The sequence below is a fragment of the Pristiophorus japonicus genome, chromosome 3 (assembly GCF_044704955.1).
Source record: "Pristiophorus japonicus isolate sPriJap1 chromosome 3, sPriJap1.hap1, whole genome shotgun sequence".
Lineage (NCBI taxonomy): Eukaryota > Metazoa > Chordata > Chondrichthyes > Pristiophoridae > Pristiophorus > Pristiophorus japonicus.
Window position 1 is genome coordinate 282,570,049 of NC_091979.1, and position 144,179 is coordinate 282,714,227.

The window sequence follows — 144,179 nt, forward strand, 5'->3', positions numbered from 1 at the left end:
ATGTCACCATATGAATGCACCCTTCACTTCTCAAACAGTATTCACATTTGGCAACCGATAAATAATTGTTTTAAACTTTTGTGGAAATGCTTTAAAAAGATTATGTAGGCATAGAATAATAAACAGAAATATTAATGCAGAAGTGTGAAATTCATTTTATTTTCTACTGACCAACATTGGTGAGTCATTCACCTCCTGCATCTACAATCAGAAGTCATGGCTAAATAAAAGATTATGCATAATATACTGAACAATAATGGTCTCTCTGGGGACTGGAAGAGAAGCAGCTCTGCAAGCTACCACAAGAGGGCACCCAATCCACAGAAGTGTCGGCATTCAACTTAGAGCTTTGAATTTTTCTCCATCATCGTCATCGGTGGTCCCTCGAACGAGGATGACTTGCTTCCACGAGTTCACAGATGTTTCAATGAAGGACCCGATATTTCAGTCCTGAACTCAAATTGAGGAGCACGGACCTAGTGCGCACATATATAGCAGTGTAGGCAGGCCCGTGCTGCCCCTGGGCCCTTGACTCTTCTGGACCCCGTACCCTCATTCGCCGCACCTCCGCCACGATCTCTTGTCGCTCCCCCGCCACAAACATTTGCCGTGCTTCCGCCCACTACCATGGGGATACCAGGTTTTCTCTTCATAAGAATAATTCTGTTCAGAATTTATTGAACAGCTTGGACCCTGGCTCCACACAGATAAATATTTTGAGAGAAGTTTTATCTCAAACAGAAAATAATCTAGCTTTCTTAATCTGTGGCAAATGTGTATAGCTGTAGCTTTACAAAATGTATGTTATCACCCATTTCAAAACATACAGCATGACCAAAATACAATCCCTCTGATCTTAAGAATAACTGCAATATTCGCAGCTGAATTTCTCCATAGTGCAGCAGCACATTTCAGACCACTTGTGACTTATAATGATTTGGTTTATGGGTGAATTTTTCAATGTTAAAAACAAATGAAATAGTTCTCAATTAAGTTAGCGAAGTGACAAATTATTGTTCAGATATACATGTAGGCAGGTGATTCGGTTTCTACAGGAGCCAGGTGAAGGAGTTTTTAAAAAAAACAATCCCAGTTTTACATTGAGCCAAGGACCAGTGGCCTTTTCACTGCTAGACGGAGATGCTCTTTGCATATTATCTAGCAGTTTTTCAACTCTTCCCAGCTTTAAAAAAAACATGCTAGACTATTAAACCCTTTGGGCTGGATTTTCAGGTGAAAACACAAGCAGCGTTACCAATTTAAGGCCTAACTTTCGGCATTTGGGGCCTGTGCCAGGAGCGCATTGCAAAAGAAGGCGTTGCACTATTTTTGCGGCGTAAAAACGCGATCCTCGGCAACTTTAGTGCGGGGCGGGAGCGCTGCGAGAGGGGCCTAGGGAGCGGGAAAAAAATTCAAAAAACATTACAGAGACCCTTAGCTAACAAATCGCTGCAAAAAAATTAAAACTTTAACTTACCTTTCTTGCAGCTTTCCTAACTTAGTGCTGCCGGTGTTCTGGGCGCGGCGTGCTGGTCGGGTGAGTGCCGAAACTCGGACAGTAACACAATCCGCATCGTTACACGTCCGGTGCAGCTCTCCCCAGCGGTGCTTCCAAGCGTCGCCATAAACAAGGAGCCGAGGATCGTGGCCGGGCTTTTGCCGCGGAGGGTGAAAACCCGATTGCAAACCACCCGAAAATCCAGCCCTAACTGCCTCTTTATCATAGGAGTCAGCAAATCTGTCTTTTGGCTTTTAACTGTTCATCTCCTCACCCCTATTTTGTTTAGTGTTTTTATGGAGCTTGCTTATTTTCCAGTTCTGACCAAGGGTCTTCACCCAAAATGCTACATTTTCTCTTTTCAAATCCAAACAGAAAATGCTGGAAATGTACAGCAGGTCAACATCTTAAATTTCCAGCATTTAGAATTTTTTATCTCCCCTGTATACAAGATTTCTTTCTCCTCCCAAACCCATTACACCTGCACCTCAGTAGTAGAACATTGATTTTCATCCAACTGCCTGCATCTTGAGTTTCTGATTGAAGAATAGGATCATCAAAGGGAGACAGCAATTGGAAAGAAGTCAGATTCTGAAGGATGGGGAGGGGGAAAGATATCGATAGAGACTCGCACACGCACCTTCTAGCAGTTGATTACAAAACACAGCTTCATAGATGCCTGGAGGTGCCCTTCCACCATCTTAACGCAGAGAACAGCACATGGTGTGTCCAAAGAGGGAGAAGAGAAATGCAATTTGGTGCGTTTTGGTCATTTAAATATATATCTTACAAGAGTGAAAAATGCTTTAGAGACTATATTTTAAAAACATAGCATATCCAAATGTGAAATTCTAATAAATGCATTATTTCTAATTATATTGCAACTATTACATTTAAAGCCCAATTTCATAAGTTATCATCCATATTCCAATCTGTAAATAGTTGAGCTCAAAACTATTGTTAAAGCTTGATTGGTGGCACTGCTAGACGTAATTGAAAACTGACTAAGAACTGGAGGAATCCAATTAACAGTGTTTTACAACTGTATTGACCAATTTGGGGCAGGTGCTGTACATCACACAGCACATTAATGATTCAAAGCTAGACCATTTAGTACAGCAAATTGTAATACAGTTAATCTGAGCCCTCTAGCTAAACACAAGAGAAGTCTAAAAATTGGAATTTTCATACTTTTTTAATTCACTTCATTTGAATGATTGCGGATGACATCATATGGGGAACTTTCTTGGAAGAGATTCCAAGTCATATGTGAGAGAACCAAAATACAAACATTAGCTGTACTCATTCATCCAAATTGCTTCAGTAATCTTGTCAACTATTTATATTAATCCACAGGTCAGGCAGTATCTGTGGAGAGTGAAACAGAGTTAACATTTCAGATCGATGACCTTTCATCAGAACCCTTCATCATCGACTTGAAAGGTTTGGACAAAAATTGCGGGCGGATGCCTCCAACCAAAAAAAAATCCGAAAGTACCTGCTGGTCGTGCTCCAATGAACACTTCATGTCAGAGGCCTGGCTGCGCAGCCCACGCAGAGGCCCATGCATCCCAGGAGCGCAAGCACTTCCTGGGGATCACGTGGGCCTGGACCACCAATCACAATGTAATACAGTATTCTCATTGATAGTAATGGGAGCTCGTTACTATCAATGAGAATATCCCTAAAAACAAATAAAACACAAACATAAATAAAAAAGAACACTTCACTTTTTATAAATTAATAGAAATTGCATTAAATTAAATGTTTGAGAAAAATGTATTTTTTGAAATTTTAAAGATATGTTTTAATAATGTTAAAAATAAACACCTTCATACATACAGATTTTTTTAAATATAAAAAAATAAGCAATATTTATTTTTTCTATCGATGTAAGAATTTGAAGGACATTTGCTGGGCAAGAATTGGGCAAATAGCTCAACTCTCTGCCCACGAAGGCCTTCTCCCGGGGATGTGTGTGATCTGTCAAAAGACATTTTGCCAGATCGTAAGTGCCGGGTTCAGGAGCACTATTCACGTGTCTAAACCCGCATCCTGCGAGGTCTCTTTGGGCACGCACACACATCGTACGCACCCAGAGAGGCAGGAATTTAGGACCGTTAACTCCGTTTCTTTCTCCACAGATGCTGCCTGACCTGTTGAATATTTCCAGCATTTTCTGTTTTTATTTCAGATTTCCAGCATCCACAGTATTTTGCTTATATTAATCCTATTTACATAGCTCTCAGATTAAAAAATTCTGCAAAGGTGTCACCAGCACTTATTGCTGAAACAAAAATATCTGTACAAAAAGCTAGAGATAATTACAGTTTATTACTTTTTTCATGCTGAAATACACAATTCCAACAGCTCTACCTTACAAGCATTATCAAAAGAATAGCTATTAGCTTAGTTCAAAACTAGAGCAATTGGAAACTTAAATCACATCTCTCTGCACCTCATTTCACTTTCAATTGAATTAGTGCAGAATTCGATAAACTGATTAAGTAAAGGCTATGTTGAGTTCCAGGATTTCTTTTTAAACTTCCACCAACTGTACTACAGGTTGGACCTCTCTTATCCGGGGCTCCCTTATCTGGCACCACCCCTCTCGTTTGGCATCATTCCTGCCACGGGAGAGGGCGCATGCGCAGAACGTGGCCCGGTCCTCCGACATGAACAAACTGAAGTCCTTCCTCGCTGCCAACTCTCACAATCGATTATCTGCATGTTTTGGATGTTCCCTGGCGCTCGAGGATATCGGGGCTGGCTGGCTGGGGGCTGGGAGTGCGGCAGCGAGGAAGGCCGCAAGGGGAGGGGGGTGGAATCATTGGAGGTGGAAGAGATCGCCAACATCAGTCATATTTTCTCATTGCTCATCTGTTTCTCAGCAAGTTAAAAAAAAAACTTGCCGGAGTGGAGCGGTCAGGGATATTGGGGCTGGCAGGCTGGAAGTGCAGCAGCGAGGAAGGCCGCAGGGGGTGGGGGGAATCAGTGGCGGGGGAAGAGATCGCAGAGTCCGGCAGAGTTTGCAATGGAGCGATCGGGGATATCGGGGCTGGCCGGCGATCGGAGTTCATGAAAGTTGTAAAAATGACGCTTAATGTACACAATAATATGTCTTTGGTCGCTATGGCACGGAAATGAAGACATGGTCTGTTTTTGACCAATGAAGTTGTAAAAACGGTTTGTATAGCGCTGATCCCCTTTTAACACGTGACCTCCCCACGTCCGGCAAAATCCCTTATTCGACACAAGCCAGGTCCCAAGGGTGCCGGATCAGGGAGGGTCAACCTGTACCTGCTGAAAAGAAATGCACAAGTGCCATCAATGGTGTCCCGTAACCAACTGCTGAAATGTTTCTTTTCACCCTCCAGAGAGTCTGGAATTTTGGAAAATAGCTCTTTTGGTCCAAGGATAAGACAACCGATAGTAAATAAAAGTGACCTGCAATAGTTGGCAAACCCCCAACCGCCACCCTCTCACCCAATATGATGAGGAAGCACTTCGAATCCTGGCAAAGAAATATATTAGAGATGGGGATGCAAGCGCGCATGTGGCAGCTGTGGGTTGGTGATGACATTCTGCTTCTCTCTTATCCTATTGTAACTTTTAGTAATTTTCATTGAACCCCATCAAGAAACTTTATACCACTCCTACCCAAATGGACAGCTGACATCTCCACCGCAGAAAATGATTCTAATATCTTTTCCTCTTCTAAATGTGCCAAAGGAAGATGTCACAAGTCCTACTGCATCCAACACTGCCAGCAGTTCACAGCACAAATCCATTACTTGCTCTATCCCCCCCAAGCACCAGATCCACCTCAAGAGCGTTAGTGAGCAGGGGAGCACCCTTGGTTGACAAATAAAGCATCAGTGAGCTTGAGCAGTTGCTGGTGGCACATGGAGAAAGATACAACTAGGGTTAGGATATGTTACCTCGTCACTGAGGTATCTGGAATGTTGAACTCATGGGCTATACTGGCAGAACATTAAGCAGTGGTGCGTACGCTAGAGACCATATCAGTGCTCTGCAAAATTCATCTCGGGTAAAAGAATCCACTTGCAGCATAAGCAGTACATCAGAAGATGTTGTTTTTACAATACTGCAAGCCATCATGGAGGCCCCCATAAAAGCACAAAGGCAGTCTGCACATAGAAAAAAAAACATAGAAAATAGGTGCAGGAGTAGGCCATTCGGCCCTTCAAGCCTGCACCACCATTCAATGAGTTCATGGCTGAACATGCAACTTCAGTACCCCATTTCTGCTTTCTCGCCATACCCCTTGATTCCCCCTAGTAGTAAGGACTACATCTAACTCCTTTTTGAATATATTTAGTGAATTGGCCTCAACAACTTCCTGTGGTAGAGAATTCCACAGGTTCACCACTCTCTGGGTGAAGAAGTTTCTCCTCATCTCGGTCCTAAATGGCTTACCCCTTATCCTAAGACTGTGTCCCCTGGTTCTGGACTTCCCCAACATTGGGAACATTCTTCCTGCATCTAACCTGTCTAAACCCGTCATAATTTTAAATGTTTCTATGAGATCCCCTCTCATTCTTCTGAACTCCAGTGAATACAAACCCAGTTGATCCAGTCTTTCTTGATGTCAGTCCCGCCATCCCGGGAATCAGTCTGGTGAACCTTCGCTGCACTCCCTGAATAGCAAGAATGTCCTTCCTTAAGTTAGGAGACCAAAACTGTACACAATACTCCAGGTGTGGCCTCACCAAGGCCCTGTACAACTGTAGTAACACCTCCCTGCCCCTGTACTCAAATCCCCTCGCTATGAAAGCCAACATGTCATTGCATGGCCATCTTCCATGGATACTCAGATTGCTGTCATAGATGCCTGGTGTTCTAGATTAGAAAAGGCTGTCTATTCCAGCTTCAACCGCCTAGACAATCAGTTAGACAACGGATTCATTCATTCATTTTACTGGTGCCATGAGGCCTGCTTTTCCACAAGTCAGTCAGTGGCCATGCAAAGCAGCGCCCAGAACTAGTGGCATGGGCAACTGAAAGTCTCTCAAGATGGCTGCACATGTTTCCATCAGTCCACTCTGATGCCCGTAGATGTGGCAAGAAAGGACTGAGGACCATGCTGCACATGCAGTAGTGCTAGAAATGCCGTCTGCAGCAGGTGCCGTGAAATGGGGGTTGGATAATTTCAATCTCAAAACATTCCTGTCGAAAGCAGCAGCCATCCAGCTCATGCACTACCTGAGTGGCAGATGGACAAGATTAGATCGAAGACTGTGCAGATCACATACTGGCACCAAATATGGTGGCATGCAGCAAAGGCTCATAAACTAAGTGGTTTCAAATAAAATGATGACAGCACTGAAGTTGTTGTGGAAACAAACACTGTTTTTGGAAAAGTGTGGAAGGTGCTTTTGTTAGGTAGTATGAATCCAAACATTCTGCATTGTTGAGCACAGGTAAAGGTCTGTAGATACTGGTACATTTGTAGAGGGAAGATGAACATAAACTGTTAATACATTAACCAGGATATGGCAGTGATGTACAAGTGACACATATGTTGTTTGTAGCCAGACTGTCCTCTTGCTGAGCATGGAGGTCTTCCTCCTCCCTGATAAAGTCTCTTAGAAAGATAGGATGTAGCACACAACCATAATCATTGAAACCATAGCAAGAACATACTGCAGTTACATGACATCTCCAAATCGATCTTGGCACCTGGTGCATATTCAGCATGTGCACACTTATTACTTTGGTGCATAAATGAATCTCATTATACCAGCACTAATCTTGTGTTCTGGGAAATAACACATGTGTCATCAGCCATGGCTACAGAGAATAGCCTTGATCTCTCAGAAAGCACCCTGAGATGTTCCCTTCTGGGTAAAAGATGGCTGGAGTGGGCTGCCTGAAAATGAAGGCATGGTAGTATCATTGAGCATTCACTTGCAGGACACCATTATGCTGGACACAAGATTTGAAGTATTCCTCATGTAGGTGGTGGCACTGAGCAAGAAGGCTTGTAGGACCACATCAGTACAATGTATGGCTCGTATGGGAATTTTACCACTAAAACTGGAGCACTGGCACCAACTGTTCAATGGGAAGATCACAAACAGTTGCAAATGAGGAAGGTTATTCTACCCATATTAACCCATTCATCCAGACTGATCCTAAAGTCTTCCCACTGCAGCATCCTGTTGTTTCTTAAGTGCTTTCAGGGTTTTTGCCTCCACGATGCAATCTGGAAGTCTATTCTATCAATTGATCACTCTTTGGTTGAAGATACATTTCCTGATATTCAGATTTCATCTTTTACTATTTTGAACCTGTAACCCTGGTCCTTCTCTTGTAATATAATTTATAAGTAATATTCTGGATTTACCTTTCCATCTCTTTAACTTCCTTATATAACTCTAAGATTACCTCTCAGACACCTCCTTTCCAGGATGAAAAGCCCAAGTTTCTTCAAATCTTAAGATAACTCAAATCTTCAGGATGAGGGATCATCTTGATGGCTGTGTTCTGCAATTCCTTTCCTTGCATGAAGGCCTGTCTCCCTTATATCTCAGCAATCAGTACTGGTCACAGAATACAAGTAGCGGTCCAATAAGAGCACTGTTTAGTTTCATCACAACTTCCTCTGACTTATATTCTACTGTGTTGGCTATGTAATTTTACATTTGAATTGCTTTGTTGAATGCTGCACTTAACCAGTTGGACATTTTTAATGTTCTCCCAGTCTATATGAAACTTAAAATCTCCCATTATAAGAACATAAGAACATAAAGAATTAGGAACAGGAGTAGGCCATCTAGCCCCTCGAGCCTGCTCCGCCATTCAACAAGATCACGGCTGATCTGGCCGTGGACTCAGCTCCACTTACCCGCCCGCTCCCCATAACCCTTAATTCCCTTATTGGTTAAAAATCTAGCTATCTGTGATTTGAATACATTCCATGAGCTAGCTTCAACTTCTTCCTTGGGCAGAGAATTCCACAGATTCACAACCCTCTGGGAAAAGAAATTCCTTCTCGACTCGGTTTTAAATTGGCTCCCCCGTATTTTGAGGCTGTGTCCCCGAGTTCTAGTCTCCCCAACCAGTGGAAACAACCTCTCTGCCTCTATCTTGTCTATCCCTTTCATTATTTTAAATGTTTCTATAAGATCACCCCTCATCCTTCTGAACTCCAACGAGTAAAGACCCAGTCTACTCAATCTATCATCATAAGGTAACCCCCTCATCTCCGGAATCAGCCTAGTGAATCGTCTCTGTACCCCATCCAAAGCTAGTATATTCTTCCTTAAGTAAGGTGACCAAAACTGCACACAGTACTCCAGGTGCGGCCTCACCAATACCCTGTACAGTTGCAGCAGGACCTCCCTGCTTTTGTACTCCATCCCTCTCGCAATGAAGGCCAACATTCCATTCGCCTTCCTGATTACCTGCTGCATCTGCAAAATAACTTTTTGGGATTCATGCACAAGGACCCCCAGGTCCCTCTGCACCGCGGCATGTTGTAATTTCTCCCCATTCAAATAATATTCCCTTTTACTGTTTTTTTCCCCCCCCCCAAGGTGGATGACTTCACATTTTCCGGCATTGTATTCCATCTGCCAAACCTTAGCCCATTCGCTTAACCTATCTAAATCTCCTTGCCTCTCTGTGTCCTCTACACAACCCGCTTTCCCACTAATCTTTGTCATCTGCAAATTTTGTTACACTGCACTCTGTCCCCTCTTCCAGGTCATCTATGTATATTGTAAACAGTTGTGGTCCCAGCACCAATCCCTGTGGCACACCACTAACCACCGATTTCCAACCCGAAAAGGACCCATTTATCCCGACTCTCTGCTTTCTGTTAGCCAGCCAATTCTCTATCCATGCTAATACATTTCCACTGACCCCGCATACCTTTATCTTCTGCAGTAACCTTTTGTGTGGCACCTTATCGAATGCCTTTTGGAAATCTAAATGCACCACATCCATCGGTATACCTCTATCCACCATGCTCGTTATATCCTCAAAGAATTCCAGTAAATTAGTTAAACATGATTTCCCCTTCATGAATCCATGTTGTATCTGCTTGATTGCACTATTCCAAACTAGATGTCCCGCTATTTCTTCCTTAATGATAGCTTCAAGCATTTTCCCCACTACAGATGTTAAACTAATCGGCCTATTGCCTTTTGTCTGCCCCCCTTTTTTTTTTAAACAGAGGCGTTACATTAGCTGCTTTCCAATCCGCTGGTACCTCCCCAGAGTCCAGAGAATTTTGGTAGATTATAACGAATGCATCTGCTATAACTTCCACCATCTCTTAATACCCTGGGATGCATTTCATCAGGGCCAGGGGACTTGTCTACCTTGAGTCCCATTAGCCTGTCCCGCACTACCCCACCTAGTGATAGTGATTATCTCAAGGTCCTCCCTTCCCACATTCCCGTGACCAGCAATTTTTGGCATGGTTTTTGTGTCTTCCATTGTGAAGACCGAAGCAAAATAATTGTTTAAGGTCTCAGCCATTTCCACATTTCCCATTATTAAATCCCCCTTCTCATCTTCCAAGGGACCAACAGTTACTTTAGTCACTCTTTTCCGTTTTATATATCGGTAAAAGATTTTACTATCTGTTTTTATGTTTTGCGCAAGTTTACTTTCGTTATCTATCTTTCCTTTCTTTTTGCTTTCTTAGTCATTCTTTGCTGTCGTTTAAAATTTTCCCAATCTTCTAGATTCCCACTAACCTTGGCCACCTTATACGCATTGGTTTTTAATTTGATACTCTCCTTTATTTCCTTGGTTATCCACGGCTGGTTATCCCTTCTCTTACCGCCCTTCTTTGCACATTATTTTTGCTACATGCTTCCCTGATATCCGTATTTATACCCACACTAAGGGCCCAAGTTTCCACAAGAAAAAAAACGGGCGCTCCTCCGAGCTGGGCGCCCGTTTTTCGCGCCTAAAAAAATCCTTGGTAATCTCCACCTACTTGCAGGTCCTCTGGCCCTCGGCGCAGCCAGCACGAGCTTTGGGGGGGGCGGAGCCAGGTCCCTGCGCTGAAAACAGTGCCGGGACCTCTGCACATGGGCGCTACAGTGGGCACGCAAGTGCAGTAGCTCTAGGCGCCGAACTGTGTGGGAGGGGCCCGAAGCACGCAGCCCCTAGCCCTGGCTGAATGTCCTCACTGGGGCTGCGTGAATAAGGCTCCTCCCACGGCCAGCTTCTGCTTCCCCCCACCCCCGACACCCGCTCCCCCACTGCCTCCGGACCAGACCCGACACCCGCTCCCCCCGCCGACCAGACACCCGCCTCTCTCTCTCTCTCAGCGAACGGCTTTCTCCCCCCCCCCCGCAACGAACGGCTGCAGAATTCTCCCTGAAGCACTTTCACACAGGTAGGAAGATGGTTTATTTAATCTTTTCTTGGCTTATAAATGTTTATTCAGGTTGGATTTATTTGTATAATATTTGTAGAAGTATAAATAAGGATTAATTGTAGAGTTCCCTTCCCCCCCCCCCCCCATCTCCCCCCCACCTCATTCTGGGCGCCTAATTTGTAACCTGCGCCTGATTTTTTAATGTGTAGAACAGGTTTTTTCAATTCTACAAAAATCTTCACTGGCTCCATTCTACTTTAGTTTGGAGTACGTTTTCACTGTGGAAACTTTCAAATCAGGCGTCAGTGGCCGGACACGCCCCCTTTTGAAGAAAAAATTCTGTTCCAAAGTAGAACTGTTCTACCTGACTAGAACTGCAGAAAAAAAAATGTGGAGAATTGCGATTTCTAAGATAGTCCGTTCTCCACCAGTTGCTCCTAAAAATCAGGCGCAAATCATGTGGAAACTTGGGCCCCATATCACTACCATCGGATCTGTAGACAATTCATACCAGAGTTTTGCATCCTTTGCTGTTCCTCAACTTTACCCACAGAAGACAACACAAAAAACCTCCTGGAAATAATGAAGAACCAAGGGTCTAACGAGAATGAGAAACTGAAAGAAATTAGTATTGGTAAATAGTACTGGAGAAATTAATGAGTCTGAAAGCTGATAAATCCCCTGGACCTGATGACCTACATCCTAGGGTTTTGAAAGAGGTGGCTATAGAGATAGTGGATGAATTGGTTGTCATTTTCAAAGGTTCCAGAGATTTTAGAACGGTTCCCGCAGATTGGAAGGTAGCAAATGTAACCCCACTATTTAAGAAAGAAGGGAGAGAGAAAGCGGAGAACTACAAACCAGTTAGCCCGATATCAGTAGTAGTAGGGAAAATGTCAGAATCTATTATTAAGGACGTGATGACATGACACTTAGAAAATAAAAAAAGGATCAGGCAGAGTCAACATGGATTTGTGAAAGAGAAATCATGTTTAATGAATCTGCTTTTTGAGGTTTTAACTAGCAGGATAGATAAGGGGGAACCAATAGATGTGGTATATTTGGATTTTCAGAAGGCATTCAATAAGGTGCCACACAAAAAATTATTAAACAAAATTAGGGTGAATGGGATTATGGGTAATATACTAGCATGGATTGAGGATTGGTTAAGGGACAGAAAACAGAGAGTAGGAATAAATGTGAATGTTTAAAATGTATAGAGACATTGAAGTTGAGAACGTGGGAATTGTATAGGGACAGTATAAGCTAACAAAGAATTCATGGAGGAATAGCCATGACATCTCGGACTCGAGACTGCGAAATGTTACAACACTAACACGTATTGAAACAAAACCCACAGCTTGCAGAAAAACCTCAAGGTCTTATTAAATCATGTTATTAACCTGAAACATTAACAGAAGGTCTTTGTTTAAAATCAGACCATACTTAGGTCGGCTTATGAGTGGACAAAGGGAAAGAGGGACCAAAAGAGATAGGTTGAACTAGGATGTCACTCTAGCCCTATCTTGTTATCTTTTGCCGAGAATGTATAACTATTGTCGCTTTACGATGTAACTTCACTTATCCGTAGGGAGTGTGTACGCTCGATCGAGAATGTATATCCCCTGTCTGATACGTCTTGCCGGCTGGTAAAATAAAGACTGCTTTTTTCAAAGCACAAGAGGTATTCGACTCAGTAATTTTACTGAACCAGATTGAGAGAAAAGAATCTACATTTACATAAACAGGTCATTTTTGGGTTGGCAGGCTATAACTAGTGGGGTGCCGCAAGGATCAGTGCTTGGGCCAGAGCTATTCACAATCTATATCAATGATTTGGATGAGGGGACCAAATGTAATGTATCCAAGTTTGATGAGGATACAAAGCTAGGTGGGAATGCAAGTTGTGAGGAAGATGCAAAGAGGCTTCAAGGGGATATAGACAAGCTAAATGAGTGGGCAAGAACATGGCAAATGGAATATAATGTGGAAAAATGTGAAGTTAGCCACTTTGGTAGGAAAAATGGAAAAGCAGAGTATTTTTAAAATGGTGAGAGATTGGAAAATGTTGGTGTTCAGAGGGACCTGGGTGTCCTTGTACACGAATCATTGAAAGTTAATTGCTTGCTTTACCTGCATGTTAAGAAAGCAAATGGTATGTTGGTCTTTATTACAAGAGAATTTGAGTACAAGAGTAAAGATGTCATACTGCAATTATATAGGACCCTGGTGAGACCACATCTAGAGTATTGTGAATAGTTCTGGTCTCCTTATCAAAGTAAGGATATATTTGCCATAGAGGGAGTGCAATGAAGGTTCATCAGACTGATTCCTGGGATGGGGGGATTGAAGATAGACTAGGCCTATATTCTCTACAGTTTAGATGAATGAGAGGTGATCTCATTGAAACATTCAAAATTATTACAGGGCTTGACAGGGTAGGTGCAGGGAAGATGTTTCCCCTGGCTGGGGAGTCTGGAACCACGAGTCACAGTTTCAGAGTAAGGGATCGGCCATTTAAGACTGAAATGAGGAGAAATTTCTTCACTCAGAGGGTGGTGAAACTTCGGAATTCTCTACCCCAGAGGGCTGTGGAGTCTCAGTCATTAAATATATTCAAGACAGGGATCAATAAATTTTTGGATCTTAAGGGAATCAAGGGATATGGGGATATGGGGATAGTGCAGGTAAGTGGAGTTGAGGCAGAAGATCAGCCATGATCTTATTGAATGCTGGAGCAGGCTCAAGAGGCCGAATGACCTACTGCTGCTCCTATTTCTTATGTTCTTAAAGGGCCAAAAATTGCGGTGGAAGGCTTCCCGCGGGTGGATGCCTCCGACCAAAATTATTTAAACGAAAATACCTGGTGGTCCCGGAGGAACGTAGACTTGTGCTCCGAGGCCTAGCTGCGCAGTCCAGCGTAGGGGCACACGTATTCCAGGAGTGTATGTGCAGCCTAGGATCACATCAGAAATAGAAGCAGGAGTAGACCATTTGATCCCTTGAGCCTGCTCCACCATTCAATATCATGGCTGATCTAATCTTGGCCTCAACTCCACTTCCCTGCCCGCTCCCCATAACCCTTGACTCCCTTAACATTCAAAAATCTATCTATCTCCACGTTAAATATATTCAATGAGCCAGCCTCCACAGCTCTCTGGGGTAGAGAATTCCAAAGATTCACGACCCTCAGAGAAGAAATTCTTCCTCATTTCTGTTTTAAATGGGCAGCCCCCTATTCTGAAACTATGCCCCCTAGTTCTAGATTCCCCCACGAGAGGAAACATCCTCTCTGCATCTACCCTGTCAAGCCCCCTCAGAATCTTATACGTTTCAATAAGATCACCTCTCATTCTACTAAACTGCAATGAATATAGGCCCAACCTTTCTTCAGAAGACAACCCTTCATCTCAGGAATCAACCTCGTGAACCTTCTCTGAACTGCCTCCAATGCAAGTTTATCTATCCTTAAATAAAGGAGACCAAAACTGTATACAGTACTCTAGGTATGGTCTCACAAACACCCTGTACAATTGTAGCAGGACTTCCCTACTTTTATACTCCATCCCCCTTGCAATAAAGGCCTACATTCCATTTTCCTTCCAACCAATGAAAATGGCGTATCCCCATTCACATTAATGGAGATCACCATTTCTATGAATGGGGATACCCCCAGAAACACAAACATTTTTAATTAACTAATTACTTAATTAAATAAATAAATAAAACAAAACGCTTCACATATTTATAATTAATTGAAATTGAATGGAATTAAATGTTTGAGAGAAAAATGTATTTTTAAAAATGTTTTTAGATATTTTTAACAGGGGCAAAAATAAACTTACCGAATGGACAGTGTTTTTAAATATAAAAATTATTGATAACATTTTATTTTTCTATCTTTTAAAACTCTTATGCTGTTAAAAGCAGGCCTTACGCCAGTTTTTATCAGGTGTAAGAGTTTGAAGGACATTTGCTGGCAAATAGCCCAAATCTCTGCACACGAAGGAATTTTTCCAAGGGATGCATTGGAACTGTCAAAAGAAATGTTGACAGTTTGCAAGTGCAGATTTCGGCGCATGCGCATTGCGGGACCGTGCGCACATCGTACGTGCCCCTAAAGACCGCGATTTTTAGCCCATAGTATTTCCACTTGTCAGTCACCCTTACTGAAATCCCCTCTTTCTACTTCTGGAATTATCTCCTTTATTAATATTGCTACACTCCCTTCATTCCTAATGTTCCTGTCCTTTCTAAATATCCAATAGCCTGGGCTATTTCTAGTTTGTAGCCAAATCTCTGTACTATCTGCTGCATCGTACCCTTTAAGCTGAATTTGTGCTTGTAACTGTTGTGTATCTGTAAAGCATGCACTCCCATGTTCTGCTACCAGGGAGCGCATCCCCTGCAGTCCCAAGGTATCCCAGCATCCCTTGGGAGCACTGTATATAAGCCGGCCCCTAAGACCTGTTCCGTACTCTAGAGTGTCTTAATAAAGACTGAGGTCACTGTTACTTTGACCTCCCCATCTGCAGGCTCATCTGTGTTAGGAACACAACAACTGGCAACAAGTATGCGAATCCAATGCGAAGATGCAGCAAACTGTGGGCATCCTGGAGAAGTTCTCAGAGGGTGAGGACTGTAAAGCTTATGTCGAACGGCTAGACCAGTACTTTGTAGCCAACGAGCTGGACGGAGAAGGAAGCTCTGCAAAAAGGAGAGCGGTCCTCCTCACGGTCTGCGGGGCACTGACCTACAGTCTCATGAAGAATCTTCTGGCTCCGGTGAAACCCACAGATAAGTCGTATAAGGAGCTGTGTACACAGGTTTGGAAGCATTTTAGCCCGAGGGAGAGTGTGCTGATGGCAAGGTATCGGTTCTACATGTGCCAGCGATCTGAAGGTCAGGAAGTGGCGAGCTACGTCGCCGAGCTAAGGCAACTTGCAGGACAATGTGAGTTTGATGGCTACCTGGAGCAGATGTTCAGAGACTTTTTTGTACTGGGCATTGGCCACGAGACCATCCTACGAAAACTTTTGACTGTAGAGACACCGACCCTCAGTAAGGCCATTGCGATAGCACAGGCGTTTATGTCCACCAGTGATAACACCAAACAAATGTCTCAGCACACAAGTGCTAGCGATGTTCATAAATTAACTGGAACTGTGTTTGCGAGCTTAAATGTACAGGGCAGAAACCACGAGTCTGCAACTGCCAGCAGGCCTCAGGTGACCCAGATGACTCAGACTCCGCAACAAAGGATGATGCAAGGCAATTCACACCTTGTTGGCGTTGTGGAGGCTTCCATTCAGCCTATTCATGCCGCTTCAAAGGGTATGTTCGCAAGAGTTGTGGAACAATGGGGCACCTCCACTCTGCAAAACCTGCTAACCACTACATGGCAGAGGAAGATCGGTCCATGGTGGATCAAAGCAATTTCGAGCCTGAGAGAGAGGAGGCAGATGCTGGAGTACACAGGGTGCACACATTTTTGACGAAATGTCCACCTATAATGCTAAATGTAAAATTGAATGGCTTACCCGTAGCCATGGAACTGGACACTGGCGCTAGCCAATCCATCATGAATAAAAAGATGTCTGAGAGACTGTGGCGCAACAAGGCACTCAGACCAGCCCTGAGCCCCATCCACACGAAACTGAGAACGTACACCAAAGAGCTCATCACTGTCCTGGGCAGTGCCATGGTCAAGGTCACCTGCGAGGGCATGGTGCACGAACTGCCACTCTGGATTGTCCCGGGCGATGGCCCCACACTGCTTGGAAGGAGCTGGCTGGGCAAAATCCGCTGGAACTGGGATGACATCCGAGCGCTATCACATGTCGATGAGGCCTCATGTACCCAGGTTCTCAACAAATTTCCTTCCCTTTTTGAGCCAGGCATTGGAAACTTTTCCGGGGCGAAGGTGCGGATCCACTTGGTCCCAGAGGCACGACCCATTCACCACAAGGCGCGAACGGTACCTCACATGATGAGGGAGAGTGGAAATCGAGTTGGACAGGCTGCAACACGAGGGCATCATCTCTCCAGTGGAATTCAGCAAGTCGGCCAGCCCAATTGTTCCAGTACTCAAAAGTGATGGCACGATCAGGATTTGCGGCGATTATAAAGTAACTATTAATCGTTTCTCGCTACAGGACTAATACCTGCTACCTAAGGCAGATGCCCTCTTTGCGACGCGACGTTCACCAAGCTCGACCTGACTTCGGCCTACATGACGCAGGAGCTGGAGGAGTCTTCGAAGGGCCTCACCTGCATCAACATGCACAAGGGACTGTTCATCTACAACAGATGCTTGTTTGGAATTCGGTCAGCTGCAGCAATCTTCCAGAGAAACATGGAAAGCCTACTCAAGTCAGTACCACGCACGATGATTTTTCAGGACGACATATTGGTCACGGGTCGGGACACCGTCGAGCACCTACAAAACCTGGAGGAGGTCCTCCAGTGACTGGATCACGTAGGGCTGCGGTTGAAGAGGTTGAAATACGTCTTCATGGCAGCAACAGAAGTGGAGTTTTTGGGGAGAAAGATCGCGGCGGACAGCATTCGGCCCACAGATGAAAAGACAGGGGCTATCAGGAACGCGCCCACGCCACAGAACGTCACGGAGCTGCGGTCGTTCCTGGGACTCCAACTATTTTGGTAATTTCCCTCTTAAGAAGGTTAAACACCCTCTTAGAGTCCCTCCATGTGTTATTGCGTAAAGGTGAGAACTGGGTATGGGGAAAAAAAACAAGTAATTGTGCTAGGATGTGATGCGTCGTCGTACGGAGTCAGGTGTGTATTACAACAAGCTAACGTTGCGGGGAAGTTGCAACCTGTCGCTTATGCTTCCTGGCGCTTGTCTAAGGCCGAGAGGGTCGACAGCATGACTGAGAAGAGGCATTAGCGTGTGTGTTCGGGGTAAAGAAAATGCATCAGTACCTGTTTGGCCTCAAATTTGAGCTGGGAACCGATCACAAGCCCCTCATATCCCTGTTCACTGAAAACAAAGGGATAAATACTAATGCCTAGGCCCGCATACAAAGGTGGGCACTCGCGCTATCAGCGTATAACTATACCATCCGCCCCAGGCCAAGCACTGAGAACTGTGCGGAAGCTCAGTCGGCTACCATTGCCCACCATGGGGGTGGAAATGGCGCAGCCTGCAATCTTGTTGATGGTGGCGCAGCCCGCAGACTTGTTGATGGTCATGGAAGCGTTTGAAAATGATAAATCACCTGTCATGGCCCGCCAGATTAGGACTTGGACCAGCCAAGATGCTCTGCTGTCCCTAGTAAAAAAACTGTGTACTGAATGGGAGCTGGGCCAGCATCCCCATTGAAATGCAAAAGCTAATCAAGCCATTCAAGCAGCGAAAGGACGAGCTGTCCATTCAGGCAGACTGCCTGTTGTGGGGTATCCGCATAGTGCTACCCAAAAAGGGCAGGGAGATGTTCATCTCAGTTCTCCACAGCACACACCCAGGTATAGTAATGATGAAAGCAATAGCCAGATCCCACGTGTGGTGGCCCGGTATCGACTCTGACTTAGAGTCCTGCGTGCGGCAATGCAGCGTGTGTGCTCAGTTGAGCAACGCGCCCAGAAAGGCACCACTAAGTTTGTGGTCCTGGCCCTCCAGACCATGGTCGAGGATCCATGTCAAATATGCGGGCCCGTTTCTTGGTAAAATGTTCCTGGTGGTGGTGGATGCTTTTTCCAAAATGGATTGAATGTGAAATAATGTCAGGAAGCACCGCCACCGCCACCATTGAAAGCCTGAGGGCCACGTTTGCCACCCCGGCCTGCCTGACATACTGGTCAGTGACAACGGGCCATGTTTCACCAGTGCCGAATTTAAAGAATTCATGACTCGCAATGGGATCAAACATGTCACCTCGGCCCCATTTAAACCAGCCTCCAATGGGCAGGCAGAGCGGGCAGTACAAACAATCAAACAAAGCCTTAAACGAGTCACAGAAGGTTTACTCCAAACCCGCCTGTCCCGAGTACTGCTCAGCTACCGCACGAGACCCCACTCACTCACAGGGGTGCCCCCAGCTGAGCTACTCATGAAAAGGACACTTAAAACCAGACTCTCACTGGTTCACCCCAATCTGCATGATCAGGTAGAGAGCAGGCGGCAGCAATAAAATGTAAACGATGGTCGCGTCTCTGTATCACAAGAAATTGATCTGAATGACCCTGTGTATATGCTAAACTATGGGCATGGTCCCAAGTGGATCGCGGGCATGGTGATAGCTAAAGAAGGGAATAGGGTGTTTCTAGTCAAAATAGACAATAGACAAATTTGCAGAAAGCACCTGGACCAAACGAGGCTGCGGTTCACAGACTGCTTTGAACAACCCACAGCAGACACCACCTTTTTCGAGCCCACATCACACACCCAAAAGGATCAACGACACCACCCCGGACCAGGAAATTGAACCCATTACGCCCAACAGCCCAGGCTCACCCAGCAACCCTGCAGGGCCAACAACATGCCAGCCCAGCGAGGGCACAGCCAACACACCAGAACAGATATTTGTACCGAGGCAGTCCACCGGGGAAAGAAAAGCTCCCGACCGCCTCACCTTGTAAATAGTTTTCACTTTGATTTTGGGAGTGGGGGGTGGGAGCGGAGGGGGGAAGAGTGATGTTGTGTATATGTAAAGCATGCAGTCCCATGTTCTGCCACCAGGGAGCGCACCCCCTGAAGTCCCAAGGGATTCCAGCATCCTTTGGGAGCACTGTATATAAGCCGGCCCCTAAGGCCTGTTCCTCACTCTGGAGTGTCTTAATAAAGGCTGAGGTCACTGTTACTTTAAGCTCCCCGTGTGCCGGCTCATCTGTGTAAGGAACACAACAGTAACTCACTTGCTGTTTTTATTATGCTACGTGCATTCATGTAAAGAACTCTTATTTGGGCAAGAGTGCCCACCCTGTCTAAATGCCCGCTGATCTTTTTCTCACACTTTTTGACTTATTGTGTGGATTTTCCCCTCCCACCCCCTAACTAGTTAAAGTCTTTCCCCACCCTATGTACCCTTCCTGCAAGGAAGTTTAGGTGAAGGCCATCCTGTTTCTGCAGCCTTCCCTGGTACCAAAAGTGGTCCCAGTGTCCCAGGAGTCAGAAACCCTCCCTTCTGCACCATCCTTCCAGCCATGCATTGACAATCCTAAGCTTTCTCTCCCTGTCTCGTCAAGTGCATGCACTGTGAGTAATCCAGAGACACTAACCTGAAGGCTCTGCTCTTTAATCCAGAATTTAACTGCATGAAATCCCTTTACAGAACCTCGATTCTGCTCCGAACTATGTCACTGGTTCCTACATGTATAATGTAGCTCTTAATAATTACTGCCAATATTATGCTTTCTGAAACTAAAAAGGTTTTGCCTTTGTCAACCATGGCTCAGTTGGTAACACTCTCGCCTCGGAGTTTGAAGGTTGTAGGTTCAAGATCCACTCCAGAACTTGAGCATATAAATCTAAGTTGACACTCCAGTGCAGTCCTGAGGGACAGCTGCACTGTCAGAGGCGCTGTCTTTCGGATGAGACATTAAACTGAGGCCTCATCTGCTCTCTCAGGTGCACATAAAAGATCCCATGGCACAATTTCGAAGACAAGCAGGGGAATTATCCTCGGTGTCCTGGCCAATATTCATCCCTCAATCAACATCACTAAAATACAGGATTATCTGGTCATTATCACATTGCTGTTTGTGGGAGCTTGCTGTGCACAATTGGCTGCCACATTTCCTAATTACAACAGCAACTACATTTCAAAAAGTACTTCAATGGCTGTGAGGCACATTGGGACGTCCTGAGGTTTGTCACATTCAGACTCCCGGCATTGCCCTTACTGGCTTGAATGCCCCACAAACTTAAACCTGCTCAAAATGTTGTTACATGTAACCTGTCTCACATTAAGTTTCACTTGCTCTTCACCGATCTTCACTAGCTCATTATCCCCCAACACACAGTTTAAAATCCTCATCAATAAATCCCCCGTGGTCTCATCCCACTATTCGCCGGTCTTGCATTCCCCTTTATATACCATTGATAGCAGATCATTCAGTTACCTGGATCTCTAGAATTCTCTCCTTAAACCTCTCCAACCGTTCTCTTCCTCAAAACTCACCTGGAAAGTTTAGCTCGTCCCGTGGTAATCTCTCCCTTCCCCGCTTGGCGATGTTTTTGCAATACTTAGAATACAACTTTTACGATACGGTAATCGTCAGCCAAAAGATTAAAAACACATCTTACATTCCTATACACTTAATGGATTCTGTTTGCTTAATCTAGAGTTTAAAAAAAACTACAGCCCAAACGAAAACTAAAACTTTGACTCATCGGCCTGCCGCTTATCATCCACAAATAAACCAACACAAACCTACGCTCCTTTACACCGGCACTGCTACAGTTCATTCTGCTTTATGTAACTAAAAAATCTCCCAAGGAAGATCGCCTGGTGTAAAATACGCTCACATTGTCCGGTTGGCCCACACGTTGCCAGTTACCCAGTTCCTCGCCGAGGCGACGCTTTTGTACCGTGACCAAGTAATCCATCGATACGGACATAACGCAGGCGGACGTCCCTTCACCAAAACCTGCTTGTGTTTCACAAGGAAAAAAAACAGCACAGCGCGATTCTTTCCTTCTGCCCCGCTGTGGCGCGGCGCGGCGCGGCTCACAGAAAATTCCCCTCACGCGCCGAGCAATGAGAATAAACCAATCAGACCGCACGCCTTCACCCACGTGCTAATTCAAAACACAGACCGCCGTTGGTGCGTGGCTTGGACTGGCCGGCTTTGAGGCTGTCCCCGAGGCTCGACACAAATTGAACGGACAAGACTCGCAATGTAAAGCACACTGTATGGCAGTCGAGGCTGCTCTGACGAGGTAGTTTACTACCGGTCAAAGTTCAAGAACCAAAAGAAAAACCTCGTCTACCAACAAAGAAGCAGAATGACATCCCCACTGGAACCACAATCATAGGAACATTCAGCCCCTCGAGTCTGTTCTGCCATTCAATTTGATCAATGTAGTGATATCCGCCCTCCTGTATGGCTCAGAGACGTGGACCATAGACAGTCGACACCTCAAATCGCTGGAGAAATACCACCAATGATGTCTCCGCAAGATCCTACAAATCCCCTGGGAGGACAGACGCACCAACGTTAGGCCAACATCCCCAGCATCGAAGCACTGGCCACTCGACCAGTTCCATTGGGCAGGCCACATTGTTTGCATGCCCGACACAACACTTCCAAAGCAAGTGCTCTACTCGGAACTCCTACACGGCAAGCGAGCCCGATGTGGGCAGAGGAAACGTTTCAAGGACACCTTCAAAGCCTCCTTGATAAAGTGCAATATCCCCACCAACACCTGCAAGTCCCTGGCCAAAGACTGCCCTAAGTGGAAGAAGAGTACCCGGGAGGGCGCTGAGCACCTCAAGTCTCGTCAGCGAGAGCATGCAGAAAACAAGCACAGGCAGCGGAAGGAGCGTGTGGCAAACCAGGCTCTCCACCTTTCCTCCAACGACTGTCTGTCCCACCTGTGCCAGAGACTGTAATTCTCGTATTGGACTGTTCAGTCACCTGAGAACTCAATTTTGGAGTGGAAGCAAGTCTTCCTCGATTTTGAGGGACTGCCAATGATAATGATGATGGTTGATCTGCGACCCAACTCCTAACCCGCCTTTGCCATCAGTACATGCATACCATGCAAACAATCCCAAAACCCAACCCACCAGTGGCCCCAGACAAATTTATTGCCCACTATTTCTCTAAAACCTGAATTGCATTCATCTGTGCTCCTCTTCCCCCTCACTCGCTCCAACTCCTAGGCCTCTCTCAGTCACTCCAATCCAGGCAATTTTCCAATCATTGTTTCACCACCATCTCCTGGCAATTACACGGTTCAAGTGTTGAGTGTGCACATCAGTCTAGTGCCGACATAAGACACTAGTCAAGTCAAAAAGGAGCCAGTCTGATTAATCACAATGTAAAAACACATCGGGATAATAATATGGATGGCAGTGCGCACACATATAGGGCACAAGGTGGAACTCGCACCATATTGCAAAGCATGTTTGTTTTATTAATTTGTTGGTCTCCTTGCATTCAGAACATGTGTTGGGAGCACTATTGAGGTTTTGTCGATAGTGTGCACTTCCCATAAATATTGACTTAATTCCTGTAACAGTTTTCTGTCACAGTTAAATGTATTATATATAGATAAAAAAAAAAACAGTAGATGCTGGAAATCCAAAACAAAACTAGATTATTGCTGGAAACACAGGTCAGCCAGTTCCTTTCACAACTCATGCTCCCTTCCCCTATATCATGTAATATAGTATTTGACTTATTCAGTTGTTGCAATTCAATTAGCCAGATTATATTATAGATTACAAGGGACAGAAAAATAATAGATAATGCTGCAAATACTCAGCAGATCAGGCAGCATCTGTGAAGAAACAGTGCAAATGTTTCAGATCGATAACCTTTCGTCAGAACTGGAAAGTTAGAGATGTAACAAATTTGAAGTTTGAGATTTAGAGGAAGGGAAAGGGGGGAGGGGAGGAAAAGAACAAAAGGGAAGGTGTGATAGAATGGAAGACAGCAGAGATTAAAAGACGAAAGGGATGAGGTGCAAGGCAACAAAACAATGTCTCCTGATTAAACATGAGCAACGCCACGGGAGATCAACTAAAATGAATATTTCCTAAACACACATATAAGGAAAGTATGCCTGCCTTAAATAAGAAATTGCTTAAAAGTTGTCTCTAAACTGGAGAATTTCTTGCAAAACGGCCAAATCAATTTACTGCCACTGAACAATCCCTTGGAGCGTGAAGATGAGGACGGCGCGCGCGTGCGCGCGTACGTCAGGCATCAACAATCGAGCGTCGCTGGGTTTTCACCCTGTGGTCCGCTGATGCGCCACACGTGTGGTCTGGTAATCATGGCGACGGTGGCAGTGGCCGAGAGTGCCGAAGATTTCGAGGAGGTGCTGGAAAGAGCCAGGCAGTAGGTTGTGGGCCGTGACTGGGCGGGGCAGGACGGGAGGTGCGCCGTAAAGTCCCGGCGTGTGCGTGCCATTTGCCGGGCTGATCGAGACGGTAAAGGGGTCCCGGAGCCGAGGGGGGAGGCCGCCGTGCGGGACTCAGGCCGACTGGAGGCAGCGGCGGGGTTTAGTTTGGAGCGAGAATTGAAAAGAGCAGCACAGAAAGAGCTGCGTCGGAATAATTCAAGATAGTTTCTTTATTGTAAAGAGTGGGTGGTAGAGAAACTGGCTGTAACTTTCAACCAAAACTACCGAGTCTCCTACTCTTCCTCCCGCACCTCCACCCAAACATGTTGAACTGGCTTAGTCACGTGGTTTGTGCCTGGGACTTATTTGGAGTGACTAAAGGCTGAAAAGAGTCTTGCACAGAAATTACACCCAGGGAACAGGCTGTTTGGTCATCCAGTCTGTTGGTATTCATCTTCCTCATTCGCCACACTCCGCCACGATCCTTCACCGCTCCTGCACCTCCGCACCAAACATTCGCCGAACCTCTGTCACGATCACCCACCAAATTTCAGCCATGATCCCTCATCACCCCTCAGCCCCGATCACTCATTGCAAGCCCACTACGACCTTCCATGCTCCTCTGCTTTACCAGGGCCCAGCCGATGCTCCTGCCCACGCTCCAAACAACGACCTGGGTCCTGATGACGTCGCCTTGAAGCCGTCACGCACATGAAGTGGCTCGCGTTGGAAGCTGCAGTGGCATGCTCCAGCTCTTTTTATAGCCCCGACCTGCGGTGGTCTCTCTCAGGTCGGGGGGGGGGGGGGCCCAGGGGCAACATGGGCCAGCCCACACTGATATGTGTGCGCACTAGGTCCATGCAGCAGAGCAGGTCTCCAGTCGTCCTGGTTAACCCTTGCCACTGGATAAAGGCCTAGCTCTGTCAAGCCCGTGTGGTGGCTGATGTGCAACAGTCAGCACATGTTTAAAAGAAAATCTAAGCATAGGTATCTTCCACCCCCTCAATTGGAGTTCAGGACTGGAACATTGGGTCCTTCATTAAAACATCTGTGAACTCCCGTGGAAGCAAGTCATCCTCATTCGAGAGAGCGCCTATGATATGATTTATCTTCCACACAAGTAGTAGTCCTCTGCTCGCCCTGTTCCCAAGTAGGAAGGGATGTGGGAAAACCTGAACTGTAATTAGGTGATGCTAAGCTTGTATTTATAATCCTGTAAAGTATAGGGGAGAAAGATTAATGGAGGCAAAGAGTGTCATGGTCTTAAGGAACTGGAAAAGAATGAGTTCAAATAGGATGACAAAAATTACTGAAAACATAAGGGCAATTGTGGGGAATTTACTAAAATCGTGGGCACTTGCGGGATATTTTTCTTGCAGTCTCAGTTGGTTTTTGGCTTTGCTCTTTAATTTTAATCAGGAGCATGTTTTAAAGAGTCAGTAGAGTCAGTATTCTGCCGTTTGCAACCAAGTAAAATTTTTGCTGTTTACTGTAACAGCTGCTTGTACAACCAGCATGTGCTCAGCTCACCAGTACTGTTTGAAATTAAAGATCACAGAATCATAGAATGGTTACAGCACAGTAGGAGGCCATTCGGCCTATCGAGTACGTGCGGCTCGCTGCAAGAGCACTTCAGCTAATCTCAATCCCCCGCCCTTTCTCCGTAGCCCTGCAATTTTTTTCTTCTTTCAGGTAAGTTTCTAATTCCCGTTTGAAAGCCACGATTCCACTACCCTTTCAGGCAGTGCATTCCAGATCATAACCACCCGTTGTGTAAAAAAAAAAAGTTTTTCCCTCATGTTGCCTTTGGACCTTCTGCCAATCACCTTAAATCTGTGTTCTTTGGTTTTCTCAACCCTTCTGCAAATGAGAACAGTTTCTCTCTACTCTCTCAAATTTCCCCTCAATCTTCTCTGCTCTAAGGAGAACCACACTTTCTCCAGTCTATCCACGTAACTGAAATCCCTCACCCCTGGAACCATTCTTGTAAATCTTTTCTGCACCTTCTCAGGCCTTCTCATCCTTCCTAAAGTGTAGTGTCCAGACTCCAGTTGTGGCTAAATCAGTATTTTATACAAGTGGTTCATAACTTCCTTGCTTTTGTAATCTCTGCCTCTGTTTTTAAGCCCAGGATCCCATATGCTTTATTAACCACTTTCTCAACCTGCCCTGCCACCTTCAACGATTTGCTCACATCTACCCCCAGGTCTCTATATTTCTGCCCCCACTTTAGAATTGTATCCTTTAGTTTACATTCCCCCCCCTCATTCTTCCGACCAAAATGTATCACTTCGCATTTTTCTGCGTTAAACTTCATCTGCCACCTGTCTGCCCATTCCACCAGCCTGTCTATGTCCTCTTGAAGTATATCCTTATCCTCCTCACTCTTCACTGTACTTCCAAATTTTGTGTCATCTGCAAATTTTGAAATAGTGCCCTGTACACCCACATCCAAATCATTAATATATATCAAGAAAAGCAGTGGTCCTAGTACCGATCCCTGGGGAACACCACTGTATATCTTCCTCCAGTCCGAAAAACAATCGTTCAGCACTACTCTGTTTCCTGTCACTTAGCCAATTTGTATCCATGCTACCACTGTCCCTTTTATTCCATGGGCTTCAACTTTGCTGGCAAGCCTATTATGTGGCACTTTTTTCAAATGCCTTTTGGAAGTCCATACACCTTTTCAACCGCATTGCCCTCATCAACCCTCATCAAAATATTCAATCAAGTTGGTTAAACACAATTTGGCTTTAACAAATCCGTGCTGGCTTTCCTTACTTAATCCATACTTGTCCAATTGACGGTTAATTTTGTCCTGGATTATCATTTCTAAAAGCTTCCCATCACTGAAGTTAAACTGACTTTTAAAAAAAATTTGTTCTCTGATGTGGGTGTCGCTGGCAAGGCCAGCATTTATTGTCCATCCCTAATTGCCCTAGAGAAGATGGAAGTGAGCCACCGCCTTGAACCGCTACAGTCCATGTGGTGAAGGTACTCCCACAGTAGTTAAGGAGGGAGTTCCAGGACTTTGACTCAGCGACGATGAAGGAACGGTGATATATTTCCAAGTCTGGATAGTGTGTAACTTGGAGGGGAAATTTCAGGTTATGGTGCTCTCATGCGCCTGCTGCGTTTGTCCTTCTAGGTGGTAGAGAGAACCTGTTCAACCTTCGTCGCCTCCAGGCCAGATCCAAGACCGTCCCATCCTCTGTCGTCGAGCTATAGTACGCAGACGACGCTTGTGTCTGCGCACATTCAAAGGCTGAATTCTAAGTCATTGTCAGCATCTTCACTGAGGCGTACGAAAGCATGGGCCTTACACTAAACGTCAGTAAGACAAAGGTCCTCCACCAACCTGACACCGCCACACAGCACTGCCACCCAGTCATCAAGATCCACAGCGCAACCCTGGACAACGTAGACCACACTCCATAACTCAGGAGCCTATTATCAGCAGGGGCAGACAACGAGGTTCAACACCGCCTCCAGTGCGCCAGCTCAGCCTTCGGCCGCCTGAGGAAGATCAGGCCCTCAAATCTGCCACCAAGCTTATGGTCTACAGGGCTGTAGTGATACCCGTCGTCCTGTATGACTCAGACGTGGACCATATACAGTAGACACCTCATCGCTGGAGAAATACCACCAATGATATCTCCACAAGATCCTGCAAAATCTCCTGAGAGGACAGACGCACCGACATTAGTGTTCTCGATCAGACCAACAACCTCAGCATCGAAGCACTGACCACACTCGACCAGCTCCGTTGGGCAGACCACATTGTTCGCATGCCCAAAGCAAGCGCTTTGCTCGGAACTCCTACACGGCAAGCAAGCCCCAGGTAGGCAGAGGAAACATTTCAAGGACACCCTCAAAGCCTCCTTGATAAAGTGCAACATCTCCATTGGCACCTGAGAGTCCCTGGCCAAAGACCACCCTAAGTGGAGGCAGAGCATCTGGGAGGGCGCTGAGCACCTCGAGTCTCGTCGCCGCGAGCATGCAGAAAACAAACGCAGGCAGCGGAAGGAGCATGCGGCAAACCAGATTCCCCACCCACCCTTTCCTCCAACGACTACCTGTCCCACCTGTGACAGAGACTGTAATTCCCGTATTGGACTGTTCAGTCACCTGAGAACTGACTTTTGGAGTGGAAGCAAGTCTTCCTCGATTTCGAGGGACTGCCTATGATGATGATGAGAGGTCGCAGGTTTGGGAGATGCTGCCAAAGAAGCCATGACGAGCTGCTGGGTTTATCCTTGCAACCTTTTTTGAACAAGAGTGTAATATTTGCCATTCTTCAGTCCTCTGGCACCACCTCCGTATCCAAGGAGAATTGGAAGATTATGGCCAGTACCTCCAAAATTTCCACTTTTACTTCTCTCAGCATCCCATCCGGTCTTGATGACTTATCTACCTGAAGTGCAGCCAGCCTTTCTAGTACCTCCTTTTTATCAATTTTTACCCTATCCAGTATCTCAACTAACTCCTGTTTCACTATGATCTTGGCAGCATCTTCTTCCTTGGTAAAGACAGATGCAAAGTACTCCTTTAGTACCCCTGGCATGCCCTCTGCCTCCATGTGTAAGTATCCTTTTTGGTCCCTAATCGCACCCCTCTTACTACCCGTTTACTATTTATATGTCAATAGAAGACTTGGATTATTTTTATGTTAGCTGCCAGTCTATTCTCATACACCCTCTTTGCCCACCTTATTTCCTTTTCCACTTCCTCTCTGAACTTTCTGCATTCAGCCGAGTTCTCACTTGTACTCTCAACCTGACATCTGTCATACACCCCATTTTTCTGCTTTAACTTACTCTAGTATATGAGCAGCTAAAAAAAGAGACTTGCATTTATATAGCGCCCTTAACGAATACCGGAAGTCCTAAAGTGCATTACAGCCAATGAAGTACTTTTTGAAGTGTAGTCACTGTTGTAATGTAGGAAATGCAACAGCCAATTTGTGCACAGCAAGGCCCCACCAACAATAATGTGATAACCAGGTAATCTGTTTTTGTGATGTTGATTTGAGGGATAAATATTGGCCAGGACACTGGGGATAACTCCCCTGCTCTTCTTTGAAATAGTGTCATGGGATCTTTTACATCCACCTGAGAGAGCAGACAGGGCCTCGTTCTAACATCTCATCTGAAAGATGGCACCTCTGACAGTGCAACATTCCCTCAGCATTGCATTGGAGTGTCAGCCTAGATTATTGTGGAGTGATCATTACAATACCCAACTAGAAACTTACTTCACTCTTAGGCTGGCAGAATATAACACTTTAAAACATGCTGATAAGCACAGAAACTGACATGGTTGTAGGGGTGAAAATCATTGAATGTAGTGCAACTGGATCTAATTTGCCCTTGTGATGATTCTTGATGTCAACACAGTGAAGATACAGGGCGGAGGAAGAGCTTGTTGGATGGCATATTTACAATTTAGGAGAGACTGGTTGAAAGTTCTGAGGAACGCTGACTATAATATTCATAAAATAAAGTGAGCAAGGTTGATTGAAGACTGAAGGTGAAGAGTTGCCAATCAGAAGGGTTTTCTTAGTTCTTGTTAAACATAGAAGCATAGAAAATAGGTGCAGGAGTAGGCCATTCGGCCCTTATAGCCTGCACCACCATTCAATAAGATCATGGCTGATCATTCACCTATTCACCTCAGTACTCCTTTCCTGCTTTCTCTCCATACCCCTTGATCTCTTTAGCCGTAAGGGCCATATCTAACTCCCTCTTGAATATATCCAATGAACTGGCATCAACAACTCTGCGGTAGGGAATTCCACAGGTTTATAACTTTCTGAATAAAGAAGTTTCTCCTCATCTCAGTCCTAAATGGCTTACCCCTTATCCTTAGACTATGTCCCCTGGACTTCCCCAACATCGGGAACATTCTTCCTGCATCTAACCTGTCCAGTCCTGTCAGAATTTTATATGTTTCTATGAGATCCCCTCTCATCCTTCTAAACTCCAGTGAATACAGGCCCAGTCGATCCAGTCTCTCCTCATATGTCAGTCCTGCCATCCCGGGAATCAGTCTGGTGAACCTTCGCTGCACTCCCTCAATAGCAGGAATGTCCTTCCTCAGATTAGGAGACCAAAACTGAACACAATATTCCAGTTGAGGCCTCACTAAGGCCCTGTACAACTACAGTAAGACCTCCCTGCTCCTATACTCAAATCCCGTAGCTATGAAGGTCAACATACCGTTTGCCTTCTTCACCGCCTGCTGTAACTGTATGCCAACTTTCAATGACTATGTACCATGACACCCAGGTCTCGTTGCACCTCTCCTTTTCCTAATCTGCCACCATTCAGATAATGTTCTGCCTTTGTGTTTTTGCCACCAAAGTGGATAACCTCACATTTATCCACATTGTACTGCATCTGCCATGCGTTTGCCCACTCACCTAATCTGTACAAGTTACCCTGCAGCCTTTTAGTGTCCTCACAGCTCACACCGCCACCCAGCTTAGTGTCATCTGCAAACTTGGAGATATTACACTCAATTCCCTCATCTAAATTATTAATGTATATTGTAAATAGCTGGGGTCCCAGCACTGAACCCTGCGACACCCCACTACTCACTGCCATTCTGAAAAGGACCCGTTTATTCCGACTCTCTGCTTCCTGTCTGCCAACCAGTTCTCTATCCACGTCAGTACATTACCCCAATACCTTGTGCTTTAATCTTGCACACCAATCTCTTGTGGAATGAAAGAGAAGTGTTAAAACTCTCTCTCCAAATAGGAAGTTGGATGAGCTGCAATTTCCTCCTGTTAAACATTGAGAAAACTTAAGCTATTGTCTTCAGCCCCTGTCACAAACTCAACACCCATGCCACCAATTCCATCCCCTTCTGGCCACTGTCCCAGGCTGGACCAGATTATTTAGTGTCAGCCGTGACTCCCTTGCCCCTCAATCGGAAGGTTGTGGGTTCAAGTCCCACTCCAGAAACTTGAGCACACATATCTAGGCTGACACTCCAGTGCAGTACTGAGGGAGTGCTGCACTGTCTGAGGTGCCGTTTTTCAGATGAGACGTTAAACAGAGGTTCTGTCTGCCCTCTCAGGTGGATGTAAAAGTTCCCATGGCGCTGTTTAGCAGGGGAGTTATCCCGTGTGTTCTGGCCAATATTTATCCCTCAATGAACATCACTAAATTAATTTATCTGGTCATTATCACATTGCTGTTTGTGAGACCCTGCTCTGCACAAATTGGCTGCTGCGTTTCCCTCATTACAACAGTGACTGCACTTCAAAAGTACTTAATTGGCTGTAACGCACTTTGAAATATCCGGTGGTCGTGAAAGGCACTATATAAATGCAATTTTATTTGCAACCTCAGCATCCTATTTCCCCCTGAGTTGAGCTGCTAACCCCATAATCCTCTCCATTGCAAAGACCACCTGCTTCCACCTCTAACATCGCACACCCTTGCCTCTACCCCCACCCATCTGCTGATGAAATCTTTATCCATGCCTGTGTCACCTCCAGACTCAACTTTTCCAATGCTCTTTTCCACCCCTCTACCTTTTAAATTCTAGCTCATCCAAAACTCCTATCTGTATCCTATCCTGCACCAATCCTGCTCACACCAGTCCTCGCTGATCTACATTGGTTCCCAGTGTCTCCAATTTAAAATTTTCATCCTTCTGTTTAAATCTCTTTGCAGTCTTGCCTTTCCCTATCTCTGTATCCTCCTCCAGCCCTACAACCCTTTCTGAACTCTCCATCCCACTGACTCTGGCCTCTTGTGCATCCCCTCTTCTCTTTGTCCCACCATTTTTGGCTGTGCCTTCAACCATCCAGGCTCCACACTCTAATTCCCTCCCTCTTCTTCTTCAAGACCCTCCTAAAAACCCTACTTTTTGACTAAGCTTTTGATCATTCCTCCTAATATTCCCTCCTTTGGCTCAGCACCCATTTTTTTCATTACCTGTATATCTCTGCAGGACATTTTTCTATATTGAAGGTGCTATGTAAATCCAACTTGTTGGAAGTTACATTCTGGGCCTTGTCCCACCATCCTTTTATTTATGTAAATGGATTAACAATTGTACACAAGTAAACTAAGTCTTGTATGAATCAAAACATGCGCCTTTATCCTAAGTAACGCAAGTGTAATTATTGACCCCAAATTATGGTACATTGGTCACTGTAGGTGACCATTACGTTCTCCTGCCACCCTAGGTGTTGGAAATCAAACATGGCTAGACCAATGTGCAAGCTGCAACTACTGTTGATATTTATGTACAAGTAAAATGATGCATTGAAACAAAAGGACTGCGGCAAGAAGCTATGAATCATGTAATCAAACTCATACATAAACTGAATTAATTGGTTAAAAAAAGTCAAATTCTTCCAGTTTCTCTTGGCAAATGCTTACAAAAATACATGGGCTGGAAATTCCCCAACATTTGCCTGGTTTTTCGGTGATAAACGGTGCAGTGGGAAATTCGCTGAAGTCTTGAGCCGGCGGATTTTAAATACTGCGGGAAGTGGACTGCCGTCGTGCAAGACTGGAAAAAACGCTTTTGCCAGATATTTGGCTCGCAACGCACCCCTAGATAGGACAAAAAAAAACGCCTGTATTGTAGTCCTTGGAACGGCAGTAGGTATGAAGACCTGCAAAAAAGCTAAGTTAAAGTTTTTATTAATTCTTTTGCAACGATTCGATAGAAAAGGGTCTTGTGTGTGTGATTTAAAAAAAAATTGTTTTTTTGAATTTTTTGGCGGCGTTTTCCCCTTCCCTCGGCCCAACTCGCAGCGGTATCGGCCTGTAATTCACTGATGTACACAGTGAATGGAAGTGACCTCAGAACTGAACCTTGTGCGGCACTATTACCCACTTTCAACCACTTTTAATTCCGATCCTATTTAATTTAAAGAGGAAGGACACTCTTGCTATTGAGGGAGCACAGCGAAGGTTCACCAGACTGATTCCCGGGATGGCAGGACTGACATATGAAGAAAGGCTGAATCGACGGGGCTTATATTCACTGGAATTTAGAAGAATGGGAGGGGATCTCATAGAAACATAAAATTCTGATGGGATTGGACAGGTTAGATGCAGGAAGAATGTTCCTGATGTTGGGGAAGTCCAGAACCAGGGGTCACAGTCTAAGGATAAGGAGTAAGCCATTTAGGACCGAGATAAGGAGAAACTTCTTCACTGAGAATTGTGTACCTGTGGAATTCTCTACCACAGAAAGTTGTTGAGGCCAGTTCGTTAGATATATTCAAAGGGAGTTAGTTGTGGCCCTTATGGCTAAAGGGATCAAGGGGTATGGAGAGAAAGCAGGAATGGGGTACTAAGTTGCATGATCAACTATGATCATAATGAATGGTGGTGCAGGCTCGAAGGGCCGAATGGCCTACTCCTGCACCTACTTTCTATGTTTCTAATCCCATTTGCTATCCTCCCCCAATTTGATACCCATTAATCTTCTAGTAATATGATACTTAGTCAAGGACTTTCCTAAAGTCCATGTACATTACATCCACTGCATTTCCCCAGCATAGATGTCTGTTACCTTCTGAAAAGGATTTTGAGAATTGTCAAGCACGATTGTCAGTCCTCTTTCCTCAGCTGAGGATTCCCATCCCATGATAGCCGGGACGTTTGACCGACTTTGTCCCATTTCCTTTGCTCCTGCCCTCGTCCCCGACCTCGAATCGTGATGGGGTCTCCCTTATCCTCCACCCCACCAGCCTCCGCAATCGAGAGATCATCTTCCATCATTTCCGTCACCTCCAACATAATACCTCACTAAGCACATCATCCCCTCACCTCTCAGCTTTCCAAAGGACCATTCCCTCTGGAACACCTTGGTTCTCTCTTTCATCACGCTTACCACCTGTTCTTCCTCTGGCACCTTCCCTGCAAGCACGGGAGATGCCCATTCACCTTCTCCCACATCAATGTCCAGGTTCCCATACAATTCTTGCAGGTGAGAGCAATTTATGTGTACTTCCTCCAGCCTAGTATACTGTATTGGCCGCTCACTATATGGTCTCCTGTACATTGGGGAGACCGAATGCACAATAGGTGCTGAACATCCCTAAGTGCGACCCCTGTTGCTTGTCACTTCAACTGTCCATCCCACTATCACTCTCAGCATTCTGTCTTTGGTCTCCTACAGAGTTCTAATGAAGCTCAACACTTTTTCTACTAGGCATTTTACAGTCCCCTGGCTTTAATATTGACTTTAACAACTTCAGACCTTAACTATAAATCCCCTTTTCGCTCTGACAGGAGGTATGATTTGTTTCCCCCTCTGGAACAGGAGACATAGCTAACATCTCCCAGTTTGCCGTCCATCGCTGCATCCGGGAGGTCACAGAGGCTCTGTACTCCAGGAAAAGGGACTTCAATGTCTTCTCTATGAACAGAGCGCGTATGTGGCTTTGTTAGGATATCTAGCTTCCCTTTGATGCAAGGTGCCATCAACTGGACACGTGCTTTTGTGGACGCCACATATCCCCCTCTCCTCACCCCATCATCCCCACACCTGGGTCTGCATAGATATCACTAAAAACTAGTGGACAGGTGTAAAAAGTAATTAAAAAGGCTAATGGAATGTTAATCTTCATCTCAAGTGGGCTGCGGTTGTATAAAGCTCTCATTAGAAAGCATCTGAAGTACTGCATTTAGTTCTCAGCACTGCATCTCAGGAAGAATATGGTGGCCTTGGAGGGACCCTGTGCAGTGCAGATTCACCAGTATGTTATCAGGGCTAAAAGGGTTAAATTATGAGGACAGGCTACATAGGCTTATATTTTCTCGAGTATAGAAGATTAATGGGTGATATAATTGAGATATTTAAAATGATTAAAAGATGTGATCAGGTAGATAGAAAGAAACCATTTTCTCTGGTGGGGGAGTCCAGAACAAAGGAGCATAACCTTAAAATTAGAGCTAGGCTGTTCAAGGGTGATGTTAGGAAGCATTTCTGCACAGAAAGGGTAGTGGAAATCTGGAACAATTCTCTCCACCTCCCCAACCCCCACAAAAAGGCTTTAGGCAATGGTATTAAGGAATATGGAACCAATGTGGATAAATGTAGTTTTGGTACAGATCAGCCATGATCTGAATGAAAGGTGGAACAGGCTCGATGGGCTGAATGGCCTATTTTTGTTCCTATGGTCTTGACTTCCTATGTGCAATGACACAGAGGTCAGCTAGTATAGAATAATAAATGTTTGGGAATGCAGTACAAAAACTTCTACAGACCTGAGGGTAAACCCAAATACAAAACCAGCGACAGACTGCATACACCTCAGCTATCAATCATGATCATCTTTACATAACAATTTATGGTATGTTGAAGCTTAACATAAGATTGGATTTTCAAAAGTCAAATGACCAAGGTAAATCTGTGCCAATGAAGTTTGTCATTAAAGGTCAGATAAAACGTCCAGGATTTAGTTGTGCTGTATGAAGTTATAACAAAGCATGGTTTATTCACTAAAGTCAGATTTGAACCTCTGAACGTAGTTATGTGGCCCAGTTTTGTGTTTCAAAATATTGAAGAATGAATAAAGCTTCAAGATTTGACTTTCTAATATCAGGACATTAAGTGAATAGAAATTTTTTTTTCTCCCTCCTTAGGTCGCTAGTAGTGGTCCATTTTTGGGCACCATGGGCTCCACAGTGTTTGCAAATGAATGAAGTCATGACTGAATTGACCAAAGAATATCCACATGTTATATTTCTAAAGGTAATTTTTGTGATTAATTTGCTAAGTTGTCTGCAATGTATGCACCAAAAAGTGATGGATATAGTTATTGACTAAAATGTAAAGGGATTAAAAGTTGTAAAATAAAATTTGTTACTTTTTTCTACCACAGAATACGATAGGAAAATGGAGACTTGATACAAAACATTTATCTCTCCAGTTTCTATAGTGTAAAGAAAACAAATGCTTAAGTAATGAAGCCTTGCAAAACTCTTAATGTAGCATCCATAAGAGCATAAGAACATAAGAAATAGGAGCAGGAGTAGGCCATTTGGCCCCTCGAGCCTGCTCCACCATTTAATACGATCATGGCTGATCCGATCATGAACTCGGGTCCACTTCCCTGCCTGCTCCCCATAACCTCTTATTCCCATATCAGTTAAGAAACTGTCTATCTCGGTCTTAAATTTATTCAATGACCCAGCTTCCACAGCTCTCTGAGGCAGCGAATTCCATGGACTTACAACCCTCCGAGAGAAGAAATTTCTCCTCATCTGTTTTAAATGGGTGACTCCTTATTCTAAGATTATGCTCCCTGATTCTAGTTTTCCCCCATCAGTGGAAACATCCTCTCTGCATCCACCTTGTCAAGCCCCCTCATAATCTTATATGTTTTGATAAGATCACCTCCCATTCTTCTAAATTCCAATGAGTAGAGGCCCAACCTACTCAACCTTTCCTCATAAGTCAACTCCCTCATCTCCGGAATCAACCTTCTCTGAACTGCCTCCAAAGCAAGTATATCCTTTCATAAATCTGGAAACCAAAACTGTACGCAGTATTCCAGGTGTCGCCTCTATTTTTTTTCTTTCTTTTCTTTGATATGTACTGTGGACCATAGCCCGGGGAGTCCAGAATTGTATGTTTCCTCCCGAGCACTAGGGTGATGGACAGGCATCAAGGGCTGGATTTTCAGCAGGTTTGCGACCGGGTTGTTGTCCTGATTTGACCCTCCGCGGCGAAAACCCGATTGCAAAGCCCGGGTAGGATTCTCTGGTACCTCTTTGCGGCGGCGCTTTCAAGTACCGCTGGGGAGAGGTGCGCCGACGTGCAATGCCTTGGATTGCGTTTGCGTCCGAGTTTCAGCACTCTCCAGATCCATACGCTGTGCCCAGGATACCGACAGGTCAAATCTGTCGGTGCAGCCCTGCCAGCAGCCGTAAGTATGAAAACCTGCAAAAAAGAAAAGTTAAAGTTTTTAATTTTTTTGTAACGATTCATCATTATAGGCAGTCCCTCAATCGAGGAAGACTTGCTTCCACTCCAAAAGTGAGTTCTCAGGTGACTGAACAGTCCAAAACGGGAATTACAGTCTCTGTCGCAGGTGGGACAGGCAGTCGTTGGAGGAATGGGTGGGTGGGATATCTGGTTTGCCACACGCTCCTTCTGTTGCCTGCGCTTGTTTTCTGCTCAGCGCCCTACCGGATGCTCTTCCTCCACTTAGGGCAGTCTTTGGTCAGGGACTCCCAGGTATCAGTGGGGACGCTGCACTTTATCAAGGAGGCTTCGAGGGTATCCTTGAAATGTTTGCTCTGCCCACCTGGGGCTCGCTTGCCGTATAGGAGTTCCGAGTAGAGCGCTTGCTTTGGGAGTCTTGTGTCTGGCATGCGGACAATGTGGCCTGCCCAACGGAGTTGGTCGAGTGTGGTCAGTGCTTCAATGCTAAGGATGTTGGCCTGATCGAGTACAGTGACGTTGCTGCCAGCGTGGCAAAGAGGTCCTCCGCTCTCGGAAGCGGGTATTGATCTTGCAGCGACACTTGGTTGATGGTAGCTTTGTAGTTGCCACAAATCTGCCTTGAGGACGGGAACGATGGGACTTGCCCGGTCGCTGAATTCAACGGCCGAAATTATGCCCTCTCTGAGCAGCCTGTCCAGTTCACTTTTAATTTTCTCACGCATCATATACGGCACCGCTCTCGCTTTGTGGTGCACTGGTCTGGCGTTCGGAGTGATGCGTATCACTACTTTAGTGCCCTTGAACGTTCCGACACCGGGTTGAAAGAGTGACTCGAATTTTTGCAATACCTGCGACCATGAACTTCGCTCCACAGATGAAATGGCGTGCACATCCCCCCATTTCCAATTCATCTCAGGTAGCCAACTCCTCCCCAAAAGCGCGGACTCAATTCCCGGTACAATCCAGAGTGGCAGCCGATTCTGTAATCCATTATGCGTTACCACCAAGTTTGCACGTTGGTGCGTCTGTCCTCCCAGGAGATTTGCAGGATCTTGCGAAGGCATTGTTGGTGGTATTTCTCCAGCGATTTGAGGTGTCTACTGCATATGGTCCACGTCTCTGAGCCATACAGGAGGGCGGATATCATTACAACCCTGTAGACCATAAGCTTGGTGCCAGATTTGAGGGCCTGATCTTCGGACACACTCTTCCTCAGCGCTGGCACACTGGAGGCGGTCTTGAACTTCGTCGTCGATGTCTGCCCTTGCTGATAATAGGCTCCCGAGGTATGGAAAGTGGCCCACATTGTCCAGGGCCGAGCCATGGATCTTGATGACTGGGGGGCAGTGCTATGTCGCGGGATCAGGTTGGTGGAGGAACTTTGTCTGACGGATGTTTAGTGTAAGGCCTATGCTTTTGTGTGCCTCGGTGAAGATGTTGACGATGACTTGGAGTTCAGCCTCTGAATGTGCGTAGACGCAAGTGTCGTCCACATACTGTAGTTCGACGACAGAGGATGGGGCAGTCTTGGATCTGACCTGGAGGTGACGAAGGTTGAACAGGTTCCCACTGGTTCTATAGTTTAGTTCCACTCTTAACGGGGAGCTTGTTGAGCGTGAGGTGGATCATTGCAGCGAGGAAGATCGAGAAGAGGGTTGGCACGATGACGCGGTACGATGACGCAGCCCTGCTTGAGTCCGGTTCGGACGTTGATTGGGTCTGTGGTGGATCCGTTGGTCAGGATCACGGCTTGCATGCCATTGTGGCACAGGTGGAGGATGGCGACAAACTTTTGGGGGCAGTCGAAATGGAGGAGGACGCTCCCTAGTCCCTCACGGTTAACAGTGTCAAAGGTCTTTGTAAGGCCAAAGAAGGCCATGTACAAGGGTTGGTGCTGTTGCCTGCATTTCTCTTGCAGTTGTCACGCCGTAAAAATCATATCTGTTGTACCCCGTTGTACCCCGTAGTGGACGGAATCTGCACTGTGACTCTGGGAGGAGCTCCTCAGCCACAGGGACAAGACGGTTGAAGAGGATTCTAGTGATGACATTCCCAGTGGCTGACAACAGGGAGATTCCTCTGTAGTTGCCGCAGTCGGACTTGTCCCCTTTTTTAGTGATGGTCACGATTATTGCATCTCTGAGATCTCCCAGCATGCTCTCCTCCTTCCAGATGAGAGAGATGAAGTTATGCATTTGTGCCAATAGTGCTTCTCCACCATACTTTAGTGCCTCAGCAGGGATTCCCTCTGCGCCCGATGCCTTGTTGTTCTTGAGCTGACGGATGGCGGTTTCTATCTCGTGCAGGGCTGGGGTTTTGCTGAGACGGTGGCGGGTAGCCTGCTGCAGGATGGAGTCAAGGACACTCATGTCAAAGGCAGAGTCTCGATTAAGGAGATCTTCGAAGTGCTCCTTCCAGCGGGCCCTGACTGCCTCGATGTCCTTGAATAGTGTCACCCCGTTGTTGGCCAGCAGTGGGGTGGGGCCTTGGGTGCTTGGGCCGCAGGTAGACTTGACTGCGGTGAAGAATCCTCGCCCAGCATGGCTGTCGGCCAGCTGCTGAATTTCTTGTGCTTTCTCCATCCACCATCTATTCTTTAGTTTGCGCGTTTTTTTGTTGGATCTCTGCCTTATGCCGCCTGTAAAGCTGCTTTACTGTTCCCAAGTTGGGTTGTTTTAGGTTCAGAAATGCCCTGAGCTTGCGATTTATTAACTCTTGTATCTCCTGGTCATTCTCATCAAACCGATCCTCGTGTTTCCTGGTTGAGTGACCGAGTGTCTCTTTACAGGCATTAGTTATGGTGGCCTGGAGGGCAGACCAAGCACTGTGGCCAATCTGCGTCTCGGGGTCATCAAGGGTCGCCAGGTTAGCAGTGAGGCGCTGGCTGTATAGGGCTCTCTTAGCTGGGTCATTGTCGCTTTGGGGCTATATTGATGTTGATGACGGAATGGATTAGGCGGTGGTCTGTCCAGCAGTCGTCTGCTTCTGTCATGGCGCGGGTGATGCGCACGTCCGAACGATCCCTTGCTCGAAAGCTGACGTAGTCGAACAGGTGCCAATGCTTGGAGTGGGGTTTTGCCACGACGTCTTGTACTTGTCCCTCTGGCAAAACACGGTGTTGGTGATGACAAGGTCATGTTCTAGGCATTTTATCAGAAGCAGGGTACCGCTGCAGTTGGTTTTCTCTAACCCCTTTCTGCCGATCATGCCTCCCCAGAGGTCTGTGTCCTTACCGACTCTGGCATTGAAGTCGCCGAGGAGGATTAGTTTGTCGTCCGTAGGGACGTGGGACAGGGATTGTTCCAGGCTGGAGTAAAATCCCTCTTTGGCCTCATCTGTTGCATTGAGTGTTGGGGTGTATGCGCTGATGACTGTGGCGTACTGGTTCTGGCATAGGGTGAGTCGGAGAGTAATGAGACGTTCGCTACTCCCATAGGGGGAGTCTCTGAGGCGGTTGACCAGCTCGTTCTTGATGGCGAAACTGATTCCGTGGAGGCGGCATTCTTCCTCTGGTTTGCCTTTCCAGAAAAAGCAGCAAGGACTGGGAGAAATTTAGAATTCAGCAGAGGAGGACAAAGGGTTTAATTAGGAGGGGGAAAATAGAGTACGAGAGTAAGCTTGCAGGGAACATAAAAACTGACAGCAAAAGCTTCTATGGATATGTGAAGAGAAAAAGATTAGTGAAAACAAATGTAGGTTCCTTGCAGTCAGAATCAAGTGAATTTATAATGGGGGACAAAGAAATGGCAGATCAATTGAACAATTACTTTGGTTCTGTCTTCACTAAGGAAGACACAAATAACCTTCCGGAATGAACTGGGTGACCGAGGGTCGAGCGAGAAGGAGGAACTGAAGGAAATCCTTATTAGTCAGGAAATTGTGTTCGGGAAATTTATGGGATTGAAGGCCGATAAATCCCCAGGGCCTGATAGTCTGCATCCCAGAGTACTTAAGGAAATGGCCCTAGAAATAGTGGATGCATTGGTGGTCATTTTCCAACATTCTGTAGACTCTGGATCAGTTCCTATGGATTGGAGGGTAGCTAATGTAACTCCACTTTTTAAAAAAGGAGGGCGAGAGAAAACAGGGAATTATCGACCTGTTAGCCTGACATCGGTAGTGGGGAAAATGTTGGAATCAATTATTAAAGACGTAATAGCAGCGCATTTGGAAGGCAGTGACAGGATCGGTCCAAGTCAGCATGGATTTATGAAAGGGAAATCATGCTTGACCAATCTTCTAGAACTTTTTGAGGATGTAACTAGTCGAGTGGACAAGGGAGAACCAGTGGATGTGGCGTATTTGGACTTTCAAAAGGCTTTTGACAAGGTCCCACACAAGAGATTAGTGCGCAAAATTAAAGTACATGGTATTGGGGGTAATGTATTGACATGGATAGAGAACTGGTTGGCAGATAGGTAGCAAAGAGTGGGAATAAACAGGTCCTTTTCAGAATGGCAGGCAATGACTAGTGGGGTAGCGCAAGGTTCAGTGCTGGATCCCCAGATATTTACAATATACATTAATGATTTAGACGAAGGAATTGAATGTGATATCTCCAAGTTTGCAGATGACACTAAGCTGGGTGGGAGTGTGAGCTGTGAGGAGGATGCGAAGAAGCTGCAGGGTGAATTGGGCAGGTTAGGTGATTGGGTAAATGCATGGCAGATGCAGTATAATGTAGATAAATGTGAGCTGATCCACTTTGGTGGCAAAAACACGAAGGCAGAATATTATCTGAATGGTGGCAGATTAGGAAAAGGGGAGATGCAATGAGACCTGGGTGTCATGGTACATCAGTCATTGAAAGTTGGCAGGTACAGCAGGCGGTGAAGAAGGCAAATGGCATGTTGGTCTTCATAGCGAGAGGATTTGAGTATAGGAGCAGGGAGGTCTTACTGCAGTTGTACAGAACCTTGGTGAGGCCACACCTTGAATATTGTGTATAGTTTTGGTCTTCTAATCTGAGGAGGGACATTTTTGCTATTGAGGTAGTGCAGCGAAGGTTCACCAGACTGATTCCGGGATGGCAGGACTGACATATGAAGAAAGACTGGATCGACTAGGCTTATATTCACTGGAATTTAGAAGAATGAGAGGGGATCTCAAAAAACATATAAAATTCTGACGAGATTGGACAGTTTAGGTGCAGGAAGAATGTTCCCGATGTTGGAGAAGTCCAGAACCAGGGGTCACAGTCTAAGGATAAGGGGTAAGCCATTTAGGACCGAGATGAGGAGAAACTTCTTCACTCAGAGAATTGTGAACCAATGGAATTCTCTACCACAGAAAGTTGTTGAGGCCAGTTTGTTAGATATATTCAAAAGGGAGTTTGTTGTGGCCCTTACGGTTACAGGGACTAAGGGGTATGGAGAGAAAGCAGGAATGGGGTACTGAAGTTGCATGATCATATTGAATGATGGTGCAGGCTCGAAGGGCTGAATGGCCTACTCCTGCTCCTATTTTCTATGTTTCTAAGGTATAACCTTCACCTTGTTCTTTGAGCTGGCCTTCCCCTGCCTGCTGGGTCTCGCTTAGGGCGGTGATGTCCAAATTCCTGGGCAATGATAGCAGTGCGGCGATCCGGTCTGTCACTGTTGGGGTTGTCCATGAGGGTCCTGACATGACATTCCAGGTCCTGAACTTCATTTTCAAGGGTGTAAGATGCCTGTGCGTGAGTTCTTTTAATGTGGGGTGGTCGTTGCACACCGGCTACCACACGGGCTTAGCAGAGCAAGGTCTTGGTCCAGTGGCAAGGGGGTCCAAGACGTCTGGAGACCAGACACTGCTGTAGTTTCCAACGGCGTGATGTGAGCCATAAGCTCGGCGCTGAGCAGCCCCCTTCGGTGAGGTGGTGAGAAAGGTGAGGGCAGGCATTGAGATGATTAGAGGTCCACTTTGTGGAAGGAGGAGAGGTCAGAGTGGCCACAGCCATTGTGCGCACCACGTGCTAGACAGAGATTCCACCGTTGAGTGGAGCAAGGGAGAGGCCACGGCGTCGCTGGTGGCGAGAAGGCCAGGACGTTGCCGGAGGATGGTAGGCCCAAACATCGCCGGAGGATTGGGATTACATAGTAAAGGGTCTTGTAAATGTTTTTGGAATGTTTTTTTCTTTTTTCCTCTCCTCCGAAGGCCTCGCAGCGCTCCTGGCCCCCGATTAAAGTTGCCAAAACTCGCGGTTTGCGCCACACACGCTTGAGCAACGCCTCCCTTATCGATGTCGACGCGAAGGCCGAAAGTTCGGGCTGAAAACGGTAGCCCAGCGAAAACATTAATTTTCATGAATCGCTACCGTTTTCGCCAAAAAACCCCGAAAGCTGAAAATTTGGCCCCATGGATCTTTGGGAAGGCTGGATGAGCACCAAATCGTTGTAGTCCATTTCAAAAAAAATGACATTGGTAGAATTGAGGAAGGGGAACATGCAAGGAATTTGAACAGTTACTAAAAGTTGAAATAGAAAGATGCCGAGTCTACTATTCTCATAAATAATACCTGTGTTATGAACTAAATCTGTCAGTCAGAAAAAGATTGGACAGTTGAACAAGTGGCTGGAAGAGTGGTGTAAGGTTTGAAGTTTGTGGGACATTGGGACCGGTTTTGGAAAAGGAGGTGATTGTACAGAAGGAATGGACTCTATCTGAACTGGCTCCGAAATCCTAGCATCAAGAATAGACAGCTGTGGTCGTAAGTTCATAGGAGTGGAATGGAGACACTTAAATGATATGAGAAAATGGTTACGAATAATACATTGCAAACACAAAGCAATCTAAAGCAATAAACTTGGGAGAGCACGTGTGGAGAGACAATGCTTTGGGCAGATAGAACCATGGTTAATGAGAAGGATAGTGAAGGAAAGAATAAAAAAGGAAAAGGTTACTGAGCAGTGTGAATGGGTTAGAGTTGGAATGTTTATACAGATTGGACCTCCTTTATCCGGGACTTGCTTATCCAGCACCACCCCTCGTCTGGCATGATTCCGGTGGTCGGGGGCGCATGCTCAGAACGTGGCCAGCCTCCACCCTGACTTTGGGCTCGCACTGACACTCTGCCCGCTGGGGCTGCACCGATACTCTGCCCGCTGGGGCTGCGCCGACACTCGGTCCAAGGGCCTGCGACACTTCATTCGCGGCCCACCGATACTTTGGGCCCACCTGGGGCGCTGACCTCCTCTCTTCCCCCCCCCCCCCCCCAAAACCCCAACCCCAACCTCAGGCTGCCCCCCTTCCCCTCGAGCCACTACCTCCCCTCATCCGGCAAAATCCATTATCCGGCATAGGCCAGGTCCCGAGTGTACCAAATAAGGGAGGTTCAACCTGTATGCGAATATGCAAAACATTAATAAAATAAAGTTGGAGAGCTAGTGGCACTAATTCGCATCAAGGGATATAATGTAGCCTTGATTGAAACAATGCTTTAGCTGGGACAAGAATGGGAATTAATATTTCCGGGCTATAAATTTTCAGGAGCTAGAGAAAGATAAAAGGTGCCTTGGTAAGTAACATTCTGATCACAACCATAGAAAGGAAAGTTTTTATGGATGGTGGTGAAATCTGTGTGGGTTCAGTTGATAAATAATAAGGGATGTTACCATTTTGAGAGTACACAGTTGACCACAGAATAATGGGAAGAACATTAAAGCTGGGATTTGTTGGGAATTTAGAGAAATTTGTAGTAGTAATAGCAGAGGGCTTTTTCCTGCGATATCACATGGTCACATTTAAATCCTCCTTCCCAAGTTCTGTATAACTATATCTAACTGGAACAGAACAGGAGCTGGTGGATCTGTCCTGTGAACTGGGATGACACCTGTGTCCCAGTGGAAAGGCTAAATAGGGAGATGGCAAAAGCTTGAAACTAGTAAAACTGGGGTGGGGGTGGGGGGATCTACAAGAAATGAAAGCAGCCTAAATATAAACAAAACAGGAAAGGAGAACATAAAAAAGAATAAATTCGGGAGGACATTGATGACCCGGGAATAAATAGAATTAAAGAACAGGAATGTAAAAAGATGATTAAAAATAAGGTGAGAGGAACTGCTATTAAGCACGAGTTAAACTGCACGGCAATGCATGCAGTGTCCGTAATAAAATGGGGAGCTGGAGGCAATCATGCATTACAAGGAACCAGACATAGTTGAAATTACTGAGACATAGAATCATAGAATGGTTACAGCACAGAAGGAGGCCATTCGGCCTGTCAAACCAGTGCCGGCACTCTGCAAGAGCAATTCAGCTAGCCCCACTACCCCGCCCTTCCTTCGTAGCCCTACAAATGTTTTCCTTTAGCTGCTTAGCAATTCCTTTTTGAAAGCCATGATTGAATTTGCCTCCACCTTCCTTTCAGACAGTGCATTCCAGATCATAACCACTCGCTGCGTAAAAACATTTTTCCTCATGTTGCTTTTGGCTAAAGAAAAATTGGGACTGGGAATTAAACATTGCAGGGTGTAACCTGTTTAGAAAAGTAGAGAGGGTAAAGGGGAGGTGGAGTAGCTGTTCTTATTAGAGATAACATAATGGCAGTTGGAAAGAAATGACACAGCTATCAGCAAGACTAAAATAGAATCCATGTGGATAGAGATAACAGATAATAAAGGATCAATCACATTAATACAGAATACTTAATAGTAGAATGGAGGTGGAGGAAGAAATATGCAAACAAATGAGGGAAATGAGTAAAAACATAGAATAATATTCATGGGGGATTTCAACTACCCTGATATTAATTGGACAGAAGAGGCAGGTAAAGGGGATAATGTAATAAAGTTCCTACAATATGTACAGGAGTCCTTTCTAATCCAATATGTAAAAAGCCCAACAAGGCAGGATTTCCTATTGGATCTCTTAATGGGGAATGAATCACAGCAGATAAGAGAAGTATAAGTAGGGGAACATCTAGGCAAAATTGACCAAAACATAATATGCTTTAAAATAATGGTTGAGAAGGACACAAGTATGATGAAAACCAGGATAATAGATTGGAGAAAAGCTGATTTTGAGGGGCTGAGAATAGAACTTGGGGAAAATAAAATGGACTACAGAAGACAGCAGGAGAGTACATAATAAGGAAGAATACAAAGAGATTAGGAGAGAAGTCAAAGAAGGCAAAGAGGAACAAGAACATTAAATTATCAAGGAACATAAAACAAAATTGTAAAAATATTTTACAGGCACATCAATAAAAAAAAAAGGAAGGTTGGGATGGGAATAGTGCCATTAAGGGATAGACAGGCAACGATAGAGAGATGGCAGAAATATTAAATTATTTCTTTGCTTCAGTATTTACCAGGGAGGTAGAACAGGTGGAGATAACATTAGATGCTGATTACCACCTACCACCCTACCTCAGCTGATGAATCAGTACTCCTCCGTGTTGGACACTACTTAAAAGAAGCACTGAGACTAGCACAGGCACAGAATGTACTCTGGCTGAAGAACTTCAATGTCCATCACCAAGAGTGGCTCGGTAGCTCCACTACTGACCGAGCTGGCCAAGTCCTGAAGGACATAGCTGCCAGACTGGGCCTGCGACAGGTGGTGAGAGAACCAACACAAGTGGAAAAACCTACTTCACCTTGTGCTCACCGATCAACCTGTCGTAGATGCATCTGTCCATGATGGCAATGGTAGCAGTGACCACCACACAATTCTTGTGGAGACGAAGTCCCGTCTTCACACTGAGGATACCCTCCATCGTTTAGTGTGGCACTACCACCCTGCTAAATGGGATAGATTCAGAACAGATGTAGCAGCTCAAAAATGGGTGTTTTATGAGACGTTGTGGGCCATCAGCAGCAGCAGAATTATTTTCCACCACAATCTGTAACCTCATGGCCTGGCATAAACCTCACTCTACCATTACCATCAAGCCAGGGGACCAACCTTTGTTCAATGAGGAGTGTAGAATAGTATGCCAGGAGCAGCATCAAGCGTACCTTAAAATGAGGTGCCAACCTGGGGAAGCTGCAACACAGGACTGCATGCATGCTAAAAAGCGGAAGCAGCATGCCATAGACAGGGCTAAGCGATCCCACAATCAACGGATCAGATCAAAGCTCTGCGATCCTGCCACATCCAAGTCGTGAATGGTGGTGGACCATTAACCAACTAACAGGAGGAGGAGGGTCCATGAATATCCCCATCCTCAATGATGGCAGAATCCAACACATGAGTGGAAATACCATGCTGAAGCATTTGCAACCATCTTCAGCCAGCAGTGCCGAGTGGATGATCCATATCGGCCACCATCACAGAAGCCAGTCTTCAGCCAATTTGATTCACTCCAAGTGCTCACGGTGTTGGGGGTAATATATTAGCATGGATAGAGGATTGGTTAACTAACAGAAAACACTGAGTTGGGATAAATGGATCATTTTCAGGTTGGCAAACTGTAACTAGTGGGGTGCCACCAGGGGTCAGTGCTGGGGCCTCAATTATTTACAATCGATATTAATGACTTGGATGAAGATACCGAGTGTACTGTAGCCAAATTTGCTGACAATACAAAGATAGGTGGGAAAGCAAGTTGGGAGGAGGACACTAAGAGTCTGCAAAGGGGTAGAGATAGGTTAAGTGAACGGGCAAAAATTTGGCAGATGGAGTATAGGGCTCAGGTTTCGGCATCTCGTGAAAACGGCACACCTCCGAGACTTACGTGACCTACCTGGGCTCGAAGGTGCGCCGGAATATTCTGCAGCAATTCTCCGGTCCTCCTGGACCGTGGCGTGGCGCAGCGTAGTCTCCCTGGGGAGGAGCCTGCCTGCAGGGGGGCGGGGCTAGAGATCATGCCGCCTTCTCAGTGCCGGCAGCGTTGCGCAGACGAGTTGGAGCATGTGCGCGTGCGCAGTACCGGGGGGGTGGGGGGAGCGTGGGTACCGGGGGGTGGCGGGGGGGGGGGGGGAAGCGTGGGTACCGGGGGAGGGTGCGTGGCAACCGGGGGGTGGGGGGGGGGGAAGCGTGGCAACCGGGGAGGGAGCGGGGGTTGGGGGGCACTCAATGATCGAGAGGGCCGGAGGAGAGAGCAGGGGTGCCCCCCCCCCATTCCACACACACTTCCACACACACTCCCACTATAGGAAACCCCCACACACACTTCCCCACCCCACCCCACATACACTTCCCCACCCCACCCCACACACACTTCCCCCCCCACCCACACACTTCCCCCACCCCACCCCACACACTCCACCCCACCACACACACTTCCCCACCCACACCCACACACACTTCCCCCACCCCACCCCACACACACTTCCCCCACCCCACCCCCACACACACTTCCCCCACCCACCCCACACACACTTCCCCCACCCCACCCCACACACACTTCCCCCACCCCACCCCACACACACTTCCCCCACCCCACCCCACACACACTCCCCCACCCCACCCCACACACACTTCCCCCACCCCACCCCACACACACTTCCCCCACCCACCCCACACACACTTCCCCCACCCCACCCCACACACACTTCCCCCACCCCACCCACACACACTTCCCCCACCCCACACACACACACACACCACCCACCCCACACACACTTCCCCACCCACCCCACACACACTTCCCCCACCCCACCCCACACACACTTCCCCCACCCCACCCCACACACACTTCCCCCACCCCACCCCACACACACTTCCCCCACCCCACCCCACACACACTTCCCCCACCCCACCCCACACACACTTCCCCCACCCCACCCCACACACACTTCCCCCACCCCACCCCACACACACTTCCCCCACCCCACCCCACACACACTTCCCCCACCCCACCCCACACACACTTCCCCCACCCCACCCCACACACACTTCCCCCACCCCACCCCACACACACTTCCCCCACCCCACCCCACACACACTTCCCCCACCCCACCCCACACACACTTCCCCACCCCACCCCACACACACTTCCCCCACCCCACCCCACACACACTTCCCCCACCCCACCCCACACACACTTCCCCCACCCCACCCCACACACACTTCCCCCACCCCACCCACACACACTTCCCCCACCCCACCCCACACACACTTCCCCCACCCCACCCCACACACACTTCCCCCACCCCACCCCACACACACTTCCCCACCCACCCCACACACACTTCCCCACCCCACCCCACACACACTTCCCTCACCCCACCCCACACACACTTCCCCCACCCACCCCACACACACTTCACCCACCCACCCCACACACACTTCACCCACCCACCCCACACACACTTCCCCCCCCCCACCCCACCCCACACACACTTCCCCCCCCCCACCCCACCCCACACACACTTCCCCCCCCCCCACCCCACACACACTTCCCCCACCCACCCCACACACACTTCCCCCACCCACCCCACACACACTTCCCCCACCCACCCCACACACACTTCACCCACCCCACCCCACACACACTTCCCCCACCCCACCCCACACACACTTCCCCCACCCCACCCCACACACACTTCCCCCACCCCACCCCACACACACTTCCCCCCACCCCACCCCACACACACTTCCCCCCCCACACACCCCCCCCCGACACATCCCCCCCCCACACATCCCCCCCCCGACACATCCCCCCCCGACACATCCCCCCCCGACACATCCCCCCCCGACACATCCCCCCCCGACACATCCCCCCCCGACACATCCCCCCCCGACACATCCCCCCCCGACACATCCCCCCCCGACACATCCCCCCCCGACACATCCCCCCCCGACACATCCCCCCCCGACACATCCCCCCCCGACACATCCCCCCCCGACACATCCCCCCCCGACACATCCCCCCCCGACACATCCCCCCCCGACACATCCCCCCCCGACACCATCCCCCCCGACACATCCCCCCCCGACACATCCCCCCCCGACACATCCCCCCCCGACACATCCCCCCCCGACACATCCCCCCCCGACACATCCCCCCCGACACATCCCCCCCCGACACATCCCCCCCCGACACATCCCCCCCCGACACATCCCCCCCCGACACATCCCCCCCGACACATCCCCCCCCGACACATCCCCCCCCGACACATCCCCCCCCGACACATCCCCCCCCGACACATCCCCCCCCGACACATCCCCCCCCGACACATCCCCCCCCCGACATCCCCCCCCCGACACATCCCCCCCCCGACACATCCCCCCCCGACACATCCCCCCCCGACACATCCCCCCCCGACACATCCCCCCCCGACACATCCCCCCCCGACACATCCCCCCCCGACACATCCCCCCCCGACACATCCCCCCCCGACACATCCCCCCCCGACACATCCCCCCCCGACACATCCCCCCCCGACACATCCCCCCCCGACACATCCCCCCCCGACACATCCCCCCCCGACACATCCCCCCCCGACACATCCCCCCCCGACACATCCCCCCCCGACACATCCCCCCCCGACACATCCCCCCCCGACACATCCCCCCCCGACACATCCCCCCCCGACACATCCCCCCCCGACACATCCCCCCCCGACACATCCCCCCCCGACACATCCCCCCCCGACACATCCCCCCCCGACACTTCCCCCCCGACACTTCCCCCCCCGACACTTCCCCCCCCGACACTTCCCCCCCCCCGACACTTCCCCCCCCGACACATCCCCCCCCGACACATCCCCCCCCGACACATCCCCCCCCGACACATCCCCCCCCGACACATCCCCCCCCGACACATCCCCCCCCGACACATCCCCCCCCGACACATCCCCCCCCGACACATCCCCCCCCGACACATCCCCCCCCGACACATCCCCCCCCGACACATCCCCCCCCGACACATCCCCCCCCGACACATCCCCCCCCGACACATCCCCCCCGACACATCCCCCCCCGACACATCCCCCCCCGACACATCCCCCCCCGACACATCCCCCCCCGACACATCCCCCCCCGACACATCCCCCCCCGACACATCCCCCCCCGACACATCCCCCCCCGACACATCCCCCCCCGACACATCCCCCCCCGACACATCCCCCCCCGACACATCCCCCCCCGACACATCCCCCCCCGACACATCCCCCCCCGACACATCCCCCCCCGACACATCCCCCCCCGACACATCCCCCCCCGACACATCCCCCCCCGACACATCCCCCCCCGACACATCCCCCCCCGACACATCCCCCCCCGACACATCCCCCCCCGACACATCCCCCCCCGACACATCCCCCCCCGACACATCCCCCCCCGACACATCCCCCCCCGACACATCCCCCCCCCGACACATCCCCCCCCGACACATCCCCCCCCGACACATCCCCCCCCCGACACATCCCCCCCCGACACATTCCCCCCCCCCACACCACAAACACAAATCCCCCCCCCGACAAACACAAATCTCCCCCCCACACTCACAACCTCCCAACCCCCCCCACACACACACACAACCTCCCAACCCCCCCCACACACACACACCCTCCCACACACACACACACACACACACACCTCCCCTCCCACCCCCCCCCCCGCACACTCACACCCTCCCATCCCCCCCCCCACACACACACACCCTCCCAACCCCCCCACACACCCCACCTTCTCCAACACACACCTCCCCACACACACCCCCCCCCACTCCCACACATACACACACACAGACACATGCACCCCTCACTGTCAGATACAGAGAGAGAGAGCGAGAGAGACACTACAGTGAGAGACACTGATAGAGATACCTTCCCTTCACATAAAGTTAGGACTTCTATTTTGTATTGATTGATTACTTATTACTTTGGTCTTGGTGCTTTAGGTGCAGGGTTCCTTCTATTTTTAATTAATTGATTGCTTGTTACTTTTTGTGCTTCGTTTAGTGCTTGGTGCTTTAAATGTACTGCTTTGTTTAGTGCTTAGCGCTTTAAATGTACTTTGCTTCTTTAAAGGTGTTTATGGAAAATCCTCTCACTTCCCTTACCCCCTGCTGTTGTGATGTTGATGTGTCCTTTGTGTTTAATGCTTCCCACCTCCCGTCTCTGGCTGTCTCTGCACTAAACTTAACTCTAGGTAAGGTTTTTCAGAACTTACAAACGTGGACACTTACTCCATTCTAAGTTAGTTTGTAGTAAGTTTTCACTGTCGAAACTTGCAAAACAGGCCTGAGTGGCTGGACACACCCCCTTTTGAAAAAAAAATACCTTGCCTAAAGCCAACCTAAACTAACTCACTAGAACTGGAGCAAACTAATATCCGAAAATTGTAATTTCTAACATACTCCAAACTAAACTAGTTGCTCCAAAAAACTAGGAGCAACTCCACTTGAAACTTGGGCCCATAATGTGGGAAAATGTGAAGTTATCCATTTTGCCAGGAAGAATTGAAAAGCAGAATATTGTTTAAATGGAGAGAAACTAGAATGCTGCGGCACATAAGGATCTGGGTGGCCTTGTACACGAAACATAAAAAGTTAGCATGGAGGTACAGCAAGTAATTAGGAAGGCAAATGGAATGTTGGCCTTTATTGCAAGGGGAATGGAGTATAAAAGTCTTGCTACAACTATACATGGTATTGATGAGACCACACCTAGAACACTGCGTACAGCTTTGGTCTATTTAAGGAGGGATATACTTGCATTGGAGGCAATTCAGAGAAGGTTCACTAGATTGATTCCTGAGATGAACGAGGTGTCTTATGAAGAAAGGTTGAGCAGGTTGGGCCTATACTTATTGGAGTTTAGAAGAATGAGAAGTGATCTTATTGAAACATGTAAGATTTTGGGGGGGCTTGACAGGATAGATACTGTGAGGAGGTTTCCCCTCGTGGGAGAATCTAGAACGAAGGGGCATCGTTTCAGAATAAGAGTCACCCATTTAAGACAGAGATGAGGAGGAATTTCTTCTCTCGGAAGGTCGTTAGAATTCTCTGCCAAAAGAGCATTTAATATATTCAAGGCGACACTAGACAGATTTTTGAATTACAGGGAAGTCCATGGTTATAGGGAATGGGCAGGAGAGTGGACATGAGGCCAAGATCAGATCAGCTATGAATTTATTAAATGGTGGAGCAAGCTCGAGGGGCTAAATGGCCTACTCCTGCTCCTATTTCTTATGTTCTTGTATCAAGAAACGGCTGAGCGCATTGATAACCAGCTATGGGCCCGACAACGTCCCGGTTGTCGTGCTAAAGACTTATGCTCCAGAACGAGCCGTGCCTCTAGCCAAGTTGTTCCAGTAGAGCTACAACACTGGCATCTATCCGACAATGTGGAAAACTGCCCAAGTTTGTCTGTCTACTAAAAGCAGGACAAATTGAATCTGGCCCCATTAGTCTACTCTCAATCATCAACAAAGTGAGGGAAGGTGTCGTCGACAGTGCTATCAAGCGACATTTACTCACCAATATCCTGCTCACCGATGCCCAGTTTGGGTTCCGCCAGGACCACTCTGCTCCAGACCTCATTACAGCCTTGGTTCAAACGTGGACAAAGAGCTGAATTCCAGATGAAGTGAGTGTGACTGCCCTTGAGATCAAGGTAGCATTTGACCGAGAGTGGCATCAAGGAACCCTAGTAAAACTGAAGTCAATGGGAATCAAGGAGAAAATTCTCCACTGGTTGGAGTTATACCTTGCACAAAGGAAGATGGTTGTGGTGGTTGGAGACCAATCAACATAGCCCCAGGACATCGCTGCAGGAGTTCCTCCGAGCAGTTGCCTAGGCCCAACCATCCTCCGCTGCTTCATCAATGTCCTTCCCTCTATCATAAGGTCAGAAGTGGGGATGTTCGCTGATGTCTGCACAGTGTTCAGTGCCATTCGCAACTCCTCAAATAATGGAACATGCAGCAAGACCTGGACGACATTCAAGCTTGGGCTGATAAATGGCAAGTAACATTCGTGCCACACAAGTGGCAGGCAATAGCTATCTTCAACAAGCGAGAGTCTAACCACCTCCCCATGATATTCAATGGCCGAATCCCCCCACGATCAACATCCTTTGGGGGTCACCATTGACCAGAAACTTAACTGAACCAGCTGCATAAATGCTGTGGCAACAAGAACACCATCAAAAGGCACATCAGGAGTGAGATGGAATACTCCCCACTTTCCTGGAGGAGTGCAGCTAATACAACACTCAAGAGGCTCTACACCATCCAGGACAAAGCAGCCCGCTTGATTGGTACCTCATCCACCACCTTAAACATTCACTCCCTCCATCACCGGCATACCGTGGATGCAGTGTGTACCATCTACAAGTTGCACTGCAGCAACTCGCCAAGGCTTCTTCGGCAGTACCTCCCAAACCCTCTACCACCTAGAAGGACAAGGGCAGCAGTCACATGGGAACACTACCATCTCCAAGTTCCCCTCCAAGCCACGCACCATCCGGGCTTGGAATTATAATCGCTGTTTCTTCTTCATCACTGGGTCAAAGTCCTGGAACTCCCTCCCTAACTAATTGCGGGAGTAGCGTCACCACATGAACTGCACCGGTTCAAGAAGACGGCTCACTACCATCTTCTCAAGGGCAATTAGGGATGGGCATTAAATGCTGGTCTTGCCAGCGACGCCCACACCCCAGCAACGAATTTAAAAAAGAGAGCTAACTACATTTAAAATATAAAGAGATGTAGTAAATAAACTAATTAAACTCAAGGAGGATAAAACCACTGGATTACATGTTCTCATTTTAAAATAATCTAGGGAAGAGACTGCAGAGGCATTACTACACATATTAAATAATTTGTTAGAAAATGGTGTGGTGCCAGAGGACTGGCGGATAGCTAACATAATACCTATATTTAAGAAGGGAGATAGAACATGTCCAGGGAACTTATAGCGTCTTGAAAGTTGTAAAACGTCCCTAGGTGCTTCACTAGTTTTATAACACAAAATTTGACACTGAGCTTTTAGGTCTGTATCAGAGGTAGGTTTTAAAAAGAGTCTTAAAGGAGGAAAGAGAGGTGAAGAGGTTTAGACAGGGAATTCCAGTGCTTAGGGCCTTGGCGGCTGAAGGCATGGCCACCAATGGTTGAGCAATTAAAATCAGCATGCTCTAGAAGCCAGAATTAGGGGAGCAGAGATATCTCCGGTGGCGGCGGGGGTGGGGAGGGGGGGCGTGGTTGTGGGACTGGAGGAGATTACAGAGATGGGGAGGGGCAAGGCCATGGAGGGATTTGAAAACAAAGATCATTTTGAAATCGAGGCGTTGCTTAACTGGGAGCCAATGTAGGTCAGTGAGCACAGGGGTGATGGGTGAATGGCACTTGGTGCGAGTTAGGACACGGGCAAGTTTACGTTGGGTAGAATATGGGAGGCTAGCCATGAGTGCATTGGAATAGTCAAGTCTAGAGGTAACAAAGGCATGGATGAAGTTTTCAGCAAGAGATGAGCTGAGGCAGGGGCAGAGTTGGGAAATGTTATGGAAGTGGAAATAGGCTCTCTTCGGTATGGTGTGGATATGTGGTCGAAAACTCATTTACAGTTCAAATATGACACCAAGGTTGCGAAGAGTCTGGTTCAGTCTCAGACAAATGCTATGGAGAGGGATAGAATCAGTGACAAGGGAACGGAGTTTGTGGTGGGGTCCGAAGACAATAGCTTCAGTCTTCCCAGTATTTAGTTGGAGGAAATTTCTGCTCATGCAGTACTGGATGTCAGAGACGATTTAGCACTAGTGGAGGAGTCGAGAGAAGTGGTGGTGAGGTAGAGCTGGGTGTCATCAGCGTACATGTGGAAACTGAAGCTGTGTTTTCAGATGATGTCGCCAAGGGGCAGCATGTAGATGAGAAATAGGAGGGGGACAAGGATAGATCCTGCGGGACACCTGAGGGAATGATCCAGGAGTGGGAAGAGAAGTTATTACAGGTGATTCTCCGGCTACGATTAGATAGATAAGAATGGAACCAGGCGAGTAGTCCCACCCAGCTGGACGACGGTGGAGAGGCGTTGGGGGAGGATGGAGGGGTCCATCGTGTCAAAGGCTGAAGAAAGGTTGAGAAAGACGAAGAGGGATAGTTTACCTTTGTCACAGTCACATAGGATGCCATTTGCGATTTTGATAAGAGTGGTTCAGTACTGTGGCGGGGAGGAAACCTGATTGGATGGATTCAAGCCTGGAGCTCAGGTAAAGATGGGCACGGATTTTGGAGGCGACAATATGTTCAAGGACTTCAGAGAGGAAAGGGAGGTTGGAGATGGGATGGTACATAGAAAATAGGTGAAGGAGTAGTAGGTCATTCGGCCCTTCGAGCCTGCACCACCATTCAATAAGATCATAGCTGATCATTCATCTCAGTGCCCCTTTCCTGCTTTCTCTCCATACCCCTTGATCCCTTTAGCCATAAGGGACATATCTAACTACCTCTTGAAAATATCTAATGCACTGGCATCAACAATTCTCTGCGGTCGGGAATTCCACAGGTTAACAACTCTGAGTGAAGAAGTTTCTCCTCATCTCAGTCCTAAATGGCTTATCCCTTATCCTTAGACTATGTCCCCTGGACTTCCCCAACATCGGGAACATTCTTCCTGCATCTAACCTGTCCAGTCCCGTCAGAATTTTAAATGCTTCTATGAGATCCCCACTCGTCCTTCTAAACTCCAGTTAATACAGGCCCAGTTGATCCAATCTCTCCTCATATGTCAGTCCTGCCATCCCGGGAATCAATCTGGTGAACCTTCGCTGCACTTCCTCAATAGCAAGAACGTCCTTCCTCAGATTAGGAGACCAAAACTGAACACACTATTCCAGGTGAGGCCTCACTAAGACCCTGTACAATTGCAGTAAGACCTCCCTGCTCCTATACTCAAATCCCCAAGCAATGAAGGCCAACATACCATTTACCGCCTTCACCGCCTGCTGTACCTGCATGCCAACTTTCAATGACTGATGTACCATGGCACCCAGGTCTCGTTGCACCTCCCCTTTTCCTAATCTGCCACCATTCAGATAATATTCTGCCTTTGTGTTTTTGCCACCAAAGTGGATAACCCTCACATTTATCCACATTATACTGCATCTGCCACGCGTTTGCCCACTCACCTAACCTGTCCAAGTCACCCTGCAGCCTTTTACTATCCTCCTCACAGCTCACACCGCCACCCAGTTTAGTGTCATCTGCAAACTTGGAGATATTACACTCAATTTCTTCATCCAAATCGTCAATGAATATTGTAATTAGCTGGGGTCCCAGCACTGAACCTTGCACTGAACCCACTATTCACTGCCTGCCATTCTGAAAAGGACCCGTTTATCCCGACACTCTGCTTCCTGTCTGCCAACCAGTTCTCTATCCACGTCAATACATTACCCCCAATACCATGTGCTTTAATTTTGCACACCAATCTCTTGTGTGAGACCTTGTCAAAAGCCTTTGAAAGTCCAAATACACCACATCCACTGGTTCTCCCTTGTCCACTCTATTAGTTACATCCCCAAAAAAATCGAGAAGATTTGTCAAGTATGATTTCCCTTTTATAAATCTGTGCTGACTTGGACCGATCCCGTCACTGCATTCCAAACATGCTGCTATTTCATCTTTAATAATTGATTCTAACATTTTCCTCACTACTGATGTCAGGCTAACCAGTCTATAATTACCCATTTTCTCTCTCCCTCCTTTCTTAAAAAGTGGTGTTACATTAGCTACACTCCAGTCCATAGGAACCGATCCAGAGTCGATAGACTATGCAAAGACGGAGGAGTCGAGGGTTCTTTTTTTTGAGGAAAAGGGTGATGATGGCAGATTTCGAGGAGAGAGAACTGTTAACAATGTCAGCTAACATGGGAGGCAGAAAAGGAAGTTGGGTGGTCAGCAGTTTAGTGCGAATAGGGTCAAGGGAGCAAGAAGTGGGTCTCATGGACAGGATGAGCTAAAGTAGAGGATGAGCTAAAGTAGGGCATGAGGGGAGATCAGGGAGAAAGTGGAGAAAGAAGTGGGTTCAGGGCTAGGGCAGGGGCAAACCTTAGAGGTGAGCAAGGGGAAGGAAGGAAATCTACAGAGGCACATGATCAGATGGTCTTCATCTTAGAAACAAATGTTCATGAACTCCTCGCACTTGTTGGAGCTGAGGGTGAAGGAGACGGGAGAGAAGTTTAAGAAGACGGAGCGGATCTTTGCATTCCAGAATGATCGTGGAACAGTGAGCAGTTTTGGAAGACGAAAGCAGGACCCAATACTGTTTTATGTGGTCCAACGCGATCTGGCGGCCATATGCGTTCAAGTCTGTGTCACTTGGACTTAAGGGAGCAGAGATAAAGGCCGCACCAGGGGGAACGGTAATGGTGAGAGAAAGTAATGATTTTAATAGGGACTCAAAGGTGGTGTCGATGTTGTGGACCAGATCAGTAGTTGCAGAAATGTCACGGTGACTGGAGGGCCAAAGGCTAGACAGTTGAGATTTTGTAAGTGCAGTTGTAAGTGAGTTTGGAGAGAGCTCTTTCCAGAGGCAGTCGCAGAAGGAAGCAGGGTTGGGGAAGGGTTGTGGGTGGAGAGTGATACAAGGAAGTAGTCAGAGATGACCTTATTTGTGATTGATATGATGGGTGTAGTGAGGCCACAAGAGAATGTGTGGTCAAGGGGACGGCAGTCAATACGTGTTGGAGAATTTACATGGAGGGAGAAATTAAAGGAGGATAAGTTGCAGTGAACTCAGAAGAGAGAACACGGTGAAGAGAGATGGAGGTTGAAATCGCCATGGATGAAAAGTCATTGGGTACAGAGGCTGAGGGAGGAAAGCAGTGAAGCTACCTTGGTGAGAACATTTTCATGGTACTTAGATGGGCGGTAGAGAACGAGGATTTTAAATGAGACGAGAGGGGTGGAATAATGTCAGATTCTCAAAGGAGGAGGAAGTGACGGAGGATTAGTAAGATAGACCAAGGTGTGATTTGGTGACGAGAGCCACACCCCCACCGTGGGTGGGGCAAGTGGTAGAAGGTATAGCCAGGCGGGGAGGCTTCATTTAGGGGTAAGGTGTCTTCACCCTTCGGCCAGTTTTCCGTTAAGGCCATGATAAAGCAATATGCCGAAAATTAGGGTAATAGATTGGAGAAAAGCTGATTTTGAGGGGTTGAGAATAGAACTTGGGTAAAAAAAATTGGCAACAATATTGTCAAACAACAATGTAGAACAGCAATGGGAAACAATTAAAACTGTGTTCAACTGAGTGCAGGAACAATATATTCCACGAAAAGAAAAGAACAAACTAAACACTAATGAGACTCCATGGATGAATAAAGCCATAAGGGAACAATTGTGGGTAAGGAAAGGGTCATACATTAAGTGCATAGATAGCAGGGGAGTGCATTTAAGGGAGAATACGAAGAGATTAGGAGAGAAGTAAAAAAAACAATTAGGAAGGCAAAGAGTGTTGTGTTCCTAACACAGATGAGACTGCACACAGGGAGGTTAAAGTAACAGTGACCTCAGTCTTTATTAAGACCCTCCAGAGTGAGTAACAGGCTTTAGCGGCCGGCTTATATACAGTGCTCCCAAGGGATGCTGGGATCTCTTAGGACTTCAGCGGATGTGCTCCCTAGTAGCAGAACATGGGTGTGCATGCTTTACAGATACACAACATCACTCCCCCTCTCCCGCCCTCTTTCCCCCGCCGCCCCCCCCCCCCCCCCAAGGTCAAAGTGAAAACTATTTACAAGGTTAGGCGGTCGGGAGCCTTTCTTTCGCTGGTGGATCGCCTCGGTACAAATGTCTGTTCTGGTGTGTTGGCTGTGCCCTCACTGGGCTGGTGTGTTGTTGGCCCTGCAGGGCTGCTGGGTGAGCCTGGCCTTGCTGAGCTGTTGGGCATGATGGGTTCGATTTCCTGGTCCGGCATGGTGTCGTTGATCCTTTGGGTGTGTGTTGTGGGCTTGAAAAAGGTGGTGTCTGCTGTGGGTTGTTCAGGGTAGTCTGTGAACCGCAGCCTCGTTTGGTCCAAGTGTTTTGTGCAAATTTGTCCATTGTCTCGTTGGACTACAAACACCCTACTCCCTTCTTTAGATATCACCGTGCCCGCGATCCACTTGGGACCATGTCCATAGTTTAGCACATACACAGAGTCATTCAGATCAATTTCCCGTGACACAGTGGCGCGACCATCGTTTACATTTTGTTGCTGCCGCCTGCTCTCTACCTGATCATGCAGGTTGGGGTGAACCAGCGAGAGTCTGGTTTTAAGTGTCCTTTTCATGAATAGCTCAGCCGGGGGCACCCCTGTGAGCAAGTGGGGTCTCGTGCGGTAGCTGAGCAGTACTCGGGACAGGCAGATTTGGAGTGAGCCTTCTGTAACACGTTTGAGGCTCTGTTTGATTGTTTGTACTGCCCGCTCTGCCTGCCTATTGTAGGCTGGTTTAAACGGGGCCGGAGTGACATGTTTGATCCCATTGCAGGTCATGAATTTTTTTAATTCGGCACTGGTGAAACATGGCCGTTGTCACTTGGCCCTCAGGCTTTCAATGGTGGCGATGGCGGTGCTTCCCGACATTATTTCACATTCAATCCATTTTGAAAAAGCATCCACCACCACCAGTAACATTTTACTGAGAAACGGGGCCTGCATAGTCGACATGGATCCTCGACCATGGTCTGGAGGGCCAGGACCACAAACTTAGTGGTGCCTCTCTGGACACGTTGCTCAACTGAGCGCACACGATGCATTGCCGTACACAGGACTCTAAGTCAGAGTCGATACCGGGCCACCACACGTGGGATCTGGCTATCGCTTTCATCATTACTATACCCGGGTGTGTGCTGTGGCGATCCGAGATGAATGTCTCTGCCCTTTTTGGGTAGCACTATGCGGTTACCCCACAACAGGCAGTCTGCCTGAATGGACAGTTCGTTCTTTCGCCGCTGGAACGGCTTGATTAGCTCTTGCATTTCAACGGGGATGCTGGCCCAGCTCCCATGCAGTACACAGTTTTTTACTAGGAATAGCAGAGAATCTTGGCTGGTCCAAGTCCTAATCTGGCGGGCCATGACAGGTGATTTATCATTTTCAAACGCTTCCATGACCATCAACAAGTCTGCGGGCTGCGCCACCATCAACAAGTTTGCAGGCTGTACCATTTCCACCCCCGTGGTGGGCAATAGTAGCCGACTGAGAGCATCGGCACAGTTCTCGGTGCCTGGCCTGTGGCGGATGGTATAGTTATACGCTGATAGCGCGAGTGATCACCTTTGTATGCGGGCTGAGGCATTTGTATTTATCCCCCTGTTTTCAGCTAACAGGGATATGAGGGGCTTGTGATCAGTTTCCAGCTCAAATTTGAGGCCAAACATGTACTGATGCATTTTCTTTACCCCGAACACACACACACGCTAATGCCTCTTTCTCAATCATGCTGTAGGCTCTCTCGGCCTTAGACAAGTTCCTGGGAGCATAGGCGACAGGTTGCAACTTCCCCGCAACGTTAGCTTGTTGTAATACACACCCGACTCCGTACGACGACGCATCCCATGCTCGCACGAGTCTATTACACAGGTTATACAATACAAGCAGCTTGTTGTTGCATAAAATGTTTCTGGCTTTCTCAAAAGCAATTACTTGTTTTTTTTTCCCCATACCCAGTTCTCACCTTTACGCAATAGCACATGTAGGGGCTGTAAGAGGGTGCTTAACCCCGGTAGGAAGTTACCAAATTAGTTGAGGAGTCCCAGGAACGACCGCAGCTCCATGACATTCTGTGGCCTGGGCGCATTCCTGATAGCCTCTGTCTTGGCGTCTGTGGGCCGAATGCTGTCCGTCGCGATCTATCTCCCCAAAAAGTCCACTCCTGTGTTGCCATGAAGACGCATTTCGACCTCTTCAGCCGCATCCCTACGCGATCCAGTCGCTGGAGGACCTCCTCCAGGTTTTGTAGGTGCTCGACGGTGTCCCTACCCGTGACCAATATGTTGTCCTGAAAAACCACCGTGCGTGGTACTGACTTGAGTCGGCTCTCCATGTTTCTCTGGAAGATCGCTGCAGCCGACCGAATTCCAAACGGGCATCTGTTGTAGATGAACAGTCCCTTGTACGTGTTGATGCAGGTGAGGCCCTTCGAAGACTCCTGCAGCTCCTGCGTCATGTAGGTCGAAACCAGGTCGAGCTTGGTGAATGTCTTGCCTCCTGCCAGCATCACAAATAGGTCGTCTGCCTTGGGTAGCGGGTATTGTTCCTGTAGCAAGAAACGATTAATGGTTACTTTATAATCGCTGCAAATCCTGACTGTGCCATCACTTTTGAGTACTGGAACAATCGGACTGGCCCACTCGCTGAATTCCATTTGGGAGATGATGCCCTCGCGTTGCAGCCTGTCCAGCTCAATTTCCACTCTCTCCTTCATCGTGTGAGGTACCACTCGCGCCTTGTGGTGAATAGGTCGTGCCTCTGGGACCAAGTGGATCAGCATCGTCGCCCCGGAAAAGTTTCCAATGCCTGGCTCAAAAAGGGAAATTTGTTAAGAACCTGGGTACGTGAGGCCTCGTCGACATGTGATAGCGCTTGGATGTCATCCCAGTTTCAGCGGATTTTGCCCAGCCAGCTCCTTTCAAGCAGTGTGGGGCCATCGCACGGGACAATCCATAGTGGCAGTTCGTGCAACGTGCCCTCGTAGGTGACCTTGACCATGGCGCTGCCCAGGACAGTGATAAGCTCTTTGGTGTACGTTCTCAGTTTCGTGTAGATGGGGCTCAGGGCTGGTCTGAGTGCCTTGTTGCACCACAGTCTCTCAAACATCTTTTTACTCGTGATGGATTGGCTAGCGCCAGTGTCCAGTTCCATGGCAATGGGTAAGCCATTCAATTTTACGTTTAGCATTTTCGGTGGACATTTCGTCTCAAATGTGTGCAAATGTCTCAAATGTGTGCCCCGTATACTTCAGCATCTGCCTCTGAGGCTCGAAATTGCTTTGGTCCACCATGGACCGATCTTCCTCTGCCACGTGGTGGTTAGCAGATTTTGCAGAGCTTGCAGCTCTTCTGCAAGCTCTTTGGAGGTGTCCCATTGTTCCACAGCTCTTGCAAACATCCCCTTTGAAGTGGCATGAATCGGCTGAATGGAAGCCTCCACAATGCCAACAAGGTGTGAATTGCCTTGCATTCATACTTTGTTGGGGAATTTTGAGTCATCTGAGTCACCTGAGGCCTGCTGGCAGTTGTAAACTCGTGGTTTCTGCCCTGTACATTTCTGCTCGCAAACACAGTTCCAGTTAATTTATGAAAATTGCTAACACTTGTGTGCTGAGATTTGTTTGGTGTTATCACTGGTGGACATAAGCGCCTGTGCTATCGCAATGGCCTTACTGAGGATCGATGTCTGTACAGTCAAAAATTTTTGTAGGATGGTCTCGTGGCCAATGCCCAGTCCAAAAAAGTTTCTGAGAATTTTCTCCAGGTAGCCCTCAAACTCACATTGTCCTACAAGTCGCCTTAGTTCGGCGACGTAGCTCGCCACTTCCTGACCTTCATATCGTTGGTACGTAGAGAATCTGTACCTCGCCTTCAGCACGCTCTCCCTCGGGCTAAGATGCTCCCATACTAGTGTACACAGCTCCTCATACGACTTATCTGTGGGTTTCACCGGAGCCGGAAGATTCTCCTGGAGGCTGTAGGTCGGTGCCCCGCAGACCGTGAGGAGGACCGCTCTCCTTTTTGCAGCGCTTCCTTCTCCGTCAAGCTCGTTGGCTACAAAAGTACTGGTCTCGCCGTTCGACATAGGCTTTACAGTCCTCACCCTCCGAGAACTTCTTCACGATGCCCACAGTTTGCTGCATCTTTGCGTTGGATTCGTGTACTCGTCGCTAGTTGTTGTGTTCCTAACACAGATGAGACTGCACACAGGGAGGTTAAAGTAACAGTGACCTCAGTCTTTATTAAGACACTCCAGAGTGAGTAACAGGCTTTAGGGACCGGCTTATATACAATGCTCCCAAGGGATGCTGGGATCCATTGGGACTTCAGCGGATGTGCTCCCTGCTGGCGGAACATGGGAGTGCATGCTTTACAGATACACAACAAAGAGGAACTATAAAATTAAATTATCAAGGAACATAAAACAAAATAGTAAAAATATTTTACAGGCACATCAATAAAAAGAGGAAACCTGGGATGGGAATAGGGCCATTAAGGGATAGACAGGTTAATAATGCAGGTAACGACAGAGAGGTGGCAGAACTATTAAATTATTATTTTGCTTCAGTATTTATCAGGGATAGAACAGGTTGACGACGTTTTATATGTACACTATAGATATATTCTCTGTAGTCACTGTATAGTTGCATAAGATGGAGACTTGTTTACCGGAGGTACCATCAACATGGTTCACACTGTATACACTATGCTGGCACCACCAGAGGGCACAACTGGTGGAGGCCCAGGGGTCACCTGTTCACCACAGGTACCCAGGTATAAAAGGGAGTCCACCATGTGGTGTCCTCACTCTGGAGTTATATTAACCGGACTAAGGTCACTGCAGTTCAAGTGCAATACTTTGCCTCGTGGAGTCACTATCAGAGCATCTGAAGACATAACAGACATGACATTGGATGATGAGATTAGTAATAAGACAAGAGCATTAAAAATAAAAAGAGGGGCTATATTAAATAAACGAATCTAACTCAGAGGATAAAAACCTGGTCCGAATGGATTGCACCCACGTATTTTAAGAGAATCTGGGGAAGAGATAGCAGAGGCATTACTACACATTTAATAATTTGTTAGAAAAAGGAAAAGTTCCAGAGGACTGGCGGATATCTAATGTAATACCTATATTTAAGAAGGAGAATAAGTGAGGTAGAGGAACAAAGGGATTTAAGATGGGGTAGTGGAACAAAGGGATCTCGGAGTACAAATACATAAATCACAAAGTTGCGATGCAGGTTAGCAAGACCATAAAAAAGCAAACCAAGCACTAAGGTTTATTTCTAGAGGTGTAGAATTGAAAAGTGGGGAAGTTATTGCTAAACCTGTGTTCAACCTTGGCTAGACCACACTTAAGAGTACTGCATACAGTTCTGGTTGCCGTATAAAAAAAGATATAGAGGCACCGGACTGGTGCAGAGAAGATTTCCAAGGATGATACCAGAAATGTGAGAGTACATATCAGTAAAGGATGAACAGGCTGGGTCTCTTTTTTTTTTTTTCTTTTGAAAAAATAAACTTCTTTACCCAATGAGTGGTGAGAAAGTGGAACTCGCTACCACAGGGCATGGTTTAAGGGAATAGTATAGATGCATTTAAGGGGAGGCTACACAAGCATATCTTCTTAGGCAGTCCCTCGGAACCGAGGATGGCTTCCATACTAAAAATGAGTTCTCGGGTGACTGATGAGTTCAATGGGGAACTTACAATCTCGTGTCACAGGTGGGGCAGATGGTGGTTGAAGGGGCGGGTAGGTGGGGTTCTTGGGTTGTCGAGCACTCCTTCCACTGTTTGCACTTGGCTTCCGCTTGCTCCTGGCAAAGAGACTCTAGGTGTTCGGTGACTTCAGGGATGCTACTCCTCGACTTTGAGAGGTCTTGGGCCAGGGATTCCCAGGTGTCGGTGGGGATGTTGCACTTTTTCAAGGAGGCTTTGAGGCTTTAAAGCGTTTCCTCTGCCCACCTGGGGCTCTATTGCCTTGTTGGAGCTCCGAGTAGAGCGCTTGTTTAAGAGTCTCGTGTAGGGCATGCGGACGATGGGGCCATCCATCGTAGATGATCGAGCATGGTCAATGCTTTGATGTTGGGGATATTGGTCTGAGCAAGAGCACTGACATGGGTGCACCTATCCTGCCAATGGATTTACAGGATCTTTCGGAGGCAGCGTTGGTGGTACTTCTCCAATGTTTTGAGGTGCCTGCTGTACATGGTCCATGTCTCTGAAGCATATAGGAGGGCAGGTATCACTACTGCTCTGTAGACCATGAGCTTGGTACCGGGTTTAAGATCCTGGTCTTTGAACACTCTTTTCCTCAGGCGACCGAAGGCTGCACTGGCACACTGAAGGCGGTGTTGGACTTCATCATCAATGTCTGCCCTTGTTGACAGTAGGCTCCCGAGGTATGGGAAATGGTCCACGTTGTCCAAGGCTTCATCATGGATTTTGATAATCGGGGGGTAGTGCTGTGTGGCGGGCGCAGGTTGGTAGAGGACCTTTGTCTTACTGATGTTTAGTGTAAAGCCTATGCTCTCTTATGCTTCGGTGAAGCTGTGAACGATGGTTTGGAGTTCGATTTCCAATTGTGCGCAGACGTTGGCATCGTCTGCATACTGTAATTCAATGACGGAGGATGGGACAATCTTCGATCTGGACTGGAGGCGACGGTGTTTCCCGTTTGTTCTGTAGATTGGCTCCACTCCAGCAGGGAACTTACTGAGGGTGAGATGGAGCATTGCAGTAAGGAAGATCGAGAAGAGCATTGATGCGATGACACAGCCTTGCTTGACCCCAGTCCTTACATGAATTGGGTCTGTGATGGATCCGTTGGTCAGAATCACAGCTTGCATGTCATCGTGAAGCAGGATGGTGCCTAACTTTTGAGAGCAGCTGAATTTGAGGAGGACACTTCATAATCCCTCACGGTTGACAGTGTCAGAGGCCTTTGTGAGGTCAAAGAAGGCCATGTACAGCAGTTGATGTTCTCTGCATTTCTCTTGAATTTGACGCGCGGTGAAGATCATGTCCATTGTGCCCCCTAGTGGGCAGAATCCGCATTGCGACTCTGGGAGGAGCTTTTCAGCCACTGGGAGAAGGCGATTGAGGAGGATTCTTGCGATGACTTTCCCTGTGGCAGACAGCAGGGAAACTCCTCTGTAGTTACTGCAATCGGTCTTGTCAACTTTCTTGAAGATGATCACGATTACAGTGTCTCTGAGATCCCCTGGCATGCTCTCCTCCTTCCAAATAAGAGAAATTAGTTCATGTATTCGCACCAGTAGTGCTTCTCCGACATGCTTTAGTGCCTCGGCGCAGTTTCCATCTACTCCTGAGGCCTTGTTCTTCAGTTGTCGGATAGTCTTTTCAACCTCTTGCCAGGCTGTTTCCAGTTCAAGAATGTCTTGTGCCTGCGGCTTATTTGCTCAGGTCGTTCTTATTGAACCAGTTTTGGTGTTTCCTGGTCGAGTGACCTAGCGTCTCTTCACAGGTGCTAATTATGGAGGCCTTAAGCACAGACCAGACGCTGTCGACGCTCTGCGTCTCTGTATCACTGGGAATCGTCGGGTTGGTTGCGAGGCGCTGGCTGAATAGGGCTTTCTTATCAGGGACTTTGAGTGATCTAGCATTGACTTTCCTGCGGCATTGTTTCTGTCGCCACCGCTGCTTTGGGGCTACATTAATGGTGATGACAGAGCGGATTAGGTGGTGGTCTGTCCAGCAATCGTCCGCTCCTGTCATGGTGCGGGTGATGTGGACGTCCTTGCTGTCCTTCGCTCGAACAATGACGTCGTCTAGCAGATGCCAGTGCTTGGAGTGAGGGTGTTGCCATGAAACCTTGTACTTGTCTCTCTGACGGAACAAGGTGTTGTTTATGACAAGGCCATGTTCTAAGCATTTCATCAGGAAGGGGGTACCGTTGGGATTGGTTGTTCTAACCCCCTCTCTGCCGATCACCCCCCCAGAGGTCTGTCCTGTCCAACTCTGGCATTAAAGTCGCCAAAGAGGGTCAGCTTGTCACCCGTTGGGTCTCGGGACAGGGATTGTTCAAGGCTGGAGTCGAACTCCTCTTTGGCCTCGTCTGTGGCTTCCAGTATTGGGGTGTACGCACTGATGACCGCAGCGCATTGGTTCTGGGCTAGGGTGAGCCGAAGAGTCATGAGGCGTTTGTTTATTCCACAAGGAGAGTCTCAGAAGCCCAACTAGCTAATTTTTTTATGGCAAAGCCTACCCCTTGGAGGCGGCGCTCTTCTGGTTTGCCTTTCCAGAAGGAGGTGTAACCGCCACCTTGCTCCTTGAGTGGGCCTTCCACTGCCTGCCGAGTCTCGCTTAGGGCGGCAGTGTCTATGTCGAAACGTCTGAGCTCCCGGGCAACGAAAGCAGTACGGCGTTCCGGTCTGTTGCTGTTGGGGTTGTACATGAGGGTCCTGACGTTCCAGGTCCCAAACTTCATTTTAAAGGTTGGAAGATGCCTGTGTGTGAATTCTTTGGCTTTGCAGCAGATAACAGTTTACTATAAGCTCACTGAATTTAGCAGATGTGTTTATTTGCAACAACTAAAGCTCTGATTGGACCCCATTGATGACGAGTCCTGATTGCTGAATGGTCCCCTTGGAGGATAAGACACACCTAGCTGTTTCTCTTTGCAAAATGTAATTCGAGCCATTCTGACTGCCGACTCCAGACAGAACTTAGCTCATTTGGAATAGACAGGGCTCACTCCCACGGGTTAAGACCTTCCCCCAGCCCCACCCCCCCCAAAGAAGTTCATGACCTCCTCCCACTGCCCTAGTTCCTTCCCCATGGATTCATGACCTTCTACCCCCAACAAGTTCCTGACCTCCTCTTCAACACCACCCCCCTCCTCCCTGCGGGTTTATTGGATATTATGTGAATAGTGACAATGTCGTGACTTCCAGATTTTGTCCAGTATTACCATCGGGATCACGTTCTCGCTCTCAACGCCCCTTTAGAACTGGATCACCTTCTTCCGCAAACCCCACTGTGCTCTCTGTACACTTTACCCCCTCTTCCCCCCCCAGCCACCGAGTTCCTGACCTCCTCTCCCCACCCCACTGATCTTCTCTTTCCCTCCACCTATGATCTCCCCCCTCTCTCCCCAGTCTTTTTCTTTCTCTCTCTCTCCGTCTCTCCCTTTTTCTCTCTCCCTCTTTCTCCCTCCGTCTCTCCCTCTTTCTCCCTTTTTCTCTCTCCCTCTTTCTCCCTTTTTCTCTCTCCCTCTTTCTCCCTTTTTCTCTCTGCCTCTTTCTCCCTTTTTCTCTCTCCCTCTGTCTCCCTTTTTCAATCTCCCTCTGTCTCTTCCCCCTCCGCCCACACTGCCCCCCCCCCCCCCCACCCACACTGTCTCCCTCCCTCGCCCACACTGTTGTCTGCTTTTGATCAATGCTTCTTCAGGACCTTGATCAACGGAGCTGAACAAAGCATGGGTCACGCTGTGCTTCACTGCACTGTGGGGACCGGTGCATGCGTGGCCGGACTTCGGTGACAGTGTGCATGCACAGAGGGGATGCGATGCGCAAGTGCAAAAAGGGGTGACCCAACCATTCGCATGCGCAGAAGGACATGAAAATGACAAATTTTGAAATTAAATTCAATAAATCTGGCAACCTGTGGGCTGGCATCAGATTGTACAAATCTGAGTGGTTCACTGACATCCTTCAGTGAAATGAATCTGCCACCCCTGCCAGGTCTGGCCTACACTTGACACCAGTCCCACTTTGTGGTTGCTTTTAATGCCCTTGGGGATGTGCAATAAATATTACCATGCCAGTGTCAGCCACAGCCCAAGAACAAAACAAATAAAAAAATCAGTCCCTTGCTCAAGAAAGTCTTTTCTTCTCTCTGTCAAAGCCGTGCTCTGCCCGAAGGGCCAGCAGAGCATGAAATGCATAACTACAAGTGACTATTGAGGCAAGCACTTATAACATCTAAAAGGGAATTGGATAAAAATTTGAAAAGGGAAAATGTAAAAGGATACAGGAAAAAGGCAATGAAATGCAATTCGAGCAAATCGTGCCAGTTGAAGAGCTTTCACGGCACACGGGTTGAATGACCAACTGTGGTGTGTGCTGTGAAATTACTATTGCCCATCCCATAGATGTTCCAGATACAATTTTTAATATCCATATTTCACATGCTCAAAAAGTTAGGTGGAAGAGAGAGTTGTTCCTGAAATCTTTCTATTCTCCATTTGAGTTTTTTCCCTATAAAACATGACATAATATAATTCGAGCGAGGCATCTTCGATAATATTGAAACTTATTAGGCTAATACTCTCAGTTGTCACAAGTATCTTATCGGACTTTACAGCTGCTATTTTTTTTAAATGTGAACAAAATGATATAATAAAACAAAAGAATTTTAAATCTCAGATTTTAGGACTACATTTTTAATTTTTTGAAATTATGCATATTTAATAATGATTGATGACTTGATTAGATCAAGATACAAAATAATGTTTAAATTTGCAAATAAACCAATAAATGTCTCTCAATGTTAGCAGATAAGTGATGCATTGAAAAGTAATGTTTTGAGACTTTCAAGAAAAAAAAGCTCAGGCTGTGAGAACGACAAGTGAATTAAAGCAGTTAAACAAATCTGATTTGGATGACTAAACTTGATTTTTCCAAATTCCTCCTGGCCAGACTCGCAACCTCCACCCTCCACAAACTCTTAACTATTTACAAAATGCATCATAATGCCATAACGGCTTAGTGTGCACATTTGTTTATAACACACAAAATATGTTTTCAGAGTGATTCAGATATCTAACTGTGAAAGTTAGCAGGTTCACAAATGTTCGTAAAAATAGATATTTGCTTATTGAAAGAATTGCTATTTCATGTAACACATTACTATGCTAATATTTCAAGCAGAGTAGAACCAACCATATCTGTATAATTGATCAGGCAGTTCATCTTTAAAATGTCAAGCTCACTGGCTAAACTAAAATTTACTATGCATTACCTCTGCAAGTTACTAAATAAAACAGCCTGTGTTTCCATTATAGTGTATGGCCCCTTTGGAATTTGTCAGGAGAGCAAAATATATCGCTAAAGGCAGAAAACAAGTATGCCACATCGAGTATTCAAGAATTTATAAGTCTTCAAGCGTTGTACCTGAGTGACAATTAACAGAATTGAAAGTGTTTTTCACCCAAATTTCCATTAGTGACCTGAAGGCACTTCTTGAAACTTGTAAGAAAGTGAAACATTCTGGCCTGTTCCAACATCACATGAAATTTGTCTAAATCTTGGATATTCTGTGAGTTTTGTGACCAACACCTAAATTTAGTTTGAATACATATTTTGTCTTGAAGTTTGTTTTTAGATATTGTAACTTTTTTTTGTCTGGAAAAATATTTAACTTTTGAAGATACAATATTGTCACTGATTTATAAAGAACAGAAGTCCAAATTTGAAAGAAACTAAGTTTTAATTGTGGAATTTCTTTTTATAGCTTGAAGCTGAATCTGTTCCAGAAGTATCTGAAAAATATGAGATTTGTTCTGTGCCTACTTTCTTGTTTTTTAAGGTAAGATTTTACTGTGCTATGGAATTTAAAATATCAGACCCTTTTGAAGAAGCAAAACACTAGTTGGATTGTGTCTATTTTTAAGTTGCCATGGAGACCAGATTCTATGCCGCCTGAATTTTGCAGTGACAAGAACCTTGACAGGCTTAAAGTTCCTGTATAAATAATTTATTGTGATATTTGTCTTTTGAAATTTTTCTTGAAATCCAGTTTTAGGACTTAACCCTTACAGTGGAAGAATATTTTATGCTATCTGTAAATTGTTACAGATTGCAATTGGAAAATGTTTTTGTAAGAATGCTATGAATTGAGAAATATTTATCCTAAACATTTCTGTAATTTTATAGCATTCATTTTAGAAATCTGCAGGATTTACTGATGTGACCATATTTTGTTTTGTATGTTTTTGAAACATATACCAGAATTCAAAGGGTTGTGTATCGATTACTTTGTGCCAGTTGCTAGCAGACGGATTTCTGCATATTGTAGGATTCATAAATGCTTGGAGTTAAAAAAAAATATATAGATTTCATTGCATGATTTCTATGTCTATTGACATCCTGCAGTTGATTTAAAAGGATAATTCTAAAATTGTCATATTTCCCGTTTTTCTTCAGCAGTCAGTTGTGACTACTTGATCTGATCTAAGATGAATAGTTACAGCTTTGTCATTAATGGAGAACTCATTTAAAAGGGACAATCTTTCACCTCTTTCCTACTATTGCATGGCTAACTTTTTTTTTTGTCTGGCTTCTAAAGATATTATGGGAAGTGGGGTATGGCATTACACAGCAACATATGAAAATGACAGACAACAAAATACCTGCTGGTCCATTGGGTCAATCCCATGCAGTCACGATGCAGTTGAGCATCATGGTTCCCCATGCTCCCCACGTGCCATTAGCCATGTAATCACTGCTTATAGTGCTGATTTAATTTGGAACTCTGATACTAACAGACTTTAACCAAGTTTTCAAGTCTTTAGAAAATTAAATAGAATTTTTATTTGAGATGAAAATGCTCATGTCTGATGATGAGTTTACAGCTGATGCCTAAAAAGTTTTTTCTCTTTTCAGATATTGATGTATTGTAAATTTCCATCTTTTTAACATTTTTTAGTATTCTATATTTCCATATTGTATTGCATTTAGCAAACCATTTAAAATGGTGACCAGAGTCTTTTTGTATTGATGACCAAGATAACTGTCACGGCTGTGCTAACTTTAATATACACTTGAAATAGTTTCTCTTGTTTGAAGTATATTTCTAACTGTTCATGTTTCCATGTCAATGATATTGCCTTATTGCATTTGTGGTGTTTATTTTTATCAAAATGCATATGTTTGCTTTAGAACGGTCAGAAGATTGACCGAGTAGATGGTGCCCATGCTCCTGATTTAACTAAAAAAGTTCAACAGCACGGTGAGACTGCCAAACAAGACCTGAGTGACCAATTGAAAAAACTTCTAAATTCAGCACCTTGTATGGTATTTATGAAGGGAACTCCTCAAGAACCTCGGTGTGGTAAGGATCATTCTGTTTTAAAATAGCTATTACTTTTCCCACTTCTAATGCCATGGATACCTTTTTACTCATATGATAAAAGGATTAAAAACTGACCACCTACATATTGGACATTTTACATGTAAAATTGTTAAATTTTAATTAAAATAAACCCTTTGCATATGGGCATAATCATGGTCGGTGTACTGATTTCTTATAGGCAGCAGTGATTGACATAATACTTCTAAGTATAATTTGAGAGTAGAAAGCAATCATTGGATATATTCAGAGGTAGAATTTATAATCAAAAAAGTAGTGTAGATTAATTTGTAGGAGGATTTCAGAATTAGTGTTAAAGCTGTAGTATTCCATTTTAATCATTTGAAATAGCATTTCATTATTGTATGCATAAAATTAAATGTAAAGTATCCTACTAAAAATATAGAATACATTACCTAGTTTTGTGCATGGTTTAATGAGGTGCGTTTTTTCTTGTTCTTGCAGAGTTTATTGTTCTGAAATGCTGAACACACGGTTTGGAAAAACAAATAATGCTGTGACAGTGTTTTAACTCATTTCTAATTCAATTTGTCATTAAAATAGTGTATATTTATTCATATTTTTCCAGTGGCTGTAACCTTTATAAACAAACTTGAGGTATTTGAACAAAACATGAATTTGTATGAACTAATAGTTTAAATTCCATTCTGTGGCCAGCTGCCAAGACAGTGTAAGAATCAGATTGTTGGTCCATTCTGGTGCTTCGTGCAGTTTAGCATGGAATCATAGAACAGTTACAGCACTTTAATATACACTTGAAATAGTTTCTCTTGTTTGAAGTATATTTCTAACTTCATGTTTCCATGTCAATGATATTGCCTTATTGCATTTGTGGTGTTGGAAGGCGGCCATTCAGCCTGTCGAGCCAGTGCCAGCTCTCTAGTAGTCCCACTTCCCTGACCTTTATCGTAGCCCAGCAATTCTTTTTCTTTCGGGTACTTATCCAACTGCCTCCTCCACCCTTTCGGGCAATGCATCGTGACCACTCGCTGCATAAAAAACGTTTTTTCTTAAGTCAACCCTTCTACCAATGGGAACGGTTTCTCTCTATCTACATTGTCGAGACCCCTAATGAACACCTCGAGCAAATCTTCTCTGCTCTTTAATTCAAAATGTTGCTTGCTTAGAGTAGTTTTAAAAAAAAATGAAATATTGCCAGCAGAATGACCTTTCCTGCATCATAAGGTCAGAAGTGGGGATGTCCACTGATGATTGCACAGTGTTCAGTTCCGTTCACAGCTCCTCAGAAAAGGCAACAAGACCTGGATGACATTCAGGCTTGGTCTGATAAGTGGCAAGTAACATTCGTGCCACACAAGTGCCAGGCAAATGACCATCTTCAACATGCAAGAATCTAACCACCTCCCATTGATATTCAATGGTATTACCATCACCGAATCCCCCACCATCAACATCCTGGGGGTCACCATCGACCAGAAATTTAACTGGACCCGCCACATAAAGACTGTGGCAACAAGAGCAGGTCAGAGGTTGGGTATTCTGCGGCGAGTATCTCGCCTCCTGACTCCCCAAAGCCTTTCCACCATTTACATGGCACAAGTCAGGAGTGTGATGGAATACTCTCGACTTGCCTGGATGAGTGCAGCTCTAACAACACTCCAGAAGCTCAACACCATCCAGGACAAAGCAGCCCGCTTGATTGGCACCACATCCACCACCTTCAACATTCATTCCCTCCACCACTGGCGCATCGTGGCTGCAGTGTGTACCATCTACAAGATGCACTGCAGCAACTTGCCAAGGCTTCTTCAGCAGCACCTCCCAAACCCGCGATCTCTTAACACTTTGAAGGATAAGGGCAGCAGGCATAGGGGAGCACCATCACCTGCAAGTTCCCCTCTAAGTTACACACCATCCTTTGGTTCGGTATTCACTAAGGAGGACACAAACAACCTTCCGGATATAAAAGGGGTCAGAGGGTCTAGTAAGAAGGAGGAACTGAGGGAAATCCTTATTAGTCGGGAAATTGTGTTGGGGAAATTGATGGGATTGAAGGCCGATAAATCCCCAGGGCCTGATGGACTGCATCCCAGAGTACTTAAGGAGGTGGCCTTGGAAATAGCGGATGCATTGACAGTCATTTTCCAACATTGCATAGACTCTGGATCAGTTCCTATGGAGTGGAGGGTAGCCAATGTAACCCCACTTTTTAAAAAACGAGGGAGAGAGAAACAGGGAATTATAGACCAGACAGCCTGACATCGGTAGTGGGTAAAATGATGGAATCAATTATTAAAGATGTCATATCAGCGCATTTGGAAAGAGGTGACATGATAGGTCCAAGTCAGCATGGATTTGTGAAAGGGAAATCATGCTTGACAAATCTTCTGGAATTTTTTTGAGGATGTTTCCAGTAGAGTGGACAAGGGAGAACCAGTTGATGTGGTGTATTTGGACTTTCAGAAGGCTTTCGACAAGGTACCGCACAAGAGATTAATGTGCAAAGTTAAAGCACATGGGATTGGGGGTAGTGTGCTGACGTGGATTGAGAACTGGTTGTCAGACAGGAAGCAAAGAGTAGGAGTAAATGGGGACTTTTCAGAATGGCAGGCAGTGACTAGTGGGGTACTGCAAGGTTCTGTGCTGGGGCCCCAGCTGTTTCCATTGTATATTAATGATTTAGACGAGGGGATTAAATGTAGTATCTCCAAATTTGCGGATGACACTAAGTTGGGTGGCAGTGTGAGCTGCGAGGAGGATGCTATGAGGCGACAGAGTGAGTTGGATAGGTTAGGTGAGTGGGCAAATGCATGGCAGATGAAGTATAATGTGGATAAATGTGAGGTTATCCACTTTGATGGTAAAAACAGAGACACAGACTATTATCTGAATGGTGACAGATTAGGAAAAGGGGAGGTGCAACGAGACCTGAGTGTCATGGTACATCAGTCATTGAAGGTTGGCATGCAGGTACAGCAGGCGGTTAAGAACGCAAATGGCATGTTGGCCTTCATAGCGAGGGGATTTGAGTACAGGGGCAGGAAGGTGTTACTGCAGTTGTACAAGGCCTTGGTGAGGCCACACCTGGAGTATTGTGTACAGTTTTGGTCTCCTAACTTGAGGAAGGACATTCTTGCTATTGAGGGAGTGCAGCGAAGATTCACCAGACTGATTCCCGGGATGGTGGGACTGACCTATCAAGAAAGACTGGATCAACTGGGCTTGTATTCACTGGAGTTCAGAAGAATGAGCGGGGACCTCATAGAAATGTTTAAAATTCTGACGGGTTTAGACAGGTTAGATGCAGGAAGAATGTTCCCAATGTTGGGGAAGTCCAGAACCCGGGGTCACAGTCTGAGGATAAGGGGTAAGCCATTTAGGATCGAGATGAGGAGAAACTTCGCCCAGAGAGTGGTGAACCTGTGGAATTCTCGACCACAGAAAGTTGTTGAGGCCAATTCACTAAATATATTCAAAAAGGAGTTAGATGTAGTCCTTACTACTAGGGGGATCAAGGGATATAGCGAGAAAGCAAGAATGGGGTACTGAAGTTGCATGTTCAGCCATGAACTCATTGAATGGCAGTGCAGGCTCGAAGGTCCGAATGGCCTACTCCTGCACCTATTTTCTATGTTTCTATCGCTTGGAAATATATCGCTGGGTCAAAATCATGGAACTCCCTCCCTAAAGGCACTGTGGGAGTTCCTTCACTGCAAGGACTGCAGAGGTTCAAGAAGGCGGCTCACCTTCTCAAGGGCACTTAGGGATGGGTAATAAATGCCAGCGACGCCCACATCACAGAACGAATAAAAAAAATTACACCTCTAGGTGTCCTCTCATAAAATCTCTAATGGCAAAGTAGGCAAAACAAATCTTTTACTGCAGGCTGAACATGGCAGACAAATTTCACCTATCAGAAAATACACAACTTAGATCACCATGTTAAACTGTGAACGTAAACATGCCCTATCAGGATAAACTGAGATTTATGAGTGGTGATATGGCAAGTCTTGAGCACGACAGTCATACCCAAAGACAGCAAAATGTGCTTCCTGAGACCATAATATTTTGTTGCATGCTGTTCCATTCCAAGTTATGATTTAACATGAGTCAACTATATTTAGTTGATTAAGGTTGCAGTTTTCCTGCTGTACAGTTTTGACTAGTTGAAGTGTAATTTTCCAAACATGTTTCATTTCACCCTTTAGTTCAAAATATTATTTTAATTCTGCTAAAATTATGAGGCTAAGTCTTTTCCCTTTGGCTGCCAAAGATTTATTAGTAATTCCTAATTATCTTAATTGAGTTAGCAAAAGTTTTTAGTGTAGCTCAAAGTTGGATAGTTTCAGGAAAGGAAGTGAGATAAATGAAATTACATCACAATCAGTATCCTGTGTGACATTATTTTTTGTGTTTACATCTAGAATGCAAACTTTTCTGTAGAAAACATACTTTTTCCAGTTATTATATTGACAAATTTTTTCATTCCCTGAAACATGATGCGAACACTCTTCCTCTCCAATATGATATACATGTAAATTTTCAGCATTTTAATTGTGCAGCATTTCAACCCGTGTGCCAGCTTGTTAGTGATTCACAAGAAACATAATTTCTTTCAACGGAGCTGATGGTTTCTCAGTCATAGATGTTATAAATGCTATATAATGCAAGTTGTTGTTGTTTAATTATTTATTTAAGTATTTTTTTTGAAAGAATACTAAAATACCACTTTTAAATACTCATTTTCCTGAAAGAAATATTCTGAAATATGCTTAGCCATTGCATTGTTTGAAGGTTTATTTTCTTCAAAACTATTTTCAGTCACTGTTTTGATGTAAATACATGGTACAAATGCATTAACTAGCTTTACTTGGAGCATTCCTGTTACTATGCTTGTGGAGAATTGTGATTTAGCGTAATTAAATTTTGTCATAGATTCCCATATTTGGGTTTTTTCTTCAGTATACTAATGTGACAGGACCCAGTGCAGTTCTGTAACATTGAAAACTTGTTTAAGTGAGTATGATAGAGGTACTTTTGTTACCATGTCGCGATCAGGGAGAGAGCTTGTTGTTTTCATATTAGTGATCAAAATCCACCAGTAATGTAAGGAGTAACAGTAGTCATTCAGAGTATAATAGATTGCAAACCCCAGACCCGAGAGAGTAGAACACAGTGCCTGTTCCTACAAATCATGTTGTCATGTCCCTTATTTTTGTTTAATGTTTGCAGTGTGTAATGGTAATTGTTTCCAGTATAAGAACATGGCCCTTTTTGACAGTCGAAAGAGCAGCATAAGATAGAAATTACTGTTGGTGGTAATAGTGGACAAGCAGTAAGTCTATATACTGTCTACTATTGCTGTAGAGGTGTTCACCAATTTATTTTAAATTAATTAACATCACTGTTAAAATACAGAAAAATATCAAGAAAGCAAGAAAAAATGTTTCATCTTAAATTATCTTTCTATCTGAGATCTTTTCCCTTTTTTGCATCTACTCAATATTTAAACAAGGTTTTCTATTTTCTTTATTCTCATTATTTTTAATTGTGTGGTACTTAATTTTTTTTTTAAATTGACATGCCCTGAAAATGTGCAAGCCTAACAGCATACTCCTTCCAAAACTCCAGCAGGTGTTAAGTGTGGAGGGCAACATGCCCATGATATAAGGCTTACCAGCCGCCTGAAGAACCCAAGTGGGGGTCTAGGGAAGTGTCCTGGACCCTCAAATAAAAAATATATTTGAAAAATATATTATTGGTCCCCTTTATAAGTGAGATGCAAGAGCCGAGCCCATTCTAATTAGATGCCCACCTTGATCCCACATTATCTCGCTGGATCAGCACTGGTGAACGCGATCCCAGTAGAACCACCGGGATCATGATCCCAAGTAACTTCAGGTCAACTGTCTTTATGTATGACAGCGCTGCAAATGTTAATGCTGGAGAAATGGGGCTGGAACATTTTCTCATGACTGCATCCATCCTTATCTATTATTCTGTTTTATTTGGCAGGCTTCAGCAGACGAATTGTGGAGATCCTCAATGAACGTAATATTCGTTTTTGCACCTTTGATATTCTTTCTGATGAAGATGTGCGTCAGGGTCTAAAGATTTATTCTAACTGGCCGACATATCCTCAATTGTACGTGAATGGAGAACTGGTGGGAGGGCTTGATATTGTAAAGGTTGGTACCATAGTATTTAGGTGCTATTAGAGATTACATATACACATAAGAACATAAGAATTAGGAACAGGAGTAGGCCATCTAGCCCCTCGAGCCTGCTCCGCCATTCAACAAGATCGTGGCTGATTTGGCTCTGGACTCAGCTCCACTTACCCGCCCGCTCCCCATAACCCTTAATTCCCTTATTGGTTAAAAATCTATCTATCTGTGACTTGAATACATTCAATGAGCTAGCCTCAACTGCTTCCTTGGGCAGAGAATTCCACAGATTCACAACGTTCTGGGAGAAGAAATTCCTTCTCAACTCGGTTTTAAATTGGCTCCCCAGTATTTTGAGGCTGTGCCCCCTAGTTCTAGTCTTCCCGACCAGTGGAAACAACCTCTTTGCATCTATCTTGTCTATCCCTTTCATTATTTTAAATGTTTCTATAAGATCACTCCTCATCCTTCTGAACTCCAACGAGTAAAGACCCAGTCTACTCAATCTATCATCATAAGGTAACCCCCTCATCTCCGGAATCAGCCTAGTGAATCGTCTCTGTACCCCCTCCAAAGCTAGTATATCCTTCCTTAAGTAAGGTGACCAAAACTGCATGCAGTACTCCAGGTGCGGCCTCACCAATACCCTATACAGTTGCAAAAGGACCTCCCTGCTTTTGTACTCCATCCCTCTCGCAATGACTGCCAACATTCCATTCGCCTTCCTGATTACCTGCTGTACCTGCAAACTAACTTTTTGGGATTCACGCACAAGGACCCCCAGGTCCCTCTGCACCACAGCATGTTGTAATTTCTCCCCATTCAAATAATATTCCCTTTTACTGTTTTTTTTTCCCCAAGGTGGATGACCTCACACTTTCCGACATTGTATTCCATCTGCCAAACCTTAGCCCAGTCGCTTAACCTATCTAAATCTCTTTGCAGCCTCTCTGTGTCCTCTACACAACCCGCTTTCCCACTAATCTTTGTGTCATCTGCAAATTTTGTTACACTACACTCTGTCCCCTCTTCCAGGTCATCTATGTATATTGTAAACAGTTGTGGTCCCAGCACCGATCCCTGTGGCACACCACTAACCACAGATTTCCAACCCGAAAAGGACCCATTTATCCCGACTCTCTGCTTTCTGTTAGCCAGCCAATTCTCTATCCATGCTAATACATTTCCACTGACTCCGCGTACCTTTATCTTCTGCAGTAACCTTTTGTGTGGCACCTTATCGAATGCCTTTTGAAAATCTAAATACACCACATCCATCGGTACACCTCTATCCACCATGCTCGTTATATCAAAGAATTCCAGTAAATTAGTTAAACATGATTTCCCCTTCATGAATCCATGCTGCGTCTGCTTGATTGCACTATTCCTATCTAGATGTCCCGCTATTTCTTCCTTAATGATAGTTTCAAGCATTTTCCCCACTACAGATGTTAAACTAACCGGCCTATAGTTACCTGCCTTTTGTCTGCCCCCTTTTTTTAAACAGAGGCATTACATTAGCTGCTTTCCAATCCGCTGGTACCTCCCCAGAGTCCAGAGAATTTTGGGAGATTATAACGAATGCATCTGCTATAACTTCCGCCATCTCTTTTAATACCCTGGGATGCATTTCATCAAGACCAGGGGACTTGTCTACTTTGAGTCCCATTAGCCTGTCCAGCACTACCCCCCTAATGATAGTGATTGTCTCCAGGTCCTCCCTTCCCACATTCCTGTGACCAGCAATTTCTGGCATGGTTTCTGTGTCTTCCACTGTGAAGACCGAAGCAAAATAATTGTTTAAGGTCTCAGCCATTTCCACATTTCCCATTATTAAATCCCCCTTCTCATCTTCTAAGGAACCAACATTTACTTTAGTAATTCTTTTCCGTTTTATATATCTGTAAAAGCTTTTACGATCCGTTTTTATGTTTTGCGCAAGTTTACCTTCGTAATCTATCTTTCCTTTTCTTTATTGCTTTCTTAGTCATTCTTTGCTGTCTTTTACAATTTTCTCAATCTTCTATTTTCCCACTAACCTTGGCCACCTTATACGCATTGGATTTTAATTTGATACTCTCCTTTATTTCCTTGGTTATCCACGGCTGGTTATCCCTTCTCTTACCGCCCTTCTTTTTCACTGGAATATATTTTTGTTGCGCACTATGAAAGAGCTCCTTAAAAGTCCTCACTGTTCCTCAATTGTGCCACCGTTTAGTCTGTGTTTCCAGTCTACTTTAGCCAACTCTGCCCTCATCCCACTGTAGTCCCCTTTGTTTAAGCATAGTACGCTCGTTTGAGACACTACTTTCTTTGCAGCTTTTTATTGAAACCAAGGCATAATGGCTGATGAAAGAATTATGGGTAGGGCAAAGTGTAGCAATATTGGTAAAAAAAAAATAATTACCCTGAGAATGGAGTGTGTGCTTTTTCACATAGCCTTTCTGAAGCCCTTAACTCAGGATAAAACATCTTGAGCAAACCCTACAGGAAGCATAACTTTTTAAATAGCTTACTTTACCAGCTGTGCAAAAAGGTATTTTGGCAGAGACATGTGTTATGAAAAATAGTTGATCATTGTCTAAAAAGATGATCATAATTATAGACAATGGAACAGGATCTGACAAGGATGCAGCCCCTATGGTTGTGCATGTTCAGCAATCTGTCCGATGGCCTAAGCATCGTAAGATACCCAATGAAGTTTAACTCAATGGCCTAAGAGTCATAGCTAAACTTTGATGACATAAGTGAACTATAAAAGTCACAAAGGTGACCATACATGGCCAATGAAATTACCATAAAAAGGGAAAAAAGCTCTTGCTATCTGTCACTTCAGGAAACAGCATCTTATCCAAGCCGAGCATGTCCCAAGCGTGAGTATGCAGTTAAGTGCTTAATTATGGCTTGTATTAGAATAGGTCTGATTAGACTCTTAACTATCTATTGATGCAGTGTCTAAGTTTGCATAATAAAACAATATGTTGAACTGATATCTCATACGTTAATTAGAACCAGAAATTAACAGGTAAAATGCATTTTTTATTTTCAATACATCAATATTAATCCCCTAACTCTCTTAGGAGCTAGCTGAGTCTGGAGAACTGGACAAAACTTGTCCAAAGGAAATGGGACTGGAACATAGGTAAAACAATTTTTGTTACTGCAATAGAATTGATGTACCTTATATAGAAAGAAATACAATGAGCACAGATAATGTAATCTTTGAATGAGATTAGATTAAAATATTCAACCTTGAATGTGATGCAAAGCTTTCTGCAGCAACAATTGGTGTTTAGCTTCTTTGTATTTGTAGGTTGAAAGCACTGATTAATAAATCAAGAGTGGTTCTGTTTATGAAAGGCAACAAAGCGGTAAGTACATTTTATTTTATTAATGAACAGCAGAAATTCATATAATGGCTTGTATCATACTTAAATCTTTTGTATAAACATGTCTACTCTCTGAACTGAAAGCTTATTTAGAAATAGATGGCAGTGGTGGCATATATAGAAACAGTTGACCTATGTAAACCATGCCAAAAAAAAATTAGTTTTAAATACATGTATAATCCAGCCAGTGGGTCAAGCACTCCTCAATGCTGCTGGTAACGTGCCACCATGAAGTAACCAAAAGGAAACTTAAATCAACACTTCTTGATTTGTTCTTTTCCTTTTTAAAGAGATTTTTTGGCCCCAATATTCCTTGACGTGTGTTTTTCCTGACATGATCTGAATACACCTGTATTTGCAGATTCAGTCCATTTACGTGGACCTGACCTCAAAAGTAGTAATCTCAGGATTGCTACCAGTGCCACGTGCTAGTCAGAGTAGGGTTCGCAGGATAGCCCAGATGAATACGTGGCTTGAGGAGTGGTGCAGAAGGGAGGGATTCAAATTCCTGGGGCATTGGAACCGGTTCTGGGGGAGGTGGGACCAGTACAAACCGGACAGTCTGCACCTGGGCAGGATTGGAACCAATGTCCTAGGGGGAGTTTGCTAGTGCTGTTGGGGAGGAGTTAAACTAATATGGCAGGGGGATGGGAACCTATGCAGGGAGACAGAGGCAAGTAAAAGGGCGACAGAGGCAAAAGATAGAAAGGAGAATAATAAAAGTGGAGGGCAGAGAAACCCAAGGCAAAAAACAAAAAGGGCCACATTACAGCAAAATTTTAAAGGGGCAAAGTGTGTTAAAAAGACAAGCCTGAAGGCTCTGTGCCTCAATGCGAGGAGTTTTCGGAATAAGGTGGACGAATTAACTACGCAGATAGCAGTTAATGGATACGATGTAATTGGCATCACACAGACATGGCTCCAGGGTGACCAAGGCTGGGAACTCAACATCCAGGGGTATTCAACATTTAGGAAGGATAGACAAAAAGACAAAGGAGGCGGGGTGGCGTTGCTGGTTAAAGAGGAAATTTATGCAGTAGTAAGGAAGGACATTAGCTTGGATGATGTGGAATCGATATGGGTGGAGCTACGGAATACCAAAGGACAGAAAACGCTGGTGGGAGTTGTGTACAGGCCACCAAACAGTAGTAGTGAAGTTGGGGACAGCATCAAACAAGAAATAAGGGATGTGTGCAATAAAGGTACAGCAGTTATCATGGGCGACTTTAATTTACATATAAATTGGGTAACCAAACTGGTAGCAATGCGGTGGAGGAGGATTTCCTGGAGTGTATTGGAGATGGTTTTCTTGACCAATATGTTGAGGAACCAACTAGAGGGCTGGCCATCCGAGACTGGGTGATGTGTAATGAGAAGGGACTAATTAGCAATCTTGTTGTGCGAGGCCCCTTGGGGAAGAGTAACCATAAAATGGTAGAATTCTTTATTAAGATGCAGAGTGACACAGTTAATTCAGAAACTAGGGTCCTGAACTTCGGGAAAGCTAACTTCGACGGCATGAGGCGTGAATTGGCTAGAATATTTACTTAAAGGGTTGATGGTGGATAGGCAATGGCAAACATTTATAGATCACATGGATAAACTTCAACATTTGTACATCCCTGTCTGGAGTAAAAATAAAACAGGGAAGGTGGCTCAACCGTGGCTAACAAGGGAAATTAAGGATAGTGTTAGATCCAAGGAAGAGGCATACAATTGGCCAGAAAAAGCAAACCTGTGGACTGGGAGAAATTTAGAATTCAGCAGAGGAGGACAAAGGGTTTAATTAGGAGGGGGAAAATAGAGTACGAGAGGAAGCTTGCCGGGAACATAAAAACTGACTGCAAAAGCTTCGATAGATATGTGAAGAGTAAAAAGATTAGTGATGACAAACTTAGGTCCTTGCAGTCGGACTCAGGTGAATTTATAATGGGGAACAAAGAAATAGCAGACCAATTGAACAAATACTTTGGTTCTGTCTTCACAAAGGAAGACACAAATAACGTTCCGGATGAACTTAGGGGACTGAGGGTCTAGTGAGAAGGAGGAACTGAAGGATATCCTTCTTAGGCGGGAAATTGTGTTGGGGAAATTGATGGGATTGAAGGCCGATAAATCCCCAGGGCCTGATTTTCTGCATTCCAGAGTACTTAAGGAAGTGGCCCTAGAAATAGTGGATGCATTGGTGATCATTTTCCAACAGTCTATCGACTCTGGATCAGTTCCTGTGGACTGGAGGGTAGCTAATATAACACCACTTTTTAAAAAAGGAGGGAGGGAGAAAATGGGTAATTATAGACCGGTTAGCCTGACATCAGTAGTGAGGAAAATGTTGGAATCAATTATTAAGGATGAAATAGCAGCGCATTTGGAAAGCAGTGACAGGATCGGTCCAAGTCAGCATGGATTTATGAAAGGGAAATCATGCTTGACAAATCTTCTGGAATTTTTTGAGGATGTAACTAGCAGAGTGGACAAGGGAGAACCAGTGGGTGTGGTGTATTTGGACTTTCAAAAAGACCTTTGACAAGGTCCCACATAAGAAATTCGTGTACAAAATCAAAGCACATGGTATTGGGGGTAGTGTACTGACGTGGATAGAGAATTGGTTGGCAGACAGGAAGCAGAGTGTCGGGATAAATGGGTCCTTTTCAGAATGGGAGGCAGTGACTAGTGGAGTGCCGCAGGGCTCAGTGCTGGGACCCCAGCTCTTGACAATATACATTAATGATTTGGATGAAGGAATTGAGTGTAATATCTCCAACTTTGCAGATGACACTAAACTGGGTGGCGGTGTGAGCTGTGAGGAGGCTGCTAAGAGGCTGCAGCGTGATTTAGATAGCTTAGGTGAGTGGGCAATTGCATGGCAGATGCAGTATAATGTGGATAAATGTGAGGTTTTCCACTTTGGTGGCAAAAATACAAAGGCAGAATATTATCTGAATGACGGCAGATTAGGAAAAGGGGAGGTGCAACGAGACCTGGGTGTCATAGTTCATCAGTCATTGAAAGTTGGCATGCAGGTACAGCAGGCGGTGAAGAAGGCAAATGGCATGTTGGCCTTTAAAGCTAGGGGATTTGAGTATAGGAGCAGGGAGGTCTTACTGCAATTGTACAGGGCCTTGGTGAGGCCTCACCTGGAATATTGTGTTCAGCTTTGGTCTCCTAATCTGAGGAATGACGTTCTTGTTATTGAGGGAGTGCAACGAAGGTTCACCAGACTGATTCCAGGGATGGCAGGACTGACACATGAGGAGAGACTGGATCAACTGGGCCTTTATACACTGGAGTTTAGAAGGATGAGAGGGGATCTCATAGAAACATATAAGATTCTGACGGGATGGGACAGGCTAGATGCAGGAAGAATGTTCCCGATGTTGGGGAAGTCCAGAACCAGGGGACACAGTCTTAGGATAAGGGGTAGGCCATTTAGAACTGAGATGAAGAGAAACTTCTTCACTCAGAGAGTTGTTAACCTGTGGAATTCCCTGCCGCAGAGAGTTGTTGATGCCAGTTCACTGGATATATTCAAGAGGGAGTTAGATATGGCCCTTACGGCTAAAGGGATCAAGGGGTATGGAGGGAAAGCAGGAAAGGGGTACTGAGGTGAACGATCAGCCATGATCTTATTGAATGGTGGTGCAGGTTCGAAGGGCCGAATGGCCGACTCCTGCACCTATTTTCTATGTTTCTATGCAAGGCTGTACCTTCGCTTATATCTGTTGCTGCAATTCTGAGAGATGTGCAACAGCAGCCAGAAGGCTTCTCAGGTTACACTGGAAACCTGTTTATTTTGCGGGGGGCGGAGGGGAGTTGGTAGCTGTTACTTATCTTTTTAGGCCATCATTGCCTTGGTGTCTACACCTCTAAGATCCCCTCCAATCTGAAGGGGAACAGCAATAAGGCCTACCAGCAGCAGCTTTGGCCACCCTGCAACCATTTCAGGAGGACATTTTAAAAGCATAACCCTAATTACACTTGTAAATGTGGTTTATAATTTTATTCTTAGTTGGCAAAATGTGGATTCAGTCGTACCATACTGGGAATACTGAACGAAACTGGGTATGTATCAGCATTTGGACTGTAAAAACATATTTTGCAGTAATTAAATGTTTTTGTTTTGTTTAAATTAGAGCTTAATTAACACTGTACTTTTTTAATATAGTGTTGAGTATGAAACGTTCGACATATTGGAAGATGAAGAAGTAAGTTCTGTTTGAATTCTATGCCATTGTGTATAAAGTGAAAATTTGTATTCTTTCGCAATTGTATGCAGAACTGCATCACAGTTATCGCCTAAGGCATCTTAAGGTCAATTTTAGCTGAGCCACCCCCCACTGGCACATGAAGCAAGACGGTCCCATTTAGTGATGTTTCATTACAACAGTGTGAATACGACAGTGTGAAATGCTCACGATTATATGTAAAGATTCCCTATGTTTATTAATTAACATTCTAAATCATTATTGTTAGGATGCTGTGTGGACTATAAGCTGAATCTCATTACATGATTGTGTTGCAGCATTCCATCTCATAATGAATTGAAACCTCCTAAGTCAGGCTTTACCATAAGGAAAACTCGCTTCCAGTATTTACTTGCACTGTCTATTACACTTTTAGGTGGTGCTGTGATTGGCATTTACATTGTTAAATGCCTGTCACAGTAATAATGTTGGGTCCGAAGCCCATCACATGTATTGTGTTTTGGCCAAGTGTTAGCTTGTAGTTTTTCTGCAAAGCCACTAGGTGTCAGCAAAGAAGTGTGATCGTCATTATCACATCATCAATGCGTGGCAGAAAGGGAATCTTTTCATGCTATAAATCACACTGAAATCTAAATGTGTTAGTAAAATGAGTCCTCAATTTTACTATAATAAGACATATCTAGCTACCCATCAATTCCAGAGGTGAGGCGAGAGTGACAGCCCTTAATATCAAGGCAGCATTTGACTGAGTGTGATATCAAGGAGCCAGAGTAAAATTGAACTCACAAGAATTGGGGGAAAACTCTCCACTGGCTGGAGTCATACCTAGCACAAAGGAAAGATGGTTGTGGTTGTTGGAGGTCGAACATCCCAGCCCCAGGACATCGCTGCAGGTGTTCCTCAGAGCAGTGTCCTAGGCCCAACCATCTTCAGCTGCTTCATCACTGACCTTCCCTACATCATAAGGTCAGAAATGGGGATGTTCGCTGATGATTGCACAGTGTTCAGCTCCATTTGCAACTCCTCAGACACTGAAGCAGTCCATGCTCGCATGCAGCAAAACCTGGATGACATTCAGGCTTGGGCTGATAAGTGGCAAGTAACATTCACGCCACACAAGTGCCAGGCAATGACCATCTCCAACAGGCGAGAGTCTAACCACCTCCCTATAATATTCAACGGCATCACCATCACCAAATTTCCCACCATCCATATCCTGGGCGTCACCATTGACCAAAAACTTAACTGGACCAGCCACATAAATACTGTGGCTACAACAGCAGGTCAGAGGCTGGGTATTCTGCAGCAAGTGCCTCACCTCCTGACTCCCCAAAGCCTTTCCATCATTTACACGGCACAAGTCAGAAGTGTGGTGGAATACTCTCGACTTGCCTGGATGAGAATTCTTAATGAGGTATGCAGAGACTGTATCTGGAAGTGTAAATTAGAATAGTTAATTCAATGCCAAATCATGTACAGAAAGGGAAACAAAGGAAGGGAAAGAAAAATAAGATTAAAAGAGACAGAAAAGCAAAGTTTAAAATCTGAAGGAATAAGACTCCATACTTGTAAAAGTTAATTTTCATTGCCAGAGAGGTAGTAATTAAGACCTATCACACTGTTAAAAATGTGCTTACACTGGAATGGACAAGTCCTAATTTTTTCGGCATGTTTAGTGGGTATCTATCACATAAGTACCACAACTTCACACCCTTCCATGTGTTTCAATGCCAAGTTGCTCGGTGAGGTACTCTAATATCAAAGCCTCTGCAAGAGCAGGGCAACCTGGACAGCAACTTCCTGATTTCCTTGTTTAACTGCGCATGTGCGGTTGCTAGAAATTGCTGTTCAATTTACCCTAACGGTGAACACTGCTGGCCTCACTTATTTTTACCGCAAAATCTGCCGTCCTCCCTCCAGAAGCCTGCTGAAATAAATAGTCAATAGTATTCCTTCTGGTGACAATTGACTTTAAAACAAACTTGGGTAACTCACAGGAGCACTACAAGAAATCCGTTCATTTAGTGCAGTCTCGCATTCTCCATTCCAGTTAATACCCAGAATGTCCCAAAAGAATCCCCATGACCTTTAGTAAGCTAAATATTACCAGCTAGTACAGCAACTTTCTTTCAGCAGCAGGGATTTCAGAAATAAAGATGTGCAGTACAAGCTCCCAGCTGCATTGTAGTATGAGAGATTTTGTTAGGGCATAAAAATTTAGCCTCCTAATTGTTACAGGCTTCAAACGTAGGTAGAAATCACCTCGAACCTGGTATTAAACTCCTGGAAAATAACCGTGAATAGGAAATCATTCATAAAGTGCAAAGCTATGTAATACCTAGCTGAGAGTCATATTTCCAGTGTATCTAACCTAGGGGTTGCCAGCTCTGGTTTGACATGTTCCTGGAGATTTGATCATGTGACATTTAATCACATGACATTTGCCCACTGTTTTGCATTTACCTTAGTTGAGTGTCTCCAGTATCACCAGGCTCCGGATAAAATATATGACACTTTCTTTTATAGTGAGATGAATAACCTAATTTATAAATCAAAGAAAGAGCACAAAAGAAAATAATTTTTTAATGATAAATAATGGTGAGATGTTTCATCTGCAATGAGAAACCCCAAGTAAATTCGACTGATTTAACAATAACATAATTGATAGAAGTAACTTCTAACTAAAATTTTCGTACAATTTTATGACTTTTTAAAATTAACAGCAAGTTATAAAAATAATAAATAAAACCAAACCTAATTCAATACACTGATTCCCACACCCCACTACTGAAGTCAGGAAGGTGAAGCACAAGCTGTCTGACTCGCATAATAAACCACATTATACAAATGCACACATCACAGGCTGGCATGAACTCTCTTTCCCTGCCCCAGTTTGTCTTTTTCTATCCAGTTTGTATTTCTCACTCTCCCTCCCTCCCTCCCCAGTTTGTGTTTCTCCCACATTATGTTTCTCTCGCTCTCTCTCTCTCTCTCCCCCCTCCTTCCCCCCCCCCCCCCAATTTGTGTTTCTCTCTCTGCCCTCCACCCCTCCACTAATTTGTTTCTCCCCCCTCCCCCAGTTTGTGTTGCTCTCGCTCTCATTCCCCCCCCCCAGTTTGCGTTGCGCTCTCTCCCATTCCTTCCCCCAGTTGCGCTCTCAGGATGCATCGAGTTTCCGGGTGATTTTTGGTGGCACCAATGTCATCCTCACAATCAGCAAATAAGCGGTGTGCTCCGAAAAAGCGGAGAGACCAGCAGGGCTCAGACAATGTAGATTGGCTGCAAGTCACAATAGCCTGTGTACTACGCATGAGTAAACTGACTACACAAGGACTATTTCTCCCGAGTCGCCAGCAGCAGCACATGGAAGACCAATCGCCCATTCTGGTAGATTGCTGCCAAAAGTGAGAGGGTTGGGAACTCTAATCTATAAATGCGCTATCTTCACTTAATAGGCCCAACAGCATTTAATTGCCAAAAAGCAACATTGTAAAATACTTTAGGTTGGTTATTGGTAAAATGCTCAATAGAATGAGCCCACAATATGAACTCATGGATTGGGAAACTGTTCTTCCACCTCCTGCCCTTTAGGCTTTGGGCTTTGAAGCAAATAATATGAAGATGCAATTCGATGTTTCTAGAGAGACATGATTGAGGAATATACTGAGAATTGTTTATTTGCCACTTTTTATATTTCCATAGTTACTTGTTTTTGTGCATAATCCTTCAGATTGCATGTCTTGCAATATATCCTGTGACAAAGTTTGTATTTACGGTGCAACATTTCACTATTGTGAAGTACTCTGCCAAACAACCTAGTTGAAAAATCAGGGAAACTCCTTTGCGAGTTTTGACAGTTAATCATGCAACTGCTGAATTATGAAGCAAAATGCTGTGCTATTGGACTGCTATTTAATTTTGGTTGTAACTTGCAAGTAATTCATCCATGCATGGTTTTTCCACACATTCTTGTTCCACAGGTAAGGCACGGATTAAAAACATTTTCCAACTGGCCAACGTACCCACAACTATATGTGAAGGGTGAACTTATTGGTGGGCTCGATATTGTGAAGGTAGCTCAATATAATTGTTGAATGTAAACTGGGAAGCGCTGTCCAGAATTGTTTCTTGCTTTAATGTTTCTGAGAAGCGTATTAAACTTTTTTCCTCCAAGTGAGAAAGGAAGGACTTGCATTTATATAGATCGAAATTAGATGTCACAGACTTCACTTGCCCTTTATTTGGGTCTATTGTGGTTTAGTTGATCTGTTGGCAAAATCTAATTTTTTCTTATCGAGAAAAGACCAGTAATGTAGGATATCGTTAATCTGAGGTATGAAGTTCCACCGTATTAAGTTCCTGAGAGAGTAAATTTGAATCGGGACACTGGAATTAGCTGGGATGTAGGCTGGCATCTTGCAGCAAAGAATGAGAGGAAAGTTCAAGAAAGCATTTTTTTTTAAATAGGTGGAGGTGCAGGCCATTCGGCCCTTCAAGCCTGCACCACCATTCAATATGATCATGGCTGATCATGCAACTTCAGTACCTCATTCCTGCTTTCTCTCCATACCCTTTGATCCCTTTAGCCGTAAGGGCCACATCTAACTCCCTTTTGAATATATCTAACGAACTGGCCTCAACAACTTTCTGTGGTAGAGAATTCCACAGGTACACAATTGTGGCCTCACCAAGGCCCTGTACAACTGCAGTAAGACCTCCCTACTCCAATACTCAAATCCTCTCGCTATGAAGGCCAACATGCCATTTGCCTTCTTCACCACCTGCTGTACATGCGTGCCAACTTTCAACGACTGATGTACCATGACACCCAGATCTCGTTGCAACTCCCCTTTTCCTAATCTGTCACCATTCAGAAAATAATCTGCTTCCCTGTTTTTGCCACCAAGGTGGATCAGCTCACATTTATCTACATTATACTGCATCTGCTGTGCATTTGTCCACTCACCTAACCTGTCCAAGTCACCCTGCAGCCTCTTAGCATCCTCCTCACAGCTCACACTGCCACCCAGCTTAGTGTCATCTGCAAACTTGGACATATTACACTCAATTCCTTCATCTAAATCATTAATGTATATTGTAAATAGCTGGGGTCCCAGCACTGAACCTTGCGGTACCCCACTAGTCACTGCCTGCCATTCTGAAAAGGACCCGTTTATTCCTACTCTTTGCTTCCTGTCTGCCAATCAGTTCTATCTGCGTCAATACATTACCCCCAAAACCATGTGCTTTAATTTTGCACACTAATCTCTTGTGTGGGCCCTTGTCAAAAGCCTTTTGAAAGTCCAAAGACACCACATCCACTGGTTCTCCCATGTCCACTCTACTAGTTACATCCTCAAAAAATTCTAGAAGATTTGTCAAGCATGATTTCCCTTTCATAAATCCATGCTGACTTGGACTGATCCAATCACTGCTTTCCAAATGCGCTGCTATTACGTCTTTAATAATTGATTCCAACATTTTCCCCACTACCAATGTCAGGCTAACAGGTCTATAATTCCCTGTTTTCTCTCTCCCTCCTTTTTTAAAAAGTGGGATTACATTCGCTACCCGCCAATCCATAGGAACTGATCCAGAGTCTATAGAATGTTAGTAAATGACCACCAATGCATCCACTATTTCTAGGGCCACTTCCTTAAGTACTCTGGGATGCAAACTATCAGGCCTTGAGGATTTATTGGCCTTCAATCCCATCAATTTCTCTAACACAATTTCCTGACTAATAAGGATTTCCTTCAGTTCCTCCTCCTCGCTAGACCCTCAGTCCCCGAGTATTTCCGGAAGGTTATTTGTGTTTTCCTTAGTGAAGACAGAACCAAAGTATTTGTTCAATTGGTCTGCCATTTCTTTGTTCCTCATTATAAATTCATCTGATTCTGACTGCAAGGGACCTACATTTGTCTTCACAAATCTTTTTCTCTTCACATACCTATAGAAGCTTTTGCAGTCAGTTTTTATGTTGCCTGCAAGCTTCCTCTCACTCTATTTTTGCCCTCCTAATTAAACCCTTTGTCCTTCTCTGGATTCTAAATTTCTCCCAGTCCTCAGGTTTGTGGGGACTAGAAGGTCTAGTGAGAAGGAGGAACTGAAAGATATCCTTATTAGGCGGGAAATGTGTTAGGGAAATTGATGGGATTGAAGGCTGATAAATCCCCAGGGCCTGATAGTCTATATCCCAGAGTACTTAAGGAAGTGGCCCTAGAAATAGTGGATGCATTGGTAATTTTCCAACTGTCTATCAACTCTGGATCAGTTCCTATGGACTGGAGGGCTGCTAATGTAACACCACCTTAAAAAAGGAGGGAGAGAGAAAACGGGTAATTATAGACCGGTTAGCCTGACATCAGTAGTGGGGAAAATGTTGGAATCAATCATTAAGGATGAAATAGCAGTGCATTTGGAAAGCAGTGATAAGATTGGTTCAAGTCAGCATGAATTTATGAAAGGGAAATAATGCTTGACAAATCTTCTGGAATTTTTTGAGGATGTAACTAGCAGAGTGGACAAGGGAGAATGTGGTGTATTTGGACTTTCAAAAGGCTTTTGACAAGGTCTCACACAAGAGATTGGTGTTCAAAATCAAAGCACATGGTATTGGGGGTAATGTACTGACGTGGATAGAAAACTGATTGGCAGACAGGAAGCAGAGAATCGGGATAAACTGGTCCTTTTCAGAATGGCAGGCAGTGACTAGTGGGGTGCCGCAGGGCTCAGTGCTGGAACCCCAGCTCTTTACAATATATATTAATGATTTAAATGATGGAATTGAGTGTAATATCTCCAAGTTTGCAGATGACACTAAATTGGGTGGCGGTGTGAGCTGTGAGGAGGACGCTAAGAGGCTGCAGGGTGACTTGGCCAGGTTAGGCGAGTGGGCAAATACATGGCAGATGCAGTATAATGTGGATAAATGTGAGGTTATTCACTTTGGGGGCAAAAACACGAAGGCAGAATATTATCGGAATGGTGGCAGATTAGGAAAAGGGGAGGTGCAACGAGACCTGGGTGTCATGGTTCATTAGTCATTGAAAGTTGGCATGCAGGTACAGCAGGCGGTGAAGAAGGCAAATGATACGTTGGCCTTCATAGAAAGGGGATTTGAGTATAGGAGCAGGGAAGTCTTGCTGCAGTTGTACAGGGTTTTGGTGAGGCCCTACCTGGAATATTGTGTTCCGTTTTGGTCTCCTAATCTGAGGAAGGACGTTCTTGATATCGAGGGAGAGCAGCGAAGGTTCACCAGACTGATTCCAAGGATGACTGGACTGACATATGAGGAGAGACTGGATCAACTGGGCCTTTATACACTGGAGTTTAGAAAGATGAGAGGGGATCTCATAGAAACATATAAGATTCTGACGAGACTGGACAGGTTAGATGCGGGAAGAATGTTCCCAATGTTGAGGAAGTCCAGAACCAGGGGACATAGTCTTCGGATAAGGGGCAGGCCATTTAGGACTGAGATGAGGAGAAACTTCTTCACTCAGAGAGTTGTTAACCTGTGGAATTCCCTGCCGCAGAGAGTTGTTGATGCCAGTTCATTGGATATATTCAAGAGGGAGTTAGATATGGCCCTTACGGCTGAAGGGATCAAGGGGTATGGAGAGAAAGCAGGAAAAGTGTACTGAAGGAATTATCAGCCATGATCTTATTGAATGGTGGTGCAGGCTCGAAGGGCTAAATGGCCTACTCCTGCACCTATTTTCTATGTTTCTATGTTTTTCTGGACAATTTATATGCCTCTTCCTTGGATTTAACACTATCCCTAATTTCCCTTGTAAGCCACGGTTGAGCTACCTTCCCCATTTTATTTTTACGCCAGACAGGGATGTATAATTGTTGAAGTTCATCCATGTGATCTTTAAATGTTTGCCATTGCCTATCCACCGTCAACCCTTTTAGTATCATTTGCCAGTCTATCCTAGCCAATTTACGTCTCATACCATCGAAGTTACCTATCTTTAAGTTCAGGACCCTAGTCTCTGAATTAACTGTGTCATTCTCCATCTTAATGAAGAATTCTACCATATTATGGTCACTCTTCCCCAAGGAGCCTCGCACAACAAGATTGCCAATTAATCCTCTCTCATTATATAAGACCATGTTAGCACAGATAAAATAGAGAAATTAAAGAATTTGGAAGCCATTGATTGTTTAAACTTAAGCTTTATAGGGAGTTAAGAGCTGTTGAGGGGGCATAAAGTCTTGAGCACTCAAGGTTCTTGAAAATTGCTTTAGCAATGGAGTTATGGGAATTCCATTTGAAGTCAAAGAAGATAGTGAAGCCAAGAATGTTGAGAGGGATGAAGGATTAAAGCAGAGCCATCAAGTGTATGACGTCGTATTTGTAGGTTAGACTGGAAAGAGACGTGAAGAAATTGTCTCCTGAATAACCGAAAGAAACAAAATTATCATTGTCCCATTGAAGAGCATGGATAAAGTTAGGCTGTAGTGTTTCAACTATTGTACTGCAAGAGGACTCTAGGTTGTGACTCCTGAAGGATGTTGGATGTTGCGTGGAAAGATCAGCAAAAAGGTGATAGAGTGGGATGATGAGCAGAGGAAATTACGAATGAGCAGTGGGAGAGAGAACACTGCAAGAGACTCTTGAGTTAATGGAAACAGAGGCAAAGACTACACCAGATACATTACACAACAGTTTGACAGGAAAGTAGACAACCATGAGCGTAGCTTTATTAGAAGGCTATATAATGGTAACTTGTTCAGAAGAATACAGTTCTGTCAAAGGCTCATAAATGTTCAGAGCAGAGTTCCAGAGGTGCTTTCAGCATATTGTATAGTGTAAGGAATGACATGCTCTCATACTTGTAAGTGATATAAAGAGAATTTTAATACAGTTTTGTGCCCTTTTTATAATGGGTTTTCAGTGGATTGAACAGGTTGCTCAATTTTCTTGCAGCAGAGTTCAAATTGTATGTATGTTAAAAGTGGGCTTGGCTAGGGAATGGGCAGAACAGTAAGTTGGAACATTTCCCCAAAGAAGAGTTTATAACTATTTGGAGATTGGAAATTAAGATGAAGAACCAAAATGGCATATAAGAGCATCTCACTATTGTGATTAAATGTGTATGTAAGACCTTGTACTCCAGTTAACACAAAACTCCTACACAAATACTAGCATCATGCTATATTGTTTGAGGATACAATTTTTCCTGAATCCTAAGAATGACCACTGGAGGATGCGCATTCTATTGGTACAGGTTGGACCTCCTTTATCCGGGACACCCTTATCCGGCACCAACCCTTGTCCGGCATGATACTGGCGACCGGGGGTACATGCACAGAACATGGCGGGCCTCCACCCCGACTTTGGGGCTGTGCTGACACACTGGCCGCCGGGGGCAGCGCCAACACCCAGTCCGCCTCGGGCCCACCGACACTCTGCCCGCTGGGGACCGGCCGACACTCTGCCCGCTGGGGACCGGCCGACACTCTGCCCGCTGGGGACCGGCCGACACTCTGCCCGCTGGGGACCGGCCGACACTCTGCCCACTGGGGACCGGCCGACACTCGGCCCGCTAGGCCCGCCAACACTCACTGGGGCAGCGCCGACACTAGGCCCGCTAGAGCCGTGCCGACACTTTGGGCCCGCCCGGGGCACCGACCTCTTTCCCCCCCAACCTTGGACCGACCCCCCCCCCAGACTGACTTCCCTTATCCGGCAAAATCCCCAATTCAGAACAGGCCAGGTTTCAAGGATGCTCGGATAAGGGATGGTTCAACCTGTATTTTCATGCAATAGAGACGGAGCAGTATGCTGAAGATGAAAAATTGGGAGGGAGCTCAGAAACCACAGCTCTCCACTTGAGTGCTGTTTTTCCGGCATAGCTGCATCAATATTAAAGTGCCTTTGATGAATATAATAGTTGTTGTGCGTTCTGTTTAAGTCAATGCAACAAACATGTACAACTTTTATTTTACAGGAATTGAAAAATAGTGGAGAGCTTCTTTCAGTCTTAAAAGGAGAAACTGCCAATTAGAATTTTACAAATAAGAACAACTGCCATCATATATTTGTCTACTTTAAAAATTGTTAATTGACGATAATGTGTTCTAAAGTGAGGTATCACAATGGTGGATGTAAATCATCTTTGGTGTTTTAATGCTTTTGTAATAATTCATGAGTAACATTGTTGCATGAAGGGAGCAAAATGCAAATAGACTATAACAATGATAAAATGCAATACCTCTTTTATTGCAATAATAAACCATTACTGTTGCATTTGGTGTGACTGTTTTTATTGCATAGCGTTTTTATGGAATTCTCACATTGACCCCCATTATCACTACTCTATAGTTCCTGCACCTTTCTGTAATTTGCCTGAAAATTTCTCCTCTACCTCTGTCCCACTATTTGGTGGCCTATAATATACACCCAGCAGCATCTGAGGAGAGAGAGAAAACAGTTACCTTTGCAGGTCGATGACCTTTCATTAGAACTGGAAGATGATAGAGATGAATAGCTTTTAAGGACATACAGAGCTAGAGAAGAAAGGGGGCAGGGAAAGAACAAAATATCTTTTGGAATGGATTGGAGGGCAGTATGAATGGAGCCAATTTAGGCATTGTGTATGAAACCTTAGATATTAAACAATAAATCCCAATCTAGGTTTCTGTGATAGGAAGGCAGGAGTAGTTATATGACAAAAGGGATGATGGCGCAAGGCATTGTATAGTCCGTTTCACTTTTTTATTTTCATTTTAATCAACCCATTCATCCATTTTGGAGAATGTATACAGAAAGCAGAGAATTGGGGTAAAGGATAGCAATTCAGAGTGGCAGAAGGTGGGAAGTGATGTTCCACAAGGATCAGTGCTGGGACCACTAGACCACAATTTTACATTAACGGTTTAGTGTTTGGAATCAAAAAACACAATTTCTAAATTTGCAGATATCAAATTGAGGGATACTCTGCAACAATTACAAAATTACATTAACAAACTTGCAGAATTGGCATATAATTGGCAAATGAATTTCAACACAGATAAATGTGAAGTACTACATTTTGGTAGGAATAGAATTGAAAAGTAGTGAAGTTATGCTAAACGTGTATCGAACCTTGGTTAGACCAAACTGGTCACCATATTATAATTCTGGTACAATTCTGGTTGCCATATTAAAAAAATTATGGAGATACTGGAGAGGGTACAGAGAAGATTTAGAAGGATGATACCAGAAATGCGAGGGTACACTTATCAGGAAAGGATGAATTGGCTAGGTCTCTTTTCTCTTGAAGAGAGAAGGCTGAGGGGTGATCTAATAGCGGTCTTTAAAATTATAAAAGGTTTTGATAGAGTGAATACAGAGAGAATGTTTCCGCCTGTAACTAGTGACCATCAATATTCGATGGTCACCAAGAAATAAAATAGGGAATTCAAAAGGAACTTCTTTACCCAGAGAATGGTGAGAATGTGGAACTCACTACCACAGGGATTGGTTGAAGCGAGTAGATTAGATGCATTTAAGGGAAGGCTAGACAAGAGTCGATAGACTGTTGGAAAATGATCACCAATGCATCCACTATTTCTAGGGCCATTTCTTTAAGTACTCTGGGATGCAGACTATCAGGCCCTGGGGATTTATCGGCCTTCAATCGCACCAATTTCCCGAACACAATTTCCCGCCTAATAAGGATTTCCTTCAGTTCCTCCTTTCTAGACCCTCAGTCCCCTAGTATTTCCAGAAGGTTATTTGTGTCTTCCTTCGTGAAGACAGAACCAAAGTGTTTGTTCAACTGGTCTGCCATTTCTTTGTTCCCCATTATAAATTCACCTGAATCTGGTTGCAAGGGACCTACATTAGTCTTCACTAATCTTTTTCTCTTCACATATCTATAGAAGCTTTTGCAGTCAGTTTTTATGTTCCCAGCAAGCTTCCTCTCATACTCTATTTCCCCCCTCCTAATTAAACCCTTTGTCCTCTTCTGCTGAATTGTAAATTTCTCCCAGTCCTCAGGTTTGCTGCTTTTTCTGGCCAATTTATATGCCTCTTGGATTTAACACGATCCTTAATTTCCCTTGTTAGCCACGGTTGAGCCACCTTCCCTGTTTTATTTTTTCTCCAGACAGGGATGTACAATTGTTGAAGTTCATCCATGTGATCTTTAAATGTTTGCCATTGCCTTTCTATCATCAACCCTTCAAGTATCATTCGCGAGTCTATTCTAGCCAATTCACATCTCATACCATTGAAGTTACCTTTCCTTAAGTTCAGGACCCTAGTCTCTGAATTAACTGTGTCATTCTCCATCTTAATAAAGAATTCTACCATATTATGGTCGCTCTTCCCCAAGGGGCCTCGCACAACAAGATTGCTAATTAGTCCTTTCTCATAACACAGCACCCAGTCTAGGGTGGCTCTAGAAATAGTGGATGCATTGGTGATCATTTTCCAACAGTCTATCGACTCAGGATCAGTTCCTATGGACTAGAAGGTAGCTAATGTAACACCACTTTTTTAAAAATGAGGGAGAGAGAAAACTGGTAATTATAGACCTCTTAGCCTGACATCAGTAGTGAGAAAATGTTGGAATCAATTATTAAAGATGAAATAGCAGCGCATTTGGAAAGCAGTGACACGATCGGTCCAAGTCAGAATGGATTTATGAAAGGGAAATCATGCTTGCCAAATCTTCTAGAATTTTATTGAGGTTGTAACTAGTAGAGTGGACAAGGAGAACCAGTGGATGGTGGTGTATTTGGACTTTCAAAAGGCTTTTGACAAGGTCCCACACAAGAGATTGGTGTGCAAAATTAAAACACATGGTATTAGGGGTAATGTACTGACGCGGATAGAGAACTGGTTGGCAGACAAGAAGCAGAGAGTCAGGATAAATGGGTCCTTTTCAGAATGGCAGCCAGTGACTAGTGGGGTGCCGCAGGGCTCAGTGCTGGGACCCCAGCTATTTACAATATGCATCAATGATTTAGATGAAGGAATTGAGTGTAATATCTCCAAGTTTGCAGATGACACTAAGCTGGGTGGCGTTGTGAGCTGTGAGGAGGATGCTCAGAGGCTGCAGGGTGACTTGGACAGGTTAGGTGAGTGGGCAAATGCATGGCAGATGCAGTATAATGTGGATAAATGTGAGGTTATCCACTTTGGTGGCAAAAACACGAAGGCAGAATATTATCTGAATGGCGGCAGATTAGGAAAAGGGGAGGTGTAACGAGACCTGGGTGTCATGGTACATCAGTCGTTGAAAGTTGGCATGCAGGTACAGCAGGCGGTGAAGAAGGCAAATGGTATGTTGGCCTTCATAGCTAGAGGATTTGAGTATTGGAGCAGGGAGGTCTTACTGCAGTTGTACAGGGCCTTGGTGAGGTCTCACCTGGAATTTTGTGTTCAGTTTTGGTCTCCTAATCTGAGGAAGGACATTCTTGCTATTGAGTGAGTGCAGCGAAGGTTCACCAGACTGATTCCCGGGATGGCAGGACTGACATATGAGGATAGACTGTATCGACTGGACCTGTATTCACTGGAGTTAAGAAGGATGAGAGGGGATTTCATAGAAACATATAAAATTCTGAAGGGACTGGACAGGTTAGATGCAGGAAGAATGTTCCCCATGTTGGGGGAAGTCCAGAACCAGGGGACATAGTCTAAAGATAAGGGGTAAGCCATTTAGGACTGAGATGAGAAGAAACTTCTTCACTCATAGAGTTGTTAACCTGTGAAATTCCCTACCGCAGTGAGTTGTTTATGCCAGTTCATTGGATATATTCAAGAGGGAATTAGATATGGCCCTTATGACTAAAGGGATCAAGGGGTATGGAGAGAAAGCAGAAAAGGGGCACTGAGGGAATGATCAGCTATGATCTTATTGAATGGTGGTGCAGGCTCGAAGGGCCGAATGGCCTACTCCTGCACCTATTTTCTATGTTTCTATGTTTCATATGAGGGAGAAGGAAATAGTGTTATGCAGATACATTTAGCTGAGGAAATACAGGAGGAGGCTCGAGCGGTGCATAAACGCCAGCATGGACTGGTTAGGCCGAATGGCCTGTTTCTGAACTGTATATCCTTTGTGAGCTATTTATTTTTCTTACGTATGTGCTTGGATGCTCTGCATTGTTTTTTAAGTATTCAATTTTCCCTCAGCTGTAATACAGCTTTCAGTTAATTTTAGTGCTTTGCTCACTTCTTTTGAAGTTTGCCTTTTTAAAATCATATATTTCCATTTTGATTCTTAACGCCAGATAATCTTTAAAGTTAGTCTATTGTTGCAGGACCCGAACAACTATTAGATTGTGTATGCTATCCTGATGATTTTTAAGCATCAGATCTTGATGAAAGTTAGCATTAGTGGGGTCCTTGCCATACTGGGTCATGACTGATCTCGTACAGTACCACATTTTCCACTTTTGATTCTGTTGCATCATTTAACAAATTATTTTGAGTTGTTAAGTCACCTGCTATTGCAAAATTGCCTGTTTATATTTCATTTTGTCAATGTTTTTCTTTCCACTCTTTTCCTGAAGACATTGACTCTCTTGCTGAGGTATGGTTTCACAGCTGTCAGTCACCAGTCCAGTACCCTAACCAAGTGAGTGTCAACAGACGATTCAACCTATTAGAGAAGCTATGCTATGTGAAATTGTATTTGGTTTCCAATTTGTATTGAGAACTCCATTTTGTAGTCAAAGACCCGTTTCTCCGGAAATTTTCTGAAGCAGGGAGTATCTGGAGAATGTCGACAAGGGCTCTTGCAAGGGTGGTATTGACTGTCACCGGATAAGATAGTTTTGTGATTCCTTGTGGAGATCTGACCTTTTCATAGAGTAAGCTATCTGTTTGACATCTATATGTTTACCTTTTCTGTATAAGGAGATAAGACAGCTTGTTATGTCCTGACACGCAATGTGGAGTTTTAACCCCCGGTACCACAAGGCAGCAAGTCTCTGCAATGCTGAGCTAAAGGTAGCTAAAGTTCATGGAAGAGATATAATGTAATAACCTATCTTCTTAGGTAGTCCCTCAGAGTCAAGGATGACTTGCTTCCACATTAAAAATGAGTTCTCAGGTGACTGATGAGTCCAATGCTGGACCTACAGTCTGTCACAGGTGGGGCAGATGATGGTTGAAAGAACAGGTGGGTGGGGTGCTTGGGTTGTTGTACGCTCCTTCCGCTGTTTATGCTTGGCTTCAGTTTGCTCCCGGCGAAGAGATTCAAGGTGTTCAGCTTTTCCTCCACTTCGAACGGTTTTGGGCCAGGGATTCCCAGGTGTCGGTGGGGATGTTACACATTTTCACGGAGGCTTTGAGGTTGTCCTCCGGGTCTCACTTAGGGTAACGATGTCGACGTCGAAACGTTTGAGCTCACGGGCAACAATAGCAGTACGGCATTCCGGTCTATCGCTGCTGGGGTTGTCCATGAGGGTCCTGACATTCCATGTCCCGAAATTCATTTTGAAGGGTGGAAGATGTCTCTGCGTGAATTCTTCTAATGTGGGGTGGCCGGACAGGCTTGGCAGAGCAAGGTCTTGGTCCAATGGAGAGGGGTCCAAGACGACTGGAGACTAGGCTCCGCTGCATGGGCTAGTACATACAGATACGCATACTCTTATTGTCCTTCTTTATCCTTCCCGCAGGTCCTCCCCGCATTTCATAGGCCTCACGACCTCACTGTTGGTCCATGCTGCTCCTTCTCTGGGCCACGACCCTGCTGCTGGTCTATGCTGCGCTGCTCCTGGGCCTCGACCTCCGTTCCTCGCTGCTTCCCACCTCGGCCTCGCCAGTCCTGACCTCCCGCTGCTCGCCGACCCCCGGGCCTCCCAGTGCTCACCGACCCCCGGGCCTCCCAGTGCTCACCGACCCCCGCTCCTCCCAGTGCTCACCGACCCCCGGGCCTCCCAGTGCTCACCGACCCCCGGGCCTCCCACTGCTCACCGACCCCCGGGCCTCCCACTGCTCACCGACCCCCGGGCCTCCCACTGCTCACCGACCCCCGGGCCTCCCACTGCTCACCGACCCCCGGGCCTCCCACTGCTCACCGACCCCCGGGCCTCCCACTGCTCACCGACCCCCGGGCCTCCCACTGCTCACCGACCCCCGGGCCTCCCACTGCTCACCGACCCCCGGGCCTCCCACTGCTCGTCATCCTCCGCTCCTCGTCGACCTCCGTACCTCCCGCTCCTCGCCAATCTCCGGACCTCCTGCTCCTTGCCGACCTCCGCTGCTCACCAACCTCCGGACCTCCCGCTGCTCACCGACGTCCGGACGTCCCACTGCTCACCGACCTCTTCTGGGCCCCAACCCCGCCACTGGGTTCGACCTCACTCCAAGAGACGCCACCCAATCAGCAACTTCGGTTGCCGTGACGTCCGTTTTGTCGCCCAGTTCGATTTCATCACCCTCTCGCGCTGCTCCCTGTGGTGACTGGCTCCTCTTTATGTCCCAGCTGCCAGTGGTGTTCCCTCCTAGGTCAGTGCCTATAACGACTTATAGTTAAGGGATGAAAGCAATAATATGTAATACAAAGTAAGCAAGATCGAGACTTGGCCATCCTACGACTGAACTGAGAGTTGTAACACGAGGACTCCTGCAGCCTTTGCATTGCCACGTGTGTTTCTGAGAGTATGATTTCCCCTAATAAATCTATAATCACAAAACTCTGCATCCAGAACTCTCATTCCTCTGGCACTGAGACCAACAGCTCCAAGCTTGTAATTACTAATTCAACCACTGGGGCATTGTAGTTGAGCCCGATTCTTCCCTCACCTGAAGTTCATAAATGCATACTTGCAGCAGGATCACTGGTAAGCAATTCAGATTGGAAACCAGATTGATTTTTTCCCATCCTTTGTAAGTGTTTGTAAGTCCTTGGGTGTTTTCGACACTCCCCCACGTTACAATAGTTCTAGACTTGGGAGTGATTACTGTACTGAACAGATGAATGAGTCACAGACAAATACCTCGGTCTCAACTGTCAATGCTTTATTAAAGATATCTCAACACAGCAAAACTACAAGTAAACACAGTGACTATGTAGTACAATCTAAACCGCCCCTATCGCGAAGTACCCAATGTCTAAACCCTCTGCTTGGATCCACAGTGTACCCCCGAATCTGTACCCCTATGATCCTTGCAACAAAACCTCCCCACTAAAACCCTTCTAAGGCTTGGTTGGGAGAACACACGACACCTCCTCACACAGTGGCTGTGATCTTAAAGATGTGTGGACAGGGATGATGCTCACTGATTCGTTGGCTTACTCGCTGCTTCTCCTGGTGAAAAAGTGTCTCTTCTGGTTCCGTACTGTCTATGGTTTCTTCTCTCCGTCCCAGACGGAGTGCTCGGTCCTTGTAGAGGTGAAGCAAGCGAGAGCAAAGAGAGAGAGCTATGGTCATGTGGCCACCTTTTATATCCAAAGTCGGTTTGTCTTTTCTGGCCAAATAAAGTTCTTCCTTGTTTCGAGGATCCTGTTTGTTTGCTTCTGGCCCAGTAAAGTTTTCCTTGTTTCAAGGCTTCTGTCTGAGTGGCCCATGTGTATTCCGGTGATGGGGTTTTGCTGTCAACCGGTCTGGGGCTTAATGGCTTTCTATTGTTCTGGTTTCCCGCCTCTCAGGGTTATCTCATTCCAGGTAATGGCTTGATCACTGACCAGTTCACATTGCTTTATAATGGACCCTCCATCTTTGCCCATTACCTGTGATGAGTTGCCTTATCCTGGCCATTGTAACATCCCAGACCACCACCGCCCATCAGATGTGGATTTCGAGTACAACATGGAAAAGTACCTGGGCCCCTCCCACAACAGGCTGCCAGCTTTTTCTGCAGTGAGAAATATTAAAACGCAATGTCCAGATATCCAACAATCCTTGGGGAGCTGATGCTTACACTTAAACTAGGTGTGCTTATGGTTATTTGAACATCTCAGCATAAGCTAGGCATTGAAGCTGCGACAACATTATTTTGTGTAGCTCAGTTACACACTAAGTAAATTGAGACATTGCAGGACCTTGGCATTCTTTATCTAATTAATGTTATCCTTATCATGTCAAGATGCCTGTAGTAGGTCCTACTGCTATTCTTGGCCTCAACTAAATTTCCATAATGATGTACTCTAAATCATATGGGCTGTTCAGGAGTTTACAAGTTGGAGCTGCTTATAACTGATATTTATAGTTTTAATACTATTTTTATGGTTTAAAACATCTTAGTATAGTTTAATTTCTGATTATATTCAGAATATATTTGTAACAAGTCCTTTTTTTGTCAAAGTCAACAGTCTGGGACTTGACGATATGCTTCTTTCTAATGGGTATAATTATAATTAACATTAAAAATGATACTCTTCTATCAGCAAAAATAATAAAATATGACTGATCGAGACCATGAGACTGAATATAAATTGTGTAGCAAAATGTTTGCTTCCTTTGGAATACTATCTGTACCAAAAGTACACTGACAGTGACCCAGTCATCCTATGTTAAATTCAAGTTTTGTGTTGACTAATAACTAGCTGTAGCCACTTTTAGAAAACATTACAGGAAAATACAACTGTTCACTAATATTGGCTTAACATGAACTCATTAAATACTGACAACTTTTTTGGCTTTGCTTCAACTTTAGTTGCTAGTCCCAGGAAATGCTGTCATTGTAGCTGTGCAGTATTTAGCAGTTTTGGGCTCGCAACTAACATATGGATGTTAGTTTTATGGGACGTATTAAATGCATGGATAAGTTGCCCTATTTCTCAGATATGAAGTTTTTAAGCATAACATTTCTCAAATTTGTGAGGCACAAAGTATTGACACTCCAGGTCCTGTGTTGAATTATGAATTGCCTTCCAAAAAATAACGTGGACGATTAAACAATACTCAAAGTTTTCATCACATTTAATAAGTAAATGTAAAAGTTATTTATTTGAGATTGTTGACAGCACAAACCCTTAGGGTATATTTTAGCTTAGAACATTTTTGATGTGTACATTCTTAATCATTTTTAAATGTCAACAAAACACTGGATTATTTACCATTTAGTAGGTATAATCAATACCTATCACTCATTTCCCCAAAAGGCTACTTAAAAGTCCCTCATCTAAACACAGATTACAGCCAGATATGAATATAGCAATGAATTAATGTAGAAAACACACACAAAATCTAGCATTCATTCTAATAACATTATGCCTCGTTAAATAATGGTTGATTAGCCAAACAGCAGTTTTCACAAGATGTGCTGTAACATAAACAGAGATGAATGATTGTCCAGCCCTGGACTAAGTTAACTGTCTTAAAATAGTTGTTAACAACAATCCCAGTTTCCTGAAAAGATGTAGATGGCATGCAGTTCATTTGTATGTTTACTATGTTGCTCTATTCCCAAAGAATCCTCATCTCCAGGAATTACAGATACGTATTACCAGGATTTAATCCAAGCTTTACTATACCAATGAACAACCAACCAATAAGAAAGATTAATTTTCAGCCCATGACTTAACAATCTACTACAAATGAGTCCCACTACATTACAGGTAATATCATCATAGTCATTATTGTCCCTTTGGTAATTGAGTTAGATGCCAGTGTGTTTCTTGTTGACAAGTGGCCAGGCCAGTTTATCGGTCAGCATAGTTATCTGGCTGACAACTTGCTAAATCAGCTGCCAGTCATCATTAATCATGTCCACCAGGTTACAAAAATTGGAATTGGAAGTCAGGCTGACCTGATGTGCTTTTTATGTCGGGAGCCCCTCATGTGTTGCATTCCCTGACTGCTTTTGATGTTTTGTTTCTATTTTGCTATTGATAGATTTACATGCTAGACTTCTCACCATTCATGGGTAGAAAACTTAGCCCAACATTAATGTGTGTGAGTTATTCGAGTTATTTTATGCATGCTGCATCAAGAGACAGATGATGTTGAGATTAAACCCTTCCATCATGTATAGAAGATACCTTTGTCTATTTAAAAAATATATAGCATTGAATTCTATTCTGAGGTAAACAGGGTATTAACATCTGCTATTGTCTTAAGTGTTGCCACCTGTCACATTGGCATTTATTCAGTACAGTCTACTTTTATTACCTCACACATATAGCAACTACTGCTTAAATAGCCACAGAGCATAACAGCATAAAAAAGCTATTTTACCTAAAATTCAATTGTGCAGAAGGATTGTATGGAATATTAGGAAAAATCGAGAGCTATTATTGTTTAATGGGCATCCTCATATTGGCATTTATTGGTTAAATCTATGCAGACCATAGCAGCCAAAGGTAAAAATCTTGGCCTAGAGTTTCCGCTGGTAATTCGCCCCAAATCAGCCAAACCAGTGCAAATGATCGCAGAATTTCAAGCGCAGATTATTTCCAGCACAAATCGAGTTTACACACTCTTTTGAGCTGGTTTAAAAAACAGCGTGCTGGAAAACAGCTCTACCCATAATTCTGTCCACACCCCTAGATGAAATTAATTGCGCCCATTTGCGGGCCTTCAAGAGGCTCTTAAAAGTAAGATTTTTTTTAGGGACAAAGACACTATTAGGCACATTTAAAAGCTTTTAAATATTAAAAAATATTTAATTTACTAAGAAATTGACTACTGTACACCAATGAAACAAGTAAATGGTTCTGTATAGTTTTTTTAAAAGTAATTTTCAGTTATTTAAATTTAGGTTCCTCGCAGGTGTTAGACTAAGCACTTATTTAAAAAATGCTTATTTTCAGCTGTATTAATAAAACTGCACCAGGTTACCACTCTTAAAAATATCAAGGAATATTTTTTAATGCAAGAAAAAAAATTAAACAATTACATTCTAAAACGCAGCCCAATTGTGCTGGTTCATGAAAGATTTTACTTTTGGCAATATGCAAATAAGTTTGAGCGGAAACTTGAGCTTGAAAGTTAAATTCTGAAAACTAGCACAATTTTGAGCGCAATTTGTGTCCGAATAGCTGATTGCGCCCATAGCGGAAACACTACCCCACTGTGTTTAATTTGTTTTAAATTTTATTTTCCTCATCAGAATAATAAAGGAACAATAAAAGACTATTCACCCTATTATAGTCATTTTTATAATTCAAACTACCAAATCAATGTCCTAAACCTTGTTTACATTTCAAAGAGCATGTGTATTTTCATTTATTGTGAATTTAATTGAATACAGTTCCCTGGAATATATGCTCAAAACGTCACTGAGTACTTGCACTAGAACATATTAATTATGATCTGAGTTAAAGCTTTAATTTGTAGAATCAAACATTTATACTGTCTTGATATCAACATTTTGATTTGGCGGCTGATGCACCCAGGAACAGGTATTGGGTTTTGCGTCAACATTAATTGAAATAAATAACTCCCCAATGTTTACACTTGACCAGTTGCTGCAAAAAATCCACAATTTTAGTCTGCAGCACAGTATATAACATAATTCTTCCACTAGTTTAATAGATGAATGCTAAATCCTACACAACACTCCCAATGTATTGGTATAATGTCTTCTTCCTTCTCAGGCAGTCCACCAGAGTCGAGGATGACTTGCTTCTACACTAAAGTGAGTTCTAAGGTGACTGATGAGTCCTATGCAGGACCTACAGTCTCTGCCACAGGTGAGGCAGATGGTGGTTGGGGGGACGGGTGGGTGGGAAGCTTGATTTGCGATATGCTCCTTCCGCTGTTTGTACTTGGCTTCCGCGTGCTCCCGGCGAACAGACTCAAAGTGTTCAGCGCCTTCTCGGATGCTTCTCCTCCACTTTGAGCAGTCTTGGGCCAGGGATTCCCAAGAGTCGATGGGGATGTTAAATTTTTTCAAGGAGGCTTTGAGTGTGTCCATGAAAGGTTTTCTCTGCCCTCCTGGGGCTCGCCTGCCATGACGTAGCTCGGAGTAGAGTGCTTGTTTCTCAATATGTAACATACTAGTGGAAGTATATCAGATGAATGTTCCTCTCCTTTTACCAATAAATATTGCAAATGGAAACTTAGTTTGGGATTTATTGTTTAATATCTAGGGTTTCATGTGCAATGACTAAATTGACTCATTTCAGACTGCCCTCCACAATCCATTCCTAAAGATATTAATTACAGACCAAACTAGATATACAGCAACAGGACCATATACAGTGCTGAATGAAGTGCAACTTAAATCTTAACTGCCTGAGATCGAGGGACAGATGTATGGATTCTGCTTCAGCAGCAATGTTCTACCCACATTATGTGTGAAGAAATTTTTCTAACTTTTGCTTTAATTCTTTTTATAAATATCTTATATCTGTGTCCCCTTGTTATTTTCTAATTCACCATTGGAACAACCTATCTCTATTTACTGTAAAATTTCAGAAGCTTGGTCACCTTAACCTTGGCTTTTGTGAAAAAAGCCTAACTTCTTTTCATAACTAAAATCCCTCATCTTGGTAACATCTTAAGGGAATTTACACTGCACCTTTTCCATTACTTTTATATCCTTCCAATAATGGGATGCCCAAATCTGAAGACAGTACTTGAACTGCGATTTAACTAAGGATTTGTATAAGCTCAACATTATATCCTTGCTTTTGTACTCTATACTTCTTATTGACTTGCATATCTGCACACCAAGATCTCTCTGCTCGGGCGTGACGGTGCTAATGACTCCCACTAAATTCTGCTGGAGTTTAGCGACGGGGTAACCGGTAGTGCCCCTCTCAGCTGCGCCATCATCCCTGGAGCAAAAATTCAGGAGCACCCCAGAAGTTGCACCGGGCGATGACAGCAACAGCTTCAGGGGGCGCATTGCTGCAGGCCGTTCGCAGGGAGGTGGCGTGCGTGGGGAAAAAATCATCCGGCTTACCAGTCTTGGCCCATTGCATTCTTTAACGCGGGGTCCATGCCGCCATCTGGTAGCCCAGCAATCCTCTTGAGTACCGGGCTGATTGCACGGCACCATGCTTCCCGGTAGTCCAGGTAGGGACCCGCAGAGTCGGCAGCTTGGCCCTCCCCTTTAATGAAGGGGAGGGCCCCTTCTATGCGGGAGCGCTATGCGTCCTAGTACATAGCGCTGCGCCCCCTCCCTGTGCTTCGGACCCGCTCAAGCACCACATCGGAAGTAGAGCATGTTACTTTGAGCCCCACTTCCTCTCTGACATTAACCCCAATATCGCGAGCGAGGCGGAACGTTCACACTTGGTATAAGAACTCCCGCCTCGCGGCTGCTACTGCCACCAAACGGGGCGCTACGCAATTTCCCACCTCCTCCCCCATCAATTTTTTTAACATTTTTTCTTACTTTTCCTATCTGTCTTATTTTTCTCTTTCTTAATTCAATCTAGCTTTCCCCCTCTCTATTTCTTTTTCTGGCCCGGATTTGACATTTAATGCACCCTCTCTAATTCACCCTCTTTCTCAGTCTTACCTCTGTTTATTTCCAAATCTTTAAATCTTAGTGGTTAAGGAGATACGTTGTTTGTCCCATTGTTCACCAAGGTCCCAGATGCCCTGTTGCACTCGCCATGGCACACCGTTTTTCATTCACACATGCAGTAACTTACAGGGCAAAAAAAATATGAGCTGAAGGGTGCATGAAACAGTCTAATTAATCGGGCACACTGAGCAATGCACTTTTCCAGCAAATTCCGGTCCATTATTCCACATTTTTCTACATTGAACTGCATCTGACAACTGTCTGTCTATCTTGCTAATCTCTATCTTCCATAAAACTCTCCTAAACTTCTCTGTCCATACAAACTTTCCTATCCATACTCACCACCTCTCAACTTTGCCATCTCTTCTCTACTTCCATAGTCTCGGCCATCTCCGACCACTTCCTGGTATCCTTCACTACCCAAACACCCTACCGTCTTCTAACCCTACTTCCGACTTTGCCTCTGGAAAAGAGTTTCCCTCCAAGTTTCTTGCATCTGCACCTTCAAATTCCCAACTGCCTAGCCTTTGGCCCTCAATTAGCTATGATATTTCTGCAACCATCGATTTGCTCAACAATTCCATCACTGTCACCTTTTAATGTCCTTGTTCCCAGCATAACCATTGCTCTCTCCTATCCCAGTCATTCTCCCTGATATAGCCACGATCATTGTTCCCTCAAGATGCAAAGACTTGTGTGTATCTGGTGCACAACTTGCTTAGCTATCCATCACCAGATATGGCAGGACCACATCAAGCACGATTGGGCCTCATTAATAATTGTACATCTGATTGGTTAAGCTGAAACACATGGCCTGAATTTGCAGTCGGCGGTGAAGCTAAAGAGTACGCCGATGACATTGCAAGTAAATCCGCACCTACCTCATGCAATCCCATCTGAGAACTTCCTTAAAACACTGCAGAGTTCCACGTAGTGTACTCCCCCACGAAGCCCAGGAGCGCACTGTTGTGCGTATGCAAACCTGGGATCACGTGGGGCAGTGGTTGTTTTAATTCTTGAATCTTAGCCTATAAGCTATTCATAAGAACATAAGAATTAGGAACAGGAGTAGGCCATCTAGCCCCTCGAGCCCGCTCCGCCATTCAATAAGATCATGGCTGATCTGGCCGTGGACTCAGCTCCACTTACCCGTCCTCTCCCCATAACCCTTAATTCCCTTATTGGTTAAAAATCTATCTATCTGTGACTTGAATACATTCAATGAGCTAGCCTCAACTGCTTCCTTGGGCAGAGAATTCCACAGATTCACAACCCTCTGGGAGAAGAAATTCCTTCTCAACTCGGTTTTAAATTGGCTCCCCCGTATTTTGAGGCTGTGCCCCCTAATTCTAGCCTCCCCTACCAGTGGAAACAACCTCTCTGCCTCTATCTTGTCTATCCCTTTCATGATTTTAAATGTTTCTATAAGATCACCCCTCATCCTTCTGAACTCCAACGAGTAAACACCCAGTCTACTCAATCTTTCATCATAAGGTAACCCCCTCATCTCCGGAATCAGCCTAGTGAATCGTCTCTGTACCCCTCCAAAGCTAGTATATCCTTCCTTAAGTAAGGTGACCAAAACTGCACGCAGTACTCCAGGTGCGGCCTTACCAATAACCTGTACAGTTACAGCAAGACGTCCCTGCTTTTGTACTCCATCCCTCTCGCAATGAAGGCCAACATTCCATTCACCTTCCTTATTACCTGCTGCACCTGCAAACTAACTTTTTAGGATTCATGCACAAGGACCCCCAGGTCCCTCTGCACCGCAGCATGTTGTAATTTCTCCCCATTCAAATAATATTCCCTTTTACTGTTTTTTTTCCCCAAGGTGGATGACCTCACACTTTCCGACATTGTATTCCATCTGCCAAACCTTCACCCATTCACTTAACCTATCCAAATCTCTTTGCAGCCTCTCTGTGTCCTCTACACAACCCACTTTCCCACTAATCTTTGTGTCATCTGCAAATTTTGTTACACTACACTCTGTCCCCTCTTCCAGGTCATCTATGTATATTGTAAACAGTTGTGGTCCCAGCACCGATCCCTGTGGCACACCACTAACCACCGATTTCCAACCCAAAAAGGACCCATTTATCCCGACTCTCTGCTTTCTGTTCGCCAGCCAATTCTCTATCCATGCTAATACATTTCCTCTGACTCCGCGTACCTCTATCTTCTGCAGTAACCTTTTGTGTGGCACCTTATCGAATGCCTTTTGGAAATCTAAATACAACACATCCATCGGTACACCTCTATCCACCATGCTCGTTATATCCTCAAAGAATTCTAGTACATTAGTTAAACATGATTTCCCTTTCATGAATCCATGCTGCGTCTGCTTGATTGCACTATTCCTATCTAGATGTCCCGCTATTTCTTCCTTAATGATAGTTTCAAGCATTTTCCCCACTATAGATGTTAAACTAACCAGCCTATAGTTACCTGCCTTTTGTCTGCCCCCTTTTTTTAAACAGAGGCGTTACATTAGCTGCTTTCCAATCCGCTGGTACCTCCCCAGAGTCCAGAGAATTTTGGTAGATTATAACGAATGCATCTGCTATAACTTCCGCCATCTCTTTTAATACCCTGCGATGTATTTCATCAGGACCAGGGGACTTGTCTACCTTGAGTCCCATTAGCCTGTCCAGCACTATCCCCCCCCCCCAGTGATAGTGATTGTCTCAAGGTCCTCCCTTCCCACATTCCCGTGACCAGCAATTTTTGGCATGGTTTTTGTGTCTTCCACTGTGAAGACCGAAGCAAAATTTGTTTAAGGTCTCAGCCATTTCCACATTTCCCATTATTAAATCCCCCTTCTCATCTTCTAAGGGACCAACATTTACTTTAGTCACTCTTTTCCGTTTTATATATCTGTAAAAGCTTTTATTATCTGTTTTTATATTTTGCGCAAGTTTACCTTCGAAATCTATCTTTCCTTTCTTTATTGCTTTTTTAGTCATTCTTTGCTGTTGTTTAAAATTTTCCCAATCCTCTAGTTTCCCACTAACCTTGGCCACCTTATACGCATTGGTCTTTGATTTGTTCAGGTCTTGCCAGCTTTAATGGTCACGTTTGCAGAAAATCTCTCATTTCTTATAGCTTCCTCCTTTATTGAAACTTGCATCTAATTTCCATATTATTGCCAATCAAAAATTCCTGAAGTGTTATTCTGGGTTTGCTCAATGGGAATACTGGGGACATTTCTTTGTCTCTCCTTTATACAGATTATATAGACTTCAGTTTCTATTTAATTCAACGTGACTCCGAAAAAAATTCTATCATTCCCTCATAATAAAAAATGTTTATGACAAACCTCCTTTTGCAAGTATTGCAAAACTTTTATTGTGCCAATTTTTCCTATTCTAAACTTCTTATAACAATCAGTGCAGACCATTCATCATAATATACTCTGTTATTACAAACTATTTTGTGATGTAAAAATTCATTGTCACAAACTATGCATTGTGAAAAAATCTAACACTAAAAGGCTCCCATTATAATAAATTCTGAAACTGCAATCTTCTCATGGTAACAATCTGTTATTATAAATCTCTCATTAGAATAAAATATGTTTATTGAAAATTCACAAACATCAATTGTTGCAAACTTCTTACAGCACATTCTAGCAATACAAGCCTCATTACTTTATATACTGATTATTAACTTATCAAAAATAAAAGTTGCAAATCATTCATTTAATGCTTTATTCAGTGTGCTTACAAACACTTCATTATGATAACCTCTTAAAACAAATCTACATTATAGCATTGTCTTGTTATAGATCACCCTGACTCTGCAACTGAAAGCTAAAACTGTTAATTAATTTTATGGGAAGATTTGTTCTGTTCACTGAGGTAGAATTTGCAGTTGGAGGCTTCCCGTGGGCGGATGCCTCCGACCTGCAAAAATTCTACGAACTTACCTGGTAGTCCGGAAGGTTCAGTGACTTGCGATTCTGAGCCTCTACGGGTAGGCCTGCGTAGAGGCCCATGTATCCCAGGAGCGCATGCGGTTCGCAATTGCCCCTGGGATCATGTGAACCGACCCAAGCAATGAAAGTAGGGGATCCCTATTCATGCTTAATGGTGAGTTCCATTTTTCTGGAGCTGCCATAAGTATGAATGGGATTACCCCATAAAATACACAAACACATGAAATACATTTTAAAAAAACACATTACATATTTAAAATGAATTAAAATTACATTTAATTAAATCTTTTTTTTCAATTTTGCAAAGAAAATAATGTTTTGATGGGGCTAAAAATAAACTTGCCTCAATTGATAGGGTTTCTAATATATAAATGAGTGAAAAAAATTATTTTTGTTTTTTTAAAAACTCTTACGCTGGTACGCCTGCTTTTACCAGGCGTAAAAATTTCAAGAGCATTTGCTGGGCAGAAGTTGGGCAAATAGTCCAACTCTCCACCTGCAAATGCCCATTTCTGTCAGATTCGTACATTCTTGACAGATCGCAAGTTCTAGGTTTTGGCGCATGCTCAGTGCATGCCTATACCCGGAACTTGCGGGGCCTCTACGAGCATGTGCACACCTTGTATGCACCCGTAGGGGCCGCAATTCAGCCCCATTGTGTAGCAAAATCATAAATGCACTTATAAATGCATTTATGATTTTGCTGTATAGGACAAATCATCCTCTTTGTTATTACAAGCTTCAGCACCGTGTACTCTGCTGTTATTACAATTTACAATGATAAGACTTAACAATTGAAAGTGTAATTACTTTGGGGTAGGTGAGTAATTAGCCCAACCTTTCCTCAGCATGTTGATTGCTAGCAGGAGTTAAAAGACGCAGCGAAGCCTCTGTATCTTCGAAACTTGACAGATTGCAATTTTGGGATTTGGGCATGTGCAAGCGCATGCGGAAATCCCAAGCTTGCTGTCAGTTTCAATGGCGGTATGCCGGCAAATGCTGACGGTTCGCCGTCATGCCGACCACAAATTCAGGGCCACAGTTGTCTGTCCTGTTCACACGGGTCCCAAGTCCCCAGTAGAGGGGTGCCCCACTGAAATAGATTTCTAATTACTACAAGTTCCAGTGCAAAAGCCCTTAGAAAGTCTGTGGGAAAGTGTAAATGTAATGATGGCTCGCAGCATTCGTTTGCCACTGACTGCAAAATCCGGGCCATTATGTGTTTGAATGTTACAATGCCTCAATATTTGTGCAGCCAAGGGACAAATTGTGTAACCAGGTGTTGTGGCCTCAGTGAGTCAGTTTTCAGTTAGTGCAGTCACTTAGGTTAAGGTTTTGGGTGGGAGGGTATTGTTTGCGAAAATTGACATTTTGCAGGATGATAAATGGTGTGGGTAGCCTGGGACGTGCTGAGGGGAGGATTGATGGGTGCGTGACGAGATTTACTGGAGTCATTGTTGACGGCATGAGAAGTGGATGAGTAGGAGTTTGGACCAATTTGATTAAACTACAATCTTTTTTATGTGTCTTAACTATCCATAGTTCTTTTTATTATACAGTTTCACCATCCATATGACAATATGATTGGTGACAGTTACTACATTACAGATATTTTCAGGGCCCAACTGACAAGGTTATTAACTACATAATTTCATAGCTCTACAGTACAGCAGAATAGTGAGATGAGATTTTAAAAACATTCAGTATATATTTGATAAGGTAACAGCTGCTGGTTCAGTAGTTGGGGAATGTAATCTAATATCACTATTGTGTCATGTTTATAAAACCTCAAATGTCAGTCTCACAGTTTACAACATCACTTGGACTTATAAATTGGATTTACTGCTTTTGAGAAGGACTGGTTTGGTCAGGTGTAGAAATTATGCAAATGACAATAGCACATTCAAGGCAAATCCAATTATGCTTTTACTAAAATTCATCATCATAGGCAGTCCCTCGGAATCGAGGAAGACTTGCTTCCACTGCTAATGTGAGTCCTTTGGTGGCTGAACAGTCCAATGCAAGAGCCACAGACCCTGTCACAGGTGGGACAGACATTCGTCGGGGAAAGGGGAGGTGAGACTGATTTGCCGCACACTCCTTTCACTGCCTGCGCCTGACCTCATCACGCTTGCGACGTTGAGATTCGAAGAACTCAACGCCCTCCCGGATGCATTTTCTCCAGCCAGGACGTTCTTCGGCCAGGGACTCCCAGGTGTCAGTGGTGATGCCGTACTTTACCAGGGAGGCTTTGAGGGTGTCCTTGTAACGTTTCCGCTGCCACCTTTGGCTCGTTTGCCGAGAAGGAGCTCCGCATAGAGCAATTGCTTAGGGAGCCTCGTGTCTGGCATGCGAACTATGTGGCCTGCCCAGCGAAGCGGAGTGTGGTCAGTGCTTCAAAGCTGGGGATGTTAGCCTGGGCGAGGACACTGATGTTGATGCACCTGTCCTCCCAGGGGATTTGCAGGATCTTGCGGAGACATCATTGGTGATATATCTCCAGCGACTTGAGGTGCCTTCTATACATCGCCCATGCCTCTGATGCATACAGGAGGGCGAGTATTACTACAGCCCTGTAGACCATGAGTTTGGTGGTAGATTTGAGGGCCTAGTCTTCGAACATTCTTTTTCTCAGGCGGCCGAAGGCTGCACTGGCGCACTGGAGGCATCAATGTCTGCCTTTATTGATAAAAGGCTCCCAAGGTGTGGGAAGTGGCCCACGTTGTCGAGGGCCGCGCCATGAATCTTGATGACTGGGGGGGCAGTGCTGTGCGGCGAGGACAGGCTGATGGAGGTCCTTTATCTTACGGATGTTAAGTGTAAGGCCCATGCTTTCATATGCCTTGGTGAATAATCGACGATATCCTGGAGTTCAGCCTCAGAATGTACGCTGGCATCGTCCGCGTACTACAGTTCAACGACAGAGGTTGGGGTGATCTTGGACCTGGCCTGGAGGCGGCGGAGATGAAACAGCTTCCTAATGGTTTTGTGGTTTAGTTCCACTCCAGCATGGCAGCGAGGAAGATTGAGAAGAGGGTTGGAGCGATGACGCAGCCCTGTCAGAAGGCGAACATCCCTTATCACAAACAATAGTTCTATCATAGCCCTTCATACCAGAGTCAAATTAATATTTGGTACCTTCTCAAATGAAGGCCCTGCATATAGTCTGTGAAATTATTTTTGACTAGCGGATCCCCACTGTCCCCACTATGCACCCCCCCCCCCCCCACTCTCCCCCATCAACCATGGCATTCCTCACACCTCGTCAGATATGTAAGAATATGGCTGTTAAATCCAGATCAGGATCACATCATGACCACTACTTCATGGAATAAGACAAATTCAAATTTATTAAATGGGATGCTTAGGATTTTATCAACGCTAAGAGGGTTGAATTTCACAGCTATCCATTATTCTGCAGAAACCATAAATATTCAACTGTTTCATGTTAAGAATTCAAGCACAATGGCGCTCTGTTAAGATGCACCCTGCAGATAATGAATTTAAACTATCCACCATTTTTATATTTGAATTAATTTAATGTGCAAACAAATGTTACAGTTTCTTAGTAAAAACAATTGGTTTAGTTTTCACAGTTTTTATGGTAACTTTCTGATTTTTATTCTACATTTTGTTTCACAGTTGCAGCTTGTCATGGTACTTTACATGTTGCTTAAATGTATATTACTTTGTGCTTAATTTTTACCCTTTTAAAGTTGAGAATACACAGCAAAATGGTTTGGAAGATGTACTAGTTGAAGATAGATATTTAGCTGTAGTGGGAGAAGGAATGGGAGTTAGCTGCATTGGGTCATGTCCTGGGCTTTGGTAGCTCTGGGAGATGGTCCTGTAGTTTAGCAGAACTGGGTTGGAGGTCCGAATGTTTGACACTACTATGATGGGAATGGTAGAGTTTGGCAGCATAGATGAGGGAGTAATTTCATCTGGCATCAATGTGCAGAGAGAATCTGGCTTTTGGTACAACTATGGAAGGGGAATCTGACGTTTGACAGAACTGAGGGCTGGAATGTAGGGTTTGGGTCAATTGTGGATTCCTGGGTCTGGCAGCATGGATTTGTTAGTTTCTAATAAATCTTATGCAAACATTAAATTCAGTATTTTGTGATTGGTCCTCGAAAGCAGGCCTCTCTCTGTTTCTATCTGTATGTCTCTACGTCTGTCTCTTTTGCAGTTATCAATAAATAGAACTTTTACAATTTCTAACCATCAACAAAACACAAATGATGCTAATCAGCCTTTTTATACAGATAGTAGATCCCCAAACCTCTTCCTCTCCCTATGAAGAGAGAACTCTCCAAATCCCATAGGCAAAGGAAACAAAGCTGCTTCAGATCATGGAGGAGTCTACCACCTGCAACAGTAGTAGTATGCTAAATGACTTTGCACCACTGCTGCCCACCATGCAGCATGTGTCATTATCCCCAGGGACATCTGCAACAGAGGCCAAGGCCTTCAGGGTAGTCTATGCTTCCTGCATGGATGCTCAGATTGCTGCTATGGAGGCTCGGAGTGCCAGTTTGGAGGAGGGTGTATCTTCCAGGCTTCAAAGCATTGGGACTGGGATGCTAGCAAATATCTCATAGAAATAAGATGGCATTCTTAATTTTTCTCCTTTCGTTTTCTTTATTCAATTCACCAAGTTCCACATATCAATTCTCAGTCTTATTCATGGGATTTTGCCAATCTCTTGTCACTAAATGGCTTATAACAAATGCAACAGAATAACCTGAGGCGATTTGCCCTTTGATTTTTCATCCTTCCATTCCACTGAGAACCTCTCTTTAATGGCTCAGACAAAATCAGGAATTAGTTGACTTGGGAGTCATAAGTGCACACCTAGATTCAATCATTCCCTTTCAATTAAAATGTGTTAAAGCTAGAATTTGCACTCTTTCACTGCCCGGTTTCTCGGCGGTATTGGCTGTTTTGGGCGAGAACCGGATCGGTGAAAACTTCCCTACCTGAGGCATGCCGGCAGTTTCGAAGTAGCGCTGGGGAGGGGACCGCCGGAGTGCAACGTCCACAGATTGCCCTGGCGCGATCTTTAGCTGAGTGGGGATCCATAAGTAAATATATTTTTTTTATGTTTTAACCGCCCACGAGGATCAGCAGAGCTGGGCGGTAGGTAAATAGATCTGCAAGAAAAAGGTAAGTGATTCGTTTTTTACTATTTACTTTCAAAATCTGTTGGGGTGATTTAATTTAAAAATGTCTTGGGAATGTTTCTGGGAATTTTTAGTTAGGTTTTTAAAAAAATTATTTTAATTCTTTTTTTGGTGTTAGGCCCAACCTGCAGCTTCGGTATAAATTTTTATACATTTTTTAATTTTTCGCCCATTTTCTTTCGGCACCGCCCAATCTAGCCGAAATTGCACTTTACCGCCCAGATTGGAGGTGCAAGGCCCATATTTTTCGCTGGGCAGATTTTTTTTTCGGGAAGTTTTTGCCGGCGATTATCTTCCCAGCCTTAGCGGTCTTTTGGGCAGCAATCGGGCGCTGGCGGGCTTTGGAGAAATTCTAGCCCTCTGAACTTAAAACAAAATATCCCAGCAAAACACTGCATCATTTTGCAGTAAAATCCCTTCTTCCTGTTAAACACCAATATAACGTTTTTTAAAAAGTCAAAATCCTATTACCTTTTGATGGCATCAGTTAAATGGAGATCATGATAAAATACTCAAAGGCTCAATATTCATAAGACAACATTTATTCTGCTATATCATTATAAATGGCAATTTTGAGTAGCCTTGTCAATTATTTTTATTGCATGATTATTTCGGGAGAGCATACAGAGTTGGAATTTTTGCTCTTTATTCATCAGCAATATCAAGCTCTAATCTGTTAAATTATTCTGGTATTAAATGTTGTTTTCAATCATATTTCCATTTCTCCAGCTACAATGCTGTTTTATTTATAAAGCTTCTGTTCCATTTTATATATTTTCTAATCAATGTTTTAAAACTATTAAACACTTGAAATGCATGTTAATGTATTTCAATTACGCATCTTCTAAATATTATTTTAAGAACTATAAAATATTTTTATAGACTGAGAGATAAAGCTTGCTACGCTGCTAGTATTCATCATGTTATTACCAAGTTCTTTTATTCAATTACACTTAAAATGTCCTGACCTTTTATAAGAAGGCTTAAATGTACAAAATGGCATGCATTTTAGATTTGTTTTTGATATTGAAACATCTGACCTGTGGCAGAAAAAGCATCAGGCACCCGCCTACAATACTTGTGCACAACCAGCAGAGGACAGTGTGTACCACAGAAACCAATCTTGATGGCCATTTTTGAATTCTCAGTCTGACCTCTGAGGGGCAGAATTGTAAAATTATTAGTGCCAGGCTGGTCTGCTATAGTTCTGGTAAAGAGTAACTAGCTTGTTCTCTCACACAAAAGGGACTTCAGAGAAAAGATACATGATGCAGCTGGTCATTTTAAGTTTGATTGCTTCATAAAATATAATTTTAGAAAAAATGTGAACAACATTCAGATTGTCTACCCAGAAAGCAGTAGGCTTTTCCTCTGAGGATGTCTCTGCTTATATTTTGTCATGCTGCCGACATATACCATTAATTAATACTTTATTTCACAGGCTCTAAACATATTGCTCCATTCTGTTACCTGTCACTATTTCTAACCCATTCATTTATTTTTGTATCTTGTTTATATCTACCAATTCAAGCCAGAAACTAAATACTGGGCACGAACAGAACGGATAATAAGGGGCCAATAAAATGTATGCAAGTGGATTAAATATTTATGATAAACTTTATTCACAGTGCATAGTTTTACTGGAAACACTTCTGAATTAGATTATTCATACTTTCATTTCATGCTTTTCAACTCATCCTTATTCATTCTTTGACAAAATTAGATAGAAGTTACTGTTCATGCTACATTGGACACATTTAATGTGTTGTGCTATTTTAACGAAGCCATAAACCTATTCATTTTGACTGAATTAATGTGTCCATTAAAATAATGCAGACAGGAATATGATGCAAGTGTGCTAAATGTTCATGCAATAACATCATCGACAGGAATTTATTATCCTACCAGTTACAAAGTTTATAGCTGGGAGTTTCCATAGGCCATTCCCACTCCAACATCGTAACTTTGCTAGAAATGCATCAGGAACCCCGTTTACATGCGTAAATAGAGTTTCTGATGCACTTTTAGCGAAGTTACAGTGGCAGAGTGGGAGCAGCTATGGTGAAAGTCCTGGCCTATATACTTTGGATCATTTTTTTTTAAACCTACAGTAACCCTGAAGCTATTACTCCAATTTCTATCTAGATTTGACACCTGCGTATTATAAATGCAATATATATATATTATTTATAGTACCGTTGGGGAATAAGGAATTTCTGTGCAGAGCTTTTCCTCAGAAGATTAAATGGATGGGGTAGAATCAATGATGGGGTAAATTGTGCATGTTGAAATCTGCTGAAAGAATGGGGTTCATGGGCTGATTGGCCTTTTTAAAATTTTATTCTTATGTTTCTCCACATTCTGAAGGGACCGCTCCCTCCATGGTCCATTCTTCCATCACCCACTATAACCACTCCCTTTCCCACAGCACCTTCCCGTGCACTCGCAGGAGAAACAACACCTGCCCTTTCACCTGCTCCCTTCCCACCATCCAGGGCCCCAAATACTCCTTCCAGGTGAAACAGCAATTTACTTGTGCTTCTTTCATAAGAACATAAGAAATAGGAGCAGGAGTAGGCCACTTGGTCCCTCGAGCCTACTCCGCCATTTAATAAGATCATGGCTGATCTGATCATGGACTCAAGTCCACTTCCCTGCCCACTCCCTATAACCCTTTATTCCCTTAGCGCTCAAAAATCTATCTCCGCCTTAAATATATTCAGTGACCCAGTCTCCACAGCTCTCTGGGGCAGAGCATTCCATAGATTTACAAACCGCTAAGAGAGGAAATTCCTCCTCATCTTAGTTTTAAATAGGCGGCCCTTTATTCTGAGACTATTTCTCCGAGTTTTAGTTTCCCCTATGAGTAGAAATATCCTCTCTGCATCCACCTTGTCGAGCTCCCTCATTATCTTATATATTTTGATAAGATCACCATTCATTCATCTGAACTCCAATGAGTATAGACCCAGCCTACTCAACCTATCCCCATAAGTCAACCCCCTCATCTCCGGAATCAACCTCGTGAACCTTCTCTGAACAGCCTCCAATGCAAGTATATCCTTCCTTAAATACGGAGACCAAAACTGTATGCAGTACTCTAAGTGTGGCCTCACCAATACACTGTACAGTCGTAGCAGGACTTCTCTGCTTTTATACTCTATCCCCCTTGCATTAAAGGCCAACATTCCATTTGCCTTCTTGATTTCTTGCTGTATCTGCATATTAACTTTTTGTGTTTCATGCACAAGGACCCCCAGGTCCTTCTGTGCTGCAGCAGTTAGCAATTTTTCTCCATTTAAATTATAATTTGCTTTTCTATTTTTTTCTGCTAAAGTGGATAACCTTACATCTGCCAAATTTTTGCCCACTCACTTAGCCTCTCTATATCCCTTTGCAAATTTTTTATGTTCTCCTCACAATTTGCTTTCCCACCCATCTTTGTATCATCAGCAAACTTGGCTACATTACACTCGGTCCCTTCATCCAAGTCATTAATATTCAATTTAGTATCTTCATTGTAGTGTATGAAATGATACAATGAACTCCGTACTGTGAGCCAGTGACTAGGCATGACCTGGTCAGTCTTTAATGGCTTCCAGAAGTGAAGATACAAAGGTGAAGTTCAGGTTATATACCAAGCCCAGCACGAGTGTACCTATGACCCTAGGACCTCCGACGGTAGTGCCCCCTGGTGGTGGGCAGACCTTAAGTATATACATTACATTCATCATCATAGGCAGTCCCTCGGAATCGAGGAAGGCTTGCTTCCACTCTTAAAATGAGTCCTTAGGTGGCTGAACAGTCCAATACCAGAGCCACAATCCCTGTCACAGGTTGGACAGATAGTCTTTGAGGGTAAGGGAGAGCGGGACAAGTTTGCCGCATGCTCTTTCCGCTGCCTGCGCTTGATTTCTGCATGCTCTCGACGATGAGACTCGAGGTGCTCAGCCCCCTCCCGGATGCACTTCCTCCACTTAGGGCAGTCTTTGGCCAGGGACTCCCAGGTGTCAGTGGGGATGTTGCACTTTATCAGGGAGGCATTGTAACGTTTCCTCTGCCCACCTTTGGCTCGTTTGCCATGAAGGAGTTCCGAGTAGAGCGCTTGCTTTGGGAGTCTCGTGTCTGGCATGTGGACACTGGCATACCCAGCGGAGTTGATCAAGTGTGGTCAGTGCTCCAATGCTGGGGATGTTGGCCTGGTCGAGGACACTAATGTTGGTGCGTCTGTCTTCCCAGGGGATTTGTAGGATCCTGCAGAGACATCATTGGTGATATTTCTCCAGCGACTTGAGGTGTCTACTATATATGGCCCGTGTCTCTGAACCATACAGGAGGGCGGATATTACTACAGCCCTGCAGACCATGAGCTTGGTGGAAAATTTGAGGGCCTGGTCTTCAAATACTCTTTTCCTCAGGCGGCCGAAGGCTGCACTGGAGGCGGTGTTGAATCTCATCGTCAATGTCTGCACTTGTTGATAAGAGGCTCCCGAGGCATGGGAAATGGTCCACGTTGTCCAGGGCCACGCTGGGGGGCAGTGCTGTGCGACAAGGACAGGCTGGAGGGGGACCTTTGTCTTACGGATGTTAAGCATAAGGCCCATGCTTTCGTACGCCTCAGTAAATAAGTCGACTATGTCCTGGATTTCAGCCTCTATATGTGCGCAGAAGCAGGCATCGTCGACAGAGATTGTAAGAGCTTCTACAAGTTTGTAAAAAGAAAGGGAGTAGCAAAAGTAAAAATTGTCCCTTAGAGGATGATGCAGGAGAAATTATTATGTAGAATAAGGAAATGGCAGAAACATTAAACAAATATTTTGTACCTGCCTTCATTGTAGAATATGCAAAAAACATACCTAAAATGATGAGGAACCAAGGAGCTAATGAGGGTGAGGAACTTAATATAATTAATACAAGTACAGAAAAAGTACTAGAGAAACTAATGGGACTAAAAGCCTACAAATCCCTTGGACCTGATGGCTTACGTCCTAGGGTTCTAAAAGAGGTGGCTGTAGTCATAGTGGATGCATTGATTTTGATCTTTCAAAATTCCCTAGACTCTAGAATGGTCCCAGTGGACTGGAAGGTAGCAAATGTAACACCGCTATTCAAGAAAGGAGGGAGAGAGTTGATAAGAGGCTCCCGAGGTATGGGAAATGATCCACATTGTTCAGGGCCGCACCGTGGATCTTGATGACTGGGGGGCAGTGCTGTGCGGCGAGGGCAGGCTGGTGGAGGACCTTTGTCTTACGGATGTTTAGCGTAAGGCCTATGCTTTCTTACGCCTCAGTAAATACGTCGACCATGTCCTGGAGTTCAGCCTCTGTATGTGCGCAGACGCAGGCGTCGTCCGCGTACTGTAGCTCGACAACAGAGGTTGGGGTGGTCTTAGACCTGGCCTGCAGACGGCGAAGGTTGAACAGGTTCTCACTGGTTCTGTAATTTAGTTCCACTCCAGCGGGGAGCTTGTTGACTGTGAGGTGGAGTATGGCAGCGAGAAAGATTGAGAAGAGGATTGGGGCGATGACGCAGCCCTGTTTTACCCCGGTCTGGACGTGGATTGCGTCTGTAATGGATCCGTTGGTCAGGATCACGGCCTGCGTGTCGTTGTGGAGCAGGCGGAGGAGGATGTTGAACTTTTGGGAGCATCTGAAATGGAGGAGGACGCTCCATAGACGTTCGCGGTTGACAGTGTCCAAGGCCTTTGTAAAGTTGAAGAAGGCCATGTATAAGGGCTGGCGCTGTTCCCTGCATTTTTCCTGCAGCTGTCGCGCTACAAAAATCATGTCCATTGTGGCCTGTAGGGGACGAAATCCGCACTGTGACTCCGGGAGGAGACCCTCGGCCACAGGGAGAAGACGGTTGAGGAGGACTCTAGCGACAACATTCCCAGTGGCTGATAGCACGCAGATTCCTCTGTAGATGCCGCAGTTGGACGTCCCCTTTTTTAAAGATGGTCAGTTTAGTATACTGTATTCGCTGCTCATGATGCGGTCTTCCTCTACATTGGGGTGACCAAACGCAGATTGGGTGTTCACATTGCTGAACACCTCCGTTCAGTCCTCAAGCTTAATCCTGAGCTTCTGGTCACTTGCCATTTTAATTCTCTGTCCCCACGCCAATTCTGACCGCTATGTCCTCGGTCTCCTGCACTCTTCTAATGTAACTCGAGGAACAGCAGCTTATCTTTCAATTGGGTACTTTCATCATAGGCAGTCCCTCGGAATTGAGAAGGACTTGCTTCCACTCCCAAAGTGAGTTCTTTGATGGCTGAACAGTCCGATACAAGAGCCACAGACCCTGTTACAGGTGGGACAGACATTCGTTGAGGGAAGCTATCCATGGGGCTGGTTTGCTGCGCACTCCTTCCGCTGCCTGTGCTTGACCCCTTCATGCTTTTTACGTTGAGACTCGAAGAGCTCAACGCCCTCCCGGATGGATTTCTCCACCTCGGGCGGTCTGCGGCCAGGGTCTCCTAGGTGTCAGTGGTGATGTCGCACTTTACCAAGGAGGCTTTGAGGGTGTCCTTATAACGTTTCCGCAATCCTGCTTTGGCTCGTTTACCTTGAAGGAGCTCCGCATAAAGCATTTGCTTAGGGAGTCTCGTATCTGGCATGCGTACTATGTGGCCTGCCCAGCGAAGCTGATCGAGTGTGGTCAGTGCTTCAATACTGGGGATGTTAGCCTGGTCGAGGACACTGATGTTGGTGCACCTGTCCTCCCAGGGGATTTGTAGGATCTTGCGGAGACATTGCTGGTGATACATCTCCAGTGACTTGAGGTGCCTTCTATACATTGTCCATGCCTCAGATCCATACAGGAGGGTGGGTATTACTATATCCCTGTAGACCATGAGTTTGGTGATAGATTTGAGGGCCTGGTCTTCAAACAGTCTTTTCCTCAGACGGCCGAAGGCTGCACTGGCGTACTGGAGGCGATGCTGAATCTCCGCATCAATGTCTACCTTTGTTAATTAGAGGCTCCCGAGATATGGGAAATGGTCCATCTTGTCCAGGGCCGCGCTGTGGATCTTGATGATTGGAGGGCAGTGCAGTGCGGTGGTGACAGGCTGGTGGAGGACCTTTGTCTTACGGATGTTAAGCGTAAGACCTATGCTTTCATATGCCTCAGTGAATACATTGACTATATCCTGGAGTTCAGCCTCTGAATGTGCGCAGACGCCAGCGTCTTCCGCATACTGCAGCTCAACAACAGAGATTAGGGTGATCTTGGACCTGGCCTGGAGGCGGTGTAGGTTAAACAGCTTCTCACTGGTTCTGTAGTTTAGTTCCACTCCAGCAGGGAGCTTGTTGATTGTGTGGTGGAGCATGGCAGCGAGGAAGATTGAGAAGAGGGTTGGAGCGATGACACAGCCCTGTTTGACCCTGGTCCGGATGTGAATTGGGTCTGTAATGGATCCATTGGTAAAGATCATGGCCTGCATGTCATCGTGAAGCAGGCAAAGGATGTTGACAAACTTTTGGGGGCATCCGAAGCGGAGGAGGACGCTCCATAGACCCTCACGGTTGACAGTGTCAAAGGCCTTTGTAAGATCGAAAAAGGCCATGTATAAGGGCTGGTGCTGCTCTCTGCATTTTTCCTGCAACTGGCGTGCTGCAAAGTTCATGTCTGTTGTGCCCCGTAGGGGACGAAATACGCATTGTGATTCCGGGAGGAGCTTCTCGGCCATAGGGAGAAGACGATTGAAGAGGATTCGAGCAACAACTTTCCCAGTGGCTGAAAGCAGGGAGATTCCCCTGTAGTTGCCGCAGTCGTACTTGTCCCTCTTTTTAAAAATGGTCATGATCACTGTACCTCTAAGATCTCCTGGCATGCTCTCCTCCCTCCAGATGAGAGAGATGAGGTCGTGTATTCGTGCCAGCAGTGCCTCTCCGCCATACTTCAGTGCCTCAGCAGGGATTCCATCCACTCCCAAAGCCTTGTTTTTAGTTGTCTTATGGCTTTTTCCTACCTCGTGCAGTGTTGGGGTCTCACTGAGGTGGTGGCTGCTAGCATGCTGCGGAATGGAGTCGAGAAGACTCGAGTCAAAGGCAGAGTCTCGATTGAGGAGATCTTCGAAGTGCTCCTTCCAGCGGGCCCTGACTGCCTCGGTGTCCTTGATGAGTGTTTCCCCGTTCTTGGCCAGAGGGACAAATACAAGGCATCATGGCAACAACCTTGCTCCAAACACTGGCACCTGCTCGACTATGTCATCGACCGAGCCAGGGATCGCAAGGATGTGCGCATCACCCTTGCCATGACAGGAGCTGACGACTGCTGGACAGACCACCGCCTAATCCAATCTATCATTGACATCAACACAACCCCAAAGCGAAGGGGGCAGCAGAAGCAGTGTCGCAAAAAAGTCAATGCCGGGGCACTTAAGGACCCAGCTAAGAGAGCCCTTTACAGTCAGCGCCTCACAGCTAACCTGGCGTGCCTTGATGACCACAATATGCAGAATGTCCACAGCGCTTGGTCTTCCCTCCAGGCCTCCATAACCAGTGCCTGCAAAGAGACGCTCGGTCACTCAACCAGGAAACACCAGGACTGGTTTGATGAGAACGATCAGGAGATTCAAGAACTAATAGATTGCAAGCGCAGGGCATTTCTGAGCCTTGAATAGCAACTCAACTCTGGAGCAGCAAAGCAGCATTACAGACGGCTAAAGTCTAAGGTCCAACAAAAGACCCGGGATCTAAAGAACAGGTGGTGGATGGAAAAAGCACACGAGATACAGCAGCTGGCCGACAGCCATGATGTGCGAGGATTCTTCACCGCAGTCAAGGCCACATACGGACCAAACTCCCAAGGCCCCACCCCACTCCTGGCCACGAATGGGAAAACACTCATCAATGCAATAATGTATAAAACATAACATTATCCACTGCATTATTTGAACCATAGTCACTTTCATGTTATCCAGCAGAGCAATGGATTAAAGCTGTGCACTTCTTTTGAGAATAATATATTGCTTAAATTTTTCTTTCACTGAATTTTACGCAATTCTTCATGAAAATTAGAATAATTTTATTTGTAGTAATATATAATCCGTAATATTGGTTTGATAATTAGTTGAAAGCCATTAAACCTTTAATTGCAAGTTCTTTCTTTTCTTTAAGAGCTCCCTAAATGCTTATAGAGTCACAGAAGATATATTGGGTTCACTTAGAACCATACAATAATGCAGGGCACAGAAGGAGACCCATTGTGCATGTGCTGGCTCTTGGCAAGAGGTATCCAATTAGTCACACTGCCCTGCTATTTCCCCATAGCCCTGCAAATTTTCCCCTCAAGTATTTATCCGAATCCCTTTTGAAAGTTATTATTGTATCTGCTTCCACCACCCTTTCAAGCAGTGCAGCCAGATCATAACAACTCACCGTGTAAAAATTAATTTCCTCATGTCTCCTCTGGTTCTTTTGCCAATTACCTTACATCTGTGTCCTCTGGTTACCGACCCTCCTGCCACTGGAAACAGAGTAAATAAGGAGAAACTATCAAAACCCTTCAAGATTTTGAACACTTCTATCAAATCTCCCCTTAACCTCTGCTCTAAAAGAACAACCCTGGTTTCTCTCATCTTTCTGTGCAACTAAATTCCTGCATCCTTGGTAACATTCTAGTAAATCTCTTCCTCTAAAGCCTTAAGATCCTTCCTAAAATGTGGTGTGCAGAATTGGCCACAATACTCCAGCTGGGGCCTAACTAGTGATTTATAAAGGTTTCGCATACCTTCCTTGAATTTGTACTCAATGGTTTAGAAATTGGAACATTTACCGCCACGAGTCACCGCCGTGATCCGGTCTAACAATGGTGGCCGCCACTCAAGCACCTTCTGTGGCACGGGATTTGGTGGGCGCCATTTTGTTGAGGGCCTTAGTGCTGCCAATAGCAGCGCTAGCCCTGAAAATGTAAATTAAAAGAAGGTGACTGCACACCGACTTAACGGCACCTCGGTGAACTTGGACCGTACCTGCAGTACGAATGACCAACCCCAATTTCCCTTTCAACATCATTCCCGCACCTTACCTTCCTTCTGTTACTGACCATCACAACATCCTCTTGGCCACAATGCTAAAATAAAAGCCACCACTAAGTAACCTTTCCAATCCAACTTCATACATCTATCCATCCAATATGACATCAAGAAATCAACTCATGACCCTTATGCATTCCCTTAGTGACCGTCTTGTGTATGTCTTTGCCTATCCTACTGATGTCACGCAGTGCTACCCAGTGGCTACTGGTGGACCTTGAGCAGCTGGTGGCTGGTGGTGTGAAATCATCTACTTCTTCAGCTTCATCTCCACCTACACCTCCATCTCCAACTCCACCCCCACCACTGGCTTGGCAGGCTGCATTTCTTGGGTGTCTGAAATGTGGAAGGCACAAGGGTGGAGTTGTGGTGACGGGAGGGCGGGAAAGCAAGAGGCGCTAGCGAGGAGGTTACCTTGCTAACCTCAAAAAATGGTAAAACTGCCTCAGCAACAACACAAATGGTTCAGCAAGCATGCAGCATTCCAGCTTTGTGCAGGCGGTCAACACTGTAAGACAGACCCTCTACCCACAAGGGCCAAGAGGCTCTCCAGAAAGAAGAATGTGGGAGTATATCACCGAGGCCGTCATGTCCAGCAGTGTCGCATCCCGCCCCCCGCCCCCGTCTGCGTCCAGTGCCCAAAGAAGCTTCATGACCTCAAGCCACAGGTCAAGGTCAGAGAATGTTTCTCCAAAAGCAGTCACCTACCAACTGCACCAAGAGCATCACACACTGCTCAATACACGACCCCCAATCACTCACCTACCAACAATCTGCACCAATCATGTGACACATTTCCCATTCCTTACCTCACCTCACCCCCTTGGAGGAGACAGTGTGGGCTATTCTTGGCAGGGACATGGCTGAGCCCTTGGCCAACGGCGGGGCTGAAAGGATACAAGATGGTAGTATCTTCACATGTTATCCTCCTTGCATGGACTTCATGCTTTCCCGCCATCCCGTCATCACAACTCCACCCTTGTGTCATCCTCATTTCACACACCCAAGAAGGTCAACCAAATAGGCATTTGCAGTGTCCCTCACTGAACATCAGCAGCTTTCCACCACCCAATCCACAGCCACTGGGGTAAGGCTGCATGACATCAGTAGAGTAGGCAAAAACATGACAATCACTAAGAGAATGCATATGGGTGATGAGTTTATTTCTTGATGTCACATTGGATGGCTAGACATATATAGGTGGATTGGAAAGTTTGCTTTGTGGTGGCATTTATTAAAGCATTGTGGCCAAGAGGATGTGATGGTCAGTAACAGAAGGTAAAGTGTGGAATTAATGTCGAGGGAAATTGGGGTTGTGGTTACTGGAATCACAGGCAGATGATTCCATCCCGGGGTATCCCAACCAGAAAGTGACTGTCTGGGTTGCATCTTTCCTTTTGCTTCCTCCTCTTCTGTGCCTTCCTCTTCCCTCTGCAAGCAGATGCTGTAAATATGAAATACATAAGAAATAGGAGCAGGATTAGGCCATTTGGCCCCTCGAGCCTGCTCCACTATTTAATAAGATCATGGCTGATCTGATCTTGGCCTCAGCTCCACTTCCCTGCCTGCTCCTCATAACCCTTCACTCCCTTATCATTCAAAAATCTGTCCATCTCCACCTTAAATATATTCAAAGACCCAGCCACCACAGCTCTCTGGGGCAGAGAATTTCACAGATTTACAACCCTCTGAGAGAAGAAATTCCTCCTCATCTCAGTTCTAAATGAGCGACCCCTTATTCTGAAACTATGGCCCTAGTTCTAGATTCCCCCACAAGTGGAAACATTCTCTCTGCATCTACCTTGTCGAGCACCCTCAGTATCTGATATGTTTCAATAAGATCACCTCTCATTTTTCTAAACACCAATGAGTATAGGCCCAACCTGCTCAACCTTTCTTCATTAGTCAAACCCTTCATCTCAGGAATCAATCTCGTGAACCTTCTCTGAACTGTCTCCAATTCAAGTATATCCCTCCTTAAATAAGGAGACCAAAACTGTACGCAGTACTCTGGGTGTGGTCTCATCAATACGCTGTACAGATGTAGCAGGACTTCCTTGCTTTTATATTCCATCTCCTTTGCAATAACGGCCAACATTCCATTTGCCTTCCTGATTACTTGCTGTACCTGCATACTAACTGTTATGTATGTAAACCTGTAAATACCTTGTTTAACCACCAGAGGGCTCATCCCCTGGAGTCCCAAGGGATTGTGGGATCCCTTTGGAGCACCTGTACATAAGGAGGCCTCACACTTGAGAGGCACTCTGGAGACCTGTAATAAAGGACTATGGTCACACATTACTTTAAGCTCACAGTATCTGGTCAGATTCTTGATTCAAGACTTACCAACTGGCGATGAGATACAGATGACGAACCACACCGCAACAATGCAGAGAACCGTGGGCATCCTGGAGAAATTTTCGAAGGGAGATGATTGTGAAACCTTCGTGGAGTGACTCGACCAATACTTCGTGGCCAACGAGCTGGAAGGAGAAGCGAACGCTGCCAAACGAAGGGCGATCCTCCTCACCCTATGGCCTCATGAAAAATCTGCTCGCTCCAGCGAAACCCACAGAGAAGTCATACGATGATTTGTGCACACTGGTCCGGGAGCAACTAAACCCGAAGGAAAGCGTTCTGATGGCGAGGTACCGGTTCTACACCTACAAGAGGTCTGAAGGCCAAGAAGTGGCGAGCTGCGTCGCCGAGCTAAGGCGCCTTGTAGGACATTGCAAATTTAAAGGACACTTGGAGCACATGCTCAAGGACTTCTTTGTACTTGGCATTGGCCATGAAGTAATATTTTGCAAACTTTTGACTGTAGAGACCCCAACCTTGAGTAAAGCCGTAGCGATAGCCCAGGCGTTCATCGCCACCAGCGACAATACCAAACAAATCTCTCAGCACACGAGTGCTGCTGCAAGTACTGTGAACAAAGTAATGTTGTTTTTGAATCGTAACGTACAGGGCAGGACTCACATGCCTGCAGCTGTATGTCCACAGATGTCTCCGAGTCCACCATCAAGGTGGTGAATGCAAGGCCATTTACACCTTGTTAGCGCTCCGGAGGTGATCATCACTTCCATTCATGCCGCTTCAAAGGATACGTTTGCAAGGGCTGTGGAACAATGGGACACCTCCAACGTATGTGCAGGCGAGCTGCAAAGCCTGTTAATCCTGCAAATCACCATGTTGCAGAGGAGGAGAGATCCACAGTGGATCATGACGAACCAGAGCCTCAGACTGAGGAGGCAGAGGTATATGGGCTGCACACATTTACCACAAAGTGTCCCCCGATAATGCTGAAGGATGAATTAAATGGACTCCCGGTGTCAATGGAGCTGGACACGGGCGCGAGCTAGTCCATAATAAGCAAAAAGACTTTTGATAAATTGTGGTGCAGCAAGGCCTCAAGGCCAGTCCTGACTCCCATTCGTACTAAACTGAGAACGTGCACAAAGGAACTGATTCCCGTAATCGGCAGTGCTACCGTAAAGGTCTCCTACAATAGAGCGGTGCACAATTTACCACTCTGGGTGGTATCGGGCGATGGCCCCACGCTGTTCGCCAGGAGCTGGCTGGGAAAAATATGTTGGAACTGGGATGACGTCCGAGCGCTCTCGTCCATCGACGATACTTCATGTGCCCAGGTCTTAAAAAAGTTCCCCTCACTGTTCGAACCAGGCATCGGGAAGTTCCAAGGAGCAAAATTGCAGATCCACCTGATACCGGGGGCACGATCCATCAATCACAAGGCGAGAGCGATACTATACATGATGAGAGAGGGTGGAGATCGAGCTGGACTGGCTGCAACGAGAGGGCATCATTTCGACGATCGAATTCAACAAGTTGGCCAGTCCGATTGTTCCAGTCCTCAAGGAAGACTGCACCGTCAGAATCTGTGGTGATTACAAAGTAACTATCAATCGTTTCTCCCTACAGGATCAATACCCGCTACCAAAGGCAGATGACCTATTTGCGACGCTGGTGGGAAGAAAAACTTTCATGAAGCTTGACTTGACCTCGGTCTACATGACACAGGAGCTGGAGGAATCATCGAAGGGCCTCACCTGCAATAACATGCACAAAGGTCTCTTAATTTACAACAGATGCCCATTTGGGATTTGATCAGCCACGGCGATATTCCAGAGGAACATGGAAAGCTTGCTGAAGTCGGTCATGCACATCGTGGTCTTCCAGGACGACATCTTGGTTATGGGTCGTGACACTGTCGAACACCTGCAGAACCTGGAGGAAGTTCTTAGTCGGCTTGATCGCTTAGGGCTCGGGTTAAAATGCTCGACGTGCGTTTTCCTGGTGCCTGAAGTGGAGTTCCTGGGGAGAAAAATCGTGGCAGTCAGCATCAGGCCCACCAATTCGAAGACAGAGGCAATCAAGAACGCACCAAGACCACAGAATGTGACAGAGCTGCAGTCGTTTCTAGGACTCTTGAACTACTTTGGTAACTTCTTACCAGGTCTTAGCACACTGTTAGAACCACTGCATTCTTTACTGCGTAAAGGAGATGAATGGGTATGGGGTAAAAGCCAATAAAATGCTTTTGAGAAAGCTAGGAAACTGTTATGCTCAAACAAATTGCTTGTGTTGTATGAGCCAGGTAAGCGTTTGGTATTAGCATGTGATGCGTCGTCATACGGTGTTGGGTGTGTATTGCAACAAGCTAATGAATCTGGGAAATTTCAACCGGTTGCTTATGCATCCAGAAGTCTGTCTAAGGCTGAGAGGGCCTACAGCATGATCGAAAAAGAAGCGTTAGCGTGTGTTTATGGGGTAAAGAAAATGCATCAATGTCTGTTAGGGCTCAAATTTGAATTGGAAACCAACCATAAGCCACTTATATCCCTCTTTTCTGAAAGTAAGGGGATAAATATGAATGCATCGGCCCGCATCCAGAGATGGGCGCTCACGTTGTCCGCATACAACTACGCCATCCGCCACAGGCCAGGCACAGAAAACTGTGCCAATGCTCTCAGTAGGCTGCCATTGCCCACCATAGGGGTGGAGATGCCACAGACCACAGATTTAGTTATGGTAATGGAAGCATTCGAGAGTGAGCAATCACCTGTTACCGCCTGACAGATTAGAACCTGGACGAGCCTGGACCCCTTACTGTCCTTAGTAAAAAAACTGTGTGCTCCACGGGAGTTGGTCTAGTGTCCCGTTAAAGATGCAGGAAGAAATAAAGCCGCACCAGCAGAGCAGAGAAATATCCATACAGGCAGACTGCCTCCTACGGGGTAATCGGGTAGTGGTGCCAAAAAAGGGCAGGGACACTTTCATTAGTGATCTCCACCCATCCCAGGCACAAAAGTTTGATCCCATTACGGGTCATGAACTTTTTGAGCTCTGCACTGGTGAAGTATTGTCAGTCACAAGGACATCAGGCAGGCTGTGCGTGGCAAACATGTCCGCAGGCTTTCAATGGTGGCAGCAGACGTGCTTGCCCACATTATCTCACATTCAATCCATTTGGAGTACGCATCTACAAGGAACATTTTTCCCAAGAATGGGCCTGCATAGTCGACATGGACCCTGGACCATGGTTTGGCGGGCAAGGACCATAAGCTTAGTGGCGCCTTCCTGGGTGCATTGCTTAACTGTGAACATGTGTTACATTTGTGCACACAGGACTCTAAGTCTGCATCGATACCGGGCCACCACACGCGGGATCTGGCTATCGCTTTCATCATTACAGTGCCTGGGTGGGTACTGTGGAGATCTGTCCCGTTTAAACCAGCATCCAATTGTCAGGCAGAGCGAGCAGTGCAAACAATCAAGCAGAGCTTGAAGAGCGCAATTGAAGGCTCACTGCAGACTCACCTATCCCGAGTCCTGCTTAGTTACCGCACAAGACCTCACTCGCTCACTGGGGTTCCCCACTCTGAACTGCTCATGAAAAGGGCACTTAAGACAAGGCTCTCGTTAGTCCACCCTGATCTACACGAACAGGTGGAGAGCAGGCGGCTTCAACAGAATACATATCATGATCGCGCAAATGTGTTACGCGAAATCGCGATTAATGATCCTGTATTTGTGTTGAACTATGGACAAGGTCCCAAGTGGCTTACCGGCACTGTCGTGGCCAAAGAAGGGAGTAGGGTGTTTCTGGTCAAACTTTCAAATGGACTCGCCTACAGAAAACATTTGGACCAAACCAAACTCAGATTCACGGACTATCCATAATAACCCAAAATAGACTCTACCTTTTTCAACCCCCCAACACACACACAATTGGCAACTGACCCAGCGGTTGACCACAAAGCAGGACCCATCACCTGCAGCAGCCCAGCAGGACTCACCACACCCAACAGCCCTGCAAGGCCAGCTGTGCAGCAACCCAGTGAGGACCCAACAAACGACTCACTAAAACCAGCATTTGCACCGAGACGATCAACCAGGGAAAAGAAGACCCCAGATCGACTCACATTGTAAATAGTTACACTATTGACTTTGGGGGGGGGGGGGCGTGTTGTTATATATGTAAACCTGTAAATACAATGTTTAACCACCAGAGGGCTCATTCCCTGGAGTCCCAAGGGATCCCACAATCCCTTGGGAGTACCTGTACATAAGGAGGCCTCACAGGCTGGAGTGGCATTCTGGAAACCTGTAATAAAGAACTACGGTCACACATTACTTTAAGCTCACATATCTGGTCAGATTCTTTATTCAAGACTTAACACTAACTATCTGTGTTTCATGCACAAGGACTCCCAGGTTCCTCTGTACTGCAGCATTTTGTAATTTTTCTCCATTTAAATAATAATTTGCTTTTTTATTTTTCCTGCCAAAGTGGATAACTTCACACTCTTCCACATTATACTCCGTCAGGCAAATGTTCGCCCACTCGCCTAGCCTATCTATATCCCTGATTCTGTGTGTTCACACAACTTGCTTTCCCACTCATCTTTGTATCATCAGCAAACTTGGCTAAATTACACTTGGTCCCTTCATCCAAGTCAGTAATATAGATTGTAAATAGTTGAGCCCCCAGCACCGATCCCTGTGGCACCCCACTAGTTACCGTTTGCCAACCGGAAAATGACCCATTTATCCCGACTCTGTTTTCCGTTAGTTAGCCAATCCTCTATACATGCTAATATATTATCTCCAACCCCGTGAGCTCTTATCCTGTGCAGTAAGCTTTTATGTGGCACTTTATCAAGTGCCTTCTGGAAATCCAAAAGCACCACCTCCACTGGTCCCCCTTATCCATCCTGCTCGTTACATCCTCAAAGAACTCCAGAAAATTTGTCAAACATTTCCCTTTCATAAATCCATGCTGACTCTGCTTGACTGCATTATGATTTTCCAAATGTCCTGCCACTGCTTTCTTAATAATGGACTGCAGCATTTTCCAACTGCAGATGTTAGGCTAACTGGCCTGCTTTCTGCCTCCCTTCTTTTTTAAGTAGGGGCATCACATTTGTAATTTTCCAATCCGCTGGGACCTCTCCAGACTCCAGGGAATTTTGGTAGATTGCAACCAATGCATCCACTATCGCTGCAGCTACTTCTTTTAAGACCCGAGAATGCAGGCTGTCAGGTCCAGGGGACTTGTCACCTTTAATCCCATTATTTTATCAAGTACTTTTTCTCTCGTGATAGTGATTGTTTTAAGTCCCCCCCAACCCTAAAGCCCCATTGTTTATCTATTATTGGGATGTTTTTAGTGTCTTCTACCATGAAGACCGATACAAAATATTTGTTCAATGTATCTGCCATTTCCCCATTCCCCATTATTAATTCACCAGTCTCATCCTCTAAGAGATCAACATTTACTTTAGCTACCCTCTTCCTTTGTATATACCTGTAGAAGCTCTTACTATCTGTTTTTATATTTCTTGCTAGCTTATTCTCATAATCCATCTTCACTCTTATTTTTTTTAGTTGTCCTTTACTGGTTTTTAAAAATTTCCCAATCCTCTAGCCTCCCACTAATCTTGGCAACATTGTATGCCATTGTTTTCAATTTGATACCATCCTGTACTTCCTCAGTTAGCCACGGATGGTTATCCCTTCTCTTCAAGTCTATCCTTCTCACTGGAATATATTTTTGTTGAGAGTTATGAAATAGCTCCTTAAATATCTGCCACTGCTCATCAACTGTCTTACACCTTAATCTATTTTCCCAGTCCACTTTAGCCAACTCTGCCTTCATACCTTTGAAATCACCTTTGTTTAGGATCAGGACACTGGTTTGAGACACAACTTTCTCATCCTTCAACTGAATTTGAAATTCAACCATGCTATGATCACTCTTTCCTAGACGATCCTTTACTAAGAAATAATTTATGAATCCTGTCTCATTACACAGTACCAGATCTAAGATAGCCTGCTCCCTGATTGGTTCCACAATGTACAGTTCAAGGAAACCATCCTGGATATACTCTATGAACTCTTCGTTGAGGCTATCTTGGCCAATTTGATTTGTCCAATCAATATGAAGATTAAAATCGCCCATGATTATTGTCGTACCTTTCTTACAAGTCTCCATTATTTCTTGATTTATACTCTGTCCAACAGTGTGGCTACTGTTTGGGGGCCTATAGACTATGCCCAGCAGTGACATCTTCCCATTATTTCTTATCTCCACCCAAACTGATTCTACATCTTGATCTTCTGAGCCAATATAATTTCTCAATACTGCACTGATCTCATCCTTTATTATCAGAGCTAACCCACCTCCTTTTCCTGTCTGTCTATCCTTCTGAATTATCAAATACCCCTGAATATTCAGTTCCCAGCCTTGGTCACCTTGCAACCACGTTTCTGTAATGGCTACCAGATCATACCCATTTACATCTATTTGTGCTGTCAACTCATCTGTCTTGTTACGAATGCTGTGTGCATGCAGATAAAAAGCTTTTAATGTTGACTTTTTACCATTTTTCCCTGCTTTAACCCCACTTTCCAATACACTCTTATTTTTATACATTCTGTCCCTTCCTGTCACACTCTGGTTATCATTTTCCCCATCACTACCCTGCTCTATTGCCTTCTGTTTTCTGTTTAACTTTTTAAATTTCCGCTCACCTGAACCCTCCCCTCCCCCACTATTTAGTTTAATGCCCTTTCTAAGACCTTAGTTATTTGATTCGCCAGGACACTAGTCCTAGCACGCTTCAACTGAAGCTCATCACAATGGAACAGCTCCCTCTTACCCCAGTACTGGTGCCAGTGCACCAGGAATTGAAACCCATTTCTCCCACACCAGTCTTCGTGCCATGCGTTCATTGCTTTGATCTTATTTACCCTATGCCAATTTGCTCATGGCTCAAGTAGTAATCCAGAGATTATTGCCATAAATGTCAACATAAAATGCTGGAAATACTCAGCTGGCCATGCAACATCTCGACATGAACTCTGTTTTTCTGTACATGGATATTGCATGACCTGCTGAGTATTCGCAGCATGTTCTGTCTTAACAGCTTTCATTCACCATCCAAACCCTTGCAAACATCTAGCAGCAATACCTACACACTTAAAAATCTTTTCATATCTATTGCAGTAAGCCACCACTTCAATAAAATCATAAAACCCAGTCCAAAGCCTTAAATTCAAAATTCCCTCACGATGTGTGTCCCGCTTTAAGAGGTACAGACATCACCACTGTCAGCCTGTTTGCACGCCAGGTTCACCTGGCGCACCTGCGGGAGACCCAAGGATCACCGGCACACCCTGGGCAAGCAGGTATAAAAGGCAGTCTACCATGCTGCCTCCTCACTCTGGAGTTACAATAAAGAGACCAAGGTCACAACAGTTTGAGCTTAAGATATACAATCTTGTGGAGTCATTCTAAACTTAACAGTTGTACCTGCAGCTCAACAACCTTATTTACCACGTGCATCTACACACATGCACTCCAAACCCATCTTAGACCCTCTGTCTGATTCCTCTTATTTCTGAGCTATTCTTTAATCTAATGCTGTTTGTCTCTCTCTGTGCACCTTGTATCTTCTCTCTAATGCTTCATCCTGGTGCCTCTCCCCCACCTCAATGTTTTAAACCCTCCACCACTACACTAGTTAACCTCCATGTGAGGGCATTGGTCCCAGCACTGTGGAGGTGCAACCTTTTTTCTACCTATGCCATTGGTTCTCACATGGACCAGAAATTCTGGGTTATTGGGCAAATTCACCATCTAGTTTGGAACTAAGCTCTATAGTAAATCAAAGTTGATTCTCAGCTGTGGTAGTGGCAGAGACAATGCTCGTAGCCTCAGCAAACCTACTGGCTGGGGTTCCTGATACAGGTCGTTATTCAATGACACCTGTGAGAAGTCTAGTTGTATAGATTTTAGTGAGGACTGGATTAGCAGCCTATGGTAGAATGAATTGTTTTTTTCCCAATATTGACTGTTCCAATTCAGATGTAAAGAATGGTCCCTTGGAAGAAATACCAGAGGGCGGGCAGCCCCCTTCCCCCTGATATAGTACCTCAGTCCAAGATCCTGCATTCAGAAGATGAGGAATAAGGGAAGAAAAAGGTGGAAATTACAGGAGGGAAAAAAATGATCTTTTATACATGGAAGAATTATAGTTATTTTGCACAAAATAGCATTGCATTTTGAGTTAAGTTGTCCAAGATTATACCTTTTCATTTTATTCCATATTTGCTAGGAATTAAGAAATATCCTCCGTTACAGTCCACCTTTCATTCTACTTTGTCATTATCATTACTTTAGCTGATATTTATCATTGTAAAGTTCCAGCAAATCATCTTTCTCATATTATATGAAAAAAGATAAAGAGATTTTTAACCTTTCAAAATCTCTCATCACAAAACAAATATACAAGTATATATTAATGACATGACTTGTGCTTATTCTTCAAAGACCCTTTTTGAACCAGCATAATTAATTAGTAAAATAATGCATTTTATATATAAATTCAAAAGATTTTAATTGATTTTACTTGGCTATACAACATTATGGTTAATTACTTTTAGCCAGTACAGATGTGAAAAAGATAGCTCTGAAATGCTGCTCATAAATAATTGAATCCAAGGATAAACTTCACAGCTATCAATTAAAAGTGGATTGTGCCGATCTCTGACTCAAAATCGATCCATTCAACAATAATGAAAGCATTTCAGGAAATGGTGTCTTTTATGTTCTCTTTGTAGTTATGGTGATGTTAGAATATAAATCTCTTTCAGAATATGTCAACAGCCAGCATCTTCCATTAAGCAGCACAGTTTTGCAAAGTCGACACTTTCTACTGTTATGATGTAACTGATATCACTGGTAATACAAATCTACTTATCTTTGAAAAGAACTTGAAGTTACAAATAGATTTCACTCGTTACCTCCTCTAATGTCACTTTGAATTTACTACCACTTTATTCTAAAATGTTGATTATTTCCAACAGAATCTTGTTTATTTTATTAATCTGATATATTACATTGTCAGCTGATCTCAATTATCATTTTTATGCAGAAAATAATAGATATTAAAAATATTTTAAATGTTATTTACAGCTTCCTTTAAATAGACAATGTATGCAGAATCTTAACTGGCTGGTAAACACATCAACAGACATAATTCACATCTAATGTACATAGAGAATTATTAAATATGTTTTTCAATTTCATTGGCCTTCCATCATTCTATGATTCTATGAGTGGTGGAAGCATATTCAATTGTAACTTTCAAAAGAGAATTGGATAAATACTTTAAGGGCTATGGGGACAGATCTGGGGAGTGGGACTAATTAGACAGCTCTTTCAAAGAGCTGGCACAAGCATGATAGACTGAATGGCCTCCTTCTGTGCTGTATCATTCTATGATTCCACGTCTAAAATTCAAAATTCTAGTGTGCAATGTATGGCCGTGAAATTTCCTACCGGGTCGGGAGAGAGGTGGGCGACTTTGGGTGCAGATTGGAATCTCGCTGCCAGCTCCAGCCCGCTCCGTCGAAATGAATTTGCCTTGATTGAGCTTGTTAAGCCCGCCCTGTGAGCTTCCTGGCCAATTAGAAGGAAGCGGGTCTGATGATGTAATTTGACGATGCGTCATCAGCCGGTTTCCTTAAAGGGACTATGCCCACATTCATTTTGACAGTTGTGCTGTCAGTGTTCTACAACATTGAGGTGCTGCAAACACTGACAATGACTGTGCAAAGGTGCACGCAGGCCACCCCATGACTCTCTCCATATGCTTATGGAGGGAGTCACAGGACAGTTCTCTTCCCTTCCAATGGGCGGAACACACTTCTCCAGGAGACCAACGCAGCCTGGTTGCACATTGCACAATGGAGGACACAAGCAGGGATGCTGCAGTTGCGCAAACCTTTGAGTGATCTCAGTAGATCACAAAATATTACTGCAAAGCCACACTCGACCTCATAGTGCTGTGCCACTCATCACATCCCCATCCCTCTGTCTTCCCTACCCTACTCCTGCACATCTTTACTCACACCAACTTACATTGCACATCCACCCATCCCTCTCTCTCTATCTACATTATCACATCACCCCTCACACTCACCTAGTGCAATAATACCAACTAACAACACACAAAGGTAGGCACTTGAGTGTTTTCACCAATGTTTATGTAAAATTTCTGTAAATGTGGTGTCAAACATAAATATCTTTATTTTCAACACTTTGCCTTCTTGGACTGATTGTGTGCTCCTTTGGAAGTGGCTTAGTGAGTTGTAGTGGAAGGTGAGACATAACGGCACCCCCCTGCAATGGTAATGTGTGTGAAAGAAATGGCTTGGGCATTGTGGGGATGCTTTATGGAGCTGGTGTGGGGTGGTGCCAACCTGGTGCATCATGTGACAGCCAGGGTGTACAGCATCAAGTGAAGTACATGTGGCCATGGTGAAGCTATCCCTGACCTCCCGAGCAGATATGTGCTGATTTACTGTGCAGCATGAGGTGATTGCGGAGAAGGTTGGTGTTGTTGGTGGTGATGCTGGTGTGTTTAGTGATGTTGGTGTTGGGGCTGATTGTGGTGGGATTCTAAGGATCAAGGTGAGATTTTCTTCAAGGACACCGATGCTGCTGGAATAGGTGGCAGGTAAGGTTGAAATGACAGAAGCGCTGAGAGAGATTGCTCACACTCACCGTCATCCTTGTCCAATCATACCAACTAACAAACACTAGGGTAGGCACTTGGGTCCTTTAGCGAATGTACATGTATAGTTAATGTTGATGTGTTGAAATCTTTATATTCAGCACTGTGGGCACCTTTGGAAGTGGCTTAGTGAGTTGCAGTAAATGGTGAGACATAGGGGTACCCCCCATAATGGTGATGAATGTGAAAGGAATGGGCTTGACATTGCAGGGATGCTTTATGGAGCTGGTGTGGGGTGGTGACAACCTGGTGGCAGCCAGGGTGTACAGCATCAAGTGATGTAAATGTGGCCATGGTGAGGCCATTCCGGGCAGCAATATGGTCAGGTGCTGATGCATAGTGTCCTGTGCAGCATCAGGTGATTGCGGAGAAGGTTGGTGTTGTTGTTGGTGTTGCTGGTGTGCCTAGTGATGGTCTTGGGGCTGATCATGGTGGGAATCTGAGGACCAAGGAGACAATTTTTCAAGGGCACCGATGCTGCTGGAATGGATGGCAACTGAAGTTGAGATGACAGAAGCGATCTCTCAATAGTGAGATAGGTTGTTCCAAGGTGACAGTGGATAGAGAGTATATTCCAAAGACTTCCAACCTTCCTAAAGTTGAAAAGTGTATTCCAAATCCTGAAGGCTCCAGCTTCTAATATTGGAAAGTGAACAGCTGTGAAATGGTAGCTTTTATACCACGTCTACAGTTGTCACCTATTCAAAACAATGGAGAGGCACTGAAAACCCGACGTACTTACCTGACGTGATCCCTGAGCGATGGGAACCTCCCAAAAAAGTATGAAAAATTGTTAATAACTGTAAAATGTTTAAATACCTTTAAACAGCTTCTTAAGTATTTCAATTGCCTGACCTGCCGCTTAGCGCAGGGAGAGCCGGCACTTGGGAAACTTACAAAAAGGAGAGTTCCGAACGATATACCACCCCACTGTCAATCATGTAGATTTTGGCAGCGGACCCACCTCGAAACCCGCCCTCTGAGTGCCGGCAAAATTCGGGCCTATGTTTCCAGTACAGCACTGCATCAGAATTAATGAAGGAAGTTTGATCACAAGTTTGCCAATAGTTACATATACTAATAAATTACATTGTGGGATAAATTGTCTGGTTTTCAGTTCATAGATTGAGAGAGCAATTTAGGAAATGAATGCAAGAATGGATTGCTGATTACCACAATTTAACAGTAGAGCGGTTTGACTAAAAGTAGCAGGATATCTCCGGTGGAGTTATATCACATGTTAAAATAAGGCAGATAAAAGTAAATATGCATTATGCTGCTAAATGTTACTTTTGTAAAACAGATATGGATGAGGGTAGTTTATGAAATCATTTTACTGCAAAATTAGCTGAGGATAAAATTTTACTTTTGGATTGTTTAAAGTTGTCTGGAACTGTTTCAGAAACATAGAAACAGAAATTTACAGCGCAGAAGGAGACCATTTCGGCCCATCGTGTCCATGCCGTCCGACAAAGAGCTGCACGGCCCTTGATCAGCAGCCCTAAAGGTTACATATAAACCTGTGAACAATGACGGAAAGACAAAGAGCACCCAGCCCAACCAGTCCGCCTCACACAATTGCGACACCCCTTATACTGAAAACATCTACACTCCACCCCAACCGGAGCCATGTGATCACCGGAGAGTCAAAAACCAGAAAAAAAACCCAGGGCAATTTAGGGTGAAAAAAATCAGGGAAAATTCCTCTCCGACCCATCCAGGCGATCGAAACTAGTCCAGGAGATCACCCTGGCCGCATTCTATTCCCTGCAGTATTTACTGTGCCGTCCAACAAAAGGTCATTCAGTCTAATCCCAATTACCAGCTCTAGGTCCGCAACCCTGCAAGTTACAGCACTTCAAGCCGTACCAACCATCTCTTAAAAGTGGTGAGGGTTTCTGCGTCCACCACTCTTCCAGGCAGCGAGTTCCAGATCCCCGCAATCATCTGCATAAAGAAGCCCCCCCCCCTCAAATCCGCTTTAAACCTTACACCAACCACCTTAAAACTATGCCCTCTCATAATAGACCCCTCCACCAATGGCAGTAGACCCTCACTATCTTCAGGCCCTGCAATATTTTGTACACCTCAATGAGGTCTCCTCTCAACCTCCTCTGTTCCAATGAGAACAAACCCAGCCTATCCAATCTGTCCTCATAACTAACATTCTCCATTCCAGATAGCATCCTAGTAAATCTCCTCTGCGCCCTCTCTAGTGCAATCACGTCCTTCCTATAATACGGCAATCAGAACTGCAAGCAGTACTCCAGCTGTGACCTAACCAAAGTAT

The 144,179-nt window shown here is 45.0% G+C and overlaps 1 protein-coding gene across 1 annotated transcript; it reads left to right on the forward strand.

Moving 5' to 3' along the window:
• Positions 1 to 23,785: 23,785 nt before the first annotated feature.
• On the forward strand, positions 23,786 to 96,496 carry glrx3 (glutaredoxin 3). The gene is made up of 11 exons (XM_070876772.1): positions 23,786 to 23,894; positions 35,526 to 35,634; positions 70,876 to 70,950; positions 72,303 to 72,474; positions 78,490 to 78,662; positions 81,722 to 81,783; positions 81,955 to 82,012; positions 86,040 to 86,092; positions 86,196 to 86,235; positions 90,216 to 90,308; positions 96,198 to 96,496. Exons 1-11 carry the CDS (start codon positions 23,803 to 23,805, stop codon positions 96,252 to 96,254), a joined length of 984 nt encoding a protein of 327 aa, XP_070732873.1. The 5' UTR covers positions 23,786 to 23,802; the 3' UTR covers positions 96,255 to 96,496.
• Positions 96,497 to 144,179: the final 47,683 nt, after the last annotated feature.

What these genes read in the sequence shown, in the direction of transcription:
- glrx3 (XM_070876772.1), top strand. Translation starts at nt 23,803, where the DNA reads ATGCGCCACACGTGTGGTCTGGTAATCATGGCGACGGTGGCAGTGGCC. An exon ending in GAAATGGGACTGGAACATAG is followed by an intron (nt 81,784 to 81,954) that starts GTAAAACAATTT and finishes TTGTATTTGTAG; the next exon opens with GTTGAAAGCACTGATTAATA. An exon ending in ACATATTGGAAGATGAAGAA is followed by an intron (nt 86,236 to 90,215) that starts GTAAGTTCTGTT and finishes CTTGTTCCACAG; the next exon opens with GTAAGGCACGGATTAAAAAC.